Genomic DNA, 144,179 nt, shown 5'->3' on the forward strand with positions numbered 1-144,179 from the left:
GGCTACTGACCCCAGTGAGAAATCCCAGGACTAGGGCAGAGGAATGCTACAACAAGGCACATGGGCGAACTAGGAGAGTGATAGAAAGGACCTTTGGCCTCCAGAAGGCAGGTTCTGGTGCCTCCATATGAAAGGTGGTTCTCTGTACTACTCACCAAAAGAAGGTGTGCCAGATCATCGTGGTCTGCTGTATGCTGCACAACTTGGCTTTACGACGACAGGTGCCTTTTCTGCAGGAGGATGGTCCAGAAGGAGGTCTTGTGGCAACTGTGGAGCCTGTGGACAGTGAAGAAGAGGAGGCAGAAGAAGAGGATATCAACAACAGAAACAAAGTGATCCAGCAATACTTCCAGTGAGACACAGGTAAGAAGACATCACTGCCTCCTACATCTGATAAAATTGTTAGACCTATCATATGTCTGTCACTTTCACCCAGTGTATAAACCCTGACCTGTCACTTTGCCGTTCCATTTCACAGATGTGGGTCCCACTGTGTGACCTCTGCTATGTTACCACATGGACTAGAGCTGTGTGGCATAGGTATGTTGACAATACAATGGACATTGCTATTTTACTCAGTTATTGCAAATACACATTTGTGAAAGCACAGACTGACTCCAGATTGTTTTGTGATTCAAGGGTGTTTATTTAAGTGCAAAAAAGTAGAGGGGGTTGTAAAATGGTCAGGGGTGATGGTGGAGGAATGTCCATGGCAGAGTCCAGTTATTTGTCTCACAGGTGCATTGTCCAAAGGGGCATAGGAAGTGGAGCTAGGGCAGATTAAGGATGGACAGGGTGACAAAGTGGGACAGAAGGATGACATTCAGGGTGGTCTCATTTCTTGGTGGGGGTCTTGGCATTGTTCTCTGTCTTTGTCCTGGATCTCAGGGACCGTTTGTGGGGTGGTTTTCCATCTGCAGGGGGGGGTGCTGGTGTCGTGGTCCTGTGGTGGTGCCTCCTGTCCACTAGCACCGACGGAGGTGGTGGGCAGTTCATCATCCAGGCTAGTGCCAGGGGCCACAGTGTCCCTCCTGGTGTTCACAAGGTCCTTCAGCACCCCTACAATGGTGACCAGGGTGGTGTTGATGGACTTGAGTTCCTCCCTGAGCCCCAAATACTGTTCCTCCTGCAGCCGCTGGGTCTCCTGAAACTTGGCCAGTACCGTTATCATCGTCTCCTGGGAATGATGGTACGCTCCCATGATGTTGTCGAGGGCCTCGTGGACAGTGGGTTCCCTGGGCCTGTCCTCCCCCTGTCGCACAGCAGACCTCCCAGTTCCCCGGTTTTCCTGTGCCTCTGTCCCCTGAACCGTGTGCACACTGCCCCCAGGTCCCTGCTGTTCTTGGGTTGGTGGGTTTGCCTGGGTTCCCTGTATTGGTGGACACACTGCTGCTTGATGTGTCCTGGGGACAGAGGTATGGGCCCGCTGGGTGGGTGCTGTGCTGGTGTTTCCTGAGGGGGAGGCTCTGTGGTGGCTTGTGACTGTGTCAGGGAAACCGACTGTCCTGAGGTCACAGATGGGCCGGGCTGGTCATCTAGATCCAGTTGGACAGAGCTGCTGTCATCACTGTGGGCCTCTTCTGTAGGGGGTGGACATGTCTGGAACCTCCTGTCTGGAGAAGTTGGGTAGGGGTCCTGCAGGGGTGTAAAGGCATGATTACTGCATCTGTGTGTGCCAGCGTGTGCAATGGGTGGGTGACCCTGTACCCCAGTGCTTACATTCTTGTCTAGGAACTTGTGTGATAATTGTTTTGGGGTCGGTGTGGGTATCTGTAGTGGACATGCTTTGGTGATGGGTGTCCATGCTTTGTTGTTGCATGCAGGGCTTGGTGTTAGGTTGGGTGGTTTGTGATAGTGGGACATATGTGAGGTGTTGGAGTGATGGGGGCAGGGTGAGGGTGGGGGTGGGGGTATGTGATAGCATGCAGGTAGGGTGGGGGACATGGTAGTTAGGATTTGGCTTACCAGAGTCCATTCCTCCAGCTACTCCAGCGAGGCCCTCAGGATGCAGCATAGCCAAGACCTGCTCCTCCCATGTTGTTAGTTGTGGGGGAGGAGGTGGGGGTCCGCCGCCAGTCCTCTGAACTGCAATCTGGTGTCTTGAGACCACGGAACGCACCTTCCCCCATAGGTCGTTCCACCTCTTCCTGATGTCATCCCGTGTTCTTGGATGCTGTCCCACTGCGTTTTCCCTGTCCACGATTCTGTGCCATAGCTCCATCTTCTTAGCTATGGAGGTGTGCTGCACCTGTGATCCAAATAGCTGTGGCTCTACCCGGATGATTTCCTCCACCATGACCCTGAGCTCCTCCTCAGAAAACCTGGGGTATCTTTGCGGTGCCATGGGGTGGTGTGGGTGATGTGTGAGGTGGTGTGTGTTGTGATGTGTGAGGGGATGTGTTTGTGTGTGTTGTGTGAGGTGCATGGATGTTGTGTGAGTGATGGTGTTGAGTGCCTGTGGATGCTAGTTTGTTGATGGTGGTGTCTCTCTCTGGCCTTCTGTCGCAATTCTGGTCGTAAGGGTTTGTGGATGATGTGGGTGTGTGTTTCATTTTGTATTGGGTGTGTGGGAGTCGTGTGTGTATGTGTATCAGGTGTGTGTATTTCGAATTGTCCAATGTGGTGGTGTTTTGTAAGTGTGTGTGTATTTTGAGCGCGGCGTGTGCACCGCCAATGGAATACCGCGGTTGAAAGACCGCCGCGTGGATTAGTGGGTCGTGTTAGTGTGGGCGGATTCCTGTTGGCGTGACGGTCGAGGATTTGTTATCGCCAGTTTATCACTGACCTTTGGTGTGGCAGACTTGTGTGGGTGTCTGGATTTTTTGCGGATTCCGAGCTGTGAGTCGTAATAGCTGTAGCGGAATTCCACTGCCACAGCAGTGTGTTGGCGGTCTTCTGCACGGAGGTAAGCGGCATTTACCGCCAATGTTGTAATGAGGACCTATGTCTTATTGCGTTCGGCTGTCTGCTGTGTTGTGTGAGTGTGGCACCTAACCCAACTGGACTAGCATCAACAGCAACTTCAGTATGTAGCTTTGGATCAAAATATGCCATATCAGTAGCTTTTTCAATAGCTTGTTCAGTTCTCCTAAAACTTTTCTTGTGTTCATGTGACTAGTGGAATGAAACATTCTTTTTTATTAACTCTCTCAATGGAGCATTCGCAGTGGCAAAGTCTTGCATATATCTGGAACAGTAACTGGCCATGCCAAGGAATTAACTTAAATAAAATATCTTGTGGGGGACTGACAGATGACAACTTTTGTACCTTACCTGGATCGGGTGCCATGCCCCCATCAGAAAAGATATGGCCAAAGAATTTTAGCTTTGTCTTATTTAAGGTAAACATTGATATTTTGTAATCGTCTTCACTTTCTCTTGACACTGACATGTCAAACTTTTCGACAATGATTTAGATGATGATCGACTTCATGTTGTGTTGATTTGTCTCAATTGATGTTGTCACTTGGCCTTTTGGGCGTATGTAAAACATCACTTCTGGAACGTTTGTTGCCCACTTGGTCTTCTCCCTTTGACCCACTTCTTTTTTCCTTTGCCTTGTAAACCGTTACAAAACGATTCTCTTTCCCACAGACTTTGCACATCTGTCCAATGGCGGACATTTACTTTCATGTGGCAACGACAATCCACATCTGAAACGCAACTTCTTTTTCTGTGGAGACATCATCTTGTGTCCTTCAGCTTTGTGTTTCTTCTTACTTTTCATATTCATGACTGACTAACTCTGGGCACCTCCGGCCTCCATGTCAGCAACTTGTCAGCATGTTATTCAGCTCTAGCACCCATGAGAAATCACTCCAGACTATGAGATTCTCTCAACATCTGTCAATAACTCTGAGATTTATTGCTTCTTCGTCATTGAATTAATTGAATCTGGAGTGTTCTATGAGCGTATCCAGTCTCATCAGCCTCTCAACAAATGTATCTATAGTTTCACCAACTCCTTGTTGTTTATGACTGAAAATGTACCTCAAGACTTCTTTAATTTGACAATACGTGACTTCATCAGCTCGCACCATTTTCTGTTTGGCTTCTTTTACACCATCACTAGCAAGATTCTTGAAGTATTTGAAAATCTTTTTGCTATGTGTCTCTTCCAGCACATCAATGAAATCATCAAATGTCTCTATCCAAGCAGTCCATCTTTCACCTATAGTTTGGTTTTTGGCAGAATCAAAGGGTGGTGGTAGTATCGGGAAAGTAGCAGCATAATAACTGTTCACAGGATCGGCTGACACTGTGACTGGAGCTCTCTGCGCCTCCACCTGGTGTTCTTGGTGACTTGGGGCCAGATGTAGCAAAGCTTTAGCGAGTCGCAAAGGCGAAAATCGCCGTTTGCGAGTCGCTAAAGCCTCATTGCTATGTAGAAATGCATTTTGCGAGTCGGAACCGACTCGCAAAATGCATTTCCGACTCGCTAATAGGAAGGGGTGTTCCCTTCCTATTAGCGACTCGCAATGCTATGTATATTCATTTGCGACCGCGATTGCGGTCGCAAATGAATGCGCAGTTACCATCCACTTGAAGTGGATGGTAACCCAGGCGCAAACGGGAAGGGGTCCCCATGGGAACCCTTCCCCTTTGTGTCTGGAACAAAAAATAATTTTTCAGAGCAGGCAGTTGTCCAAGGGACCACTACCTGCCCTGAAAAATACCGAAACTAAAGGTTTCGTTTTTTTTTCAAAGTGCAGCTCGTTTTCCTTTAAGGAAAACGGGCTACACTTTGAAAAAAAAAGACTGCTTTATTTAAAAGCAGTCACGGATATGGTGGTCTGCTGGCTCCAGCAGGCCACCATCCCCGTGAGTGCCCTGAATCGCTATGGGGTCGCAAATTGCGACCCACCTCATTAATATTAACTCGCAATTTGGAATCTTCTTACATCTGGCCCTTGGTGTACTGATTACGACCTTGGCCGATGGGATACTCCATCACAAACGAGTCAGATATCCCGCCCACCATTTTACAAGTTCCATTGGATATAATGGAGCTTGTAGTACAGCGGACGTGATATCTGTCATGTTTGTGATGGAGTATCCCATTTGTCAAGGTCGTAATCAGTCTCTATGTCCCCATTTTACCTCAAGCCAGTGACCTCATGTTGTCAGCTTAGTCCCATGGTTCAGAAACAAAGTATGTCCATTTAGAGACCATGACCTTTAGTGTAGAAGAGAACAAAAAGATGCATTTGTGGTCCAGGATGCAGAGTTTCTGCTTAACCTCACCTCAGCAGAGGCCAACAGCAGGAATCAGGCAGGTCGAGGTAGGTCCAGTTGGTGATAGGTGGCTGGGCAGTTGCAGTGAGGCCCCTGGAAGCTCATTGTGTTCCTGTAGCTCACACAAGTGGACAGCCAACTGACCCTTTGAGTCATTCTGGGTAGCTGGGGATCAAGGCAGGCAGGTCCAATTTTCCTTCTTCAGACAGTAGCAGAGAAGTCATTCTGGCAGCAGGGCAGTCTTTCTTCTGAATGTCCACAAGTCCAGGAGTGTTCTGATGAGAGGTTCTGAAGATGCCATATTTATACCTTCTGTCTGCCTTTGAGTCAGGGAATTCCCTGATCTACACCCAAATGTGGCTCTCGTCATTTCTTTCCCTTTCCCTGAGCTTGACGAAGGCAAGGGTGAGCCTGGTGTCAGGTACATTTGTATATGCTTCAGGCAAGGCTCTTTCAAATGTAGCCAGGGCAACGGGATAACTCCTACCCAGCCATTCTGCAAGGAAGACCCACTCCCCTCATACAGTGTTATGGTATTAGTACAATTGTGGGTTATATATTATAACTGCATTTATTGTTGTAGTGCTTTATGATGAGCAGTATTCTCTTTCGGAACCCAGAGTTAGTGGAGTTTTTTGTGCTTATTCTTGGTTAGTGTGATTAGGCCTGCACTCTTAAGGAAACCATACTATGTATTCACTCCAGTTTCTGTGTGATAGATTAAACTATCTAGGGGTTAGGTGTGATCTGTGGTGGGAGAAGGGGTATGTGAATTTATGTAGTGGTTGACCGTATAAACAGATGAGCTACAGGAGTAGTGTTCAGTTGCAGATGCATGAACTTTAAAGGAAAGGCTGGGATTTACTCTTTTCAAAATATTTTCATTGTTTTTGAACAGTAGTGTAAAAGAAACTTCCGACAGTGATACCATACAGCATCCATATTCAAGTATATCATGCGTCTCGAACCCAGTCGTAATGTTTTAACTTGCCCTGGATCAGCCACCAAGGCTCCTGTATTCTTCCCAGGGACCCCATAATTTATTAACTTTCCTGGGACAGCTCCAGCCCTGATAGACCATGCACTCCACCAAAGGCTGCAGGTTTTGAAATGAGATGTGGGAAATTTGCAAAGATACAATAAGAGAAATTAGGGCAAACATGCATGTGACATACAATAGGCTATGCTCAGAGAGAGGAAGCATGCAGTGTACAGACAGGAATGAGAAAATCATTTGCAAGAAAAGGAGAATGGACAAACAGACGTTCTGAGTCAAAGTCAGTTTTCACGTAGGGCGTTCAGGAATGTTATGTAGATTTTTTATAAGGCTGCGTGCAAAAACACTATGTAGAAAGAAACAACGTTATTTGCATGTGTTGCATAATCATGGTAAGCCATTGGAAAACCAGTGTGCAGACACACCACCATCACCCATTGGTAAATAGAATTAAAATAAATATTTTTCATTTTCCTATAAAATCCAGTGAAAGGAAATGGCAACATTTGAATTTTAAATGTTTGTGCTAAAGATGCCCCTCCCTTTCCCCTCTGATGATCAGGGTGAGATGAAGGATAACAGAGTCTGTTTTAGTGAGTTTGTGTAAAGTAATGTTTCTCATTGCAGATAGCACTGAGTCTGTCTCCAATCTAGAGCACCTACAACATGAGCACAATGAAGTATAAGACCTTGCATCGGGCTATCATTCAGCCATCCTGTAGCAGTAATGCAACACACAAGATGAAAGGTCCTGCTTAGAAACTTCCTCAGATGACTAATGGAAACTGCGTCCCCACCCACTCAGACCTACTGTTAGAAATGGGGTTTCTAGGTGGCCCAGCTATGCATCTAAGCCAGGGAGAACTGACCACTGTAGTCAGGGCAAGTAAGTAAGACACCAAAGATAGCCTCTGATCACCCCTTGGTAGCTGGCGCAGAGCAGCCAGGCTTACCCCCAGTGATCATGTGTAAAGTGTTTGTGCAACACACGTACATCAGTGACACAAAAATACACCAAAAAAGACACTCCACACAGGGTTATATAAAAATAAAATGTTTATGTTATAAACGTATCACAAGACCAAAACGGCATGATTTATCATTACCATGCATGTTATGTAATGATCTGTGTACTATTCATTGCCCTGTATCAGGCAAGAATCACAAAGACAAAGACATATCCCAGGAGTACTTTTCAGGTAATGCAGTGGGCTTAGAGACACTAACCAATATGGGTGAAATAGCACAATGGGCAAGCTTTTGTCACAGGTACACCTTTGCTCCTATTAGTCAGGTTACTGTAATATCTATTGTCTTCCCCCAAGTGACGTGTGTATGAACACATTATACAGTAGTTGCTCAATGCTTTGAGGAAATGTGAACTCCCCATTGAATGTGGAATGAGTACACCCCCTTGTACAAGGGGCTCTATGCAAGGCTGTGCAGGTTCCTACTGCAGCCATGCGTCCACTCCCTCTCCCTTCAAGCATGCGGGCCGCTGTCAACTTCACAGCACCTTTAATTGCGACCCGCTTTTTGAAGTTAGCTGCTTTGGGACAGGAACAGAGGCATCTGTTAAGAACACGACAAGTTACCCTCCATCCACCGAGATGAGCTCAGCACTCCAGATCTGTCTGTCAGCCCCTTTGCAGGAGAACACAGCAGGCAGTCAGGCTGTGCTGGGCTGTCCTCACATGGTTCGGACACCTCTGCAGGCCATATTCCACACACAATACTCAGGTGGAGGGTTGGCCTCCATCTCCCCCCTGGCCCTTCAACTTGGCAGTCAATTCACAGGCCCAGGCAATGCATTTTCTCTCTAATGTAACTCACAATCCTTGGCTGACATGATGGACCTTGTGCACATTGCTGACTTCTCTTGAGTACTGCCAGACCAGAGGGAAAAATAATGGAGAACTTGCCACATGGTGGGCTGAAGAGTAAAAGCACTCACCAGGCACAGGCTGTCAAAGTGGGTCATGTAGCGCTCCCCGGGCGCTAATGATTGTAGATGATTGTAGATGCAAGCAGCGCTCATGAGCTGAGGTGGGAACATTTCTGAGCTGTAGATTTTGGGCAGAAATTAAATGCTCCAATTGCGCTGGGTTTGAAGAAGCGAAGGAGTAGGACACAGCCAAACACACAAAGCAGGTAGGCTTTTTAGTGGTTCCTCCCGGTAGTTCCACTGTGTCTAGTGAAGCCAAAGTCAGGGAGCAGCTGCCAGCTCACGCAACAAGCAGGAAAGCAATCCATTGAGTCCTTTACACTATTCAGCAAGTAGGAGGTAGCAGGGCAACAGCAGAAGAGCAGTCCAGATGAGTCCTTTGTGCAGTGCAGAAGTCCTTCTGACAGAGGTTCAGTCCCAGTTCCAAAAGTGCTCTAAAAATATGGGGTCAGGGCCCCAGTTAATTATACTCAAAAAAGTCTATGTTGAAGGAGTGACTTCAAAGGAACCCTTTCAAGTGTAACACAAACCCCTTTCAACCCAATCCTGGCTCCAGACATGAGTAGGGGTAAGCTAGCACTTTGTGTGAGGGCAGGACACAGCCCAGGAAGGCTATGAGTATGCAAATGGATGCAGATGCCTTTCCTATCACACCCAACCCCTTCTGTGTTGTGGCTATTTGGAAGGTATTAACAAAGTGTTGCTGCCACTGTGCCCTAGAAATGGATTAGAGTCAGCCTGCATAAAACTAGAAGTGTAAGTACAGAGAAATGCCCACTTTCTAAAATGTGGCATTCCCAAATACTAATGTAAAATCCAACTATACCACTAAACAGGATTTCCCACTACCATTCCAAGCATACCAAACATGCCAACGCTACTCCTTTCAGGTCAGAAATTACCACTTAAAAACATATAAGGGAATTTCCAATACTAACATATGAGAGGGGCAGCCCTCATAGTAGTGAAAAGCAAAATAGGCTGTTTCTCACTACTTTGATTGGTAAAACATAAAAATACATGTCCTATCTTTTACATACATAACGCCCTACCCATGGGGTTACCTAGGGCCTTCGTTAGTAGTAACTTAGTTGTAGTGGAAGGGAAATGTAGGCCCTGGTAAGTACTTTGAAATGCCAAGTCAATGTGACAGTAAACTGTGCACACAGGCACTGTGATGCTGCGGGCACCCACGGCGTCTCGATCGTGGGCCGCGTGGTATCAGCGGTCACTTTTCGGGCTGCCAGGGCTCACCGTGCAGCATTTTGCGGGTTGCAGCCTGTTTGGTTACCCACGGGGTGGTCCGAGTACCCAGGGATGCGTCTCAGGTCATGCCACGTTCAAGGTGCAGCCTGGCAGTTGCGGCTGGGTTTGGGCACCTGCTCTGTTGTCACTTACCTGAGGTGTTGGCATGGGGCATTAGTTTCTTCTTTTCTTCTTTTTCTTCTTGGAGGACATGTCATCTTCTTTCCAGGAGCCGGTGGCTTTCCCTGCATGCATTGCTTTTTCCCTTTCTATGATGGGTGTCTTTTCCTGTTTATTCCTATGAAATATTCCCAATCCAAGATGTTGTTTTCGAATGGCACCATGCATTCTGCTAGAGTGGCGGCTCATTCAAGTTGATTTTGCTGCGGCTCAAGTGTAAAACCTACTCAAGCAGCAGGAAATCTACTCAAGAAGCAGCCCTCTGCCAACGATCGCCTGTGAAAGAAAATCACACTAGGTGACACTAATTTATTTAACTCCATTTCTGAGGATTAATAAACTCAGTAGAATGTATACAGTAATTGCTCTGACTGGGAGTTGAAAATTCATTCAGGTAATGGTCAGACCAAATTCAAGACTGTATATTAAGATGCATGTATGTTTGTTTGCATGTGTGTTCTGAATTAATGTGATTTTGTTCTTCACTGCCATAACAGGTGAGTTGTCCTCCTCTTTCACTGCTTTGTTTGGCACTTGTGCATCCTCAGGGTTTGTGGCCCTGCAGGAAGAGAGAAGGCAAGTCAAGGTATTACGCATGACAATGATTTGTACCAAAGTTTAATATGATCACATTGTTAGCATGATGTAGGAAAGTACCATCTTGCCTGGCATGGTACCTCATTTTTACTGTATTTATGTTTGATTTTGCCTGTGTCACTGGGATCCTGCTAGCCAAAGCCAAAGATGAATTTGGTTGGCATGAGTACCTTCGATTGACCTTTGAATGCTGACAAAAAATATGGCAAGGGGAAGCAATCTAAAATATTTAAAAGATAAAAACTATGGGGGTTATTACAACATTGGCGGTAAAAGCCGCTTACCGCCGTGCAGAAGACCGCCAACACACCGCCGCGGCCGCGGAATTCCGCCACAGCTATTATGACCCACATCTCGGAATCCGCCGAAATTCAGACACCCACACAACTCCGCCACACCAAAGGTCAGTGATAAACTGGCGAAAACAAAACCTCCACCGTCACGCCAACAGAAACACGCCCATGCTATTACGACCCACGAAACCACTGCGGTATTCCATTGGTGGTATACACCGCACTCAAAATACAAACACATCTCCAAAACACCGCCACATTGGACAATTCCAAATACACACACCTGATACACATACAAACACCACTCCCACACACCCAAACACTATATAAAACACACACCCACATCACCCACAAACCCCTACGACCAATTAATCTGAAAGAAGGCCAGAGAGTGACAACAGCAATAGACAACCCCACCACACAGAGGCACACAACACCATCACCCATACAACATCCACACTCAAAACACCCCACACCACCACACATCACCACACTCATCAACACATACACCACCCCACACATCACCTACACCACCCCATGTCACGCCAAAGACACCCCAGGTTTTCCGAGGAGGAGCTCAGGGTTATGGTGGAGGAAATCCTACGGGTAGAGCCACAGCTATTTGGAGCACAGGTGCAGCACACCTCCATAGCCAGGAAGATGGAGCTATGGCGAAGAATCGTCGACAGGGTCAACGCTGTGGGACAGCATCCAAGAAATCGGGAGGACATCCGGAAGAGGTGGAACGACCTACGGGGGAAGGAGCGTTCCGTGATATCCAGGCACAACATCGCGATTCAGCGGACTGGCGGCGGACCCCCACAACTAACAACATGGGAGGAGCAGGTCTTGACCATCATGCATCCTGAGGGCCTCGGAGGAGTCGGTGGAGGAATGGACACTGGTAAGTCAAATCTTAACTATCATATCCCCCACCCTACCTGCATGCTAACACACACCCCCACCCTCAACGCCTCCCCTATCACGCCAAATCCTCACTAATGTACTCATAACACAAACCACACATCCCAACACCAAGCCCTGCATGCAACACCAAAGCATGGTCACCCCTCACTAAAGCATGCCCACAGCACATACACTTAACACCCCTCAACCATCATCACACAAGCCCCCACACTGGAATGCTAGCACTGGGGTGCACACTCACCCACCCATTACACACACACATGCAATAATCATGCTTGTATACCCCTGCAGGACCACTACCCAACGTCACCAGACAGGAGGGTCCAGACATCTCTACCCCGCCCACAGAAGAGGCCCACAGTGATGACAGCAGCTCTGGCCAACTGGATCCAGATGACCAGCCTGGACCATCGTGGGCCACGGGACAGTCGGTTCCCCTTGCACAGGCACAGCCCAACACTGACCTTCCACCCTCTGGTAACACCAGCACAGCACCCACCCAGCTGGCCCATACCTCCGTACCCAGGACACGCCAATCAGCGGTGTATCCACCACTACAGGGAACACAGGATAACCCACCACCCCAACAACAACAGGGACCTGGGGGCAGTGGTAGTGGGCACACGGTCCAGGGGACGGAGGCACAGAAACACAGGGGAACTGGGAGGGCTGCTGTGCGACAGGGGGCGGACAGGCCAAGGGAACCCACTCTCCACGAGGCCCTTTCCTCCATCATGGGAGCATACCACCACTCCCAGGAGACGATGACGACGGTCCTGGCCAAGTTTCAGGAGACCCAGCGCCTGCAGGACAAACAATATTTGGAGTTCAGGGAGGAGCTTAGAACCATCAGCTCCGCCCTGGGCACCATCGTAGGGGTGCTGAAGGACATACAAAAGATCATGAGGGACACCGTGGCACTCCAAGGGGCCCCTGACACTAGCATGGACGATGAACTGCCCACCACCTCCGCCGGCGCTAGTGGACAGGACGCCCCGCCACAGGACCACCACACCAGCACCCCACCCCCTGCAGACGGAGAACCACCCCACAAGCGGTCCCTAAGGTCCAGGAACAGGACAGAGCAAGATGGCAAGACCCCCGCCAGGAAATGAGACCACCCTGATTGTCCTCCCACTGTCCCACTTTGTTACCCTGTCCAGATTGGAACTGCCCCAGCTCCACTTCCTATGCCCATATGGGCAATGCACCTGTGTGACTAATAGACTGGACTCTGCCATGGACATTCCTCCACCATCACCATTTTGCCACCCCCTCCAATAATTAGCACTTCAATAAACACCCTTGAACCACAAAACAATCTGGAGTCAGTCTGTGATTTTGAAAATGTGTATTAACTATGACAATTGGCAAAATTCGTTCGAAAATGTAATGTCAACATACCTATGTCACACATCACAAGTCCATGAAGGATGCAAGCAGATGACACACGTTGGTAACCACACCTGTGAAACCGTAATGGAAATGTACAACTCAGTTACCATATACTGCTACTAATTGACAGACAGGATAGAGGTAGAAGTGTGAAAGTGAATGTGATAGTAAAATAATTGTTCTCACCTGTGTGTCACTGGAAATATTGCTGTATGACTGACTCCCTGTTGTCTATGTCTTCTTCCTCAGCTTCATCCTCATCACTGTCCACAGGCTCCAAAGGCTCCACAGCTGCCACAACACCGTCATCTGGACCATCCTCCTGCAGAAAAGGCACCTGGTGTCGCAAACCAAGATTGTGAAACATGGAGCAGGCGATGATGATCTGGCACACCTTCCTTGGTGAGTAGAATAGGGAACCACCTGTCATATGGAGGCACCTGAACCTGGCCTTCAGGAGGCCGAAGGTGCGTTCGACCACCCTCCTAGTCTGCCCATGGGCCTCATTGTAGCATTCCTCTGCCCTGGTCCTGGGATACCTCACTGGGGTCAGTAGCCATGACAGGTTGGGGTAACCAGAGTCCCCTAATAGCCACACACGGTGCCTCTGGAGTTGACCCATCACATACGGGATGCTGCTATTCCGCAGGATGTAGGCGTCATGCACTGAGCCAGGGAACATAGCATTCACCTGGGAGATGTACTGGTCTGCCAAACATACCATCTGTACATTCATGGAATGATAACTCTTCCGGTTCCTGAACACCTGTTCACTCCTGTGTGGGGGGACCAGAGCTACATGGGTGCCATCAATAGCACCTATGATGTTGGGGATATGTCCCAGGGCATAGAAGTCACCCTTCACTATAGCCAAATCCTCCACCTGAGGGAAAACGATGTAGCTCCTTACGTGTTTCAGCAGGGCAGACAACACTCCGGACAGCACGTTGGAAAACATAGGCTGGGACATCCCTGATGCCATGGCCACTGTTGTTTGAAATGATCCACTTGCAAGGAAATGGAGCACTGATAGCACCTGCACGTCAGGGGGAATTCCTGTGGGATGGCGGATTAGTGAGATCAGGTCTGGCTCCAACTGGGTACACAGTTCCTGAATTGTGGCACGGTCAAACCTGTAGGTGATGATCAAATGTCGCTCCTACATTGTTAACAGGTCCACCAGCGGTCGGTACACCGGAGGATTTCGCCATCTTCTCAAATGTCCCAGCTGACGGTGCCTAAGAAGGACAACAGCGACCACAGAGTCAACAAAGTCCCAGGTATGTACCCACAGCTACACAGAACACGACACCAAATACCAAACTCATCCTGTATGTGTGTTGAGTGTAGGCCTAGGTATGTGTGACGCAGTAGTAAATGAAGCCGTGTGGGCCCCTGAAATGGCAGCTGCCTGACCTCTAAAGTGGGACAATGGGTTGTGAGGTATCTGCGCTGGCGTTGTATACCGTCGCGGTAGGCGGTCGTAGACCGCGGCGCAATGCTGCATTGGTTAACATTGGACCCTATGGGTCCCAGGAGCCAATGAGGAAGTGCGCCGGCGGTGATGATACGCACCGCCGCGGACGTCACCGCCGCGGACGTGACTGCCATTTTCTATCTGTTCAATCACTCGATACCTGATCTTCGACAGGAGAGGACCTATACTGCAAGTGCTGCTGTGACCTCGGTCTGGAAGAGACAATGGCTGCTGCGTCTGTGGAAAGGGCCCCTGCCTTCACTGCTCAGGAGTTGGAGAAGCTAGTCAATGGGGTCTTCCCACAGTACACGCTACTCTACGGTCCTCCAGACCAACAGGTAAGTACACAGGGAGCACGTTGTATGGGCTATGCTGGGTGGAGAGGGCTGGATGTCAGTAGCAAGGGGGCAGAGTTAAGCGACCATGAAGGACTGTGAATGTATGTGCCACATGTCAAGGGTAGGGATGGGGGCCACTCACTTCGACGGTGCACTTGTTAATGACTTCTCTTCTTCCCCTGTACATGTCATGTAGGTCAGCGCCCACCAGAAGAAGGACATTTGGCATGCCATCGCCAAGGACGTCCGGACCCTGGGGGTCCACCAGAGATGGGGCACCCACTGCCGTAAAAGATGGGAGGGCATTCACCGCTGGAGCAAGAAGACGGCGGAGGCTCAGCTGGGGATAGCCTCCCAACGTGGGAGGGGTGCCCGTCACACCATGACCCCCCTGATGTTCCGGATCCTGGCGGTGGCCTACCCTGAGTTGGATGGGCGCTTGAAAGCATCACAGCAGACACAAGGGGGTGAGTACAACATCATTCTGCGGACTTTGCGCACAGTGGAGGGGTCTGGGTGGGGTAGGAGGGCTGTGGGTTCCCCTAGGCCAGGGCGAGTTAGGTAGGCTAGGCCCCTCTGTAATGCATGCCATGTGGCACTCCACCCTACCTCTATATAGTGCCAAGTACAGGTATACATGCCCCTGTGTCATCTATGTGTGCAGATGTCCGCCATGTAGGCCAGATCCCAGGAATTGCATCTGTAGAGGCCAAGAGCACGGCGTAGTGCGGGGGCTGCTGTGTCTGTATTGTCTGCCAACGGTAGCGGTAAGCCATGCACTCAACCTGTCTTTCTTCTGTCATTCCCCCCCCTTTTTGTGCTTTCCCTGTTCTTTTGTGCATCAGCATCATCAGGTGGAGGTACAATGGCACCGGAGCACGAGGGAGCTGCATCCCACATGGCCATGGAGGGCCACACCACAGACTCTGAATACACCAGTAGGACGGAGGGGGAGGGGAGCTTCACGTCGGTCACCGGATCACCAAACAGCGACACGGACTCGTCCGCCGATGGGAGCTCCCTTGTGGTGGCGGCACCATCTGTGCCCCCCACTTCTACAGGTACAGCCGCCCCCCTGTACCAGCACCACCCTCCCAGCAGCCCCTCAGCCTTCGCTCCGTGCCCGCTCACCCAGGAGGGTGGGCATCACCTTCGCCCCAGGCACCTCAGGCCCTGCCCCAGTCACCCCTGCTGCCCTCAGTGAGGAGGCCATTGACCTCCTCAGGTCACTCACTGTTGGGCAGTCTACCATTGTGAATGCCATCCAGGGTGTATAAAGGGAGTTGCAACACGGTAATGCATTTCTGGAGGGCATTCATTCTGGTCAGGCTGCCCTTCATCGAACCCTGCAATCTCTGGCCTCAGCACTGATGGCAGCCATTGTCCCTGAGTCTAGCCTCCCCCCTCCAACTTCCTCCACCCAGACCCAATCCCCTGTACCCCAGCCTATCCCAAGCACACCATCAGACAAGCATGCACACACCCCAACACACAAAAGTAGCTCAGGCAAACATAAGTACTACACATCCCACAGGCACTCACGCAAGCATCACCCACATACAGACACAGCAACATCCACTGCCTCCACTGTGTCCCCCTCCTCGTCGTCTCCCTCCTCCCTCCCAGTGTCGTCTACACTCTCACCTGCATGCACTATATCTACAGGCACTAGGACTCGCACCAGAACACCCAGCACCACACCCCGCTCACCTGCACTCACCATCCCCACTACCATTTACACGTCCCCTGTGTCCACTCCCAGTGTGTCTGTGACGCCCCCTCCCAAAGTACACAAACGCGGGCACCCACACACCCAACATCCATCCACCTCACAACCAGTACCTGCACCCAAATCACCTAAAGTGACACCTCCTACAACCACCTCCTCTTCCTCCACTCCCAGACCCCCTCTAGCTACCCATCCCAGTGTTCATCAGAAACTCTTCCTCAGCTACGTTCACCTCTTTCCCACCACCCCCACCCCTCCAATTCATAGGTCTTGTAGTAGCACCTCAGCCCAAAAAAGTCCGGCACCAGTGGTGCGTGTTAAAGGTGTGTGGAGTGCACCGGCCACCAGGGCAGCCAGTGTGACACGGAGCCAAAGCACTGCCAGTCCACCCCCTGTAAAGCACCTTAAGTTGGAAAGTGGCCGACGAGAGAGGGTGAAGACTCCTGGGGCGGAAAAACAGCTCACAAGGGTCCCAGGGGGAATGCTGAGTCTGCTGTGACTCCTCCCAAGGTGTTGAAGGGGCAAAAGAAGTCTCCAAAGTCTGGGAAGAGCAGCACGGAGGAGAAGGCCGCCATCCTCCCCGCCGGCCGGGACGCCACCGCCAGCAGTATCGTCACAGGTCAGGAGACCAACGCCGGAGTCAGTGCCCTGGAGGGCACCAGTATCGTCACAGGTCTGGAGACCACCGCCAGAGTCAGTGCCCTGGAGGGCACCAGTATCATCACAGGTCAGGAGACCACCGCCAGAGTAGTGCCCTGGACGGCACCAGTATCGTCACAGGTCAGGAGACCACCGCCAGAGTCAGTGCCCTGGAGGGCACCAGTATCGTCACAGGTCAGGAGACCACCGCCAGCGTCAGTTACCTGGAGGGCCCCGGCAGCCACAGCCCCGCTGGGCACTGAGGGACCGTAATGCCACACAGCTCTGCACAGGTCAGCGACAGCAAAGGCAAGCACCGCTGAACAGGGCAAAGACCGACATGGTGAAGACCGCTGAACAGGGCAAAGCACTGCCATGGCAAAGCACCGCTGAACAGGCCAAAGACCGACATGGTGAAGACCGCTGAGCAGGGCAAAGACCGCCCTGGTGAAGACCGCTGAATAGGCCAAAGACTGACATGGTGAAGACCGCTGAACAGGGCAAAGCACCGCCATTGCAAAGCACCGCTGAACAGGCCAAAGACCGACATAGTGAAGACCGCTGTACAGGGCAAAGACCGTCATGGTGAAGACCGCTGAACAGGTCAAAGCACCGCCATGGCAAAGCACCGCTGAACAGGCCAAAGACCGACATGGTGAAGACCGCTGAACAGGGCAAAGACCGCCATGGTGAAGACCGCTAAACAGGGCAAAGCACCGCCATGGCAAAGCACCGCTGAACAGGCCAAAGACCGACATGGTGAAGACCGCTGAACAGGGTAAAGCACTGCCAAATCAAGCATCGTTAGCCCGTGTGCAGCTGGGACAGTGACGGAACAGGGACAGTCACGGGGAGCGTGATGCACTCCGGGCACCAGTCCCCCTCCAGAACCAGTGGAGACCTGCATCCACTCTGTCTGTCCTTCACAGGATGAAGCACTATTGGCACCAGTCCCCCTCCAGAACCAGTGGAGACCTGCATCCACTCTGTCTGTCCTTCACAGGATGAAGCACTCTGGGAACCAGTCCCCCTCCAGAACCAGTGGAGACTGTTATCCACTTGAGAGACTGTGGCTTTGCACTCCCCAGGATGGTACAGTGGGCAAGCCACCCACTGTAGAGACTTGAGAGACTGTGGCTTTGCACGCCCCAGGATGGTACAGTGGGCAAGCCACCCACTGTAGAGACTTGAGAGACTGTGGCTTTGCACTCCCCAGGATGGTACAGTGGGCAAGCCACCCACTGTAGAGACTTGAGAGACTGTGGCCAGGCCTTTGGTTTGCTGGCTGAGGTGTCCTCCCTTCCCTTCCCCCTGAGGTGCCTGTTGTATTTCTATCTGATGCCCCTGCAGTGTTCTCTCCGTTTGTGGACAGGTATCTAGTGTGGGCCTCGCCCATGCATTTTGGGCCCAGTGGTCCACAAGCATTGAAATGTGCATACCTGCACTACTAATCGTGATGTATATATTTGGAAAGTGTATGTCTATCTGTATATAGTGGGTTACTGTATTTTGATACATTACAATGTTTGAACTTATTTAGTTTTGTCTTTTAATTTTTCCGGGGGTTGTTACTGTGCTGTTTGGAACTGCATTGGTGTGTGTTGTAGTGTGGGAGGGTCGGGTTGGGGGTGGGGGTGTTGCATGTGTGTGTCCCTGATTTTTGCCTCTCCCTCCCCTATGTCGTAGGTGCAGTACTCACCGTTGTCTTTGGCGCCTACGTTGCTGGTGATCATAGATGAGCAGGAAGACAAGCGCAGGGAGTATTTGTAGTTCGGGCTCCATGGTAGCCTCCTTCCTCGTGGAGTGTGTTCAGGTGAGCGTTTTCCCAGTGCAAAAGCTGTTTCCGCCATGTTTTTATCCACGATGAATCCGCCCCGGAAAAGGTGGCGGATTGGCGGGTTGTGATACTGTGGGCCGTACTTTGTCTTCCGCCTGTCTGTTGGCGGTGACCGCCGAGCTGCTTGTCTGTACCGCCGTGGCAGTCAGAGTGTTAAAGTCTATGTTGGCGGTTTCCGCCACGGTCATAATTCCCTTTTTTTGTCCACTGGCCTGTGTGCGGTATTACCGCAGCTTTAACACCGTCCGCCAGGGTTGAAATGACCACCTGTGTATCTTCCTTGATAACCTTGTGGATGGAAGAGAAAACCTTCCCATATCTAGAAACCTACCTTGCCTATGCCTTTAAATTGGGCCTCCTAAGTTTTAGGCAAAGGGCTAAACCAGTTTTAACTTCACATGTTGAGTGGTTTTGTTTAGATAGGAGTAATATTTGTAAGTGTGGCATACAAATGGAAATGTGTTTTAATGCAGATTTAATTAAATTGTCTTTAGTTTTTAGCTGAGTCAAAAGCACTAGTGAGAATATGTTAGTGATAGGCAGCAAGTAGCCATTTGTTACGGTATGCAAGGTATTGATGCAATGTGAACTGAGGAGATTTATATTATATGTGAAAAACGTTTTAGTAAAGAACTGAGTATTATGAATTATGTAGAATATGTTATACATTCGATATCATTAACTGTTTTATCTTGAACCACAGTTTTATAATTTGTATAGAATATTTCCTATGATGTATTTTATGGTGTAATTGTTTAAAGACCAAGGTCTAAATAAACACATCTGATTGAATGATACAGGAGTAAGAAAGGTTTCACCACTCACAGGAGCAACACTGAATTATGAATCAACAAATCAGAGAGGCAACCAGAAGGTACATTGAGAAGCTGCTCATACCGGTTAAGTGCCCAGCCCAGCTTATTTTCAGGAATTACAACTTGCTGGAGGAACATCTGGACAGCGATTATGGAAATGATGGGAGACAATTGTACTCTTGAATATTGAGTACAAGAATATCATGGCACGTTAGACCTGTCAGCTCTTGGCGTCGTTTCCTCTTTCTTTTTGACTTTCTGACCTCTTGTTACGATCCTGTGCTGAACTTAGTTTTTGCTGGTTTAGGACTCAGGGCACTTTACCCCTGCTGACCAGTGCTAAAGTAAAAGTGCTTTCTGTCTAAATTAGGTTAGTGATTTTTTTCTTCATGATTGGTAAACGTGATTTACTAGTAAGTCCCTGGCAAAGTGCACTACAGGTATGGAGTTTGGGGTCTCTGAACTCACAAATTAAAAATACATCTTTTTGTGAAGTTGTTTTTTTAGATTGTAAGTTTAAAAATGGCACTTTTAGAAAGTGGCCCTTTTATTGCTTAACCATTCTATGCCTCTGTCTAGATGTGGAATACACGTCTGGGTCATACTGACAGTTGGACTGTTTATGAACTCACTCTATACAGTCACACAAAGGGAGATGAGGTGTGTCCTGCATATCCTGATAGTTCTTACTGGGCTAGAGTGCAGGGAGGAGCTGACACTTTCACCACAGTAGGGTTGTGCCTGTCCTTACACAAAGCAGTCTCCAACCCTGGAGAGTGTCTGGGGCCAGGACAGGGAGAGGCAGGGTCTTGTGCACTACAAAGACTTTCCTTTGAGGTTTGCCTACTTCAAAGGCAGAAATGAGTATAGGTATTGGACTGATGACCCCACAACTTCAGAAAACTTCTGGACTGAGGACCGTCTGCCAGGGAAAAGAGCTGGATGCTTGAGGAGTACCACTTACTCTTCCTGTTTCTTTGCTGTGCAGGCCTGCTGCTGCTACTTCTGCCCTGCGAGTGAAAAGACAGGACTTTGCTTTCTACATCCTGCTTTCAAAGTCTCTCATGAACTGAGTTTGCCTCCTGTTAGAAGTCTCAGGGACATCAAAGACTTCATCTGCCAGCTTTTGGGATTCCTTCTTGAGAGTCCTGACTTGCCAAGTGGTGCCAAATCCAGTTCCTGGGCCCTTGAAAGTGAGTTCTGGTGAAAAACAAGAAGAACCAGGCACATTAACTCCGGATGACTCCAGAACTGGCACCTTTGCCAGACTCCACGCTGCTGCCTGCACCGAAGCCATGATCCCAGCAGGAGTGTAATGACTGCAACTGACCCCGCAGGCTTAACGCCACTGCAGTGCTTCCAAGGCCCCACAACATTGTGAGTCCTGAGTAATGTGCTACCAACATCTGTGACACCTGACTCTGCCACAGCACCTGTGGCCCTGTGATGTGACCACGACCCTGAGAGGTCACCCCATCGCATCTTGATGAGCCGGATTCATCGACCCCACTGGATCATAAGGAAACTACGCCTTCCCACTGACGCTGCATCACCTCCCCTGCAACTGTAAAGAACTGACACCACACCACCAATGCCTTGCTGTAAGGAACTGACGCCTTACCTCCCGTACCTCACAGTAAGGAACTGATGCCTCACCTCCCCGGTAGCAGTAAGGAGCTGATGCCGCACCGGCTCCAGCGATGCTTCACATCGCCGACTCCGAGCAATGTCTTTGTTTCATCGTTTTCAAAGGTACTGTACCTGTGGGTCCATGAGACTCCATGAACAACACCTCACTCTGTACGGAGTGGTGTTAGACAGTTGGGAATGACTCCATCAACAACATCGTGATAACCCCAGTTAGAGCTATTTTGTTTCTAAATGCTTTATTGGGATTTAATGCTTAAAAATTAATATCTTTGCTTGTGTATTTTGGATGTTTGTAATTTTGGTCTTGTTTTACTCAGATAAATATTGGCTATTTTTCTAAAATGGTGTGGAGTCCTTTTGTAGTGTCTTCACTGTGTTGCTGTGTGTGTGTGTTACTGTGTGTGTGTGTGTGTGTCTGTGTGTACAAATACTTAACAGCTTGCGTCTGAGATAAGCCTAACTGCTCGTGCCAAGCTACCAAGGGGGTGAGCAAGGATTGTCTTGGGTGTGTGACTCCCTTACCCTATCTAGATTGAGGCTCCCTACTTGTACAGGGTACAAACCACTGCCAACTACAGTCCCCATTTCTAACAGCACAGCAATATTGACATATTATAGAGGAACAAAATATCAAAAGGTAAGTGCACAGAGGAAAATACAGATTAATTAACTCTACATCTATGTACCATGAAGATATAGACATTGCTAGGAGTAGGGTATAGAAAATGTATGCATGCTTTCTTTTCATTATTTTATCCTTTGAGAATTTGTCCACAATAGTAGCTTCCTGGACTCCTCCACTATATCCTGGATTCAATATTCAGGAGCTACACCATGAGGTAGAAATCCTGGAGACTCCAAGCAGTATTCTGTTGGCCTGGATGCTGGAAGTAATTAGTGTCCACTGAAGGAAACTTCACTTCCTGATCATTCTGTTAACTCTATGCACAAAACAAATACTCTATTCCATAAGGGGGATATCCCATAAGTCCATCCCAAACATAGACAAATATCATGCTAGAATCTGGCACATACTGGCAAGGAAAAAACACCATACATGGGATTCAGCGTTATATGGAAACCTGTGTGGGCCAATTTTGCCAGGGACTGCAGGTCCCTCACATGCCGTCTAACTCTCAGGGCTACATTCTAGAGCAGGATAACGGCAGTAGACTACAGCCAAGGGGAGGGAAGCACCGAGGGATGGTGCATGATGGTAATCACAGATGGGTGGCGGTACTAAACTGAATACCCTCTGAAAAATGTATTTTCCATTTTGAAAAACGTTAATAAAAATGACTGAACCATAAATATTACTGAACATTCCCAACGCCTGTATAATAAAGCATATGCTAAACAGAACTGCCAATCTATGAGGCATTTAAAATACCTGCAGGCACTGCAATAGAACAGTATTCCACTTGTCAGAACCACTTTTTAATGGGTTTTGAAAATGAATCACGGTGTCATGCAATATTTTACTTGGCTTTACTCCTATGTATGTCTTCGTATACATGTCCAAAGATTATAAGCAAAACCTGTCAATAAGCTTCCTTCACTGTCACTGCTTTCATAAAAATGTTTTGCTTGCATGATTCTTTGGGATGGGTGCCATACATCCTAAGCGTATTTTCAGATGTGAAAAATCAGCAAAACAATTATACATTTGTATTTATTAATTTGATTTGGATATCCTTCCACCTTGACTATGTGATTTTCCATTTGCGCCCAAACCATAAACTCTGAAAATTGTTTAGTGTTGATTATGGCTAATTAATTGTTGCAGCCAGTTGTACTTAAAACATTACTATTGGTGGCACTGGGAGAGGAAGGATGGCAGAAAACCAAAGGCAAATCATTATCATCTTACACTTTATATATATGCTCCGAGACCTCAGGCGCTTAATGTGCCTGCCACATTAACACTGAAGTGAGACACTGTCTGCTAGGAGACCATTCTGGAAATTGCCAGAATGCGAGGGAGACTCTTGCATGGATTCTAGTATGGAGTAAATAGGCAAGAACACGTCGGGTTCCGTTGATATGCATTTTCCTCTCATTTCGCAGTCGTTGGTTATCTTTTCATTTCTGCTTGAACCTAAGTCTTCTCTCCAGAGTGTTAGGTAGCACGGAACCGCAGGCACCTTTTTCTAACACATACTGTGAAACCGTGTTGCAAGAGCAACTCTCATGCGTTTGTATGCAAGAGTATTCCTAGGGTAGTTTTTTCTCTCAAACGACTCAACACTCACGATGTGGTTCTACCATGGCTGCCAGGTTTTCAGTTTGCTTACGTGTGACATTTGAATTTTTCCAGTGTGCTTATGTGTGACATTTCAGTGCATTGTGTGTGACACTTTCATTCACATTGAATAAATAATGAGGGCCTTGTAATGGTATAGATTTCACAAAGGACTCGCTTTTTGTGCAATGTAGTGGCCTGAGTAAGCCTAGAAGCAGCTGTGGGTAGGATGTTTCTGTGTAAAAGAGAGGGAGAGACCTGAGGTCACTGATCTGTGTACCCTCTGGATTTCATGACGAGAATAGCCTTCTACATAGCTCTCAAAATACCTGATTTGGAAGATGTAAACCTGACGTTCCAGATACTCCAGAAATTGGCATGTGCATTGATTTAAAGGGGGTCACGTTTCAAACCAATTCACCTTTAACCTCCCTCACGGTAATAAAGGCTGAGAAGCATGTCCTTTTGCCCATGTTTCAGATATATCATGGTTATCTTAAAGTGAAGGCCCGACTTAGGTCTTTTATGGTGCAGTTTAGGAACTAGGTAACATTGTTCACAAAATAAAGAGAAGAAATAGGCCCCTGTGTCAGTCAAACCTCCACGAGACGAGATTGTGTTTGTAAAAGTAAACAAGGCTGAGGGAAATGAGCCAAGGAACGTAGTGAGGAGGAGAGTATGGTGTTGAGAAAGGGAGCATTTTTAAAGAAGAGGTGAGATTCCAACTATCTTACAATAAATCTGTTTCCTCGGGCGAGACAGAAGAGACAGATTCGAAAGAGGAGGAAGTGGGCTGCAGATGGACTCTTGGAAGAAAATCTAAATGGGAGAAACTGTGAGCGCCGACCGTGGCTGTCAGCTGCACTCATCAAGGTAGGGTGCAAGAGTCAGTGCTGGAGGCATGGAAGAAGGGTTACAGTTAGGCAGGACAAGGCCAGGAATGGAATAGAGTGCAGAAGAGGCTGCCTGGCCAGGATACAGAACAGGCACTGTAGGGCTTGAGTCAGAAGCACTCACAGTCTTGCTTACTTTGTGAAAGGAGTTTAAATGTTAGAATCGCGTCAGCGGGGCTGTCTTACTGCTGGTCCGGTAGTGCTTCCTCTCCTGACCTAAGCACTGCTTAAGTCCTCATGCAGACACAAGCGCTCTCTGTGTGGGTGGGCCATGGATTACTACATTATTTGCGGTGCATCCAGTAAGAGCCAGCAAACCAAAGGCCTGGCCAATAACAGCACCTTCCAATCAGTGAAAACACTGATCTTCTCACTCCAGATTGGCTGCTAACAACCAGCGCCAGTAATGTGTTGGTGCCTGCAACTGTCCAGTCAAATCAATCAGCAAATACTGCTTAGGAAACCACAAATTATTGCAAAACAAAAACACACTTTCTGCAGATTGCGTGACATTCTTTGCTCTGTGCAGCGATGCAGAGACATAAAGCAAAAATATTAGTCTGACCCGAGATGCATGGTACTTGGGATGGCTGCACTACAGCCAGAGCTGTCTGCAGTGCTTTGCATGATTTAGAACTCAACCTTTCTGGCTCCCACCAGACTCCTCATCAGTGTGATGTGATCCTTATAATAGAATGTGATAAAGGCTTGGTTTCGAACGCGGGAGTTCACAGGTACATGCAAAGGAACAAAGACGTGATTTACAGCTCCATGTGTGTCATAGTCATTGGCGGATACCCAAGCTGGGGAAGATGCTACAACTGGTGATAAAATAGAGGATGAGTAAGCTGAAGAAGAAAGTGGTGACCTGGAGCGTTTGGTGTGGTCCAAGCAAACTGCCTTCGTCAAAGTGCCAAGTCGACGTTTGGCGTATATGGAGTTAAGGCACAGCTTCAGCCAATGTGAAGTGTGTGCATAGAAAGAATGCTTCTCTAGGATGTTTACACATCATTGGTGAAAAAGTCACGACCAAGATCATACAAAAAGGTACAGCGATGCCACACAAAATAAAGTTATGCTTTGTATGGACCGTTAACGTTGAAGGCAGATACAACCAGGTTTACAAAGTGTAGTCAGGGACAATCCTAACTTACCATATGCAATTGTTAAAAAGAGGGCTGGCTGACAGAACAAACAGGAAGGGAGTATACGGTCACCATACAACCAGAATCTTTACAAGTGGAGCGTTACTACCTCAGTACTGGGAGGGTAGACCCAAGAAGAAGCACTGGATTTGTGCTTAATGAGCTGTACAGTACCAGAAGTGTCACACTTTCAAAGCTGCCAGGTGGTGGCTGAGAACTGCTCCAGAAGTCTCCACAAGTGACAAGGCTCCAATGGCGACCAAGAAAAAGGTAAAAACTTCAAATAATGTCCTTGATGACCCAGAGAATGAACTATCATCAGACCTCAGTGATGATGCAGATTCCCAGGGACAGCCGACAGCATCTGATCGAGTCCCACTCTCAACACCAGCCATTCCCATGGACAGTTACAATGCTGCTGCCTTTCTGAACCCGCCACCTTTTGATACTGCCAAAAAGCATAACATTGGTGATAGATGGATTGCCTGGGTAGAAACATTTGAAGATTTCATTGATACACTTGAAGATACTGATAACAGAATGATAATCAAATATCTCAAAAACCTTGCTGGTGATGGTGTGAAAGAAGTCATAAAGAAAATGCAGAGAACTGATGAAGTCACATACCATCAGATTAAGAATGTGTTGAATATCATGTTCAATCCAGTACCAAAAGTTAATTATGAATTATGTGTTTTCAGTCAAGAACGTCAAGTTGGTGAGACAATCAATTAATTTGTTGAAAGACTTGATATACTCATTAAACACTGTAAATTCAATTAACTTAGCAACAAAGAAGCCATGCAGCTTAGACGTATTGATGGATGCTTGTCCAATACTTTCAGATGACAAATGCTGAGAGAAACTCTTAGTCATAGATATTCTGGAGCAAGAGTTGATGGTTGCCAGAGCTGAGAAGCGGGCTGAGAGACGTGCTGCTAACATGGAGGCTGGAGGTGCCCAGAGTGAGTCAGTCATGAGTGTGAAAAGTAATTTGAAAAAAAAAGACTGAAGGACTAATAGTAATGTTTACATTAAAAAGAAGTTGTGTTTTAGATGTGGATTTCAGTTTCTACATAAAGGAAAGTGTCCCAACATTGGACAGATTTACAAAGGATGTGGGAAAGAGAACCATTTTGTGACAATGTATAAACGGAAGGAAAAAGTAAGTGTGTCACAGTGCAAAGACAAAATGGCTCCATAATGTTCCAGAAGCAACTTTTGATGCATGCCCACAGGTCCAAGCAGTGACATCAGTTGAAGCAAATAGATACTAAACGAAGTTGATTGTCATCTAAATCATCGATAAACAGTTCTTTCACCTCAATAAAAAAAAAGTCAAAGTGAAGAAAGTGATTGTGTTAAGTCGATGTTTACCTCATGTGTGAGTGGTTTCATGTGAAGAAAAATGTCTCTCAATGAAAAGATGAGTAATGCCCAAAGATTACTTTGAAAATAAATGGATGGTCAATTCCTTTCATTATCCATAAGTGTAATGCCTGCAGAGAAAGACAATGAATTGCGTCTATTAACGCAGCTTCTGTCATTGAAAACCAAACTGTACACTTGGGCTGCATCGACGCCCATGAAGACGGCCACTGGTTCTGGAGGGGGCTCCTTGCCCCATTGTCTCTGGAGGGGCCTGAAAGGCCACAGTCTCTGGAGTGGGTAACATGCCCACTGGATCTGGAGGGAGCTCCTTGCCAAATTGTAGGAAGGTAGCCTCTTTCTAGCCTTGATACCCCCACTTTTGGCCTGTTTGTGAGTATATGTCAGGGTGTTTTTACTGTCTCACTGGGATCCTGCTAGCCAGGGCCCGGTGCTCATAGTGAAAACCCTATGTTGTCAGTATGTTTGATATGTGTCACTGGGATCCTGCTAGCCAGGACCCCAGTACTCATAAGTTTGTGGCCTATATCTGTTCCCTGTGTGGTGCCTAACTGTATCACTGAGGCTCTGCTAACCAGAACCTCAGTGTTTATGCTCTCTCTGCTTTTAAAATTGTCACTGCAGGCTAGTGACTAATTTTAATCAATTCTGATTGGCACACTGGAACACTCTTATAATTCCCTAGTATATGGTACCTAGGTATTGGGTTTCCAGTAGATCCGTATGGGCTGCAGCATTTCTTTTGCCACCCATAGGGACCTCAGACAATTCTTACACACGACTGCCACTGCAGCCTGAGTGAAATAACATCCACGTTATATCACAGCCATTTTTCACTGCACATAAGTAACTTATGAGTCACCTATATGTCTAACCCTCACTTGGTGAAGGTTAGGTGCCAAGTTACTTAGTGTGTGGGCACCCTGGCACTAGCCAAGGTGCCCCCATATTGTTCAGGGCAAATTCCCAGACTTTGTGAGTGCGGGGACACCATTACACGCGTGCACTACATATGGGTCACTACCTATATGTAGCGTCACAATGGTAACTCCAAACATGGCCATGTAACATGTCTAGGATCATGGAATTGTCACCCCAATACCATCCTGGTATTGGGGTGAAAATTCCATGCATCCCCGAGTCTCTAGCACAGAACCCGGGTACTGCCAAACTGCCTTTCGGGGGTCTCCACTGCAGCTGCTGCTGCTGCCAACCCCTCAGACAGGTTTCTGCCCCCTGGGGCCTGGGCAGCCCAGTCCCAGGAAGGCAAAACAAAGAATTTCCTCTGAGAGAGGGTGATACACCCTCTCCCTTTGGAAATAGGTGTGAAGGGCTGGGGAGGAGTAGCCTCCCCCAGTCTCTGGAAATCCTTTGATGGGCACAGATGGTGCCCATCTCTGCATAAGCCAGTCTACACAGGTTCAGGGATCCCCCAGCCCTGCTCTGGTGCAAAACTGGACAAAGGAAAGGGGAGTGACCACTCCTCTGACCTGCACCTCCCACGGGAGGTGCCCAGAGCTCCTCCAGTGTGTCCCAGACCTCTGCCATCTTGGATTCAGAAGTGTTGGGGCACAATAGACAGCTCTGAGTGGCCAGTGCCAGCAGGTGACATCAGAGACTCCTCCTGATAGGTGCTTACCTCTTTCAGTAACCAAGCCTCCTTTCTTAGTAGCCAAACCTCCTTTTTTGACTATTTAGGGTCTCTCCTCTGGACTATTCCTCAGATAACGAATGTAAGAGCTCACCAGATTTCCTCTGCGCTTCCCTCTTAGACTTCTGCCAAGGATCGACCGCTGACTGCTCAAGGACGCCTACAAAACCGCAACAAAGTAGCAAGAAGACCACCAGAAACATTGTAGCGCCTCATCCTGCCGGCTTTCTCGACTGTTTCCTGGTGGTGCATGCTCTGATGGCTGTCTGCCTTCACCCTGCACTGGAAGCCAAGAAGAAATCTCTGGTGGGTCAACTGAATCATCCCCCTGCCAACGCAGGCACCAAACTTCTGCATCACCAGTCCTCTGGGTCCCCTCTCATCCCGACGAGCGTGGTCACTGGAACACAGGAGCTGGATCCTAGTGTCTCCCACAGTCCAGTGTCCCTTCTGTCCAAAGTTGGTGGAGGTAAGTCCTTGCCTCCCAACGCCAGACAGCAAACCTGTGTACTACGTGATTTGCAGCTGCTCTGGCTTCTGTGCACTTCTCCAAGGATTCCTTTGTGCACAGCCTAGCCTGGGTCCCCAGCATTGCTGAGTTGGACTCCGACGTCTTGGGACCCTCCTTTGTGACTCTGAGTCGACCGCTGTCCTCAGATCTTCTAAGTGCCTGCTCTGGTACTTCTGTGGGTGCTGCCTGCTTCTGCGGGGGTCTCTGAGTTGCTGAGCGCCCCCTCTGTCTCCTCCTCCAAGGAGCAATATCCTGGTCCTTCCTGCCCCCAGCAGCACCCAAAAACCTCTCTTGCAGCTAGCAAGGCTTGGTTGCAGTATTTCTGCCTGGAAACACTTCTGCAACCTCCAACACGCCGTGGGACATCTTCCATCCAAAGGAGAAGTTCCTAGCCCTTTTCGTTGTTGCAGAATCTTTGGCTTCTTCCACCCAGAGGCAGCCCTTTTGCACCTTCATCTGGGGTTTAGTGTGCTCCTGCCCCCCCCGGACACTTTTGTGACTCTTGGACTTGGTCCCCTTCCTTTACAGGTCCTCAGGTCCAGGAATCTGTCTTCAGTGTTTTGCTGGTGCTTGTGGTTCTTGCAGAATCCCCTATCACGACTATTCTGTCTTTCTGGGATAGTAGGGTAACTTTACTCCTACTTTTCAGGGTCTTGGGGAGGGGTATTTTGGACACCCTTACTGTTTTCTTACACTCCCAGAGACCCTCTACAACTTCCCATAGGTCTGGGGTCCATTCGTGATTCGCATTCCACTTCTGAAGTATATACTTTGTGTTGCCCCTAGACCTATGTCTACCTATTGCATCCTATTGTGATTCTACATTGTTTGCACTACTTTTCTTACTGTTACTTACCTGTTTTGGGTTTGTGTACATATAATTTGTGTATATTACTTACCTCCTAAGTGAGGGTATCCTCTGAGATACATTTGGCATATTGTCACTAAAATAAAGTACCTCTATTTTTAGTAACTCTGAGTATTGTGTTTTCTTATGATATTGTGCTATATGATATAAGTGGTATAGTAGGAGCTTTGCATGTCTCCTAGTTCAGCCTAAGCTGCTTTGCCATAGCTACCTCTAACAGCCTAAGCTGCTAGAAACACCTCTTTTCTACTAATAAGGGATAACTGGACCTGGCACAAGGTGTAAGTATCACAAGGTACCCACTATAAGCCAAGCCAGCCTCCTACACCAATTGTCTCTGGAGGAAATGAAAGGCCACAGTCTCTGGAGTGAGTAACATGCCCACTGGTTCTGGAGGGGGCTCCTTGCCCCATTGTCTCTGAAGGGGAGTGAAAGGCCACAGTCTCTGAAGTGGGTAACATGCCCACTAGTTCTTGAGGGGGCTCCTTGCCCCATTGTCTCTGGAGGGGATTGAAAGGCCACAGTCTCTAAAGTGGGAAACATGCCCACTGGTTCTGGAGGGGGCTCCCTGCCCAACAGTTCCTTGAGGGTGGCCTACATGCCCTCTGCTGGTGGATGGGGCTCCTGGCTGCCTCTGCTGGAGGAGAGGGCACCTTGGCTACCTCTTCTGGAGGAGAGGGCTCCTTGCCCTCTGTTGGTGGAGGGGCCCCTTGCCTTTGTTTGGTGGTGGAAGGAGAATCTTGGCTTTCTTTGGTGGTGGAGAGGGATCCATGTGGAGGGGGATCTATGTGTCCCCTCTTGTGATGTTCCCCCTTGGCCTTTGACCTTTGACTTGTGTCCTTGCCTCCAGGACTAGGAGGTGCCTCCACTGTCCCCATCCTCTGTCCCTGGGTTTCGCCACCCTAGTTCTCCCTTTCTGAGGCAGAGGTGTGCTCTTACTAGGAGTGGCTGCCGTCACACTCAGGGCCCCTTTGCAACAGCAGCTGATTTTTTGTGCCATTTTATGATGGTGGTCAACATTCTGAATTTGAAAACTGCATCATTGCTGTCAATTGAACATACATTGCCATTTACCTTTTCCAATTACATACGAGCTCAGTTACACTGAGGTGATGGCTCCATTGTTCAGTCTGTCACTCCCTTCTCACTCTTGTGTCCCTTAGTTATCTACCACTGAGGATGAATAGGAGGAGGAGGCAAGACCCCGTGTACAGACCCCTTGAGGACTTGGCTACACTGGAGGACAGGAACATAATACTCACCTATAGACTGGACAGGGCTGCAATCACAGAACTGTGCGCTCAATTGGAGCCTGATCTGATATCAGCTATCCATTATGCCACTAGGATCCCCCCTCTTGTGCAAGTTCTATCTGTGCTCCATTTCCTGGCAATTGGCTCTTTCCAAGTGACAGTGGGCTTGGCAGCAGGAATGTCACAGCCAATGTTCTCAATAGTGCTGGCAAGAGTTTTGTCTGCCTTGCTCAAACATGAATAGTCAGCTACATTGCTTTCCCCCAAGTGGAAGATTTGGCCACTGTGAAGCCTGAGTTCTATGTAATGGACATATTCCAAATATTATTGGGGCCATTGACGGAACACATATTGCATTTGTACCTCCCCATGCACAATGAACAGGTGTGTAGAAATTGGAAGAGTTTCCATTCACTCAATGTGCAAATGGTGTGCCTGGCTGACCAGTACATCTCCCACCTCATTGCCATGTATCCAGGTTCGGTGCATGATGCCTTCGTTTTGAGGGATAGCTGCATCCCAAATGTGATGGCACAACTACAGAGGCACAGGGTGTGGCTAATAGGTGAGCCTGAGTCCCCACGCAATGCATGTCAGTGTATGCCTTCAGGCGTCATCCCCCATACTATTGTGCAAGGCTAATGTTTGTACCTCAATTCTTGCAGGTGACCCTGGCTACTCAAACCTGTTGTGGCTCTTGACCCCTGTGAGGAATGCCAGGACAGAGGCTGAAAATAGGTATAATGATGCTCATAGGTGAACCAGGAGGATAATTGAGCGAACCTTCAGCCTCCTGAAGGCCAGGTTCAGCTGTCTCCATCCTCTGCTACTACCCTGAGAAGGCCTGCCAGATAGTTGTTGTATGCTGCATGCTGCGCAACCTAGCTATCAGATGACATGTGCCCTATCTGTAGGAGGAGGAGAGCGAAAACGCTTCTGTGGCAGCAGTGGACCCTCAGGACAGTGAGGATGAGGAGGCAGAGGATGAGGATGTGGACACCAGGACATCAGTCATACGGCAGTACTTCCAATGACACACAGGTAAGACAGTGGAACTGGCCATTCCTCTGATTATTTATCTTTTCAGTGTGGCTGTAGCATGATGGCAGTCACTTCCTTTGCGTCTCAACTGACTGTCACCTATGCCTTCTCATTTTGCAGATGTTAGTGTGGTTACAACTGTGTACTGGGGTGATGACTAAAGACAGCTACAGGCCATTATTTGCATGCAATCACAAAGTTCAGGACATTTGCACAAGATGAAATTGTTAATAATATTGCACATTTTTGTCACATTAAGCACTATCACCCAAGTTGTGTTCAACAGTGTTTATAGTAGTGAAATATTTAGAAGGAATGGTGCAATGAAATGGGGTGATGATAGAGGTAAGTCCAGGGTATTGGTCCAGTTTGTTTGTAGCACGGGTCCAGTGTCCAAGGGGCCATAGGAAGGGGAGCAATGGCAGTTTAAAGTGGACAAGGTGAGAGAGTGGAACACAAGGGGGACATTCAGAAGGGTTTCGTTTTCAGGCGGTGGTCTTGGTCTTGGCAAATGTCTCTGGTGTGTGCCTGGGTCACATGGACCGTTTGCGGGGTGGTTCACCTTCTGCAGGGGGGTGCCGGTGGCCTGTGGGTTTTTTGACAGGGCCTCCTGTCCACTAGCTGCAGCAGATGTGGGGCTAGTGGAAGGGGCCTGCTGGTGTGCTGTGTAGTCCCTCATGATGTTGGTCGATCAGCCAGCACCCCTGCTATGGAGACCATGGTGGTGTTGAGGACCTGCAAATCTTTCCTAATCTCCTGGTGGTGTACCTCCTGCATGATGTTTAACATCTCAACCATCTTGTCCTGGGATTGTTGGTAAGCCCACAGGACAGTGGTGAGTGCCTCCTGGACAGTCGATTCCCTGGGCCTCCCCCCCCCCCCGGTGCACAGCTGTCCTCTGTGTGTCCTGGCCGCCTGTGTCCCCTTAACAGTGTGCCCACTGCCACCGACCCCAGGAACCTGATTGTCTTGGCTGTGAGTTGTGGACTGGGGTCCCTGTACAGGTTGGCACACTGGTGATTGACGTGTCCTGGGGACAGAGGTGTGGGGACGTTGGGTGGCTGCTGTAGTGTTGGATACTGAGGGGGTAGGATCTGTGGTGGACTTGGTGTGGGTTGGGGTAGCTGACTGACCAGTGGTCCCTGATGGTCCAGGAAGTTCATCCAGATCCAGAAGTCCAGAGTTACTGTCATCACTGGGGGCATCTTCTATTGGGGGACTGGGTAGCCGTGGCACCTCCTTGCTGCTGAGACTGGCTGGTGCACCTGTGGGGATGTAAGTGGTGAATTATGCTATATGTCTGTGACATTTTCTACATCCTTAGCTTCCCCTACATCGTTGTTGTTGCCCTGCCACCTTTGTTTGTCTATGGTGATGTATTGAGGGATTGTTAATCCTCCATGCTGTTCATGCATTGGTGGTGGGTGTACATGCAGGGCTGAGAGGGATGTTCATGCAGTGAGTATGTCATGCAGGGCTTGGCATTTAGGTTAGTCAATTGTGGTGGTGCACTGTGTGGGATGGAGTGGAGTGATGGGTGTCAGGGTGCGGGGTGGTGATGGCATGCAGGTATGTGGGGGGGATAGGTGGTAAATATTGACTCACAGTGTCTGGACCCCCGGCTACTCCAGTGACCCCCTTAGGATGCAGTAATGCAAAGGCTTGCTTCTCCCATGCTGTCCCCCATAGGTCGTTCCACCTCTTTCTGATGTCTTCCCTCCCACAGCTCCATCTTCCTTGCAATGGAGATTTGCTGTACCTGTGCTCTAAACAGCTGTGGCTCTACCCTGGCTATTTCCTCACCATGACCCGCAACTCCTCATCTGTGAAACGGGGGTGCCTTTTTGGGGACATGGGTGTTGTGTGGTGTGTGTTGTGCAGTGGGTGTTGAAGAATGTGATGGGGTGTAGAGTGCGTGTCAGACAGATAGGTGTTTGTGGTGTATGTAGTTGTTGCTGTGATTTGCGTGCCTATCTCTTGCCTATTTTTCGTGTTTGTAAAGGGTTGTGGGTAATGTGGGTGTGTGTTTTATAGTGCTGTGGATAGGTGGGTATGGTATGTGTATCAGTGTCAGGTGTGTGATTTTAGTTTTGGCCAATGTTGTATTGTTTTGTATTTGGGTGGCAATTCTGACCGCACCGGTGTGTACTGCCAATGGTTTACCGCCATTGAATGTCTGCCGTGGTCATTCGTGGGTCATAATGTGATGGGCATTGTTTTGTTGGCGTAACAGTTTACCACTAACCTTTGGTCTTGCGGATATGTGTTTGTGGCAGTATTCTGTCGGTTTAGTGTGTGTGTTTCATAATATGGCAAACAGATGTTCACCTCCGCGAGGGTATGTTGGCGTCCGTCACCGCCGCGGTAAGGGAGATTTACTGCCAGTGTCATAATGAGGGCCTAAGTGACATTGCATATCAATGAGGATGTCCAACCCGTTGCTCAGAGACATAGATGAATTGCTTCTCATTTATAAGAAGCTGTTGAAAAAGCACTTGAATGGTTACTTAAGCATTATGTTATTGAGCGTTCCACTGGTCCATCACCTCGGGTTTCTCCCATGGTAGTAGTGCATGAAAAGGACTGCGAAACAATAGTACACATATGGATTGGCAATGCGTAGACAAACAAATTATTTGAACACCAACAACATCCAGATCTGCATATATTGGAGACATGATAATGCCATTGAATGGTGCCAAGGGTTTTTCTCAACTTGATTTAACTAAAGGTTATCATAATTTGGATTTTGAAGAAAGTTTCAGTTACATTACAACCTTTTCTACATATGTTGGTTTGTTTAGATATAAAATACTTAGGGCCTGACTGAGGGGAATACTCTGTCACAAATGTGACGAATATTCTGTCCGCCGTTTTACAGTCCCATGATATTCTATGGGAATCGTAATAAGGCGGACAAGAAATCCATTACAGTTGTAAGCATTTCCCCCACCCAGATGTAAATCAGGCACTTAGTTTTTTGTTTCATCGGCTGCAGAACTTTTCCAAGACATCATTCTACGCGTCATACAGTCTGTTGTGAATGCATTAATTTATAGTGAATACCTATTCATTTTTGGAGCTACGCAGGTAGAGCTTTCACACAAGTATGGCAATTACTCAGTAATTCAGGTCTGACTTTGAATGGAGACAAATGTGAGTTCAACAAGAGAAAACTGAAATTCCTTGGCCATATCTTTTCTGATGGAAGTATGACACCTGACCCTGCAAAAGTACAAGCTTTTGCAAAAGCAAACCCCGACAAGATGTTTAATTTTTTTCATTTTTTTCCCCCAAAATTTGTAAGCATAGCAGATAACCCCTGGAACCTCCCATACCCTCCCCATATGCAAGCGCAAGCATGCTTAATATACAAGTTAATAACAGACCCTTGAGTTCAATTCATCACATAAAGTGTAATAAATGGGTAAAGTGCAATAAATAGAAAGTGCAGAGAATAAAGTGTCCGATGCTGTGTGCAATAGACAAGCTTTTGCACCACTACTTTAAAACCAATTAAAATGTGCTGAAAGTTATGTTGTTGAGCAGAGCCCCTGAACATTTTGCAGTGGCACACTAAGCCACTATTCAGTAAGCACCTGTGCCCAATCTGCTAAGAGGGCCCAGATACTAAGCCCCCTCTTCTTTGCCCTCTTCCCCTTAAGTTGATACAAGCTTCTTTGTGGCCATCATTCTGGCAAACCACTGAGCAAAAGAAGAGGCATCAGAGTCTAACCAAGAGGAAGCGACACATAGCCGGAATAGCGCTGTTACCATAAATAAGAATGTGCAGGTCCCTACAGGGACATCCTCCTCCTGCACTCTGAGAAATAACAACTGTGGAGGTAGCAAAACCCATATATTAACGTTGCCATTCAAGAATTCGGAGATCACAGTGATGGTATCTACTAGCCCTGGGCAACTGGCAAACATATGAATTAAATCTGCACCATAGTGATGGCATCTGGGGTATCAAGTTCCCCTGTCTCCCACCCCCCTATTGCACAATCTTCTTAGATGTAATATATAAACCAAACAGGGCTTGGCTTTGTAGGGTTGAGCTAACAGGTTGGCAGCCAGGAAAAATGAAGAGAGAGGGATTCTAGAAGAACAGAGCTGGATTTAGAAAACTTCTCCTTTTATTTTCTAAAATGTTTATCCAAATCATCCTGCATAAATTGATTGAGCGTATAATAGATTTCCCCAATCCGCCAACCGTCGGGGCTCAGAAGAAAGTCCATGACCTCCACCCTAAGAAATACGATAGGACTACCTCCCTTATGGCTGAGAAAGTCTCTAATTTGCAAAAAGTTTAAGAATTCCTTATGGCCAATTGAAAATTCCCTAACCAGCTCTTCAAAGGATACCATCCCTACCTCAGAGAAACCTATTAGTTTCCCCCAATCTCTTCCAGTGGGAAACACAAGCCCCAGGAAGAGTGCCCCAGTCTCTTCCAGCGTGAAACATAAGGGTCTTGAAATATGTCTGGGAGAGAGGGGTTATTGGCCATAGGGGTGTAATGATTGAACCGCTCGATGCCTAAATGCTTGCACACTTTGACCCAGACCTTGAAGGCACACAGCATGGACTTAAATCAAACCTTTTTGTAATACCCAAATTCAGTTTGTCTCCACAGGCAACCCCAGGCCTCTTTCCCCAGGAGCAAAAGAGGCATGGGAGGGATGAAGCCAGCTGCCAAGAAGCCGGGATCTCCTCCACAAACAAAGTTTGACATTGCTAGAGAGTGACAACCCAGTAATATAATTTTAAGTTTGGGACAGACCAGCCACCTCTTTCCCATGGGAGTGTTAAAAACCTTAAGGATCTATAAGTCCATCCATATGACCATAGGAACATTAACATCATAATGTCCAGCCTTCTAAAACAGCAGTTCTTGATTTCTAGTGGTATAGCTCACACGAAACAAAGTACTTTTGGGAGAAAGCGCATTGAAGAATGTTGTAACGACCCACCAAAGAGAAATGTAAATTATTTATCTGTTTTAGGGCTTTACTAGATTTCTCAATAAGGGGCTCTAAGTTTAAGCCAACTATACAATCAACATTCAAGGTGATATTACTGTCAAGGTATGTTGCATTTGCAACCACACAAGGTTTATTCATGGGGACTAGACTATTAACCACCACTTGTGTCTTGTCATGATTTAACTGGTACCCTGAAAATTGCCCAAACTGACTAGCCAGGTTCCTGATCTCTTCCGACGCAGTCATAGGGTCTGGGGATACCACAACAATATCATCAGCATTTGCCAGGGTTTTAGTGTCCCATCCAGTCAAATGGATGGGAGCAATCTTAGAGATAGCCTCTAGTCTACAGACAACAGATCAATATAAATAGCAAAGAGTTATGGGGAGCAAGGGCACGCCTGTCTTGTCCCCCTACGAATCTTAAAGGGTTCAGAGTACACTCCCTTCACAAACACTCCAGCAGCTAGATCCTGGTATAGTGCTTCAAATGCTTTAACGTTTCCTGACCCAATGCCAACGTCAGCATAGCACCCCAAAGGTACTGCCAGGTGACCCTATCAAATACTTTCTCAGCATCTAATAAAATCAGCACCATAGGGTCCCCTACTGCACCTGTGGTGGTAAAGAGCAATATTTTTGCAGTGAGAATGGTCGGACATCCCCTTCCCTGGAATGCGGCCACGTTGTCTTGGTGGGACAATTTTCTCAATGACTTTAGAGAGGCGCATGGCCAGGACATTAGAGTAAATCTTGGAGTCCCCATTGATCAGCGTAATTGGGCGATAAGTAATTGGTTGCTTGAAGGGTTTTATGTTTTTTAGGAAAGACTACAATATTGGCTTTAGAACACAATGATGGAGGAGCCTTGCCCTCTCAAACGTACAACAAAAGATCTAACAAATACTCCTTTATAGATGCAGAGAACACCTGATAAAACTCAAGAGGAATATCATCTGCCCCAACTGCTTTCCTTGATGGTAAATTAGAAATTGCCAATAACATTTCATCCCATGAGACTGGAGCGTCCAGTAGCTCTTGGTCAGAGCTATCTAAAGCACTCGTGGGGATTCCTTCCCAAAAGGACTGGACCTCTGTTTCCCCCCCCCCGGTCCGCTCCCCCTGCATATAAATTCAAATAGTACTTTTGGAAAGCAGCCCGAATATGAAGAGGTTTCAGAGACAAAGCCTGAGTCTTTTATTTCTTTTATATCCCCTTGGGACTCACCCTCAACCATCAGGCTGGCCCCTCCCCCAACCAGACCAACCCTAAGCCAAACCCCCAACTCCTCGGCCAACCCCCTACTGCTCTAAAACCCATGATCCCCCTCCCTACCCCCCACAAAACCAAAAGAGCAGTCAGATCCATGATTGGATCAGTGGGTCCCAGCAGCACTCCCATTAGCCCCACCACCCCTGAAGTTCTACCAACGTAGTAACAAAAAGTTGAAGAAAAAAAAGAAGAGCAGAGAAGAAAATTAAGAAAACTAAGAAACAATATCCTGGTATCCCAATAAACCCACATGCATCAGAGAGTCACATTTTATAGGCCTAGAGCGCGACACAAAAAAGAAACTAATAAGTGCCCCCAAAGGCCCTGGCTTCCCAAGTCAGTCCAATATATACAGTTCAGTCCCCCCGGAAGTCCTAGGACCAAGTTATTTCAAGTATTCCTCTACCCTTATCTCAGAAAGAAAGGTACAAGATTTTCCCTTGAAAGTTACTTTAAGGGGAGCTGGATTAAGGAGAAAGACCTCTCCGTCCAGTTTCTGGAAGGTGGTGATGAGTTGCCTAAGGAGCCAACTTTGCTCAACCGTGGAATGGCAGAAGCCAGCTCTTACAAAAAAATTATGGCCTTTAAACTCTCTCCTTGTGTCAGGGTGGGCCTTCAAATATATAGCTTCCCACAAGAGAAAGTTCTCAAAATATACCAATATGGCTCAAGGTTTTTCATCCAACACTGTCTGCTTCTTCTTAGTCATAGGGAAGTGATGTACCTGCTACAGCTCAAGACCAAGTCCCACTGAAGTAGCTCAGGGAATGTTCCCTTCAGAAGTGTTAACAAGAAGGAGTGAACATCATTGATTCAGCCCCCTCTGCAATTCCTAGACAGCGGAGATTGTTCCTTCGCTGGTGATTTTTTAAATCCTCAAGCTTCCACATAGCATCTATTGATTGTGATTCTTGTGAGCCTTGTTGAGCCTTTATCACACTGACCTCAGGTTCAAGTAGCCAAGTCTGTTCCTCTGCCACAGCGATTCACTCTCCGATATCAGAACACATGTTATTGACCTTCTTAATAGCCGTCTGGAGTTTTTTAGAAGCCAGGCAGGTACGCCGATTTTCTGAATGCACGTCCTCCAGCACCTGTTTAATTGGCTCTAGAATAAGTGATAGTGGGGGTCACTGTCGTCCACAATATCCTTCGAGGCTGCTTCACAGTGCAATTGATCTGGGCTGGCTTGAACCTCCAGATAAACTTGACATATGGCCGAATAGTTCCATGTAAGTTTACGGACCACTTTCTCTTCCGACTGCCATCTGGTTACAGCTGATAGTCCCTCTTTCCACAATATCCTTCGAGGCTGCTTCACAGTGCAATTGATCTGGGCTGGCTTGAACCTCCAGATAAACTTGACATATGGCCGAACAGTTCCATGTAAGTTTACGGACCACTTTCTCTTCCGACTCCCATCTGGTTACAGCTGATAGTCCCTCTTTCTTCCTTCACGGCCCCCCACTTCGGCCACACTTAATCATTGCTGCTGTGCCATCCATGGAGCTACTGAGATCAGTGTCAGAATCAGGAACTTCTGCAGACAGCGTTCCACTAAACTCTGAATGATCAGACTCGTCAGTGAGCAGAAAAAAACTTATCACTAGTATCAGGGGCTCCTATAATGCTCAGCATTCCTTCAGATCTTGTTCCTTGGCCTGACAGAGATATTGCAGGAGTCCTTTGCACTAGCGGGTGAGGGAGACCCAGCACAACACCCTCTCCCATGTGACAACTCTCTGCTAGCCAAGCAACAGGTGAACAAATGTACTCTCCCATGCCTCCCTGCATAGAAACATTCTTACCATTGTTATCCCCCATACCTGAGCAAGAAGCATCAGTCAAGGTCCGAGCATCTGGAGCTCCAGCGACTCCAGCACCGGAGGGGTTGCTTATGCCAACCTTAAGAACTTGAGAACTCTCCGTAAGAGGGATATCAGTCCTATAGTGTCCGGCTCCTCTTGTGTTTGATTTCCTCTGCTTTGATTCTGAAAGCAGGGCAGGAGTCTCCAAAGGGGTAGTTGACAAAGAAGAGAGCAACATATCCTTTACAGAGGGCTGTAGGGGTTTAGTTTTAAAGGTTTTGTTATCAGGGAGGGAAGTGTGTCGTCTGCCGTTCTCATGCACCATCCTCAATGCTGGGGGCAGCGGCCTCCATCCCCTGACAGATGCCTCAGCTTCCTTGGGCAGTTGCTTTTTGGTGCTGCATTGGGGGGAATCCCAGTTGGATTATTTGCTTTTTTGAACCCCTGCAACCCCTTGCCTCATTTGTTGTCCATAATCTCACCCTTGAAGCTCCTCCAGGTCAGTAGTCTGAGCCGCTGGAGGACAAGTGGGAAAAACAGGTAATTCAACAGTGGGGCACCATGCCGTAGAGCCGAAGCATGTGCAGCCCAAATCAGCTTCAGGATGTGCCTGATGAGGCACCAGGTAGGCAATAAATGACGGTGTTGAAGCAGATATTGCCCAGCATGCAATAGGGGTTTCAGGGTGTGTGTGGACCAGGTAGTACTCCTTATAGCATTTTATGCATTTCAGAAAGCGTATCAGTCTTCTTCTCCCTCTTGTATTGGCTCCGGGGACAGGGAGAGCAGCAAGCCGGCGTACTACACAGACGCCATGTTGCTCCTACACATCTTCACATGATGTTTCAATGGTATGTTCTTTTCTTGGCATGGCCAGTTACTGTTCCAGATACATACAAGACTTTCCCAATATTAGTACTCCATTAAAAGAGTGGGTGAAGAAAAAGGTTTTTTTTAATAGTCACAAGAAAGTGAGCGCAGTTTCTAAAGAATCAAACACATGATTGAAAATGCTAAGGAAATTGTGTGCTTTAATTCAAAGCTTCATACAGAGGTTTTGGTAGATGCTAGCTCAGTCAGGTTAGGTGCAATCCTTGCAAATCATAGTGGACCTCCAAGTGCTTGACAGCATATTGTGGCATATGCCAGTAGAACATCTGTCTTCAACAGAATGTGCATACTCACAGCAGGAGGAAGAAAGTTTGCATGTGGTATGGGGTTGTGCACATTTCCCTGTGTTCCTATATGAAAAGCTGTTAATGCTGGAGGGACTGTTCATGAAGCTTAGCTGACCATCTTTGGCAATCAAAAAGCCAAGATGCCTCCTCACAATGAACAACAGGGACTGCAATTACAAGAGTATGATAATACCATTGTGCATCGTTCAGGAAAGCATCAGAATCCTGCTGACTATATTTCGAGAGTGCCTATGCAAGGTCGCGGTACTCCATCACAATTACACATTAGTCGTGGAACAAGCACACCCGACTTCTCACTAATGATGATGAATATCAAAAATATAAAAATGTCAAAGATGAATTGTCCATAATTCAGGAAGGAATTATACTGCAAGGGTCGAGAATCCTGATTCCAGGAAGTCTGCGACAGAAAGTGATTGAAGTAGCTCACGAAGGACATTATGGTATTGTTGCCACCAAGCGAGCTCTCCGAGTTTGGTTTCCATACTTAGATAAAAGAGTTGAGAAGGAACTCAAGGCCTGTCACATATGCAATTGCCTGTCCATCAATGTTACTCAACATACTCTGAAAATGTCATAACTGCCTAAACATGCCTGGGAGAGATTAGACATCAAGTTTTTTGGTCCCCTTAATACTGATCATAATTTACTGGTGATTGCACATGAATATTCATGTTTTCCTTTGGTTGAAGGTCTCTCACCCACAACTCATAAACGAGTAATTGAAAAACCTGATGGCATCTTTGCAACACGGGACATACAAGCCATTGTAAAGTCTGACAATGATCCACCATTCAGTAGTACATCATTTAAAGAATTTCTGGAGCATCTGAACATAAAGCATCAAAAGATCACGCCTTTATGGCCCCAGTCCAATGGCTTGCTGACTGTTTTATGGGTAAACTAAAGAAAGCAGTGCAGTGTGCAACTCTCGAGAAGCTCAATTTGAAAGCAGTATTGAATTTTACTCTACGAGCTTTTTGTTTAACATCCCACTTGACCACAGCTGAAAGTCCTGTGACTTTGAAGTTTGGGAGAGCAATGACAACCAAGCTACTTCAATGGACCGCCAAGAGAGATAGAAGTGAAAACATGATTCATACAAAGGACTTGGTTAACAAGCAGAAAATGAAAGTTTATGCAGACAAAAGGTGACATGCAAAAGAAATCCAATTTAGAAAAGGACATTTGGTGATCGCTCAATAAATATGCAAAAGAAAATCTAATGCTTTTTATAATGCTGAACAATTCTAGGTGGTGTCTACTGAGGGACACATAGTGACTGCCCAGCATAATGGGAAGTCTATTGCCAGAGACTCTTCTCACTTTAGGCCTGTGTTTAATCTGTCTTCAACTTGAAATGGTGAAAGAAAGGCTGACTCAAAAGACTCAGGCCCTCATTACAACCCTGGCGGTCCAAGACAGCCAGGGCTGTTCTGGACGAAGCACCGCCAACAGGCTGGCAGTGCTTCCCAAGGCATTACGACCGCAGCGTAAGCGCCGCGGTCGCACCGCCGGGGCCGGCGATTTCCCGCCACAATGGCCCCGGCGGTTGTAATCCGCCAGGGCAGCGCTGCTTGCAGCGCTGCCCAGGGGATTACGAGTCCCCCAACCGCCAGCCTTTTCCTGGTGGTTTGAACTGCCAGGAAAAGGCTGGCGGTATGCGGAGTCGCGGGGCCCCTGCACTGCCCATGCCACTGGCATGGGCAGTGCAGGGGCCCCGTGACAGGGCCCCGTTCAGCTTTTCACTGTCTGCTATGCAGACAGTGAAAAGCGCAACGGTGCAACTGCACCCGTCGCATGGCCGCAACACCGCCGGCTCCATTTGGAGCCGGCTCTTGTGTTGCATCCGAGATCCCCGCTGGGCCGGCGGGCGTAACTAGGTTTCCACCCGCCGTCCCAGCGGGGATCTCCAAATGGCCGCCGCGGGAGAGTCACCGCCCGTCAAGGTCGTAATGAGGTCCTCAGTGATTGTTGCTGATGCTTTACCATCATTAGCAATCTCTGACACTGAAGATGAAAATTTACACCTTCCAGTAACCAGATTGGGTTGTATGATCAAAACGCCACAGAGATTGACTCTAAGAGATATAGTTGTACTTGTTTCCTTATATACATGTGTATGTTTGCTGATTTTCTAAAAAAGTTTGTAATTTTTTAATTTAATATAGGGGGAGTCGTAGTGAATGGCATGATTTAGAATGAAACCTTTCTGGCTCCCAGCGGACTCCATATCAGTGTGACATAATTGCTAGAATAGAATGTAATGAAAGCTTGGTTTAGAATGTTGGCGTTCACGGGTAAACGCAGAGAAATAAAGACGTGTAATTTCAGGGACAGCTCCTTCGCTATGGCAAAGGAGCATCACCCCTCTGGCTGAGCCACCAGCAGAAAAATAAAATGATAGTTCACTGCAGGGAGGGGCAGGGCTGGGCCACAGGAAGTCACAGGAGGTGGGAGGGGGAGGACAAATGGAGTGCACCTCAGTGTGCATGTGTGTTTGGGCAGCTGATTCAGGCCAGTCAAACACACATGCACACTTAGTTTTCTCCAGCCTATCTGTGTTTAACAGCCAGTCCGGAGAAACTGCACAGAGACCCCGGGGCTGTGTTTGAGCATCAGTCCAAGCCACTCAGGCCAATCCTTATGCTGCTTTCAAGTTAGAATCAGCATGAAAGCAGCACCAGGATGCTGGGGAGCCTTGCTGGTGTCCCAGTGAATGCTTGGACACCACATGGAGGGAACAGGAGCGAGGTATCAGGGACGGCACGGGATGGCAGTCTGAGGTAAGTTTATTTGTTATTATTGTTTTTTTTATTTTCCCCTCCCTTCCTGCCCCCCTGCCCTTGAGATTTGCATTGGCCGCCATTGTGTGATTTACTGCTCCGTGTGTGGTGTAGTCATTGGCAGGTACCCAGGCTGGGGAAGAAGGCCAACTCCTGATTTCAGAACTGAAGAACCAGGTTTGAGTTTTGGCATTGGTTCAACATCCTGTGTTTCTGGGCAAATCACTTAATATCCTTGTGCCTAAAACAATGAATGTGACCTTGTGTATTGCAACTGGTGTTTATATAAATGCTTATAATATCTACTAGTTTGTGATCAATATAAAACAAATGATAAAGGTACACGAAATGTGGAAAAAGTGAAGTATGCCACATGTAAGCATCAAGAAAGTCCGGATTTTCACAGGAAAGCTAAAATCACAAAAAACTTTGCAACCTTCACATAGTTTCTGCAAATTCACACTGTCTAGTCCAGTACCTACATATCTAGATTACCTATCAGGCATGTGGTGATTTTTTTCCTTTCAACTATGAACTCCTCAAAAACGTTTTGAGGCATGGACGAACTGGACATTTGTCCCACCTTCCAAGGGCACTCCTGACAAAATAAACTATCTTTACATTTGACCCCTGTCAGTTCTATTTCCCTATCTAAACCTTTCTCCCTTCTGCCTACCTCTGCCTCTGTCGATCTACCCATTGTCATGTTGATGATTTTTGCATCATGGGCAATATATATTTCATCTGTTTTGGCTGACCCTGTTAAAGTTTGTCATTTAGAATCGTTTATATCATGCATTTTTTAATTCGCTTGACAGGGTGAAAACATTCAAACTTGTTTCGTTCCGGGCCCCCATTATATGTTGTGCCTGGGAACCCTAAAATCATTAAGATGACATTGGAAATCCTGATAACATTTTCGACCATCCTACGCCTCTCGGTTATGATCAGCTTCAAAGTCGAGTCGGTTTCAGCTTGAAATGTTTTAAACAGCCCGAACTCTTTGCATCATTCTTGGCACCTTTACATTTGCAACTATCAAAGCCGGATCCTCTTGCATCAGATAAGACATCTGCCTGTGGGCCCTCCAAGCTCGAGCTTGTGTGAAATAGGTGAGTGCACAATAGTGGCAAAATAGTTCACTGGTAACCTTTAGTTCATCCAGTGAATGAATGTTGTCTGGAAAGGGAGGTTGTATCTAGTAAACAACAACCTAGATTTATCAGCAGCACATAAAACTCAACATTTAACATGCGCATGTATTGTGCGTTACCTAGCATCCCCTTCACATACATAGACACAAGTCAAATTAAGCTGTGCAAGCCGTACAGTTTGTATCCGAGTATGTATCAAAGTCTCTAACAATGCGCGGTATTTTTCCTATAATCATGATAACCCGTTAATAAAGCAAAGGTGCAGGAACTGCATGCAGCATTTTTTAAAAATGAAATCTTGTAAAATCTTTAAACGTAGTTCTTTATGAGCAGAATTGCGTTTTGAACGTTGGTAAGTCAAATGAACCAAGTATCCCTGAGTCAAAGCGAGAGCAAATGAACTTGACTGATGTGGTGAGAGCTTAATTCTCCCCAATCTGTTTATAATGAATGGACTGTCTCTGTCCCTCCCGTAGATCGCCATTCACGGATAAGGAGACAGGCGGTGGTGAAAAATGCAACTGAGAGATCCATTAAAATTAGCTGGCTACTACTGTCAATTTCCGTAGAGCATCCGCTACCAACACCAGCACAGTTAAAATCTCCTTGCCTGGGACAAAGTCACCCAGTAGGGGGTTGAGGAAATAGTGTCCACCACAGATTACTAAATCTGTAGTTTTAAAACACTTCAGCAACTCTGATGGAAATGCCAAATAAGAAGTTGTAGAGTTAATACTGGCTTTTGAGGTATAGAAAGAATCCATTAACAGAGATTGCACCTCAGACAGCATTACGCCGTGAGGTAAAGAAACATCAATTTCACAGTTACACGACTTATATTGCCACCTGTGATGTCATAACAAATGTAGCTTACCTTATTAGAAATATGTGATCTAGGTTTTTCATGAAGCACAGTAAAAATGTAATTCCAGTGAGGATATTTTATGTTGCATTGTATTCATTCAGCACAGTAAATACCCAAGATTTCATGGTGCTGAATACAACAATTCAAAGATGGCAGTCAAGTCAATGATAGAGAATACTACTGATAAATAAAATCGAAATTGCAGTCTTAATCACCTTCAGAATTTCAGAGCATTCTTAATTCTCAGAGATTGTTAGAGAGTTCCAAAGTCTAGAGATTATAGCACGCTCACATTTGCTAGAGGGTAACAAAGGTCCACATCATAGTAGATACAATGTGGCAGGCAAATGCGCTGAACGTGCTGTACTGTAGGCAGCCAATGCAGAAATCATCTTGTATGGGAAACTAAGTAGTCTTTTTAAGCCCACAGAGGAGTGCACCATAACATCTGAATCCAATGTTAGTTCATTATAAAATGCATTAGTGTTGGGACGGAAATGTCCTCTGCATGGTTACAAATGCATACCCCTACCCTGAGTGCCCAACTGTACTGTTGTTTGCATCCATAATGCAGATTTTTTGTCACAGCAAACACTGATCATGCATGTGTGACGTGACATAGGCCTGTCTTATGGATTGTGCTCTTGTTGGTTTGAGAGTGGTCTCCAAAGCGCTGCCTTCACAGTGGTGAAAGGCTACGGCTTTCACAAAGGGTTAAGCAGCACAAGCTGAGTGGTGGCAGCATACAGTTTGGTGTTAATTAGTGGTGAACAGGTAATTTTTATCCTTTGTCACTGGAGTGAGCTCCACAAGCTCACTCATGTTTTTAAAAGTTCTGCAGCTGTGCGCTTAACTCACGCTTGACCAATGTCAGGTAGATGTGGAGTCCCCCACAGTGCAGGAGTAGTGACTCTTCTCTCAGATGTATGTGTGCCTGGGATGGACAGAGTACAAGGATAGAGCAGTACTGTGTAGCACTTGTGGGATTAGTGCATGTTTTGAGTGTATGTATGCCTGCAAAGAATACATAACACGAAAGATGTAGTGATGTGTAGTGCATTCGAAATGAAAGAACATCCTGGTGATGTGTAGTGCATTCGAAATGAAAGAACATCCTGGGTGTATGTGTGCTTGCATGAAGTACAATACATGAAGGGTGATGTTTTGTGCAGCTTTGTGTGTTGCAAATAGAACATCCTGGTACATTATAGACAAGTTTCAGCGCTGAACAATGCACGCAGACTGAATGGATGTACTGAATGTATGTGTACTTGTTCCAGTACAATGCATACAATGCATGGAGGAAACAGTGCTGGACTGTAAATCTGCCCTGAAAGTACACTGAATAAGTGTGTCTGCACTGGGACATTATGTGGAGGAGCCTGGGATCCATTTTTGAAAGCCCAGGCCTGTCTAGTGAAGACATGAAGAGTAGAGGGATAAAGGAATCACCGCAGACAGATTTGTGAATTGCTGCATTCCTGTGAGCTAGGTGGGACACCGGAGGAAGGGACCATCTCTTCAGAGCAGAGACTCAGAATAAACAATTTGTTAAAACTGTCTTATTTAAAATCTATGCTTACTACTGGACCCTAGGCAATGTAGATTTATGGTAAGTAAGAAAGGAAGAGCTGAAAATTAAAACCATTAAATATTCTCAGTTTATCAATGACATTTCTTAAAAGAGTCAATGATGAGGGCTGGAAGAAGGTTTAGAATATTTATTATCAATGATTAGTATCTCATCTTTATTGACAGAAATAAATTAGAAGTCAATGATCAATAGTATCAATAATAAACAGAATGTCGCATAAAGCTCATTCATGAAATTCTATTCCCTAATCTAAGTTTAAGGATGGGAATAGTTTTGTAAAAATAATCAAATGGCTAGAACCCATAAAGAGTTTGCAAATCAAAGATGTAATAGCGTTAAGATACTCAGTAAAGGCTTCAAAGCAAAATATGTTTCAGACAAAGAGTCTCAGAATGAATCTAAGTGTCAAGTTTGAAGGTACTCAAAGTGAGTCTGAGAAAGTGTCTCAGAGCGTATCTGCAAGAAGTCTAGTCAAATCCAAAGTCTAAAAATCCTCAAAAAGTCCCGGTCCTACTCTAGGAACACACATTTTGTAATAAACAAACAACATAACTAGTAACTTCTTTCTTCGTCTCCACCGTCGGTTCAGCCATTCAGGTTTCAATGTCTTCATGGGACATAACAGCTTTCATTGACTAATCTATCAGAACAAAGCAGCTATGAAACATTTTTATTCATCATGTTCTAATGTTGCAACTAAACTATCTACTGCATGCTGGTTCACATAGTTGTAGAGAATGGAAGAGTGCAATGGTTAGTGTAATGCTTATTTGCACATCTAATTTCCTTCTCCATACACATTTTCTATCTAACTTACTTATAAACAAATTTTGCGATTCCAAACTAAACAGTTTATTCATTTAATAAACAAATGAACCCGTGAAGGTTAAAAGAATTGGTAGACTTTTCATCCTTATCGTGGTCTCCCCTAACTTTTTGCCTCTGTTTCTCAGGTTGTTGATATGTGCTGGAATCTGTTTTTGCTGTTTTTGTCACTCTGGGCACTTTACCACTGCTATCCTGTGCTAAAGTGCAAGTGCTCCTGTAGAAAATGTGTATGTAATTGGCTTTCCATGATTGGCATATTTGATTTACTGGTAAGTCCCTAGTACAGTGCACTAGAGGTGCCCAGGGCCTGTAAATCAAATGCTACTAGTGGGCCTGCAGCACTGGTTGTGCCACCCACAATAGTACCCCTGTAAACATGGCTCAGACCTGCCACCGCAGTGTCTGTGGTTTTTAACTGCCAATTCGACTTGGCAGGTGTACCTACTTGCGAGGCCTAAACCTTCCCTTTTCTTACATGTAAGACACCCCTAAGGTAGGCCCTTGGTAGCCTCATGGGAAGGGTGCAGTGTATGTTTAAGGTAGGACATATACTAATGTTTTTTATTTGTCCTGACAGTGAAATACTACCAAATTCGGTTTTCACTGTTACAAGCCCTATTTCTCTCAAAGGATATCATGGGGGCTACCTTTAAAAATGATTAAAGCATAGATTCCCTTTGGGAGCAGATTGACATATGGAGTTTGAGGTCTCTGAGCTCACAATTTAAAAATACAACTTTTAGTAAAGTTGGTTTTAAGATTGTGTGTTTGAAAATGCCACTTTTAGAAAGTGGGCATTTTCTTTCTTAAATCATTCTGTGACTCTGTCTGTTTGTGGATTCCCTGTATGGGTCAGCTTGACAGTTGGGCTGTTTGCACCTCTCTCTAGACAGTGACACAAAGGGAGCTGGGGTGTAGCCTGCATATCCCGATGAGCCATCTGTGCTAGAAGGGAGGGGAGGAGTGGTCACACACCTGAAAGGGCTGTTCCTGCCCTCACACAATGCAGTCTCCAACCCCCTGGTGTGTGTCTGGGGCCTGGCCTGGGCAAGGCAGGATTTCACAAACAAGAGAGACTTTCCTTTGAAGTAAGCCTACTGCAAAGGGCAAAATGGGTATAAGAAGGGCACCCAAAACCACAGACTTTAGATCACTTCTGGACACCAAGAGGAACCTCTGCCTGGAGAAGAGCTGAAGAGATGAAGAGCTGAGGAGAATGTGCTGCCCTGCCTGTGACTGTGCTTTGTGGAGCTATCCTGCAGTTGCTGATTCTGCCTGGTGAAAGGGGACAAAGACTGGACTTTGTGTACCTTGCTGCTTGTGCAGCTCTGCAAGACTTCTGCCTGTGACTATGACTGAGAGCCATGGCCTTCTAGTCTCTCTGCAGGGTGAGTGGACATCACCCAGGGAAAACAAAGATCTGCTGCCTTGGAGCATGGAGCACCATTTCCTGCCTGCTTGCCAAGAATAGTGTGCCCTATTAGGAACAGTAGAGCATTGGACAGAGCAAGGTGCATTGGGGAGCCCTACTGATAGGATTTCCTGGGTGAGGTGTGAGGAGAATGGCTGCACACTGATTGGGTTGTTGCCACTGTGCTGGAATGGTCATGCGACCCTGTATGCCAGCAGAAGGCCAGCATCACCGTGCCATTGTAATGGAGTATGCTAGAGGGGCACTGTTGAACGTATTTTGGGCCAAGAGTGTGAGACTTTTGTCTGCCGAAATCAGCAACCGCATATGCCAAGAGGGGCTGCCATAGTGAGGGTAATCACATGAGAACAATCTGTACCTGATTGTGAGTAGTGCGGCAACCTCATATGCCAGGAGCGGCTGCGGGTACCACATTATTCGGGTGGTAGCCTGGACAAGAGGATTACTGATGTGACTGATTTCCTAAGGATCACAAGGATTCCATTGAAGATGTTACACCCTCGCTGGAGCTCCAACTGGGACACAGACCCCCATTAGGGGAAAAGTGACATACATCGTGCTGGCTGAGTGGGTGCAGCTCTGATTGCTGGATGAGCGATGCTCAGAAGAGTGAGCAAGTGCCTCCCTGATGCTATGCACAACCTGTCTTTGTCCAACAGAATCTAGACTCAGGAGCACCCAAGGAGACAGCACTCACTGTACTGCTGAACACTTCCATACTGCTAGAGTGGGTAAAACCAGAACTGGGTCTGTGAGGCCCCTCGGGGCTCACTGCTAGCAGTGCTGTGGAACCATATCCGCTAACAAGTCAAAGGAGAATTTTTGAGTATGGCCTACTAGTAGGAATTCCCTGGAGGTGGTCACCAGTGAAAGGGGAATAACCCTAAAAATGTTACAAGGTAGAGGGTAGGTAATGAATTTGCTAGACAGCTGCTAGAACCCCAACTTCAAGGGGAGTGTGTTATTGCTTATGACAATTGTTATTCCTTTGCATGTGTAGAGTTAGAAATAAAATACTTATTTTTCTTATAAATGTCAATATTGGACTGACAATTGGTTTATCGTTCGTACTATGTGCGCTTATGAGATATGAGTAATGTTCACTTACCTGCACCTACACTGCCAGTGCACAGCTACCACTAAGAGTCAAGTGCAGAAGGGTTACTTGGCCCAGTTGCTCAGGATCCATAGAGTCTTGGGCCCTGGGACATCAGGAGTAAAAGGTCCTCAACCACCACAGTTAGGACGAGTAACCCCAGTTTTCCCTGTGGCCTTCTGAGAAGGGTTTGTCAGTAAGTATACCCACATAAATCACATTTCCATAACCCAAGCTTTCACAGAAGACAGAGGTTGCACAACACCAATCCAATGGGAAAAGGGAAGAAAGAATGTAAGGGTGAAAGTGTCACTACATTAAACAGGGCTGGTTTGTGCAACAACTGGTAGCCCAGCACCAAATGGAGGGAAAATAACTCACATATCCTTGTTTCTACCTGAATAAGGGCCAATGTTAGGTGAACATCCTTATCTTCCCATTCAGGGTGATTAGGGGCCAGATGTAGGTAGCATTTTGCATGGCGCAAACTGCAAAAATCACAGTTTGTGCCATGCAAAAGGCGCATCGCGATGCTCATTCACATTTTGCGAGTCGGTACTCATTCGCAAAATATGAATGCGACTCGCAAATAGGAAGGGGTGTCCCCTTCCTATTTGCGACTCGCACCGCAATGCTAAATTGCTTTGTGACCGCGAAAGCGGTCGCAAAGCAATTCACAGTTACCACCAGTGTCACACTGGTGACAGCCCATTCGCAAAAGGGAAGGGGTCCCAATGGGACCCCTTCCCCTTTGTGAATGTTGCCATAAATGTTTTTTCAGAGCAGATGGTTTCGTTATTTTTTTTGTATTGCAACTCATTTTCCTTTAAGGAAAACGGGCTGCAAAACAACAAAAAAAATGCTTTATTTAAAAAGCAGTCACAGACATGGAGGTCTGCTGTCTCTAGCAGGCCACCATCCCTGTGAGTGCAGGGAATCGCTATGGGGTCGCAAAATGCGACCCACCTCATTAATATTATGAGGTGGGTCTTTGCTACCCCATAGCGATTCACAGACGGTGTCTGAGACACCGTTCTGCATCCGAATTTGCGATTCGGAAATTGCTAGTCGCACCGACTCGCAATTTCCGAATCGCAAATTCGGAGATTGCTACATCTGGCCCTAGGTGTGTAAGGTTTTTAAGGAACATCTCATGTTTTGAAGGATTTCATTTAATAAACAACATGAAGCCTCCCCAATAAATGAGGTCTAGCTCTTCAAAATTATCTTTATTATCTCTAAAGCTAGAGGGACTGTGTTTATCATCTACATTCATGTGGAACCCAGCTTTTATGTCTGCAGAGAAGTAATTGGAGGCAGTAGGTAATGGATGACTAGAAATATTGAAATTGCAAGGCCCTTCAGAACTTTACAATGGTTTACCTTCACTCTGGATTCACATGGTGAAAGAGCAAACATGTGTTGAGAATATGAAAGTCCAGCTTTTTTTTCCAAAAACGTGCGGTCGCTGATATAACCAAAGACTTTTTAAAGTAACAGCGCTGATTTTTTTATTCACGAGAACACCATGTACGTATTCTGCAATGGAATGTTTGCCTCTCTAGTCTCCTTTACTTTACTTGTAGACATGGATGAGCAGTCAAAGCCTAGCTCTAAGGACGTGGTGAAAGGTTAGATGAAGGTACAGCAAAGTAATGTTACCATACTTTTGAAGGCCTTGCTACATTTGGTATTTTTTGTGAATGTAAAACACTTTACTAATATCTCTAAATATTTAACTATTTTAAAAGTATAAATAGAAGCCAAATTGTAAAATGCACTTAAATCACAACATACAATAAAATATGTAATTCAATAGAAAATCAAGTGACAACCACTTGCCATTAGATATAGACACTACCTGCAATTCACATTCACTAGATGATCATGAGCACTCTTGAAAGCAATACCACACAATACATGTGCAGTTACTGTTAAGATGGGCTGTCATGCAGTGTTTGCAAACAAGTAATCTACGTGATCACTTTCTGATCATGAACATAGCACTGTAAAATGGACTTCATTCTTCTGACCTACCTCCAGTTACAACATTAAGGGGTCGCAAACCTTACGGTTTAGTATCTTAAGGATCAGATACAGTAGAAAAACAGTAGAAGTTAAGATAAATGTTAAGATAAATTACAACAGTAACTTGGCAGATAAATGAGAAGAGTTCTGGAGTTAGAGAAATGAAGCAAAAGGGTGTAGAAAAATATGCTTTTCTCCCAGTTTAGAGGTAGGTGGGTTCGGTCTTGAAAAATAGACATGTAGCCTGGGAACTCTAGAGACTTCAGGTCACCAGCTCCTCATTCTAAGTCGACCAAACTGATGATGAATAGGAGCAGAAAAACAAAACTGTCTAGCCCAGTGACATGGTATATGATCCCAATGGATCAAAGCACAATCACATGGGCAACTTATCCTCTTCTCTCTTGCATACCAACCAGGTACTGGACATCTGCATCTAAGAAGAGTCAAATGATTAACCAAAAAGATTTCTGCCAAGAGAGTTTGCGCTCACTACCCAGCTTCTTCGTACTTATAGCGGTAGATCCTTGAGGAAGCAGTCCTATCTCTGGTGAAGGGTAAAGAAAGCTCCGGTTTACTACCTTTACATATCTAGGCAAGGTCTGCAGCAGGTCAGGCCTCTCAGACTTAGGCAATGATTCGTTCCTGTTAAGAAAAAAATTGCCAGCACAGAGCTGCACATCTGGAAGCACCAAAGCAGCAGCGTCCAATGAGGTCTGGTTCATAAAGGCCTTATAAGGTGTGTTCTTCAGATGCTCTGTAAACAAAAGGTGAACTGCATCTTATATTTCCAAGTCCCTTCAGTTGGAAAGCGCCCCACTACAAATCAATGTCAGAGCACTCAGACTAAGGGGGTCATTACAACCCTGGCGGTCTTTGACTGCCAGGGCTGTTTTGACGGAAGCACAGCCAACAGGCTGGCGGTGCTTCCTGGGGGATTACGACCGCGGCGGAAGTGCCGGGGTCACACCGCCGGGACCGGTGATTTCCTGTCACTTTAGTCCCGGCGGTTTAAATCCCCCAGCGCTGCCCAGGGGATTACGAGTCCCCCTCCCGCCAGCCTTTTCTTGGCGGTTTGAACCGCCATGAAAAGGCTGTCGGAAAGGGGAGTCACGGGGCCCCTGGGGGCCACTGTCATGGGCAGTCCAGGGGCCCCCTGCCACAGCCCCATGAAGCTTTTCACTGTCTGCATAGCAGACAGTGTGAAGCGAGACGGGTGCAACTGCACCCGTCGCACAGCCGCAACACCACCATTTGGAGCCGGCTCCCGTGTTGCGGCCGAGATTCCCGCTGGGCCGGCGGGTGGAAGCCAATTTTCTGCCCGCCGGCCCAGGGGCGATCTCCAAATAGGCCCCGCAGGAGTACGGCCACATTGGCGGCTGCCCAGCTGTTTCAACTTGGCAGGCGGCAACCGAGGGCCTAAGAGCCTGATTTATGAAAAGTTAGCCCAGCCTAAGAGTAGTTTTTTTATGCAAAAGCGGTGCAAACATACAAAAATAATCATATTTTGTAACTTTGCGCCACTTTTTCATAAAAAAATAACGCAAAGGCGGTGCAAACTTTTTCAGAAATCAGGCTCTTAGCCTGAAAATCCCATCAACCAGTTTGGAGCAGATTTTTCATCCAGAAAGGGGTTTCTCTGGCATACATTTTTTCCCTCCTGTAAGAATGCTATCCTGTTGCTATAGCCTGCTTGCAGGCAGACATATGAAAAACCCAGAGCCCTTCACTGGTGAGAGTCCTGGTGTATTTTCCTCAGATATGTCAGCGAGACAAATGAGCAGGGTAGAACAAAACACGTTTTTCACTGTGGGCAGCATCCATTATCCACCTTTCAAATGCCATTCTCACACATGAAAAAAAAAATGGTTTTGTAACCCTGATGACGTGGTGCTCATAAACTATTCCCTATGTGCACACATTCTTATGTTTGCGAATATTATTGCAAAATAATGCCTATAGTTTGCAACTGTTTCCAAATGTGCAAAAAATAAACAAGATGGTAGTTCCATATATTGTAGTCTTCTGAATCAAATTTACATTGAGAGGTCAGTACGTAGTCCCCAGAGTGCAATTTTGTTAGATTGGGCATCCTTGGTGTGGTTTCCTCTGACTTTTTGCACTCTGACCCCCTGTTTTTTCTGACCTCCTTTTTACTGGCTTTAGGATTCTGTGCACTTTACCAATGCTAATCAGTGCTAACGTGCAGGTTCTCTGTGCTCTAAACATGGTGATATTGGCTTATCCACAATTGGCATATAGAATTTACTTCTATTCCCCAGTAAAGTGCACTATATGTGCCCAGGGACTATAGATTAAATGATACTAGGGGGCTTCCAGCACTGAGTTTGCCACCCTCTACATTAACCTTTAAACATTTCACAGGCCTATCAATGCAGAGCCTGTGTGTGCAGTTTTAAACTGGTATTTCGACTGGGCAAGTGCACCCACTCTCCAGGCCCAAAACTTCCTTTTTAGTAATGTAAGTCATCCCTAAAGTAGGTCCTAGTTAGCCCCAGGGTTAGGGTGTAGTGTATTTAAAATGTTGGACATGTACTTTTAGGTTTAACATGACCTAGTGGTGAAAAACTATTACATTCATTTTCCACTACTGCAAGGTTTATCTCTCCCATTGGTTAACCTTGAGATTATCTTGATACTACTTTTAAGTGTAATTTCCAGTTGGGAAAATATAGAAATTTGGAGCTTGGTGTCTCTGGACTCACAATTTGAAACCACAACTTATGGTGACCTTGTTTATTTAATTTGTAAGTCTGAAGATGCCACTTTTAGAAAGCTGCCATTTTCTTAATTTAACCATTTTGTGTCTCTGAATACAGGTCTGGGGTGGGTGACAGCTGGGCTTTGGGCACTCCCTCTAGAATGTCAGCCACATGGAGCTGAGGTGTTCCACTGACATCCTGATAACCCCACCACCAGGCTGATGAGTCTTCCTGGGCTAGATAGGAGGGAGGAGCTGACTCTTGTACCTGAATAGGGCTATGCCTGGCCCCGCACAATGAGCTGCATAACCCCCTGTAAAATGTCTGGAGCAAGGGAAGGAAGGACAAGGACCCTGCACACTTCAAAGGCCGCTCTTTGACGTCTCCTCCCCTTCAAAGGCTCAACTGGGTATAGCACTGGACCCCAAACCCCACCAAATCAGTACACTTGTGGATCTGAGTACATTCAGCCAGGAAGAAGGACTGCTATGCTGCCAGGAGGGTCTGCCACTCTGCTTAACTGCTTTGGTCTGTTAGTCTGCTGCCTGCTGCCTCTTGCCTGGGAGTGAGAAGGACTGGACTTGCCTCTCCACATCCTCAAAGAACCTAAGTGACTCCAAGATCTTGTTGGCTTGCCTTCTGTTTTGCAGTCTCAGGGCTAACAAAAACTTCCTTCAACCCTGCTTCAGCTGCTAGCCTCTGCCAACTGTGAGTCCTGCCCGGCATCACTTTCATTGCAAAGGGTTTGACGTTGCACCCTGAGGACTTCAAGTCGATGACTGTGTGGCTCGATGAAGGCTGCATTCCCTGAATGTACGGATCGAAACCAGCACATCACCTTCTCATCACGTCCATGCTTTAGATGCAACCCTCCATCGAAAATACATGGTTACAAATACGCATCCTAGAAAAATCCCCTATGTGTCACATCTCACAAGATAGTAGAGGTTGGAAAGGTAAAGCTGGGATCCATGTCGCTCCTTCAAGATATTAGGTGCAACACAAAAGGTTAGTGAGCACCCCATTCGGTGTTATGACATAGCTATACTCCCTCAAAGCTGATATGTTACTTGTCTCAGAACCACTCATGTCACTATTCCTTCATCAATGCATGGATTATGCATGTGAGGCTTTTTATTAGCTAATAGACATATTAACCTCATTGTATAGCAATGCCACCCTTTCTCAATGGCTGAAAGAAAGAATAGGTCAGTGACCATTAACTCTGGCGCTCTGGTATGGTGACTCTGTTATGGATACTTTGATCTCTGTGTAAGCTTGACATATTATGAGGTGTTGGCTTCAATTTTTTGTTAGATACAAATAGAAGTGCTCTTTTAATGTTTGTAATGGACGAGGCAACATATATTTTGTGCTGTCACTTTTAATCAGAGTTGTCCCCAAGAGACTAGCTACTAACACGCAGAGTCTATTCATGCAGCTTCAAAGGGCAGTTATCTTTCTCCTTGTTGCCCCCTGGAAGGTCCATGCAATCAGGGTCGGCTCCTCCATTAGAGCAGAGGAGCGTGACCCCCACCCGCCAGCAGCAGCAGCTGCAAAACCTTTTCAAGAAAACAATAATAAACTGTTCTTATTATCATTTTCCTGATAAACGGTGGGGCATTGGGAGTGACAAGCACTTGAGGAGAGTGCACAGGGCACTACTCTCAGAGCGCATGTATGTTTGGTCGGCCATCTCGGGTCGGCCAAACACACATGCACAGTAGGCTCTTGTTGGGCTGGAGAGAGCCTGCACAGGCTCCCAGTCTGCCTGGGAGCACCCAGGATGGTTGCTCCCATCCAACCCTGATGCTGCTCTGAGCAGTGTCAGGACTGGCCACAAGGCAGGCTGGGAGCCTGTGCCTGCAACTGGAGCGACGAGGGACAGAGCAGCGGCCGCAACAGAGGAGGTACATTTTTTTCTTTATTTTTTTTTTTTAATAAATGTCCCGCACCGCACCCGCCCCTTTAACGAGCTGCAAGCAGCAACTGCATGCAATGAAATGATTAGTCGTCAGTGAGGGACTACTGAGGCTCTTTATTTGTTACTCTCATTTCATTGTTTGAGCCACAAATCAAAAAGAACACTGTTGGTGATCCAACTTTCTGTGCTGCATGCAAGTTTAAACAAGTTTAAACATGTTTTTAGCCAGAGTGCGAAGTCCATCATTCTCATGAGGTGGCTACATACTATGTAATATAAATTAGTGTGACCTAATGTGTTTTCTATATCTGAGTGCATTTACGTTTTATAGCTGAATGAATAGTCTGTGATCCAAATATATCTTTTATTCAACTATAGCGTCATATCTAAGAGTGACACAAAAACCCCAAGGGCCTGATTTACAAAAAAAAAGTAAAACTGCGGGTGGAGGTTTATATCTTACCTAACTTTGCATTTTCATTGTCTGTTCCTCTATATGGATAGGGAGGGTAAAAAAAAAAGATGCAAAGCGACTATGCTATCAGTTTAATTTCAAATAGAAAAAAAATTAGCATTTCTTAGAGGAACTCAGGTTTACAATGTGAAATAGTTGCTGTGATAAGATGGAGGCACCTTTTAATATATAAAATGTCAGTTAAAAACAAATTGATACAGATTGGGACATAAACAGTGCATCCACTTAACATACTCTAACCATTATTACCGCCTCATCCTCCTTTCTGTCCTGTTCCTCATACCATAAGCAGTTCTACTGCTCCACAGAAACTAATCACCTAGCTAAAGTCAAAATTACCACCAATATGGCTCCTCACTCCCCATCATGAATAAAGGGGGAAACACATCCTCAGCATGTCCTGTTTTTTTCTTTCTGTGTTGCAGAATCGATTACCAGGCAAAGCATTCATTAATTTTCCTTTTACATTTTTAAATGGTTTACCTGTCGTTTTCTACTTGCTGTTACACCTTTAAGGTGGTCTTTCTCCCAACTTTTTACCTACCTCTTCCACTTTACTGATGTCTATTTTGCTGGTATTAGGGCTCTGTGCACTTTACTACTGCCAAACAGGGCTAAAGGGCTAATGCTCTAATCCCAAAACAGGGCAATGCTGGCTTATGCCCAGGTGCGTATTTAATTTACTTTTAATACCCTAGTATAGTGGTACTATGTGTAGCCAGTATCTGTAAATTAACTGCTACGAGTGGACCTACAGCACTGATTGTGGCACCCACTTAAGTAGCAGCTTAACCATGTCTCAGGTCTGCATTGCAGAGTCTGTATGTGATTTTATATAATGTCATGTCAACCCGGCAAAATAACCCTTTTGCCGGGCCCAAAGCTCTACTTTTTATAGAGATAAGAAACCCCAAAGGTATGCCCCTGACAACCTAGAGGGCAAAGAGCAATGTATTCAAAAGGCAGGACATATACTTCTGTGATTCACTACATTGCTCCCATTGGATAACACTGGGATTACCTTATTACATCGTATAGGTGTAATGGGACGTAGAAATGACTTGATGGGCCACCCTGGGAGGATGGGAGGGAGGAGCTTGGCACAGTCTCACTTACACCTGAATGGGCTGTGTCCTGTACCCACACAAAGGGTTGAATAACCCCCTGTAGTGAGTCTGGAGCCAAGGCAGGATCTCTGTGAACTTCAAAGGCCTGTCTTTGAAGTCTACCCCACTTCAAATGTCCAACTGGGTATAAATACGGGACCTCTGACACCATCACTTCAGTACATTTCTGGACCTCTAAATACTCTGCTGGGAAGAAAGATTTCTCTGCTGCTGAAGGAATGCCACTCTGCCAGACTGCTGCTTTGCTGGACTATTGCCTTGCTCTGCTGTGCTGCCCTGCCACCTGCTGTTCCTCTGCCTGGGTGAGAAGGACTAGACCTGCAGCACTTGAACCCAGAGTGACTCCAAGGGCTAGATGGCTGGCCTCTTGATCTCAATTCTCAGACAGATAAAATACTTTCTACTACTCTGCTTCTACACTTGGACTCTGCCATCTGTGAGTCTACCCTGCCAAGGGGTGCCCCCACAGACCTGGACCCTTGGAATTGGACTTAAGGTGCTTTTCCAGCAGAACCAATGCATCTTCTGCTGGGTGAAGCATCCCCGAGTGGAACCGGTTTATCTCCTAATCTGAACAGAGCATCTTTGAGCAGAACAAATGCATCGGCGCTGTTGCATGGATTATACCTGTCGCAACAGACTGGCATCAACTCCACATCCCACCTTTGGAACTGCCACAGTGCAACACTTCTCCCAGTGCCAGCTACTCGTAACTCACATCAATGGCACTCTGTGCAATGCATCCTGGACACTAGCCTTTGCATTGAAAGTCCTGTTGACAGGAACTTCGACATCGATGCAACAGTACATCACACTGCAGCCTCACCCCATCTCAGAACAGACACATTGACTCGGCTGCATGATGCATCTTTGATGCAGATCCATACAACGTTCCACAACAAAGGTAGTTGGTTCAGTGGGCCTAATTGGGTCCTTGCAGCCAGCCCACACTTTTGACTTTGTTCCGTTCCGGCGCGCCCAGATGTCCCAGATATCGATTTTTGATTCTTAGCACTATTTTTACCTAAAACTTTGAAATTTCATATCTGCAGTTCTACTTCTTGGATTTTTGGCATTTTGGTCTTGTCTTATTTACTAAGGCGGTCATTATGAACACGGTGGGAAACACCGCCGACCGCCGTGGCGGCGGTGAACAGAATCCCACCGTTGGCGGTGAATGGAAACTCGCCATATAATGAACGAAAATTCCATCCCCGCCAAAAATCACCAGACCACCACTCCCCGCCGTGACCCTGTTGGCAGGAATCCCGGACCTCCCCACCCCGCCACTGCCAAGCACACCCACATCCTGCCCTCCAAATATTGATGCACAAATCACCTTGGCGGACAGTGGAGGCCAGATAACCATTGCCAGCTGCAACCGCCACGGGCGTCAAGTGGACTCAACATCAAGAAGTGCACACATTGGATAAGCGTATGACCCACACACCTGACACACATCCAGAACCCCATAAAACACCCCCCGACATACCTCACAATCCTTTGCAACGAAACCAGGCCAAGAAGACGGAGAACACCATAGGCAGACAGTGAAAACCAGCATACAGGAGACGCACACTGACCCACAGCAGAGCACCCTCATCTCGTTCCCAGCCCCGACACCATTCACCACACTCACAATGTCACCCCCCAAACATCCACGCTTCACTGAAAGGGAGTTAAGGACCATGGTGGATGAGATCTTGAAGGTGGAGCCACAAATATTCGGGCCGAGGTGTAGCAAACACCCATCGCAAGGAAGATGGAGCTGTGGCAGACCATTGTGAACAGGGTCAATTAAGTGGGACACCACCCATGCACCAGAGACAACATCCGGAAGAGATGGAACGACCTGGGGAAGGTCAGGGGCATGGCATCAAGGCACCACATCGTAGTGCAGAAGACTGGGGGAGGACCGCCACCAACACCACCAGAATACACAGACTCACTGGAGGAATGGACTTGGGTAAGTCATAAACAGATACCCCATATACACCATACCTGTAATGCATGCACCACCCCACCCCACCCACACCCACCAGGACCAACACCCCACCCAAGCATCAGCCACTAAATCCACCCCCCCTGCATGACCACAAACCCACTAACAGGCCCAAATCCGTCCCCCTGTGCACAGTCACCTACCCCTGAAAGTACCCACAATGGAATGACACCCCCACCACAATGCAACCCCACACTGCCGCTAAATGCAATGTCAAACTCACAAAGGCATCCTGGAAGACCACTGAAAGTTACCGCAGCACAAAATAGCCCAGTCCTGTTCACCCCAAACGTTCATGCAGCTGTAACAGACATGTCTATGTCCCCCAACAGGCACCACCACCCATGCAACCCTAACGGACAAGGAGTGGCAGTGCCCCCCAGGGAGACAGAGGCATCTCACAGGACACTGGTGAAGGATCCCTGGACACTGATGAGCAGGCAGGCCCCTCACACAGTCCTGGACTCTCACCATGCAGCAGCCCCACCCAGGAAACCACTGTCACTCCTACCACCCAGTCAAGACCAGCAACCCAGGGCAACTGTCCCCACACCAGTGTATCCAGGCCACAGACTAGTGGAACACAGGTACAGAGGCCACAGTCTCCCACTCCCAACATGCAGGAAGGCAAGGATCCCAGTACAAGTGGTACTGCCAGACCTGTGCAGGAGACACAGGCACAGGAGACTAGGGCAAGTGTGTCAGTGGGCCAGGGGGGAGGCCACAGGATTGATGCAGCAGCCCAGGACGTGATTTCAGAGGTATTGGGGGCCTACCAGCATACCCATAACAGGTTGGCACAGATTGTGTCCACCCTGGAGCACAGTCAGAGGACGCATCAGGAACACCACCAACAGGCCACGGAGCAGTGGAAAGAGCACAACGCCACTATGGCCACCATAGCGGGAGCACTGCTGCAGCTGGTCCAAAACCAGTCTCAGACCCACACAGGACAAGAGGCCCCCACAACAGCACCGGACAACCGGCATCAGATTACCCCATCAGCAGAAACATCCCAGGAACTACCTTCACAGGAAACCCAAGGGCCTACCATGTCATCCCCTGAAGATCAACAGCAGGCGCCCAAACAGACCCTCAGGCCAAAATATGGCACTGGAACCCCAGCAAAGAACAAGGCCCCTTCAAAAAGTAACTGAGCAACAATCTGCACAGCAACCATCCCACCCAATCTCCAACCACACATTGCTAAGAGCCAGTATGAAGCACTGTAAGACAAGATGGACCCATCATTAGTACTAACAAGGCTGCCCCCATGTTGGTCTTGAGGACACCCCTACTTACAACTTACCATCACTGTAAATAGCACTATTCACTCTCTTCAAGCAATAAAACACATATCACACCTGTGACACTGTCCCCTGTGTTAAATTGTGAACAAAGTGGAGTATGGATGCAACTGGCTGAGTACTACTTTATTGTCAAATTTGTGCTTGAAGGGAGTCCTGTGTTCCTAAATGGTGGCAATGAGTAAATGTATAACATTTCAATCTGTACCATGCAGAAGTAGGCCATGTTTCCCCTATCATTACCAACCCCCCCATATGACTGAGCACACTGACAGTATTTGTCACAAACCCCAATGTCAAGCCTAAGTCCCAGACAGTTACAGGAAGTACAGTTGTATCAGTTGGTTCCTGGAATTGACATCTTCCCCTTCCTCATCACAGTTGTATCAGTTGGTTCCTGGAATTGACATCTTCCCCTTCCTCATCATCACCATCACTCTCTTCACCTCTCTGAGGTAGCTGATCAGGAAATACAGCACCTTCCACCTCCAAGAGGGGGACAGAATGTCTCACTGCCACGTTGTGTAGCATGCAGCAGGCCACCACTATTCTACACACCTTATCAGGCCCATAGTCCAGGGAACCCCCAGAGATATGTAGACAAAGAAATCTAGCCTTCAGGAGACCTATAGTTCATGCTATCACCCTCCTAGTAGGTCCATGGGCCTCATTGTAATTCCTCCCTGCATCCGTCCTGGGATTCCTCACTGGGGTCAGGAGCCAACGCAAGTTTGGATAGCCAGAATCACCTAGAAAAAGGTGCAATACAGAGTCATCATTGCAATGCCCATTAGTCAGACAGCCTGACTGTCTGCTATGCATCAGTTAGTGACAGGCACACTTACCTATAATCCACCCTCTGTCCTCTTGGAGTTGTTCCATCTTCTGTGGCACACTACTGTTCCTCAACACAAAGGAATCATGGACTAAACATGGGAACATGGCATTCACATGTGAGATGTACTGGTCTGCAGTACATACCAATTGGATGTTCCTGGAGTAAAAGTTCTTTCTATTTCTGTGCACCTATTCACTCACTCTTGGGGGTTTGATCGGTATGTGGGTGCAATCAATGGTATCTATAACATGGGGTATGTTGGCAAAGGCATAGAATTCAGACTTGATGGCAGGGAGGTCAGTACTTTGGAGAAACCTCACATAGGACTGCAGGTGTCGTACAAATGCATTCAGAAATATTGTCAGTACCATGCTGAACATTGGCTGTGAAAATCCAGCACCCATGCCCACTGTCACTTAAAATGACCAGGAAATGGAGTGCGGAGAGCACCTGCACTTCAGTTGGGATTGTCATGCTGATTACTATTTCCCAGAGTTAGTGCAGGATCCAGTAAAGCACAAAGTTCCTGAATTGTTGCACATGTGAGTCTGTAAGTGATTATGATCTGATGATCCACCATGGTCCTTATATCCACAAGTGGTGTGTAGACCTATGGGGCCCTTCCTCGCCACAAGGGTCACTACATACGAGGGGTTTCAAAAAGGTGTGATGAAGATACATACATAGGCACACTTGTCATAATTTGTTCACTGCATAGTTCATTTTAGTGTCTCTAAATTAACCCCTTCGCTGCCAGGCCTTTTCCCCCTCCTGTGCCAGGCCTTTTTTTGCCTGTTTGGGGCAGTTTGCGCTTAGGCCCTCGTAACTTTTTGTCCACATAAGCTAGCCAAGCCAAATTTGCATCCTTTTTTTCCAACATCCTAGGAATTCTAGAGGTACCCAGATTTTGTGGGTTCCCCTGAAGGAGGCCAAGAAATTAGCCAAAATACAGTGAAAATTTTGTTTTTTTCCAAAAAATGGGAAAAAGTGGCTGCAGAAGAAGGCTTCTGGTTTTTCCCCTGAAAATGGCATCAACAAAGGGTTTGCAGTGCTAAACTCAGCAGCTTCCCAGCTTTCACTAACAGGCAGACTTGAATCAGAAAACCCAATTTTTCAACACAATTTTGGCATTTTACTGGGACATTCCCCATTTTTGCAATTTTTTGTGCTTTCAGCCTCCTTCCAGTCAGTGACAGAAATGGGCATGAAACCAATGCTGGATCCCAGAAACCTAAACATTTCTGAAAAGTAGACAAAATTCTGAATACAGAAAGGGGTAATTTGTGTAGATCCTACAAGGGTTTCCTACAGAAAATAACAACTGAAAAAGAAAAATATTGAAATTGAGGTGAAAAAAACATCAATTCTTCTCTACGTTTTACTCTGTAACTTTTCCCTGCAATGTCAGATTATCGAAAGCAATATACTGTTACGTCTGCTGGACTCCTCTGGTTGCGGGGATATATAGGGCTTGTAGGTTCATCAAGAACCCGAGGAACCCAGAGCCAATAAATGAGCTGCACCCTGCAGTGCATTTTCATTCTATACCCGGTATACAGCAAGTCATTTGCTGAAATATAAGGAGTAAAAAATAGCTATCAAGAAAACCTTTGTATTTCCAAAAAGGGCACAAGATAAGGTGTTGAGGAGCAGTGGTTATTTGCACATCTCTGAATTCCGGGATGACCATACTAGCATGTGAATTACAGGGCATTTCTCAAATAGATGTCTTTTTTACACACTCTCATATATTTGGAAGGAAAAAATGTAGAGAAAGACAAGGGGCAATAACACTTGTTTTGGTAATCTATGTTCCCCCAAGTCTGCCGATAAAAATGATACCTCACTTGTGTGGGTAGGCCTAGCGCACGCGACAGGAAACGCCCCAAAGCGCAACGTGGACACATCCCATTTTTTTTAAAGAAAACAGAGGTGTTTTTAGCAAAGTGCCTACCTGTAGATTTTGGCCTCTAGCTCAGCCGGCACCTAGGGAAACCTACCAAACCTGTGCATTTCTGAAAACTAGAGACCTAGGGGAATCCAAGATCGGGTGACTTGTGGGGCTCGGACCAGGTTCTGTTACCCAGAATCCTTTGCAAACCTCAAAATTTGGCTAAAAAAACACATGTTCCTCACATTTCTGTGGCAGAAACTTCTGGAATCTGAGAGGAGCCACAAATTTCCTTCCACCCAGCGTTCCCCCAAGTCTCCCGATAAAAATGATACCTCACTTGTGTGGGTAGGCCTAGCGCCCGCGACACGAAACTCCTCAAAGCGCAACGTGGACACATCCAATTTTTTGAAAGAAAACAGAGGTGTTTTTTGCAAAGTGCCTACCTGTTGATTTTGGCCTCTAGCTCAGCCGGCACCTAGGGAAACCTACCAAACCTGTGCATTTCTGAAAACTAGAGACCTAGGGGAATCCAAGATGGGGTGACTTGTGGGGCTCGGACCAGGTTCTGTTACCCAGAATCCTTTGCAAACCTCAAAATTTGGCTGAAAAAACACATGTTCCTCACATTTCTGTGGCAGAAAGTTCTGGAATCTAAGAGGAGCCACAAATGTCCTTCCACCCAGCGTTCCCCCAAGTCTCCCGATAAAAATGATACCTCACTTGTGTGGGTAGGCCTAGCGCCCGCGACAGGAAACGCCCCAAAGCGCAACATGGACACATCCAATTTTTTGAAAGAAAACAGAGGTGTTTTTTGCAAAGTGCCTACCTGTAGATTTTGGCCTCTAGCTCAGCTGGCACCTAGGGAAACCTACCAAACCTGTGCATTTCTGAAAACTAGAGACCTAGGGGAATCCAAGATGGGGTGACTTGTGGGGCCTCACATTTCTGTGGCAAAAAGTTCTGGAATATGAGAGGAGCCACAAATTTCCTTCCACCCAGCGTTCCCCCAAGTCTCCCGATAAAAATGATACCTCACTTGTGTGGGTAGGCCTAGCGCCCGCAACAGGAAACGCCCCAAAGCGCAACGTGGACACATCCAATTTTTTTAAAGAAAACAGAGGTGTTTTTTGCAAAGTGCCTACCTGTAGATTTTGGCCTCTAGCTCAGCCGGCACCTAGGGAAACCTACCAAACCTGTGCATTTCTGAAAACTGGAGACCTAGGGGAATCCAAGATGGGGTGACTTGTGGGGCTCGGGCCAGGTTTTGTTACCCAGAATCCTTTGCAAACCTCAAAATTTGGCTAAAAAAAATACATTTTCCTCACATTTCTGTGGTAGAAAGTTCTGGAATCTGAGAGGAGCCACAAATTTCCTTCCACCCAGCGTGCCCCTAAGTCACCCGATAAAAATGATACCTCACTTGTGTGGGTGGGCCAGGTGCCTGCAACAGAATAAGGCCCAAAACTTGTAGAGATAGAGGGGATAGCATAGCGAGTTTATAAGGACATATACTTTTATACATCGTGAGGTGTCATTTTACTTGGGAGACTGAGGGGAAAACTGGGGAGTAGGAATTTTGTGCTGGAGCGGTGATCCTACTAAGAAAAGTCAGGAAAATACGCTTTTTTATGCAAATTTTGAGGTTTACAGAGGAATCTGGGTAAGAAAATGTTGGGGGAGCAACGCAAGCCAGACCTCCCTGGACTCCTTGGGGTGTCTAGTTTTAAAAAATGTCTGGGTTTTGTAGGTTTCCCTAGATGAAGGCCGCACGCACCCAGGACCAAAAACATAGGTGGGCCCTCCCCCCCAAACACAGGTATTTTTGTAATATATCATTTTGATGTGTGCACATACGTCCGTGATGTTCCAAACACTAAAATTGTGAAAAGAAACACACTTAGGTTATGTGAAAAAGACCCCTCACCCACCAACCAAGTTGGTGGCATGCTTCATCATCGGGGTCCCACCCGAGGCACCTAGCGTGTCACAGGTGTGCTGCGACGCCTGATTACAGCGGAGCAGGTTTTGTCATTTTTACCACACATACTGGTTGGATTTGGCACAAGGGTGAGTGATGGTTCAGTGGATCAAATTTTATTAACAAGAGATTTCACAAAAATAAAATGCACTGTTAATAACTGAAAGGCAAAAAACTGAACCAATGACTCACAGCTCGTGATCGGTAAAGCCGCGACAAGGCACCAACCGCTTTACAGCCCATTCACACACCTTTCATACATGACACGCACAAGACCATTCACACCGCCAGACACGGGCCCAGCACATTACAACACTCACATCGACAGACCGCGCCACTCAAGGGCCCATCACTTACATACGCCCACATGCCTGATACAAGAATCACACCAGCTGATGGGAGTGTGGACTGGCGTTTGGCTGGCACCGCCAGCCAAGCGCCACCACAAGCACACCGCCAGCCAAGCACCACCCCCAGCACACCGCCTTCCAAGCGCCACCCCACACACACCGCCAGCCAAGCGCCACCCCAGGCACACCGCCAGCCAAGTGCCACCCCAAGCACACCACCTTCCAAGCGTCACCCCACGCACACCGCCAGCCAAGCGCCACCCCACGCATACCGCCAGCCAAGTGCCACCCCACACACACCGGCAGCCAAGCGCCACCCACGCACACCGTCAGCCAAGCGCCTCCCCACGCACACCGCCAGCCAAGCGCCACCCCACGCACACCGCCAGCCAAGCGCCACCCCACGCACACCGCCATGACTTTTTTGTTTATAAACAACAAAGAAACCACTAATTATAAAACAAGCACAAAACTACAAACACAAAAGCTCTAACTAAATACGACAGAGATGCCAACCGTGAAACATATGAAAATATAAAACAGACAGCTTACGCTCACGGTATTTCCCAGAAATTGTTTTTGGTATGGTAACTTCTATAACAGCTGGGCACACACAGCCCAGGCTTTGAAGGGCATTCGGGGCAGTACATCCGTCTCTCCCTCCGGATTAATCTCCGGGGACATACTCTACATTTCTTTGTGGGCAAGTCTTTTTTGGGAGTGGGAGGAATGTGATCTGGAAAGTGCCGATCTTTCAATCTAGCCACATCCTCCACCACTTCTACTCTAGGAACTCTTGCCGGTTCCACCACAATAAGGCTTTCTATCACCGACTCCTGAAATTTAACAAATGTCATCCTTGACTCAGGTGAACAATCCTTGTATACAATAAAGGCATTAAAAGTTGCTAAATGAAATAAATGTAGGGCCAACTTTCTATACCACACATAAGACTAACGAAGAGCAGTGTAAGGTTCCAACCTCTGATCTACTCTATCAACACCACCCATGTGCCTATTGTAGTCCAAAATGCACGCAGGTTTGCGCACTTCCGCAACCTGACCCCAAACAGCCAGTGTAGAAATTATCTACGTACAAATGGTGACCTTTGTTAAACAGCCATCTAGCAAGTTCCCACACAATTTTTTCGCTAACTCCAAAAGTGGCCGGACAACCAGGAGGGTCAATACTGGAATCCCTACCAGTGTAGACCCGGAAATTATACACATATCCTGTACTGCTTTCTGACAGCAGATACAATTTAATCCCATACTGTGCCCTCTTACTAGGAATGTACTGCTTAAAAACTAAACGCCCTTTGAAAAGGACCAAAGACTCGTCCACACTTATCTCTTTGCCTAGAACATAGACCTCTGAAAACCGATCCACAAAATGATCAAGGACAGGCCTAATCTTAAAAAGACGGTCACAATCAGGGTGATCTCGTGGCAAGGCTAAAGCATTGTCTACAAAATGCAGCATACGAAGAAGAAGCAAATACCGATTACGTGTCATAGTTGCAGGAAATATAGCAGTTGCCATGAAGGGACTAGTAGACCAATAAGAAGCCAGTGACAGCTTCCTGATCAACCCCATCAAAAAAGACAAACCTAAAAACCTTTTCATCTCTTCCAGATATGTGGGAACCCACTGAGTAGCTCTAGACTGAGGCTTAAGTCTGGCAGCGTTGTCCCGCAAATATTGCTCTGCATACACATTTGTCTGCTCCACAATCTCTTCCAAAAATACATCGTCCATAAACAAGTGAAAGAAATGGACAGGGAAAAAGTTGTCCGTATTAACTCTACACCCTGGGAGACCAGTAAATGCAGGTAACTGTGGCTGCTCCATGTTTGGGGCAATCCAGGTGTCAGGTCTTCTAATGGGAAACCCTTCAGCCCTAGGCTGCTGCACTCTTGGCACATCAATGTCCTCCTCTAACACAGGCCCTTCATCTGCACTGAGAGTATCTTCCTCATCAGAAGAATACTCTCGGACAGAAAACTCACTTCCAGAATCTCCTGCTTCCTCCTCTGCCTCAGATGCAGAGTCAGTGTCGTAATCATGGTCTGAAGACCACTCAAAGAGCATGCGAACAACCTGCTGAGCGGTCACTTTGCGGCTAGCCATGATCCTCACTAACAACAAATGGATTGCCAACAACAACTAGCACTAAAATAAGTAATAAACAAAGTGTAGCTTTATCACAAAGAGTTATGTACTACAAAAAACTATACCACTCACTTGCCTGAAAAAACTACTCACCAAGCAACTACTCTGCACAGACACAGCAATCACCAATGATATCCCACTATAAAGAAAAAAGAAAAAAGAAAATTAGACATATGACAACACAAACATCACTGCGCTCAAATATAAGGACAATGTCAAACACACAATACTGCATTTAGTACACCACCTACAAACATGTCATTCATGCATGTTAACAATACTCCTTTGGAGTAAATTGCTTTCACTTACCTAAAACATGCAACTATGCAAACCACAGGACAACTACTGCCAAAACCGCAAAGATCCACAGCAAAGGAAGCAAAAGCGTTGAACTAGAAGAAAAAGAAGAATAAATTGTTATAATCACAAATACAAATACTTTGCCAGTTGACAAACACCCCACCACCAAGAACTTAGAAGTTGTCCCTGGTACCTAAGTGGATCCTGCCCCCCTTGGGGGTAGATGGACGTAAAAAAATTGGCCAATGGGCAACACCTCTGTGCCCCCTTTAGGGGGCGACACTTCCCAAGGGGGGCAACCCCAGGACAACACAAAAAAATAAAAATCCCTGGCGTATTGGTGGTTTCTGCCCTCCTTGGGGGCAGATGGGCCTACAAAAATAGGCCCATCTGCCCCAGGGGGCAGAGATGGCCAATACGAACTTTCCCCACTTTAGGGGGGTGACCGTTGCCCAAGGGGTGCCCCCAAACACACACCACACACACACACACCACACAATCCCTGGCGCGTAGTGTGCTTCCACCCCCCGGGGGCCACAGATCGTCCAAAAAATGGCTGGTCTGCCATCGGGGGGGCCAAAAAAAAAATAGCCCCCCAGGGGAGCGACCCTTGCCCAAGGGGTTGCCCCCAAAATAAACAATAAAAACAAAACCCCTGGTGTCTAGTGGATTTCGCCCCCCCCCCCCCCCTTGGGAGCAGATCAGGCCAAAAATTGTCGATCTGCCCCCGGGGGGGGGGCGAAATACTAAAACAAATAGCCCCCCCAGGGGGCGATCCTTGCCTAAGGGGTCGCCCCCAAAAGAAACTTTTCTTTACAAATAAATCCCTGGTGTCTAGTGGATTTCCCCCCCCCCCGGGGGCAGATCGGCTGAAAAAAGGCGATCTGCTCCCGGGGGGTACGAAACACTAAAAAAAATGACCCCGGGGGGGGCGACCCTTGCCCAAGGGGTCACCCCCAAAAAACACAATAAAAACAAATTCCCTGGTGTCTAGTGGATTTCGCCCCCCCCGGGGGCAGATCCGCCAAAAAAACGGCGATCTGCCCCCAGGGGGGGGCGAAATACTAAAAAACAATAGCCCCCCAGTGGGGCGACCCTTGCCCAAGGGGTCGCCCCCAAAAGAAACTTTACAGTAAAAATAAATCCCTGGTGTCTAGTGGATTTCGCCCCCCCCCCCGGGGGCAGATCCTTGCCCAAGGGGTCGCCCCCAAAAGAAACCTAATCAAAAAAATCCCTGGTGTCTAGTGGAGATTCCTGCTCCACGATCGCGGGCCATGCCCGCGATCGTGGAGCAGGAATCTTGTGAAAACAGACACAGGGGGAAAGGAAAAACCCTTTTCCTTCCCCCCGTGTCTGTTTCCCCCCCCCACCCCTCAAAAACGGAAAAGGACTCACCTGTTGGGTCCTTTCCCCACGACGCGCTGGAAGCAAATGGCTTCCAGCGCGCCCGGCAACACTAGATGACGTCGGCGCGCTGTGCGCGCGCTGACATCATCGGATTGCCAGGGGGTGGGGGGTTGGGGTGGAAGGGGAAGGTCTTGCGGGGGAGTGAGGTTCACGGGGGGTCGCGCTACCGCTCCCCCAAGTTCCCCTGTGCCTTGACCTCATCCAAGGCACAGGGGAACTGTAGCCTTGGACGAGGTCACCTCGTCCAAGGCACAGAACCGGTTAACTGCTACCTGACAGATATACATGTACATCACAAGGAGGGAACAGAGTATTTCATGTGTGCTACAATACTGAATGGAAAGAGGCCTAGGTGCTTCATGTGGCTAGTAGGGCCTGCATTGTGAGAGGTATTTTATTTTAGATGAGTAGGTCATGGCAAAATGTATGCCCACTGTAATTCTGCCCTTTTGTTGTGGAAGTAACCTCATACCGCTAGCGAGTGACGTCACATCGTAAGGCGGTGTTTACCGATGTTCGCACCCTCATTGGTTAACATGGATACCAATGGGGAATCCTGGCGTATGATGATCACCGCCGGCGGTGATAGTGCACACCGCTCCGGAACGTACGCAAGTTTGTAATTGATTATTCACTTGACTCCCTGATCTCGTGCGGACAGGTACTCCACTGTGTGTACTGGTGTGGCCTGCCTCTGGCAATGGATGTGCCTTGTGTTTCAGGGGAAAGGGCCCCGGCCTTCACCCAGGAGGAACTGGAGAAGCTAGTGGATGGGGTCCTGCCCCTGTATGCACAACTGTACGGACGGCCAGAGGTGCAGGTGAGTCTGGGTTTGGGGGGCACTGTGTGTGTGTAATGGATGTTGTTGATTGGACATATGTGTGCACCGCTGAGCCTGCATGGGCCATGGTCCATGGCATGCTGCTTGCGTATGTCCTGTATGTCTGACAGTACTGTCCATCCCATAGTGGACGATTAGCCAGCTGTTCCTATTGTGCAAGTGCCTGACCTCTGTGTTCCATTTCTGTGTCACCCTTTTAGGTCAGCGCCAACCAGAAGAGGGCACTTTGGCATGCCATCGCCAAGGAGGTGAAGACATTGGGGGTCTACAATCGGCAGAGCACCCACTGCAGAAAGAGGTGGGAGGACCAGCGGTGCTGGGCGTGTAAGATCAGTGAAGCCCAGCTGGGGAAGTCCTCCCAACCTGTAAGGGGTGCCCATCTGTGGTGTACCCTGACCTGGATGGGCGCTTGAAGGCTGCACAGCAGTCACAAGGGGGTGAGTACTAATTTCACATACTTCAGTCTGGAAGGATGTCTGGGTGTGTATTAGGGTTCATGCTGCTTAGAGGCAGGGACTTCGACTGGTGTCCATCTACTTTATGGTCCCCAAAGGGTATAGGGGTGTCTTTGTCAGGTCTCCCATACATCGCCGCCTTAGGTAGTCCAGGGGATGGGTGTAGAGCAGTACCCTGGTCAGTAGTCAGGGGCATGGCAATGGGCATAGTGAACTGTGCTGCCTGTTGGGTGTGTCTTCTGGGTGGGTGTATGCCTGGCCATTATGTACCTCCATTCAGCTACTTACAAGTGTCTCTCTTGTTTTATCTCCCCACCTCTGTTCTCTTGTGTTGGTTTGGTACAGCATCAACATCTGGCGAGGGAGCTGAGGCACCAGCAGGTGGGGAAGCAGCAGCCAACTGATCCTCGGAGGCAGAGACAACCGAAGCCCAGGGGACCAGTGGGTGGGAGGGCGAGGGGAGTTCCATGGGGGAGGCAATTACCAAAGGAGGTAGTCACTCCAAGACCTCCTCCGAAGGGGGCTCCCCGGCGGTGGTGGACCCTAGTGGCCACACAACTACCGTGACATCTTCCGCTATCTCCCATTCCATCACCGCCCTCCCTTCTGCTCCCCACCAAGTTGCCCGTGCCCACCTACCCAGAAAGGTGGGCATCTCCTTCACCCCAGGCACCTATTCCCCTGCCCCAGTCAGCCCTGCTGCCCTCACAGAGGAGGCTATTGACCTCCTGAGAACCATCTCTGTAGGGCAGACAATCATCATCAATGCCATCCAGGGGCTAGCATCAGAGGTGCAGCAGACAAATGCCTATCTGGATGGCATTCACGGTGCCGTGTCTGCCCTACAGAGATCTTTTCAGGTTCTGGCCTCCTCTCAGACGGCAGCCAGTTTCCCTGGCCATTCCGTCCCCCCTCCAAACTCCACTACCCATTCCAGCACCCCACTCCCTTCACCCATCCAAGTCATACATTCAGACATGCAGTCAAGCACATCAACACACAAGAAACACACTTCAAAACACAAGCACCATACCTCGCACCACAAGCATTCACACAGCCAACAGACACATGCACACACAACAACATCCACTTCCCCCAGTGTGATCACCTCTTCCGCCTCCCTGTCTGTCCCCTCTACATCCGCACCCTAATGCACTGCACCTTCAGTCACTGTTGCTGCTCCTCTTTCTGCACTCACCACAAAAGCAGACATCCATACATGCACCCCATGCACCACACCTGCACTCACCACAACTACTGTAGTTGACACATGCAGCACACTTACCAGACTTGCAGACACCCACACAACAGACATCCACACTAGCTGTCCGTCTTCTCCCACTGTGTCCACCCCCTCCTCCAAAAACACACAAACGCACCAAGACACCCACCCATCAGACATCCACCACACCACAGCATACTGTTCAGTCACCTGCACCCACTACACGTACCCCTACACCACATACATCCACTGCCTCTGCCTCCACTCCCATGCCCTTATCCAGGACCACCCCAATTGCTTCGAAGAAACTTTTCCTCTCCCGTGCTGACCTCTTCCAACCCACTGGCCCACCCCGTCATGTCCCCAAGCGTGCCCACCTCCTTGTCTATTCCACTCCTTCTACATCACAGCCCACCCCTGTCCGCCCTTCACATTCCTGTGCCCCTACCCCAAATAAATAAAAGGCCCGGACTGAGCCCAATCCATCTTGTGCCACCCGATCTAAACAGCCCGACCCCCTACAAAGGACAAACTACCCCCCCTCCACCTTCCAAATGAAAGTCCAAGGCCCACCTCCATTGCAAATCCCCACCCCTACCACCCACTGCCCCAGTTCCGTGAGGTGCCTGGATACCCATATGATGCCCCAGTAGGTGGAGTACCATGCACTTGTTGGAGTCAGGTTGGGTCAGTTGTGGCCCATGGCAATTGTAGCCATACGGACTGGCCATTGGCCCTGTTTGGACTGGTTAGCTCTGTGAGCTTCACATTAAAGATTTCTGCGTCGCCTGTGTTTTTGCGGAACGCTGTTGAACCCTGGTTTTTTGATAATTGTTTATCGGAGTGGGGCATTTGTATGTACTATGGTCAAGTTGGATTAGCCTTGTGTCGGGTAAGTACCTCTTCTTTTGGGGTGTATGACTTGTGCTGCTGTGAAGGGTTGGGGGCGTAGTAGGGTGGGTGGAGTGGGTGGGTATGTGACTGTGCCCTTTCCTCCCTTGTTTCGTAGAATGCGGTACTTACCGTCGTCGTCTTCGTCGGCGGTCTCGGTCGTGGAGGTATATGGCGAAGGAGCAGGGCTGGAATGATCTGCAGCTCTCTATCCATTTCTGCCTTGGTGTGCTGTGTGGCCTCCCTGTGAGTGCTTCCTTATATTTGTTTCATTTCCACCTGGCTTTGCGTGGCGGTGGTTCCCGCCCCGGAACTGGTGGCGAACTAGTGGTTCATTATTTGATGGGTGGGTTGGGCCTTTCTTTCAGCCTTTGAGGGGACTCTGCCATCGTTGTAGGTACTCCTCTGCTGGCGATGGGTGGTTTTCAGTATGCCTGTCTTTCATTTGGTTCCTTATTTGGTGGTCCGGCCCTCTCCTCTGTTGGCGGTCTCTACCGCCACCGCCATAGGCGCAGAACGGACCGCCATGTTCATAATGAGGGCCTAAATCTTGCCCTATTCTTCTAACCTGGTGTGGAATCTTTTAATATGGTGTTTTCACTGGTTACTATTTGAAGTGTTGCACAAATACTTTACTTTACAAATTGCCTCTAAGTTGAGCCTGACTGCTCTGTGCCAAATTACCAGAGGGGAACACAGATTAATGGAGGGGTTTGCTTATGTCTTACCCTACTAGGACTGTGGTTGCTGCTTGACTGGGGCTCACACCCCAGTCAACCAACAACCTAATTTCTAACACTTGATTTAGCAGTCCCTAGTTTCATTGCGATCATTCCACCCTGCACAGCAGGAGTTGCTCAAGTCTTATGGGGCACAGAACGTCTTTTGCCTGAGCAGAATCCGCCGCAAGCACACAGTTTCCTTGTTGGATAGGATGTTTCTTGAGCCAAGATGGTCACTCCCCTGAGATTTTGGGAGCTGGTTGGGTTAATTTCCATGGAAGCAAATTAGAGTCATGAAGTGCCTGTGGTGGAATTCATCATTTAGCAGTATGGAGACTGGGGTGCCTCTTTAAGTGCAGCAGATGTCACAACAATGGATATGCTGTGCCTCTTCATTAATGAGGCTGTGGAGGTAGCAATGCTTAATATTCAGGATGTTCTGGATGACCCAGAGGAGGAGGAAGATAAGCAGAGTCATTTGGTGAAGGGAGCAGAGCTCTGTAATTTGTTCACCCCTATCAGAGATAGCTTGGGTTTCTGGATTCTTGTAGGGGGTGAGACGAGGGAGGATTTCTTTGCACAATAACAACGCCCTGATCAAGACTCTGCCCTTACTCAGTGCAGTGCGCAACGTCCTATGACATGTTTGGAAAAACATTGATAGTCAGCCTTTCCTTGGTTTCTATAGAGGCATTTTTCCTAGGAAAGGTTTCCAGAGGAATTTCCCCATTCCGTTAAGGTGGATAACCTTATGGCTGGATTATCTGTCCAAGCCATGATAATCTCTGAGCAGGCTAATCCTTCTGACCTAGTGAATAAAAAGATGCAATTAAGCAGTCTTATTCCGCTTTATCTGTTAAGCCATCGACTTACACCACTTGCATTGTTCAATTCCTGTTAAAAGACTTTCAAACCCTGGCACAACAGATGAGTGAAGTAGTGGCTATGACTTCCTGTTGCAGGTCTGCTGTTTATCCAATATCTCTTTCATCAGGTGCTTCTATTGCTGTGCGTCACCGTATTTGAATCCAAAAATCAGTCCGATGAAGTTACCTTACAAAGACTCTAAAATATTTGGTCACCAAATCAAAGACGAGGTAAAATAGTCTGTAGAAAAGAGGAAGTTGACCGCACCCACCCGTCCATTCTCCAAACTTAGAGGGTTTGGCCATCAAAGAGCCTTTTCTCTATCCCAAGCTAAAGGTAATAGCTAGCCCTTTCGAGGCAGGAGACATGGCCTGGGGGGAGGGGGATAGAGGTGGTGGGAGGGTTGGGGCAGACAAGTCTCAATTATCTATGCTCTCAACCACTCCTCCTCCAAAGCAGTGACTATTTGTTCCTACCATTGGGAGCTCTAATTTGCTTCTTCCCTCATCAATGGTTTTCAAATGTGTGGCCGATTCAGAGGGTCACATCAGGATACCGAATAGAGGGCCTGATTCATAAAGGTCAAGTTAGACCAAATGTATAAGATGAGACCTGAAGTCTAAGTTTACACTTAAAGTCTAAGTTTACACCTGAGGTCTAACTTTACACTGAAGTCTGAGTTTAGACCTGAGGTCTAATGGCCTGATTCAGAAAGGTAAACTGAACTTAGACCAAAAGTTTCAGTTTACGACTTTGGAAATTCACAAAGGGAATTTACGAGTACTATCTTTATGTCTGCACTCAGGGTGAAGGAAGAAGCTTCCCATGTTTGGCCAGTGTTGTCATCTGAGCCCAATGGAGAGATTACTCTGCCAACCCAGTCCTACTTCAGCTTTATTGATTTAGGACCGGAAAGGTGAGTTTCTTTTATAAGAGCTATATCTGTGTTTCAGATTTCAGATCAGCTAAAGTCTATTTCCTGTTTCCTGAGCGACCATATTGACAGTTCCCTGTGTCTATGTTGGGCCATGAGGGGAGGAGTCCCTGTGAAATGCAACCCACATTAACAAGCAGGAAATCAAAATAATGCTCTAAAGATCTCAGTTGCCTTGTCATAGCCTGGTTCGAATTATCATTTATTCAATCTGGAATAAGTTTCCGCTGTCATAGAGCAAGGAAGGTGACGTTGCAGCTTGTAAAGGAATTCAAATTGGGGTAAAAGTAGCTTTATATTAGATAGTAAGGCCATCCTAAATGTAATCCTATACCCAAGGAAGTAATTGTTTGAATGAACTACAAGTGATTATAGGAAGCTTGGATTGTGGATGAATTGAATGAGGTTCCAAAGCTTAAAAAATGCTGCAATCCAAGGGAAAGAATGTTGCGAGAGTAGTGCCTTTATCACAAACTCTCTGGGTATCTCTGCGCCTTTGTGTTGATTCCCCAGCTGTGGCGATATTCATTGTTTCCATTGTTTAAGAACTTATGTCCATGGCTGTGGATGATGAGTGAATGTGTTCCAACCATTGTTTCAGCTCGTCTGGGCCCACAAACTCTCTTACCTTGCCATTAGTTGTGGCAATCATTGTAGCTGGTTCCATAAGGCCTAATCGGAGGCCTAGCTTTTTCGAGGGTAGTCAAAGGGTCAACAATTTCCATCATGTGATGTGTGTTTCATTTGAGAAGTCAGCTGATAAAGTGATTTTCTGTCTTCTTTAGGCATATGGACAATTTATTTTGCTGTCTAGAGAAACTGTTCTTGCCAGCTGGAATCAAAGTAGTTCTGTGAGTTATTTGCATGATTGAACTTGGCGGGCGCATTAGAATTCCAATAGTGTGATGAATTCCATTTGCAGTAACTGCAGAATAAATGTCTGAAGCGAAGGGATCATATCTTGTGTGCCTGCTGTTTCCGGACCCCAAAAAAAGCAGTGTTAGACCTGACAGCCTTAGGTCGATCATCCCCTAACTTTTTTGCCTGCCTCCCTCCACTTTTCTGACACTGTTTTTGCTGGTTTTAGGACTATGCACACTTTGCCATGGTAACCAGTGCTAAAGTGTAAATGCTCTCCCTCTTAAACATGGTACATGGTAACATTGGTTCATTCCTAATTGCCATATTTGATTTACTTGTTAGTGCACTACATGTGCTCAGGGTCTGTTAACTAAATGCCACTAGTGGGCCTGTAGCACTGAGTGTGCCACCCACATAAGTAGCCCCGTAATCATATCTCAGGCCTGCCATTGCAAGGCCTGTGTGTGCAGTTACACTGCTATTTCAACTTAGCATTTAAAAGTACTTGCCAAGCCTTAAACTTCCCTTTTTCTACACATAAGTCACCCCCAAGGTAGGCCCTAGGTAAGCCATGAGGCAGGGAGCTATGTAGGTGAAAGGCAGGACATGTACATGTGTGTTTTATATGTCCTGGTTGTGGAAAACTCCTAAATTCGTTTTGTTTTCCACTACTGTGAGGGCTGCTCCATTCACAGGATAGCATTAGGGTCACCCTCATATACTGTTTGAGTGGTAGAATCTGATTGGAAAGGGATAGCCAGGTCATAATTAGTATGGCCAGAATGGTAATAGAAAATCCTGCTTAGTGGTGAGGTTGGAATGTAGATTATTATTTTTGAACTGCCACTTTTAGAAAGTCAGCATTTCTCTGCACTTAAAATCCTTCTGTGCCTTACAGCCTGTCTTCAATTAACGTCTGAGCTGGGCTGGTTGACCGCTCCCTTGTGCATTTCACCCAGAAAATCACAAACATAGGATACTCGGTCACACCTGCACTCATCTGCATACTGAATGGGTCTTCCTGGTCTGGGAGGGTGGAGGGCCTGATACTTACATTTCAAAGGCTAGTGGCCTACCCTCACACATTGGACTGCCAAACCTCCTACTGAGACCCTGGCAGACAGACCTGTACTGAAAGGGGACTTGTGCCCCTCAAAACTACTCTTTGCAGTCTCCCCCACTTCAAAGGCATTTTTGGGTATATAAACTGGGTCCCTGACCCCACCAACTCAGACACTTCTGGACCTGAACCTGCAACCTGTCAAGGGGAACAACCTGGCTGCCCAAAGGACTCATCTGGACTGCTTTCCTGTGACGGACTGCTGCCCTGTTGTTGCCCTGCTGCCCTCTGAATTTGCTGAGAAGTGCTCTCCAAGGGCTTGGATTGAGCTTGCCTCCTGTTTTCTGAAGTCCCAGGGCCAACAATACTTCATCTCTTCAAGGAAACTCCTCATGCACCAAAAATCTATGCACAGCCTGCCGGAAATGATGCACAGCCTGCCTGCAATGAGAAAATCGCCACACAGCCGAGCCGGAATGACGCAGCCTGACTTCCTGAGCGAAGATCGACGCAGCGCCTGCGTTGTATCCGGAAATTTGACACACAGCTCTACCGGATCAACGCACAGCCGAGCTGGAACGATGCAGCCCTACTTCCTGGTGAGAATCGACTCAGCGCCTGCTGTGCGACAGAAAATTAGATGCATCGCCTACTGAATCAACGTAACATCCTGTGACTTCTTCACACATGCAGCAGGAGTTTCCCCACATCATCCCTGGGTGTCAAAAGATCCTCGCATTGCAGTGAGGAACCATGACGGCAAGCTGGAAATCGATGCAACGCCCTTGCAGCGTGGAAAGAAACAACACATCGTCTGTGCCACGCCGGAAATTCTGATGCACAACCTATTTTCCCACACATCTCCTCCTCTGTTGTCTCCGTGTGTGATATTTTTGATGCAAACTAGCTACTTTGTGAAACCACGCGACAACTCTTTTTAACATTGCAAAAGTGATATCTCAACTTGTGCTTATTGAATCGTTGTCATTTTTAACTTAATTTAACCAGATGACAGGTACTGTATGGTTTATTGCACAAATACTTTACACATTGCCTTCTAAGTTAAGCCTGCCGCATGCCAAGCTACCAGAGGGTTGGCACAGGATAATTTGGATTGTATGTGACTTCCCCTGACTAGGATTGTGGTCCCTATTTGGACAAAGGTAAATACCTCTGCCAACTAGAGACCCCATTTTGAACAAGCAGATGTTCCTACAGCTCCTACCCTTCAGGCCTGTCAGTTTTTTTGCGGGTTCATCATTCTGCTCTACAGTTTGTAATGTAAACTGCTTGGTGTTCTAATGCTTCTAAGTACTTATCCAAGATATTTGTGTGTAATTTGATGACTGACATTTCATTAGTATGTCTTCATCTCTTTGCTGGTGTCAGCTGTGGATTTTTCTAACACAGATATGAAGGGTTGTATGGTTTTGAGCTCTGCCATGATTGTATACAAGGTGACCCCAAAGGGGACATTTTGGCTCTGTGAGTTGACTGCTTCAGTAGTGACAAGACCATGTCCACTCACCTGAATTCCAGGTTCCGCGGGAGCGAAGAGAATAAAACCCTCACCCCTAAACACTCTTCTTTTGTATCTGAAATGAACAGGGAATGAGCGAATAGCCTCTGGGGGAAAGGCATAAGGAACAGAAGTTTGGGAAGGGAAGAGAAACAAAACACTGATTCACGAAGGAGCGTCACTGTTGTTCTAAGAAAGTTGCCTGAGGTCTTGGTGCAGGAATTCTAAGACCTACAAATATCACAGAGTCTTTTAGCAAAATAACAATAATTATTATCATTATTAGCGCTCGACTGCTCAACTAGTAAGCACACTTTTGTAACTCACAACAAAATCGGTATAAAATCAAACTTATAAATTTGTCTTTTGTTATTCGTTTTCACACAATAGACTTGCTCCAAAACAATCACAATAAACATTTAAGTTCGCATAGATCAAGTGATGCTTTCAGGAGTTCACAACACGTAACTTCAATGCTGTTTTAAAAAATACTTCTCAAGCTGTCCTTGGAAAATAGTCCTGTATCACAGGTTTCTCAGCATCGACAAGTGTCTTTCATAATGCACCAAAAGGTCACTAACCTCAAGAAGGCTGAAAACAGGGATACAAGAGGGGAATTACTCAAGAACCGACTTCTCCTGAAATGTTTCAATTATTTGAGGAAGATGGAATACTGCTTGTAAATTCTCCAGGTTCCGGGAAAGTAATCTGCTCCAGAAATGGAAGCTCCGAAGAAGCCTTGCACTGAAAAGACAACTCCTGAAAGAATCATGGAACTCTAGCTGAACCAGAAAAACCTGCGAGTGAAGGAAAACTCAAGCCAAGCACAAGAAACACCTTGGCAGTTCTATTTATAGACTGGCGATGAGTCACCAGACACATGCTGGTGATGAGTCATCAATCACTTCTGATGGTTCATATGAAGGAATTCTGGTGATGAGCCATCAGACACATGCTGGTGATGAGTCATCAAACACTTCTGATGATTCATATGAAGGTATTCGGATGTCTCCATAAACCACTTGGCACACAGTTCACAAATGGAACAACATTTGCTTTTATCAATATTAACAAACTTGCAATGTGGTGCTCCTCACAAATTACAGGGAAGTGCTGTGCTGTAAACACATTCATGACGTTTCATTGTGCTTCATACATGATGATTTATTTTGTGAGGGTGCAGCAAGATGCGTGCGTGTGTGACTCCTAACAAGTAGATTCACAACGCCAGGGGTGGCAGAGTTTCCCAGGGTTGCTTTTATTCTTTATAGTCTAATGAAGCACTTTATGCAGTCCCCAATCAAAAATGGCAGCTCTGCACCAGTGAATTGATCAGTATATCTGGGATCTACTGGGGCTGTCTAGCAAACAGTGGCAATCCAGCCCTCAGGCTCCAGTTTAGCTAGCACAAGCATCACCAACTTCCTGCTCACTTCCTGCGCAGTGCAGTTGCTGTGTTGAGTGTCCCAAGAGGTGACTTACCATGTCTCATGAGCACAACAGCACCAGCGTCTCCCGGGTTGCCAACAACTCGGATCTCATGATTGCATGTGCCCATGATTTGGAGACAGCACCCGCCAGCAGAGATGCACCAAAGTCAGGGCAGTACAGCTCACTGGAGGCCGCATTGTCAGATCCGAGATCAACACCATGGCATACTGTGTCCAAGGGTTGCACACCGGTGTCTTGAATGTTGGAAGGTCTCTGATGTTTCCATTCAAAAGCAGCCGGCAGTCAGATCACTTCCTGAGGCAGTCATAGTGTGCAAAGCTCACAGAGCCAAACTAGCGAGCAGTCACTGGTTACATGGCCTAGCTATGCTCCTGATGAGTATATTGTAAAAGACAAGATCCTAACCAGTATCAGTGCTCAGTGCCCCCAGTGCTTACAACTTTCACACAATACAAGCTGTTTAGACAAAACCAACCAACTAACAAAATGCAAAAATAAGAGGGCTATTTCTTAGATGCAATGCAAATTCCAAAGCCTCAAATAGTTTTTAGCAGAAAACAGTCCATTTGAGGTGCTCTCTTCAAATGATTATAGCATATAGATGTGGACAAACACTTGGGTAATTATTTAAGTCGTAACTATTGATAAAGAACAACAGTTGACAATAAGAGGAAAAAAGACAAGAACACATCCATATTTGAAGTGTAGTAATTGCACATATGTTTTTAAAGCCCTAAGAAGAAATTATTTTTGGGATTTGATCAGAAACAGAATAAATGCTATAGACAAGAACTACAAATGATGCACTAAATGTTGACTGAGTAAAGTGGCTACCATTTTGAGAAGATGATGGTTTCAGCATGCTGTATAGATTTTGATTGCAAGAACTTTTGACGAATAAAAAGTAGAGTTTTGAGTAGCTGTAGATGGAGTGTAGTATAAATGTTCAAAAGATTCTATGCATTGAGTTGAGTTGTTAAGGCATACATTATTTGTATTTCTGACATATATGACATCTTTGCAAAGAATAGATTATCCCCAAAATGCAGAGGGATTGAAAAAATATGTATTAAAATTAAAATTCCAACTAACAATATGCAGACAAAATACAAAGAGCATGGTTAAATGAGCATTGATCACATTGAATTAAATAATTGAAGTAACATAGTATGAAAATCTAAGAAGCTTAAATATGTTGTTCAATGCTGAGTGGGAAACAGGATCATTTTCAGGTAAGGAAATGTTTGGACTCAATTTTTATCCCAGCAAAAATACTATCAAAAAAAGAAATCGGGATCAAATTAGATGGGATATTGCATTTTGCTAAAGTTTTGAAAGAACTGCATATCCTTTTTTATTGTGCTAAATAATCTCAATGTGAACTATTTGAATTCAACCAGATTGGGTCCTATCCCAACTACGTAACCCTTAGGTTCCCTTTCTCAATATAAGGGTTCCAAAATAATTGTCATTTAATATTGTTGAGGATTACAGTGCAACAAGGCCTCAGGTTGGAGTTTTTTTCACCCATCTGATGCTGACACTTCTTCAATTTCTTAGCTGCATACCATATCATAAGTGGAATCTATTAGTCCTATTAACCATTACTGGAGAAAATAGCAACGTTAGGTTAGTGGAACGCACTCCCTTAGGTTCTAGCTGACAGCATCTAAGGTGACCAGGTTGAATATGCAAACAATGATGAGAAACATGTGGAAAAAAAAACCTATGAATAGTTTTGAAGCTGTAAACAGACAAAACCTTCGATCGCTGTTTTCTTAAAAAAGAGCATAAAAATAATCCTTAAATGTTTCATATATTCACTTTCTGGGCTTTATTACCTACAAACTTGTAAATCTGTGCCGCAGGTTCACTCACTTTGATAGTGGCAGATTTCTGAGGCCAAATAACGAATTTGGCGATCCGTGGACCAACATGGGATTGGTGTTGGTCCAACCGTCATAGGGTTGGTGGTCAGACCACTGTATTACGATGCATGCAGTTACATAGATGAAAGATTGCCACGATCCTGCCGGCACCGCAAGGAGGCGCAGACTACCGTGACTGTTAGATAGGCCAATGTTGCCTTTCACTGATGTGACTGAGGCGGTCCAATCACCATGTCCCACCTGCAGAAACAGAGGCATATAAGGCAGAAACTCATCTGTATTCAGTGTCACACATCATGTGCTGCCCTGGAGCCGATCCTACATGTTCTGCCACTGCTGCTGCTGATAGATGGAGTCCAAAAATAATGCTGTCATGGATGCATCCAATGGTAAGACAAAACACCTACCCATGTCCCCAAACACCACGAAAAATCAACACACTGACATCGATCAGCTATGGTCTATGGACCAAGTATAATTTTATGTGTCCAGAGTCAGAGATGTACACAATATATGACCCAATCACAGCCTCATGACACCCGCGTTGGGCAGGTCACTGGCACTGCACCGCAACACTCCACAAAACCACACGTCTGCACATTCTGGTTTTAGGGACAGTGAAGTGCATATAACATTGTGTCACACAACAGCAACACCACATCAACATTACACCTACTAACTAAACTGACACCCTCACGTTGCCCACATGCCATGGCCTATTGTGATATTGAAGACACATATGTATGGATGTGTCATTTAACCCAAACATCCCTTTTGAAGCAACATTGCTGTAATTCGCCCTCACATCTAGCCCACATTGCAAGGAAATGGAAGGTAAATGGGATGCATCCTATTCTGAAAGACAAATATCCAAAGCTCACAATGTAAACAATGCCTGCTGAATTTCGATGGTGGTATAAGGGAAACCCCAAGAAGGATGCTGCTTTGGGACACATTTCACTTTGTACATGCCCCTAAAACAATGTTTGTAGAGGACCTTGTGATCAGGGACAGTTGTCTGTGTAAGATGTGTTATCTATCAGAGCAACACTCGTACAATTTCCATGAGTCTATTCAGTCAATGGACACCTTGTGAAGCTACCATTAGGGATTTTTTTACAGTGTGACATGGGTGTTTCCATATCACCTTCTTCCAACTACTGTACTTCTTGCTGCAACATTGCTGGATTATTTGGCCATCATTTCATTATGATGTGGTTTTTGGTAATTTCTTTGACTGTACATTGAATTGTAGTTATGATAATGTGTGGCGTATATTTTTTGAAATAGTTAGAGAGTTGATGCTTGGGCAAAATCTGCCAAAGGGTATTTGATGAGGAGGCTTTTGACACATCTACATTTTTATGATATTGCTTTGTTTGTGTCAGATTTTTTTTTAACAGACTTTGGCCCTCATTATGACCCTGGCGGTCAATGGTAATATGGTGGAAATTACTGCCAACGGCTGGTGGTACTTTTCACTATATGATGACATTGGTGGTTTGGCATCAAACCGCCAATGTACCACACCGACTGCCATAGCGGTAATGGCCACCGGGCTGGAAATATCATTCTCCAGCCCGGTGGCCGTCACTGTACGGCCTGTGGGATAATGACCCCGCCTACCGCCATGGTTTTTGTGGCTTCCTTACCGGCACGAAAACCATTGTGGTAAGCACTAGTCTTCCCCACCCCCATGCCCAGATTCCCCCCACCCCTCTTCCTCTCCAAACCGCCCCTTCATTCACGCCCCTCCCTTCACACATGCTCACACGCATACACACACCAATTCCCTCTTTCATCCAAGTATGCATACATCCATTCACACATACATCCGCACACACTTTCATATATACACGCAGACACGCATTCACAGAACACAACATACACGCACTCACACATCCATACATGCACAGACATTCGACACGGAACACATACCCTAATACACGCACGCACGTACAAACATTCACACACACCCCCACACACACACAACACCCCCCACCCACCTCCCCAGTCGGAGCACCTACTTACCTGTGTTTAGGGGGTCCTCTGGCAGGAGACGGGATGGGGCGCTGCTGCCAGCAGCAGCGCCTGCCAGCAGAACACCACCAGGTTGTATTATTTCTCATAATACGTCTGGCAGCGGTCTATTGGTGTGGCGCTGCTGCTGGCAGCAGCTCCACCTTACCGCCATCCACTGGCATGGCCGCAGCTGGATTTCTGCCATCCTTCTAGTGGAAATCCATCTGTGTTCATGATACGGCGGATGACTGGTAGCCATGGCGACGGTCTTTTGGAGGCCGTCGCCGTGGCAGTAGGTGGTTTTTACCACCAATATCATAATGAGGACCTTTGTTTTCTAGATGTTTGCTATGTTACTTGTGACATTTGTACGGTGTCATAACTATACTCCTTGTTTTGTTCTTTGTTCAGGTACCTTTCCCATGAGATTTTCATTTGGGCATTTCAGGGTTGTGACATTGCAAGGCGTATCATGCTGTTGAGACATACAAAGTGGAAATGAATTGTTCCTGGGAATGTATTTCACAGACTTTGAGTCTAGAAGACCTGTGTCAAGACTGCTTGCACAGTGATAGAATGGAAGTGCAGAAGGCTCAGTTGGACTTGTTCATTGCTGTGTGATGGTCATGATGCTTCATGTGTGTCATCATGTGATGATTACAAATGTTGTCCTAGGCCAAAATCATATCAGTTCCCCTTCACATTGGCCAAAACACTCTTTTTGTCTGAACCATTTGTAGCTGTTAATGTGTTTCCTCATTGTCGGCCAAAGTGCCTGTTGCACATTACTGACATGTGTCTGTGTCATGCCCCCAGATGCAGTAGCACTCGATTCTAATGACCTTGTGATCAGGGATAGTTGTCTGGATGTTGGATTATCTGAGGTGAGCTACCTTTCCAGAGCTAGGGGATATGGCTCCAGCTGATGACATCAACTATATCCATTTTACCTATTAACAGGGTGATATCTGATATGTCCATTCCTACAAAGTTCTGTGGATCTATACCAGTATATTTGGTGGGCTACACCATCTGATATGTTTATGTGTGAATTTCTATGTCTCTGACATCTTGACAGCCTATACAGTGAAGATTATAATAAAATTTCTTCTGAGACAAGACACATGTATGTATGTGTTGGTGTGTAATGCTTTTAATCCTGAGCAACATATCCCTGCTTGCACATGTAGCTTGTATCTTCATCATATGGTTCACATGGTCTTAATCATCTACTTAGCTAAATGTGAATTTTAAGACAGCAGACAATCAGTTTGTAATGGTTGAATTTATTACAAGGCTAATACAGAAAAATAATTTGGGACACAAAGAAACAAAAGTGTACAGTGAAGTGGTCAGTCATGGTAAATTAAATAATTGGTGTAGATGCCACACCATTGAAAGTCCAAAGTCAAGAGTACTCCTCCCATTGGTACTGGAATTTGGTTCAGGATCTCTCCACTGAGTGTATGTGTGATACACAAAGGGGGACATTAAGGAAAAGATTTCTTGCTTGCAGTGGTGTGTGTCTTGTCATTCGTACCTCCTGGATTCTTGCATGGACGTCCCAGCTTGCAAAAGGGGGGATCAACTGCTGCAGAAGCAGGGGTGACCGAGGGTGGCTGTGCCTCTGGCAGGCCCTCCCTTCCTGTGGCTGCTGCATATGTACTTGCCCTTGAATGTTTTGGCCCACAGGAAGAGGTGAATGGTGGTTGAAAAGCACTGCTCTGAGTTGTGTGGATGTTCCTCATCTCCCCTGTTAGGGTGCCTATGTTTGAATCGTGGTCATACATTTTTGGGTCATGTCCCTCTGCAGCTGCTTTATTTACTGGAGTCCAGTTAACACTTGGCCTATCACGCCTTGGGACTCTTGATAGAACCCTGAGACATGGCTGATGGTATCCTGATCGACAGCAGCCTTAGTGGTTTCATTCTACTGGCCCATGAAATCCCTCCCATATACTCTACCCCCAAAAGCCTTTGGCCTTGGCAGAGGGTGCCCTCTCCAACTGGATCCTGGACTCTCAGTGTCAGGGGTCTTGGGTTGTACCTCAGGATCCCGGACTTGGGGCTACAAGATGGTTAAATGGTTGCTAGGTACACATCTTGGGGGGCGTTGTTGCCTATGATGTTGACGCAACAGGGCTGGGAGGTGTCATTGTGGGCACAGTAAAGCTCACTGTTGCCATCTGACCAGGTTGTCCAGATGTGCTAGGACCGTCCTCCATGTCCACAAGTCCAGAATTGTCATCATCACTGAGGGCTTCATCCAGGGGTGGAGTGTGAGTCAGGTCTGTGGATGTGGCCTGCACTGGAGTTGTTCAAGCTCGACCTGTTGAGGAAGAGGGAACATTGTTATTGTTTGAAGTGTGACATGTACGTCCAAAGGATTTGTGTTACAGTAGAGACATGGGACATTCTTAAGTGATAGGTTAGCCTATTGTGACATGTTACCAAGGTTTAGGAGTATTTGACATGACGTGTGAAGCTTGCCTATACTATTAGACTCAAGTAGCTCATTAATGGCCAGATTTAATCGAACATTACGGTGCATGACACTGTGTCAAATTTGGCATTGTTGTGCACCGTCATTTTGAAAACACAGAGATGTGCCATATGTACTAGAATATGGCGCACCCCTGTGTTACCCCCTTCACCGGCGCTAAATTTGCTGCTGTGCGCCAACACAGTCACCTTTGCACCATAGTGCAAGGATGGCTGCATTGAGGGGGAGATTGTTTTGTGCAGGAAGGAACACCTTCCTGCACAAAAACAATCTTAAATGGCGATATGCAGCACACATTGGCAGTGCAAAAAACGAGGAGAAATGAAAGTATTTCTCCTTGTTGTACTAATCTAACGCCCCCTGGGGTGGCATTCGATTTTGGCGTTGCCTCAGGTTTACAAAAACTCATAAATCTGAGACCGCGTTAGAATGCATGGCACGATCCTTCCACGCAAAGTGCTGTGTGTGAAGGGGCCATATTTACAAGGTGGTGTTAAGCCACAAAAGAGGCTTAATGCCACCTTGTATATATGTTGCAGGGCATAGCAGCACTGGAGCGTCATGATAAGTGACGCTCCAGTTGCGCTAGGTGCTCTTAAAAATGCCCCTAAATGTGCTGATCAGTTGCACTTTGGATGAGGGAATGAAAATGACATCTTACCAGTAAAGCCAACACAGTGGAGAGGCAACATGTGCATTTGACCATTCAGAGGCCTATTTGAGTGTGATGCAGGCAAACACACAACTTTGCTGTATCTGTATCTGCAGTCATCATTTGTGCAGTGCTGTCAATGTGTTTGCTCCTTCTACCAATCTGCTGATGCAGCTTATGGCCTTCAAAATACTTGGGTTACAACTTGGTAAGGTGTCATTCCTGTCCTCAATGGTTTAATCTTGAGATACCAGGTCTAATGGAGCTAGGTAGACAGATACGTCTCTGAGTTGAGCATGATCTGTATATTGCTCACTCACAGATGAGTACATTTCATTTGAGAGTTCACTGACGGATGTATTTAGCCAAGTGAACACTGGGCTGGTGGCTGGAGTTACAGACACAGGGCCTGTTGGGCTTTGTTGTCAGGTCACACTCTCTACCTCCCAACACTTGACAAATGGTATATTCCCAGGTGAGTAAACATAATTTGAGAATTCACTAACAGGTATATATGGGCAAGTGAACACTGGGCTGGCAGTTGGACTTACAGAAACAAGGCCTCCTGGGAGTTGCAGTCAGGTCACTCCCTCTACTTCCCACCACTTGACAAATGGAATGCTCCTAGGTGAGTAAACATCATTGGAGAGTTCACTTACAGATGTGTTGGGGCAAGAGGACACTGGGCTAATGGTTGGATTTACAGAAACAGAGCCTCCTGGAAGTTGCAGTCAGGTTACTCCCTCTACTTCTGAACACTTGACAAATGGTATACTATCGGAAGAGTAAACTTCATTTGAGATTTCACTCACAGATGTATTGGGGCAAGTGGACACTGGGCTGGTGGTTGAAGTTACAGAAATAGGCCCTCCTGGGAGTTGCAGTCAGGTCACTCCCTCTAATTCACACTCTAGACAAATGTTGGGTATTACATAACTGTTGCTAAACTGCATTTAGGTTGGAGTATACTTTTACATGTTGAGACATACCATTCCTGGGATGGGTTTTCGTTCTTGAAACGCTTACAGGCACCATTCCAACTTATGGTATGTGATGGACCTTGGTAGCTGTGATGTTAGGTTCAATAATACACATTGCATCTCAGATATTCTGTGTATTGAATGTTGTTAGAGTCAGAACAACACAGTGACAAAAGCTGAGCTGTGAGCATGCATGGCATTGCAGTTTAGTGACAGTTTTTATGTTGTAGCTTACCAGAATCTGCTCCCCCAGGTATTCCTGTCAAAGCCCTCAGGATGCAGGATGGTCAAGACCTTCTGATCCCAGGGAAAGAGTTGTAATGGGGCACTGGAGGGCCACCACCAGTCTTGTTGGCCTCTATCTCTTGCCTGGCAGCCAGGAACACAACGTGCCCCTCAGGTCATTCCACCTCTTCCTAATGCCCTCTTTCGTGTGGAGGGTGGCACCTAGCGCATTCACTCTGTCAAAGATCCTTTTCCACATTTCCATTTTCCTACTGAGAGGAGTGTGCTGGATGTGACTTCCAAACACTTGTGGCTCTACTCTTATGATTTCATCCACCTTGACTCTGAACTCATCCTCTTAAAAACGGGGATTTTTGAGACCTGACATAGTGGGGAATTAAAGTGGCTGACAGCAAATAACTTACAAAAAGAAATGTAAATGGAGAACAGTGTGTAAAAGGGGTTTTAGGGATAGTGAAAAAGGGGTGCCTTATCTCTCTAATCAGCAATAAACTCTCAGTTGCAATGGAGATGCAAAGGATCATGGTCTGTAAAGGGGTGTGTTTTATAATGTGCTTTACTGGTGTGACCACTAGGCCCATGATTGTCAGCTGTGTTATACTTGAATTCATCCAAATGGCATTTGTCTGTTGCTTTGCTGAACGCGTACCATGGTGGTCGACCGCCATTGGCCAACCATTGCGTGGGGACCACCACATTGACTGTGTGTTTGTCATAGGCTTGGTGCTTGGCCACAATGTTGATAGCACCAGAGTACGGACTGTCAAGATAGCATACCACCACGCAGCTGGTGGTCAACACTTTGGCTTGGTGGGCAGCAGTTCTGCCTGTCTACATCATAATACATTGAGCTGGGGGATGCCTGCGCAGTGGTCTTTTTGGAACCGCCAACATGGCTTTCTGGGGGTCTGACCACCAAACTGGTAATCTGGCGCTTACATATTTTAGGAATTCACAATGGTTTCCAGGAGCTGGACAAGTTTTGCTATCTCTTACTCATGTGCAAAGGTCTCTCTGAATGTGACTGGAAAGTGGTGGCTGAGTAAGATAAGGGCACACAAACCCAGTGTAATGACAATCAAATAATATAATCAATTAAATTATTAGAACAATAATTGGGTGCTACAAGGGAAAGGAAAGCCACCACATTTTCTTCAAATAGGACAAAATCCACACAAAAAATTGATTTCCGAGCACCCCACTACAAAGAACATCCCAATCTTGTATAATAGATCTTTTTTTGTGTTATATTTATGAATCACACTCATCAAGTCCTTGGAAAATAACCTTGTCATAAGCTACCCACCATGTTTTATCGCTGGATAGTTATATACCAACTAACTTCCTCAGGACCAAAAAAGTAAAAAAGTAAAGGAAATTATAATATACTTAGTATTCTAAATTTATTATAAAACTTCCAATACTTACAAAAAGCACAACATAAATGATCCAAAAGAAGAAATGAATTCAGACTCATCAATTGCAATCAATATAGCGGTTCCAGACTATACTGAAAATAAATAAAACCAAGTATTGGAAAATAGAATCCTACATGTGTTAGAATACAAAAAATAATCCTATAGTATGAACCACCAGAGCTGTTGGCACCCATAAACCAAAATTATAGTAACACAGTAATTGCAGTGAGATAGTAGGAGCCATGTGAGTAAGTACAGTAGCAAGAAAACAAAACATAGCCTGAGTCAGAGCTCATCTGTCATAAATATTCTCATTCAAGTGAGTAATATCTAACTAGAGTGACATCACATTTCCAATGCACTCAAAAAGTATGTGGTCATACATGTGTTCACCATTGGATCCTGTATGACCAAGTGAACCTATTTTAAAAATGTTCGAGGCTTACCTTAAATTTTATAATTAACTGAGAATACCACAATTATCAGTATGGCATACATGTAAAAATAAGGGTAGAAATAATTCATAAAGGGTTATTTCAGAAACTCAAAAGTAATTTCACCATACATTCATGTGATATTGTCTTAAAAAAGTATTAGGTCACACTGAACGAGAGGGAATACTTGGCCTACAACATTAAATCTCATAAATATTAAATAAAATAGTTTAAAATATTAGTAAATTAAAAGTGCAGCGTACAGAAGAAATGAATCAGCAGTCCATAAATGTATCAGACAAAGGAAGTTGTTCTAACCCTGGTCAGTGAGCCAAACCTAAAAACAAAGAATAGGTGTGAAATTCCAGATGGCAAGAGAACTCTTCGTCATGTATGCTCTTCTCATTTAATTTAATTTGGAGCACTCTAACTGGGAGTTAAGAATATACAATACACCCAAGTCAACATCCAAATATCCAAAATCCAAAGTTTAGAATCTTGGTATGCAAATTCACCAAGCAAGAGAGTGCTGCACAGCTGTCCAGTTCAAATAGCTTCCTCTGCTCTGTGGATAGACGCCATATTGTAGTTGCTTAAATGCAGTAGATAAGAAAGCTTGCATGACGGCCATCTTAGAACTCACGAAACGTGGTCAAATAAGCTGATTAAAAGTGAAACCATCTATTGTCACATTATTAACAAAGACATAACTGAACAACAGATCACCGTTTATGAATATATTATCAAGCTGCCAGGCCCTACTATGAGTATATTTAACTGTGGTCATCCTATATCGAACAATTCTCCAGTCATGAAAATAGATGAAATACTGCAAACCTTTCAAGAGTATGGTCAGTAATAATTGACAGGTTTAGCCATCTTAAACAAGTTGCAATATGGGAAGTTAAAATAAACTTGATAAATATGTTAATGGCCAAATGTGAACTGAAATATATCCTCTAATTTTCTTTGTAGCTATCTTGAGTTTAGGGTCCTAGATAAAGTAAACCTCTTATGGGCATGTCTAATGTCCATTATAAATAATAGGATTCATACATATAAGGGAAGTCTAAAGATTATAAATTTCCCTCCAGTGACAAGTCACAGAATTCTAGTGGGCTGTCAAATAGGGTAGGCTAATTAAATATGTAAGCTAGGATCTTGTGTCAAGGCACAGTTATAGCACTTACATAAATACTACGAATCCCCTAAAAAGTAGTGTGGTTCATAATCTGTATCTAAACCTTTTTCTACTGCACTTGGTTTCATGATCCAAAGTGCTTCTTATCTTCTTGGTTTCAATCCCTCATTGCCTCCTCTGGAATCTGCCAACACTGTTTCTAAACTATGAAATAACATTTTTGATGAACATCCCATATGCTACATTCACGAATATGCATAGCTGTAGGATATTTGAGCTCTCCCTGTGTAACTGCTGAAGTGTTCATAAATTCTGCATTGCCAAGGTCGGACAGTATTTCTAACATATATTTTCGGACATTTGTAAATTAAGATGTAGATCACCAAAAGAGTACAACAATTGATATAACTTTTTATCACGCAGGCTCAATTACTAATGTAACAAAATTATTTCACCTTATTCTTCACTAATCCACAGACAGCAAGTGACCACATTTATAAAATTATTTTGTGATTGATGACCACCAAGGAACAACATTTGTTGGTTCTGGACAACTAGGACTAATAATGTTCCTTATTGACCCACTTTACGGTAAGTGATGCGAGGGCAAGGGTGAGGGGTAATGTTTTCCCTAATAACTGAATCATCTGTCAAAAGATGCCAGCGCTTGTTAAGAATCTTACTTAGTCTACTGGCTTCCTGGACGTAAGATGTACTTGTTCTAATTCTATCTCTAGTGCCCAATTGTTTCCTTGTCATATTGTTTAATGTAACACCCCTGTCCAATTTTTTGGCTTCTAAGCTATCAGTCTTAACTATTTGGCTGTCATAACCTGTTATTAAAAACCTTTGTTCAATATCATGAGTGTTCTGTAAGAATTTACTGTCCATGCTACCATTCCTCCTGGCACGCATCATTTCTCCAAATGAGATGGCCATTAACTGATATTTGGGATGAGCAATAGATGCATGCAACAGATAATGGCATAAGGTAGTCTTATAATACATTTGGGGGCCACATGTACAAAGCATGTTTCTAGTCGCAAACAGGCTATGGGGGTCATTCTGACCCTGGCGGCCGGTGACCGCCAGGGTCACTGACCACGGGAGCACCGCCAACAGGCTGGCGGTGCTCCCTCGAGCATTCTGACTGCGGCGGTTCAGCCGCGGTCAGAAACGGAAAGTCGGCGGTCTCCCGCCGACTTTCCGCTGCTCGGGGGAATCCTCCATGGCGGCGGAGCGCACTCCGCCGCCATGGGGATTCTGACACCCCCTACCGCCATCCTGTTCCTGGCGGGTCTCCCGCCAGGAACAGGATGGCGGTAGGGGGTGCCGCGGGGCCCCTGGGGGCCTCTGCAGTGCCCATGCCAATGGCATGGGCACTGCAGGGGCCCCCGTAAGAGGGCCCCACTTAGTATTTCAGTGTCTGCTTTGCAGACACTGAAATACGCGACGGGTGCAACTGCACCCGTCGCACCTTCCCACTCCACCGGCTCAACTCTGAGCCGGCGTCCTAGTGGGAAGGTTGATTTGCCCTGGGCTGGCGGGAGGCCTTTTGGCGGCCGCCCGCCAGCCCAGGGCAAATCCCAAAATACCCTCAGCGGTCTTGCGACCGCGGAGCGGTATTTTGGAAGGGGAACATTGGCGGGCGGCCTCTGCCGCCCGCCAATGTTAGAATGACCCCCTAAGTCTGCTTTTTGGGATGTACAAGGGCCAAACTGTGATTTGGTTCCTTGTTAAAGAATTGCAATTTTGGTTTTGCGATTCGGTATAAGGAAGGGGCGTGTCCAAGGCGTCCTTTCCGAATACTGAATCTAAATGGTATGTATGATTGTTTTGTGACTGTGAATTCGGTCGCAAAACAATTGCAGTTAACACCAATTTGAAATTGGTGCTAACCCATTCACAAAGGGGAAAGGGTCCTAAAGGGAAATGTTTTTGAAGAGCTGGCAGTGCTTCCACTGACCACTGCCTACTCTTCAAAAATGACACTGACACGTTTCATTTTCTTTCTTGTTAAACACAGCCTGTTTTCCTTTATGGAAAATGGGCTGTGTTTAAAAAAAAAAGATTGCTTAATTTAAAAGCAATCACAGACATGATGGTCTGCTGACACCAGAAGGCCACCATCCCTCTGATTTTTGCGATTCCAGGTGGATCGTAAAGTGCAACCTACCTCTTTATTATTAATGAGGAAGGTCTATTTGCAATCCACCAGGAATCCCAAAAGAAACTCATTGAGTTTCTTACATTTGGAATTGCGATTCCCCAGTTGCGATTCGCATGGAATCACAATTAGGAAATCGCAAATCCAAATATTTGTATGTGTCCCTTGATTCTGCAATGTCATGTTACTAACATACAATTCTACATCCATAAAGTTGATGCTTTTATAGCTGTAGTTCAAATATGATACAACCTCCATATATGGGTGATTTTCCTAATGGGTACAGTCTCTGTATCAATCCCCGGCTGCTGTGTTAACTTATACTGGCATCACTACAGCATCTTTTAAAATACATCAGGGTACCTGGCAGGGCAGCCCGATTTCTCCTGTTGTGTTTTCACTATATATTGAGCCATTTTGTGGCCACTATAGAAGAATGTGGATATGGATCAGTTGACCACAGGTGGGTGTGATCTGAAAGTCTGCTCCTATGCGTGGTGGTTTTCACTACCAGATCATTGTTAACTATGGAACTGATTGTGGACAAGGCTGAAAATGTTGGCTTGGTGTCTGCCTATAAATTGAATGTAGCTAAATGTTAAATATTATTGTATTATAATCTGGGTACCCCACTACCAGGTGTGGTAAATATGGTTTTGTATCTGGGGGTCAAACTTAGTGCCCAAATAGATAAGATTTTTAAATTATACTATGAGCCGCTGCTACAAGATGTTATCACGAAGCTGTGGTCCTGGAATAAACTACCAATAAGCATCATGGATCAATGTAACATTATTAAAATGAATGCTCTCCCCAAATTTCTCTATCTTTTTCGGGCAATTACAATTAGAGTGCCGAGCTTGTTTTATAAGAAGCTAAACAGGGCAGTTAGTAGTTTCATCTGGGGCTATAAACGAGCAAGGCTTGCTCTAGGACAACTGAAACTACATTCTAGGCAGGGCGGGCTCCAACTCGTAGATTTTTGGCTATACTTTTGGGCAGTATTTGTGGGTTGTCTACGCAGTCTATTTATTTTAGCAGAGCCAGACCCATCAGCCTTTTGCTATTGTTTAGCCTTAGGCCTGGACCATTGGCTTTTTTTATATCGGAATATGGTTCAATTTCGTTAGGGACACAGTAACCGTCTGGTGGGAAATTTCCTCCAAATACACCTTAATTCATCAGGAAATTCTGCTCTGGAACAATCTGGTGTTTCCCGGCATTTTTCATTATCTCATCTTTAAGATATGGCCAACACAAGGACTTGTTACTGCGGGGCAACTGTTTCATATTAAAAAATGTTGTTCATTCTCCGATCTGGAAGTCAACTACAGTCGCCTCATAACCATTTCAAATACTTGCAGCTTAGGGACTATTTTCTCTCTAGAGGGCTTGGCCCTGCAGAACTGGAAGGCTCCTCTGTGAAGTTAAAGCTTGTTAAATCTAGTCTGGAGTCTTTGATAAGTACTATGTATCAGGGTTTCTGTGAACATCAGAGAGACGATCTTTCCTGGCTTGCGGCCAAATGGAGTAGAGTTCTTTCTTGTGATTTGCTGCCCTCAGAGATAGGTAGTGCATTGGAGACAGTTGAGGGTGTAAAGCTGCATCAATTTAGGACAATATCAATGCTTTACCATACTTCTGAAACATTGGTGAAGTGCGGCTTGGATTGCAAATTGGATAAAGATAAATGCCATAATTGTGGAATAATGGCAGCAGATATTTTACATAAGTTCTACGCATGTCCTGCCTTAAGAGAGTTCTGGGAGAAGGTACCTAATATGATTAGGGTAGCTCTTGGATATGAGATCCTGCTTACACCGGGGAAGGCTTTGTTAGGGTAGAGGCCAGAGTATAATATAGGCCCAAGGCTGCTGTTCTCAATTTTAATTACATCAGCTAGGCTCTGCATAGCTAAATGGTGGGTGTCTGCTGATTCCCTGTGCTCTGGCTGGGTGATCGTACAGCAAATATTTAATCTTAAAAAGGCCTTGGCCATGACAAGGGGGGGGGGGGCAGTTCTATTTAAAACATTTTGAGAAATTGGTCAAGATTTAATTGGAACTTTTGGAGGTGTTAGGTAACCCAGAATTACTGGCATGAGATACATGATTTCAACTCTTTACTTACTGTAGTTATTGTGTCTGTTTTTCTGGGCCTTTGGGCCAGTTTAATTCCTCTCTCTTCCCTTTAATCCTGCTCCTTTATTGAAATGTATTAGGAATATGGTCTATCTCTTGACCTCTTCTTTGTTTGTAATATGTATTGGCTTTGATTCATTCTGGCTTAAAAACAGAAATAAAAAAAATATATAATTAGCATATAATCTATAAACCTTCCTCATTAGTACATATGTTCAATTCATTTTGCCCCTCACGGACCCCAGACATGCCTCTCCTTTAGATAAGAGAGGGCAAACTGGAGCACACGACAGTGTCACATAGTTGACAATACCAATTGGACTCCTGTCACAGACGCATATGATTTTACCAATGATTTTTTCAGAACTATTGAAAAGTGATGTCTTCATGTACGTAGACAATGGAATCATCAGCTATGTGGACCGCCATAGGCTCCAGGTTCCCCTCTCTGCACAAACCTTGATGGCCTTGTTCGAGGAGGAGCATCCCTTAATGGAAGGACATTCAGTTAGAAACATTAGTAGTCCAAGTTGTCCAGCACCGAGAAATAATGCTCCTTGGTGGTCCTTGATCAAGGAAACGTTTTGATAAATATGGTCACTGTGCTATCTGTAGATTTGGGATGGATAAGGTGAAATATTTTAGTTTCAATAGTAGTTTAGTCTATGGGATCAAAAGTAATCTAAATTTTGGTACTAATTTTATGATTTACGTCTTAATTAGCAAATGTCAAAAAAGATGTCTACAAAGGAAATTAGATTATATATTTTATTTCATATTTCCTTTGTTTCATTATCATGGCAATTGGACTTTTTACCTTAACTTACCATATTGTGACTGGTTTAGGATGGCTTCTCTCATTAAATATTGCTGATCCTACTGTGGATCGATTTGTAGTCTTTCATGACAGGAATATTGCTTGATATCAGATGACTACAGTTAAATATACTCATGGCATGGCCTGATCACTTGATGATAATATATGAATAAGTGGCAATCTGTTTTTATTGATGTCTTTGTCAATAACATGGAATGTAGATGTTTTTACTTTTAATTGACTTATTAGGTGAAGGGCCTGATTTAGATTTCAGCAGAGGGGTTACTTTGTCACAACAGTGACGGATATCCTGTCTGCCGAAATCTAAATCCCATTGTTTCCTATGGGATTTAGATTTCGGTGGATGGGATCTCCATCACCATTGTGACAGAGTAACCAATCTGCCAAAATGTAAATCAGGCGCAAAGTTACATGAGCTCTAAGATGGCTGCAGTGTGAACTAGGGATGAAGATATATCCTCTTTCTCACCTACTGCATTTAGGCTACTGGAATGTGGCACCCATCCACAATGTCGAAGACGCTATTTGAATAGGACAGCCACAAATCATATGAAGATTCTAATGTTTGGATATTTGAATATTTAGATGTTCACTTGGGTATAACATAGAGTCTTAACTCATGGTTACAGAGGTTCAAATTCAATTGACAAAGAGTTCTCTTCCCATACATCGTTTCATTTCTATTACCTGTTTCCAGGGTCTGCACACTCACTGGGATTAGAATAATTTCCTATGTCCGATGCATTACAGATTGCTGCTTAATTTATTGTTTATGCTGAACTTTTAAAATATATTTTTTTAAGTATTTCATGGGTAATATTTATGAGATTTATTTGTGTAGGCCAAGTATTCTCTCTCATTTTGGTGTGACCTTATGCTCTTTGAAGATGATATGCAAAGAATGCAGAGTGAAATTATTGTTGTAACTATTACCAATTTTGGAATTATTCAAATAACCCTTTGAAGAATATTCCCACCCTCCTTTTTACGGATATACTATACTGATAATTATGGTAATATCAGTTAGTTTGAAATGTGCTACGTGTTGTTTTATTGCTACTTTATTTGCCACAGTTACTATGTTACCATCATCTTGATTTGTGGGTGCCAACAGCACTGGTGGATCACATTAAGGGATTCGAATTTATATTCTAACACAATTGAGATTCTAGTTTCTTATTCTTGGAATTCTTTAAAGTATTGTTTGGATTCACTATATTTATTGCAATTGACTTGCAGGAATTAATTTCCTTGTTTTGGATCACATATTTTGAACTTTTGGTAAATGGTGGAGGTTTTTTTTGATAGATTCCTTGTGTTTGTTTCCTTAACTAGCTCTGAGGAAGATAGTTGGAATATCTATTTAATGGTGAAACACATGTTGGTTAGCTTATGTAGCAGTTCGCTTCTAAGAACTTGATGAATGTCTTTCTGAATGTGTATTTGTAAATAGTGCTTGAACTAATGTTTTTGCAGAGCTGCAATTGCCCATTTTTAACTTTTTATTCCTCTCCCACAATCATTTTCCATAGAGAAATATTTTTCCAAGTTCCCCCATCAATTTATTTTGGGGGTCTCTCTCAATTTACCCTGGGATTTAGATTTTCCAAGGCTTCTGACCATTTCTGAGATGGGACTAGAAGTTTGTAAAAATTCACAAATATAAGAGTTTGCCAGATTTCTCACACTACGCAGGGTGACCTCGCCGTGGAACACAAATGTCTCACCTTTCAGTATGAAGTTTAGTCAAGAATAATATTGCAGCATTCTTTGTTAACATAACACGATTAAATTAATTTGTGATCACAAATTCACCATTAGTGAGTTATTTTAAGTTGAATTGAACTTACATGTACCATAAGACAACCAGTGTCAACACCGAAAGGGAAGCCTATAGAACTGCTCCATGAAAGGAAGAATAATTACTTCCAGGTTTCAGTGGCACATTTCACTGTAATCCTGCCAACAAATATGTCTTTTGAGTGACAGAAACAGCTTCAGGGATGAGAGGCCAAACACCTCTTGGGGGTTACAACTTATGGGAGGCTAGATATTTTCTTTCCTCCTTGTTAGCAATGTGGCCAACCAAAGATGCGGATTGGGTAAGAAGAGAGATCATCACAGGGAAAGGAATTCTTGTTCAGCCCTGGAGAATATTTCTACAGTTATTTGAGAAAAAGTAGGTCTTGGAACAGATAAAGCACTGGCATGCTTAGATTGAGGAAATTACAATTGTACATTTTCCATCTCATGTTTCCTATTGTCAAAGTTCTCCCTTTTTCCTGAGTAGTGCAGAAGATCCTGCAGACAAAGAATGGTGATACTGGTGCAGAGAAATTTAAGGAACTATTTGGAACTCTAAATTTCACTGTCGACTAGAACACAAATTATGAGGAGCTGTCCTGCTACTTGACTCAATGGGACTGGTGCCAGTCATCAAAGGTTGGACACTTTTGAAGTTAAAAAGTTTTGTATTCCTTAGTTCATTTGCTGTAATACTTGTATTTCTCATAGAAAAAGCCTTAATGCTAGAGTCACACTGTCATGGGTGAGCAAATATGTGTGCTTTTAGGTGTTTTATTAAACTTTCAAGCAGTTTTCCATGCTTTCCTACAGGAAGTGGGGCACTGCAGGAAACATGTGATGGGAGTAACAAGTCACAGGTTATGATTAAAGTATTTTAAATATCAATTTAAATAGGGGTGGCAAAGTCTAGAAGCACTTGTCATGTTACTCCTAAGTTTGGTTGTCCCACAGGATTTTCCTGAATTTCTCAGGAGTGTAAGGGCCTGATTGACAAACCACACTTCGTAGTAGGTCCTACTGGCATTATTTTTTAAGGGAGGGTGTTGCAGTACCAGTGGCTGGCCATGTGTATTACTAGACTACAAATGTTTAAGGTTTTACAAAAGTATAATTTATTGCAAAAGTGCAGTTTGTGAATACCGAAAAGAAGTAACCTTACTCAAAAGTCTACACATACTCAAATGTGTAAGTTAAATTTGTAAATTAGAGCCAGTGTCTTGGTTCCTACAAGTTCATAGTCATGGCTATGAAGGTTATTGGGCTTGGCAGCTCTATGACCTCAGGATAAGATACATTGTAACAAACGTTTTGAACCACAGCCCTCGATGCACAGTTCAAGATCTAGGTGATAATAGTATATCCACGTAGTGTGCATTTATATTTGTAAATAAATGTATTCACATGAAATATTACACAAGTATGTTGGAATACTATGTGGGAGTAAATCTAGACCTTTGAGCAGGGTGCACATGTTCCAGGACGTGGTTGCTCTGGAAACTGTGTGCACAGTTTACACATACAACTTGTTAGTTTCTGAGTATTCTTAAACATTTTGTCTGCCCCATTCCACCCAGATAACAGTTGTGTATTTGTGCCTGTCCCTGGAGAAGTAAATTTACTTCCAGGGTGTGCTTGGGCAGTGAAGACTCCCGAAACTGGTTTAGATATAGATGTTTCCTCCATGTATACCATAAATAGAAATGCAAAGTTACAATTTCCACAAAGCAAATCTATGTATTATTTTACACTTACACATGTGAATATTCCTTTGTATTGTTTGATGTTTGTATTTTTAACAAGTATAAATGCCCAACAACTTGAACTTCAAAAAGCACATAATGAGTGTCAGCCAATGCAGATGTTGAAAAGTAGAGTCTTAAGCTTAAGGGCCTTGGACTTTTCAAACACGACAGCATAACATACAGGATATTTGTCTAACTTGACCAAGTTGATCACATTGGAGACATTGGACATGGCCAGTTAAAGGCCAGTTAAAAAAGAATGGACACAGTCTACATCTTTGTCACTCAGCTCCACCTTAACTTTAGTCTGCAGCAAAACAGCCTGTAAAATTAAACACAGGAGAGACTTTTTATAGGATTGGCCACGTATTGGCATTGACTCCTGATGCCAGCATCTGTTGTCATGCATTAAAATCACAGTTTCACTCAGCCCTTTGGCGATAGAAATCAGATTGAGAATCTGCAAACATCAAATTTTGTTTTACATACCTCTAGTTGGCCTGCCAGTACAGTTCTGTTGTTTTTTTCTAGAGAAAGTAGGTTAAAAAATGGACTATAATTTATTTGAGACTTATTGTCAGACACACAGTTTCACTGCCTGGATATCTGGACTTCAATATTGCTCTGCCTCATCCATCCTGTACTCTGAGGAGTCAAAGAAGACAATCCTGAGTACATGCAATAAATAGCAATTGAAGATGACACATCACTGTGCAGCACCCTCTCTACCCTTTATGGATTCATCTCATGAGTTTGAGTCCTAAAGAAAGTAAGCAAACAACATTTACTATATTGTCTCTAGATCTCTACTATGTAGAAAACTGTGTATGGTATATATTGTAGAGTTAGTTAACTGTCCACTGCTAAATGCACATGTGAATGCAAACGGTTCACCTACAATATACAATATGAAATGTTTCTCTAAAGTCTAACGCTTCTGCAGTGTAATGCTATATGCATGAAGAATATAACCCTTCAGCTATCTTGAAAAATGTCAAATGTAGATGGAACTTTTTAAAGTTGGACACACTAAATCAAGTATGTGTTTCAAAGACCTTTGAAGGAATGGAACATTTCCACTCCGCAACCAGAAACATAGTTTCAGTTCAATACACTTAGTAGTGAAACAATACCGCCTTTGAAGAACTACCCAGGTTTCTACAAAAACAGATGGCACTTCTGGAAATATCAGCACCACTGAAGAGATTTGGCTGTTAAAACAAAGACAATTTTCCAAAGACGATCATAGCACAATACAGTCTGTGCCAGACAGAAACAAATGAAAAACAGCCACTGCAAAGCCGTGTTCTTCAGGGTAATTGCCTATACATAGATACACAAGATTTTCACCACTTTGGTTTCCATTTCAGAAGCATAAAATGTTCTTAAATCTGCATTCAATATAAAAAAAACTAGCCCCCTCTGCAGGCTCACCCCTAAGCCTTTTGCCTTTACTCATCATGTTTGAGAAATTCATCTTTGTTGGTTGTAGGACTCTGTAAACTTTAGGACTGCTAACCAGTGTTTAAGTGCTTGTGCTCTCTCCCCTAAGCACAGTAAAATTAGCCTACACCCAATTGCCACATTCAATTTACTTGAACTTCCATAGTAAATTGGTACCGCATGTACCTAGGGCCTGTAAATTAAACGCTACTAGTGGGCCTGCCACACTTGTCTGAAATGTAAACAAAAATGGCCGGACACAAGTGTGGGGCAATGACTGTGGTGAACAAAATCCAATGTACCCACTAACTCTAAAAAGTAATTAGCTAATGAATAGTGTTTTTCAAGTCTCATATTAGTATCTTCCCTAATGGCTACAGTGTAGGAGAAAAATCAGGGAATTCAACTAAAATTGTGTATTTTATTGCAGTGGAAGCTATACCACTGTTAATATCAAAGAACGGTTCTCTCTAGTGCATTTAGTGGTCAATTGTTCAAAAGAAGTATAGATTCTATCACCTAAGCGCCTACAGTGGAGGCAATCTGAGTAAAACTAGCTACACATGAAAAGGATCTCCACAGAAGCTGTGGCAAACATAACTTGCTTGGAGCAGTCCTAACTGTGTGACAAACATAAATTGTTTAAGCACTCCTAACAACTAAAAATAATTCCAAATATTCAAAATGTAATGCATAGATGTAGGACTAAACCTACAAGTGTGGGCTATAAAGATTTTTGGTCACTGGGGCCTGTGCACAGTATTTCAGCAAATCCTGTATCCCCCATGACCTAAAACTGATTTTGCTGAACTTTCTCAAAAGGAAACAGAGACTGTCAACAAGATGGCTAATGAGTTAAATATTTATGGATAATGTAGCCATCACTTTGAAGTCCAGAAGCTGTTATTAAAGTTGCAAAGATCTATTGGGGTCCAACAGCATTTGATACAGGACGCTGGGTCCAGCTTAAACATTTAGATTGGCATTTTCTAATAGAGTAAGGTGGGGGGGTTTAAAAACAATGTAATTTCAGTGTAAGCAACCCTGGATAAAGTGTATTTTTGGGGGGTCAGATTCACTACTATATCTCTAGTGCATTTAACATTGTTGAAAGTGCATATTCAGACTGCACTCCCACTAACATTAGGAAACATGCACATATACTGGGTGTCAGATTAACTATTCAAACGCCAGTCCTACAAAGCATGCAAAAAGTCCATTTTTATTGGGGGGTGGAGGGAGTCCAGAATTAATATTCTGACTACAATACAACTGCCAATGGGGACAGTGGATATAACTGGGAGGAAGGATCTATTCTACCTGCAGCCCAACTACTATTTGTGAAAATCCATGTATTTGAGAGGGTTAGATGTATTATTCTATCTTAAGTCATGCAAACATTTGGGAAAGTGCATATGTTTAGGGAAGGGCAGATTTACTTTTCTTACTCCAGTCCCAAAAAACACGGGGGAGCTGCATAATATTGGGGTAAGGAGGCGTGGGGCAGGTTCAGCTTACTGATCGATCCCCATAATCAGTGGCGGCTCCTCCCCTAAGGCAGAGGAGCGTCGCCCCACTGGTTTTCCCAAAAAGGAAAAATAAAATGATAATAACGTACATGTTATTATCATTATATTTTTCCTTGCAAGGGGGTGGGCTGGGGGGAGGGAGGGGACCTGAGGAGGGCTATGTGCACACAAAGTGCGCATGTCTTTTTGGCCTGCCATGTTGGACTAGCCAAAAAGACATGCACACTTTGCATGTTCTCTACAGCCGGGTAGCGAACATTCACAGGCCCCAACTGCCAGTCTGAGCAGTGAAGCAGGCCGCTCAGACCAATCACGATGCTGCTTTCAGCAGCATAGTGATTGGCTGGGAGCCTGTGCAGCCGGAACAGAAAGAAGAAGGAGAGGAGACAAACATGTCTCCCCTCGAAGGTATGTATCTTTTTATTTGTTAACTCTGAAATACCCCCGGCCGTTCGCGCCCAGTCCTGCCCCGCTGCCACTGTTCAGTGGCAGCCTCCACTGCCCATAATTACTAGCATGGGGGAAAGTGGATGTGTTTGGTTAAAGGAGGGCATCACAATAACTATTCCAATTCCAGTCCCACCACAATTAAGGAGTCTCTATATATATTTGGAAGTGATGTGGTCAGATTTACACTTCTGTCTCCAACCCTACAAGTACTGAGGAAAGTTCATATATTTGGTTGCGTCAGATTTACTATGTTAACTCCAGTCCCATGAATATTGGTGAAGGTGCATAATATCATTATTAGAGGGGGTTAGATTTACTATTCTAAATACAGTATTATTAACACTGGGGAAAGTGCATAAATTAGAGTGGGCAGAATTACTATTTTAACTCTGACCCTGTGATGCTGCCTGCAACTGAAGCCGTGGTCCCCACTGGAGTGTGATGACCCCAGACCTAACACCACCACAGTCCCACTGACGTCCCATGACTTTGCGAGTCCCAAGTGCGGTGTCACTGATGTCTGTGACACCCGACTCAGCTGTAGCGCCTGCAGCACCGTGGCGTGACCATGACAGCCTGAGGTCATCCCACTGTGTCTTTACCCACCAAAAATCGAACCTGCTGGAGAGTAAGGACCCGACGCTTCATGCTGACAGTGCCTCATCTCCCCTGCTCCGCAACAATGAAGCAATGCTTCGCACTGATGACTCTGTTCACTGCTCTGTAGCACCAGAACCAATGCTGCACCGGATCCTGCGATACCTTGCTTCACCAACTTCACAGGCTTGTTTCCTCACGTTCAAAATGTACTGTACCAGGGGGTTTGTGCAACTCTGTAACCGGCACCATTGGCATTGGAATGCAGGGTTTTAACTCTGACCCTGTGATGCTGCCTGCAACTGAGGCCGTGGTCCCCACTGGAGTGTGACGACCCCAGGCCTAATACCACCGCAGTCCCACTGACATCCCATGACTTTGCGAGTCCTGAGTGCGGTGTCACTAATGTCTGTGACACCGACTCTGCCGCAGCGTCTGCAGCCCCGTGGCGTGACCACGACCCCCTGAAGTCACCCCACTGTGTCTTGACCCACCAAACATCGAACCTGCTGGAGAGTAAGAACCCGACGCCTTATGCTGACAGCGCCTCATCTCCTCTGCTCCGTAACAACAAACCAATGCTTCACATCGATGCCTCTGTTCACTGCTCTGTAGCACCAGAACCAATGCTGCACCGGATCCTGCAATGCCTTGCTTCCCCAATTCCACAGGCTTGTTTTCTCACTTTCAAAAGGTACTGTACCTGGGGGTCCGTGCAACTCCGTGACCAGCACCATTGACATTGGATTGTTTGAAATATTCCGTTATGACGCTGTGATAACACCAAAGTGAAGCATTTGAGTTTCTAAGCTCTATATTCAAGTTTAATCAATTCATAACTTTGCTTGTGTATGTTGGATTTTTGCTTTTTTGATCTTGTTTTAATCAAATAAATATTGGATGTGTTTCTAAACTAGTGTTGAGTCCTTTTGTGGTATTTTCACTGTGTTACTGTGTGCAATGGTACAAATACTTTACACATTGCCTCTGAGATAAGCCTGACTGTTTGTGCCAAGCTACAAAGGGGGTGAGCAGGGGTTATTTGAGTGAGGGTCTCTGCTTGGACAGAGTGCAAACTGAAAGCCAACCCGAGACCCCATTTCTAACACAGTGTATATTAGCTCTGGACTCGTGCATGTTTAAAAAATACTTACAAAATATAGACAATATTGTACAATGCATATATGTGTAATGTGGTAGTTTATGAAACTTAAAGGAGCACACTTCTTTATTTTATTTATATTTATCAATTTGGTCATAACTGCCTTCATGATAATGGATACCTACACAAAAAGTTACATTAATCCCTACTTTAAAATGTGTTCATAAAGGTGTTTATAATCATTCCCCTATATTACTACTGGTAGGTATTTTAGGTGTGGGTGTAGTAGTTGTGGCTGTAGGTGTGGTGGGGTGCTTGTGGGTGTGGTGGCTGTGGTATTTGTGAGTGTGGTGGTTGTGCTTTTTGTTGGTATATTAGTTGTGAGTATGGTTGTTGTGGTGCCTGTGGTTGTAGTGTCAGTAGTGTGTATCTGTTGAATGGCTGTATGTTTGTGTTTCTTGGTGTGTTTTTGTTTATGTATGGGTGTGCTACTTTTGTCTGTTGGAGTGGGTGCATGCAAGAAATTGAGTGTGCTTTGGATTGGGGTGGGATTTTGGATGAGAAAGGATTGGTTGCACATGGTTGGGCCGGCTGGGGGGCTGCAGTCAATGCAGAGGCTTACTTTGAAAGCAATCTCTACATTACAGGCAATGAACTATGAATACATCCAGAAATGCAATGATCCTTTGCATTTGGCAACTAAGCCCCTGCATGCCATTCACAATCTGTGTCTGACTGCTTAAGAGGTCAATAGCCTCTTCACTGAGCACTACTGTGGGGGAAATGGGTGGGAGGAGGCTCCTGTGCCAAAGGACACTCTAGCACTTTTATGGGGGTGGGTTTTCCCAACTGGTGGGGTACAAGAAGGAGGTAGAGAGGGGAATGTGGGTGGTGGGCAAGGATGCAGGTGGAACCGGTCCTGTAGGGTATATCACAACTAGGGACTGGTCTTCTGAGGAGGCCTCCGAAGAAGATGTAATAACGGTGACCTCTATGCCAGTTCACTCACTTCCATGCCACTGTGTCCATCAGTGTTGGATGTTTCTCCACCCGACACACAGTGGCCAGATGCTTCCCTGCCTTTATTGTTAATGTCTCCTTCACCTCCTGCTGCAGATGCTGAAAAGACACAGACAACATTTTAATCATATCTGTGCAAATCAAAATGGTTACAAGATTATCCAACAAAACATTTTCTAATTTAAATGTTTTACCTGCTGAAAGGCTAGAAAGCATAGGTTTACTTTTACCCCATGCACTTAAGAAACCTATTATGGACCCATTTGCACATAGTTTGAGGAAATTACTATTATTAGTCCCATTTCGTTTTAGATCATTTCACTTAAAGACTTCATATTCCTCATGGAATTGATTAATACCTCTGAATGGTACAGATTAGTTGTTTTCAATAGTAAACACATGTCGCAAAAATGAATATCTAGCAAAAAACGTTGTACCATGTACATTGTCTATCTGCAAAAGTCCCTTTCAATACCTCCTGTGCTTCATGATTGATTCATCATCTGGACATTGCTAAGGACACAAAGATGGTGTTTGGGGCACGTCTAAGTCTGTCACCAATATGTACAAGTTCCTGTCTGTTTCAATAAATAAAGCTTGCCTGCTAAATTTATGTTTGTTGAAAGAAACTGGCTTACATGCACATCTGTGAAGAAGTAAGACTTTATGCCAGTCTGCTAATGTCAACATGAACTGACTTGAATCTTGCAGTGAAAACATATTTTTCAAATGTTGCCATTGTACTCATGTTTCTAGTCATTTCCGACCAGATGCTCCAAATTATTTGGTCATCACAATAACACACCAATGTGAAGTTGGAAACGTCCACTGTATCATAAGTGCATTGTATGCCTTTTCACCTGTAATAGGACCAACACATTACCTCCTCACATTTGTGATGGAGCTTAACACCTGACAGAATCCTCCATTAGGGCCTGTTTGGTACAACTGCCCCGCATAACATAGACAAAAAAACAGGTATCCATATTTTCTTAGGCAGGTATGTGTCTGCTCAAAACAGTCTTTGGGTTGTGATAAGGAATCTAGTGACAACCTTTAACACAAATCAATACACGAAACACATCATCATACACCTTGTGCAAAATGTACACATTCCAGAAATCTTTTTGTGTGTTGGATGTGTGCCAACATTTATGTTCATGCCATAAATCATTGCTGTAACAAAAAATAGTTGATTAACATTAAGAACCCCAAAAACTAACTTACCCCCTTGATGTTGCCGTTGAGCCCTCAACTGTGCCTCAAGTTCCATATAGGCCACCTCAAGTATGCAGGCAATTAGGGGGGTCAGTGCACAATGCATGTGCTTTCCACATTGGAAGGACCGGCTGAGCTGGACTTCTGTTGACTTGCAGGTCCATCATCTTAGGTCTTCCCACCTTTTTCGGCAATGTATGTTGCGCCGCTTGTAATCCCCCAAGGTACACACCCTCTTGGCAATGGCTTTCCATATTGCCTTCTGTTGATGGGCATTGACCTGCATGGATAAGAAACAAGAAAGAAAATGGGGGTCATTACAACCTTGGCGGATGGCGGAGAACCGGCGGTAAGACCGCCAACAGGCTGGCGGTCTTACCTTGGTGTATTACGACCATGGCAGTTACCGCCATGGTTAACCGCCAGTTCTCCCTCCCGCCCGCCGGGCTGGAGACCTGGGTCTCCAGCCCGGCGGGCGTCAGTATACCGCTGGCGGTATTTGGACCGGCTTACCGCCGTGTATTTCCAGCGGTTTGAACCGCCATGAAATCCATGGCGGTAAGCAGTATCAGTGCCAGGGAATTCCTTCCCTGGAACTGATAGGGGTTTCCCCCACCCCTCACCCCCACCCCGACTCCCTCCCCTACACCCCCCACAACCCCTGCCACCCCCAAAGGTAGCAGGGCCCCCCTCCCCACCCCGACCCCCAACATAACATTACTCACACACACCCGACACGCATGCAGGCAACACCAACACACACACGCACACACCCCGACATACATGCCTACATCCACACACACAGTCAGACACGCACAATCACATTCGACAATACACGCACACATCCATACAGACATACCCACAGACATACACGCACTCATTCCCATACACACAACACCCCGCAAGCATACACGCACCCATACACCCCCTCTACATACACTAACGCACACACCCATGCACGCACACAACACACAACACCCCCCTCCCCTAACGGACGATCGACTTACTTGGTCCGTTGATCCTCCAGGAGGGGACGGGAGCCATGGGGGCAGCTCCGCCGACACCACACCGCCAACAGAACACCGCCACAGCGAATCACAGGACGTGATTCGCTGGGCGTTGTTCTGTTGGCGTGGCGGTGGAGGTGGAGCAACCTCCACTTCCCTGCCGCCCGCAAGTATGGCTGTTGGCGGCTCTCCGTCAGAATAACGACGGAGAGCAGCCAACAGTCATAATATGCTGAGCGGCAAACCGCCAGCACAGGCGGTCTTCCGCACGGCGGTCCCTCTGCGGTCTTGCAAAAAGACCGCCGAGGTCGTAATGACCCCCAATATATTTTGTGAGGTTTTGTTTGTCTGGATTGCTGTGACACATATTTTGTAAAATCTCTCACAAGCATTTCTAAAAGGTTAGTACATTTACCATTTTGTTTCCTTAGGAAATTCTAATTTGTAGTGACCTGTTGAGTACACTCATCACTTTTAATGTCCTCAATTTACAAATCCAGACCACAAACATCATCCAGGCCAGGGGTCTGAAACATTTCTTGTATTGAGAGTTACTTCTGATCAGTACAGATTATTGTGAGCCACTGAAGACTAAACAATTTATACATTGTAAGCACACACCCCACGCACAGCTTAATTGGCTAAATGTTTAATGTTACTAGAGCCAGATACTATGGTTTGAACCACATACAATTACTAAGAGCAGTATGGAAGGACTGCCATGTGTGTCAGTGAGAGCACGGTTTTTGATGATGTACGAACAAGTGTATGTAGGAATGGGACATATTTGAAAGTGTGATTGAAAGCCTGTGTCATATGTACTTGCAGCACAGGATTTTCCTTTCCCCATATGTGGCACCATTATATGGATCGCCGGAGCTCTCAGGCCAGAGTACTACGCTGACGTGGCCCCCTTGAGCTCAAAGCCCCCAGCACTGTGGGGCCCGTGGGAGCCTTTGACATACCACAGAGTGTTAGTCCTAATACACGGTCAACTTCTGCCGATGGCCATTGGATTGCAAATGTCCTGACTGCAAGGTCAGACGGCCACCATTTTAGGGTGTGAATCAGTGCATTTTTTAATGTTAAGTGTGTCACCACCCCTCAAAATGATGGCTGTTTTTTTTTACTAATGCAAATGCGTACATTACTGTTTTTTGATTAATTTGACACAGTATAATGCAATGCGTTACTCTGCCTAAATTCGATAGTGACACAGTTTATTTTAAACTTCCATTGACTGAATTAAAAAACAAACAAAAAACAAAAAAGGAGAATTAGTACATTTAGGTGTATTATTTATAGATTCTTTTATTATTTTTAGAGAATATCTGACATGTAAAAAATTGTTTATCTAAGTTACAACATCCCAAAAAATAATGTGTATAAATATGCCAGAAAAACATATGGGATTGTACAAAAACATGAGATGTGTAATGATTATCAAAGTATTATTATGAATTAAAGTGACATTCCTCTTTTGTCTTAAATGCAGACATGTGAACCCGGGAGAGGTGGAAGATGACAGCCTCAAGTGTTTAGACCATTGCCAGACCTTGTCACCATTGAAAAAAGTGATATTATCAAACAATTCAGGTTGAGCAGGCAAACTATTCTGGAGTTATGTTATCAGCTGGAGACACATCTTCTGCCTCATAATAGGAATATTACATCAATAACATCAATAGTAAAAATGTCAGTACTCCATTTTCTGGCCACAAGATCCTCCCACTACATTGTAATAGTATCTGGAGGCATGTCATAACCAACTTTCAGTTGTGTGCTACAAGAAGTGTATTCTTCAATGAACCAAGTGGCCACACCTTGCTGGCCCACAGCTTTCCTCCCATGCACCCTACCCCAAATTACCCTGTGCCCTTGAGCCAGTGTGCCCCATCCCACAGGGTCCTGGCTGAACTGGAGGTAGCAGTGATATTGGCTCAACAGAAGCCAGGACTGGGGGTGACAAAATTGGGCTGATGTTCCTTGGACACAGGAAGTCGAGGTGCCCATTGGCTGAGGTGTTGTAACAGGTGGGATGGGAGGTAGAGGTATGGGTTGAGTGAGACTCACTGGAGCTGTCTGCCCAGACATACCAGATGGGCCAGGCTGCTCCACATCATCTTGACTGGCACAAGTGGAGTCCTCACTGAAGGTTTGATTCTGGTCTGGAGTGGAGGTTCCTCAGTGGCAGATGGCTGTCCACGTATTCTGGGAGTAGGACCTAACATGGATTACAGGAAAACAGATTGTAAAGGTCTGGATTAAGCATAAAATGTGTTTTGAGCTACAAATGAAGCAAACTATATTTAATACATTGTTTTTCATATTATGTTTAGAACGGTCAGTGTTTATTTTATTTTTTTACCCATACTTTTTAAATTACACACATGCAAACTTAAAATAATAGGCATGTGAAGAGATGTCCTGAAATGAAAAAGAGAAAAAGATTCCTTAGGCAGTGTACATACATGATACCACATATTCAACACAACTTAGTATAGAGGTGAAATGAGAAGTAAACCATTCCAAGGACTAGCACGCTACAATTCAGACTTTTATACAACTTAGTAGGATTAATGGCATTAGTCATCATGTGAATTTTGCTAGGTAAAGTTCGCATCATTACTACTTATATTCTGCATATAACATGACATGATATAAATTATTTAAGTCAACGTACTTTGAGTTGGGAAACCAATTACATCACTTCAAAGAAATGACAAGAAAGTGACAACATTCAAAATAACATGTAATAACCCATTTTGTATTCATTGCAGAAAATGTTGTTCAAGAAATGTCTGACATTTTGACATCTGGACATATATGTAAGAAAAGTGAGAACAACTAACATCACATTGGAATAATATTTCCATGAACAAAAACAAGGCATTACTGTGGTTTTAGTCCTTTTGATTTGACATTGCCAACACTTGGAAAATTGTAAGTTGAACATTCCTAGTCAGATATATGCAGTGAAGATGTGCACACATTAAAAAAATTATGACCTATAGGCAATATGTTAAAAGGTGAAAAAAGACTTACAAGCACTATACCTTTAGGGTACAATGGATGGGGTTTTGAACTTGTTATCTTAAGTACAACAAAAACATTCAAACATATAAATTATCAAATACAAGACAGGATAAATGAAGAACAACACATATAATGACCACACATATTGTCCAGAAGTGAAAGGAGTGTTGGCACCATAATGTTACTGTGGTGGGGGATCGGCGGTACAGAGGACTCTGGGCCGTATGTAGTGAGAAAAGGTTTATTTGTTCTTAAGATGTTGAAACAATAGGTAACGGAAATAAATGAAGTAACAAAATAAAGAATTAAAGTTTCATGGCGAAAAATCCAGCTGACTTCTTCTTTATAACATCTCTGATCTTTGTCTTTCTAGATTTCTTGGATGGCGTTGGCTCACGTGACCTCCCAGGTGGAACCGAGAAAAAAAACACAGAAGCGAAAACAAAGGTAAGTGGTTTGTGGGATTCTGGAGTAGTTTAGCGTTTAGACATGCAGGGAGAGGGAAAAATCCTGGAGATAGAGGTAGAGAGGGGTTTATAGATAGACCCAGTAGTGAGGGTGTGAGAGGATTGATGCACTTGTGGTAAGTATCTCTCTCAGTGCTCTGTCCAAGTTTCGACTCACTCAGATACACTCTCCCCGGTGACCCCCCCTTCGCACATGCCCTCCTCAGTCCCTCTCCTCCTTTCTCCGTCTCCTCTCCCCTGTGCCCGATAGGAAAACGGGGTTTCGGTGTCCTTGTAACAAGGACCGTACCTTGTTAAGCCACAACCCTCCAGGGTCGTGAGGGAAAATGCTCTTCTCCTGGTCTCGGATCTCTTCTGAATGTTCCCCGTGAGTTACTGGAACTTCGTCTGCTTCGGTATTTTCCTCCTCTGTATGCGGCGTCTTCTTCTCCTCCGTCTCCGGTGTCGTTCTCGGAGAGAACTCCTCCTTCCACCCCTCTCCTGAGTCCGTCTTCCCTTTTACTGGCGAAACCCTGAAATCCTGGTGCCGCGCGTCCGTAGGCGTTCCCACGTTTCCATGGGAATGCGCGAGTCCTCCGGCTGAGGCGCGCGAAAGGCGCCAGTCCGAGGAGCTGATAGGCATGGTCGAGGAGACCCGTCTACACTCCCCATCCCATGATCGGGACTGGTAGAGGACAGAAGAGTCGGGAAACCTGGACAGAAAATCGGCAGGGCCCTACTGGGAACCAGGAATGTGGCGGACCTGAAAAGTAAAAGGTTGGAGCTCCAGAAACCAACGTAATACCCTGGAATTCGTGTCCTTATGGGATGCTAACCAGGTCAACGGGGCATGGTCGATATATAGGATGAAAGGTCTGCCCAACAGATAATATCGTAAATTCTCTACGGCCCACTTAATAGCCAGCCACTCCTTCTCAATAGCGGGGTAGTGACACTCCCTGGGAAGTAGTTTTCTACTGATGAACACTATGGGATGTTCGTGATGGTCACTGTCGGGTTGAGTGAGAACAGCACCTAGACCGACGTTGGAAGGGTCCGTATATAAGTGGAAGGACTTGGAAAAGTCAGGACATTTAAGGACGGGCTCGGTCGTGAGGGACCGTTTAAGCTGGTCAAAGATGAGGAGTTGAGAGTCGGTGAACGAGGGTAGTTTGCTGGGGTACTGTTTTTTTAAGAGGTCAGTGAGAGGGGAGGCAATCGTGGAGTACTGGGGAATGAATCTGCGATAGTACCCCACCAAACCTAGAAAGGATCGAAGTTCTTTTTTGGTTTTGGGCACAGGCACTTGTAATATGGCCTCAATTTTATCTTTCTGTGGTCGTAGGATCCCGTTACCTATAAGGTAACCAAGATAGGCGATTTGTGTTTTTCCTAAGACACATTTTTTTGGGTTGGCCGTAAGGCCAGCCTCGTATAAGGTGCGGAACACCTCCTCGAGATGTTGTAGATGATCAGTCCAGGTGTTGCTAAAAATTACAATGTCGTCTAAGTAAGCCGCAGCAAACGCTTGGAACGGTTTTAAGAGTCGATCCATTAAGCGTTGAAATGTAGCTGGAGCACCGTGAAGGCCAAAGGGAAGGACAGTAAACTGATAAAGACCTGACTGAGTTGCAAAAGCTGTCTTCTCTTTGTCAGCAGCGGCGAGTGGGATTTGCCATTACCCTTTCATTAAGTCCAGGGTCGACATATATCGGGCACTTCCTAGTTTCTCCAGCACATCATCCACTCATGGAATGGGATATGTGTCAAAGAGAGATATGTCATTTAACTTACGGAAGTCGATACAAAATCGAACGGACCCATCTGGTTTAGGAACTAGAACCACCGGGGAGCACCAGGGGCTTGTGGATGGTTCGATAACCTTTAAGGTTAACATTTTCTTTACTTCTTCTTCAATAAGATGCTTTCGTGCTTCGGGAATCCGGTAGAATCGTAGGCGAACTGTTTGGCCCTCCGGTGTTCTAATACAGTGCTGGATTAACGTAGTTCTACCTGGTATACCAGAAAAAAATTGTGAATGTTTATGTAACAGGGTTGATAGTTGGGTTTTTTCTGGTTCCGTGAGGGACTCGTTTATACATGGACCTTCCCACTGTTCTTCGCTATTGGTGGGATAGAGGTCCATACCTAGAGCATTGGTTGGGGTAATGAAGAAACCGGAAGCAGAAGGGTTGGGAGTGTCTTCTGGTGTCTCCCATTTCTTTAGTAAATTGACATGGTATATTTGTGTCCTCTTTGGGTGCTGATTTAATTCGATGAGATATGTGACAGGGGAAACTGCTTTTATCACTCTGTAGGGTCCTTGCCATCTAGCTAACAGCTTATTTTCGGATGTTGCCCGCATTATCAGAACCTGGTCATTAGGTTCGAAAGACCGTAACCTGGTCCCCTGATCGTAATAAGCCTTTTGGTTTGCCTGTGCCTTCTCTAGATGTTTCCGTACATCTTCCTATACTGTCTGTAAGTGACATTTCAACTTATTGACATAGTCTAACAGGGGTTTTTCTTCCTCTCCTTCTTCTTCCCACATTTCTGCGGCCATATCAAGTAAATTACGGGGTTGTCTCCCAAACACTAATTCGAAGGGACTATGGGGGTCATTCCGACCTCAGCGGTAAAAGTCGCTTACCACCGGCCAGAAGGCCGCCATAACACCGCCGCGCCCGCGGGAAACCGCTACGGTCATTCTGACCCGCAACTGGCAAACCGCCAAAAACCCGACATCCACAAAAGTCTGCCACACCAAAGGTCAGCGGGAAACTGGAGATGACCAAACCTCTACCGTCACGCCAACAGAAATACACCCATGCCATTCCGACCCGCAAATCCTCGCAGCGGTCTTTCAACCGCGGTATTCCATTGGCGGTACACACCGCCGCGGTCAAAATACACACACCTTTACAAAACACTACCACATTGGATAATTCAAAATACACACACCTGAGACACATACACACACCACTCCCACACACCCAATTAACTATAAAACACACACCCACATCACCCACAAACCCCTACGACCACAATTGCGAGTGAAGGACAGAGAGAGAGAGCACAGCATAGAGTACACCATCACACAGAGGCAAATCACAACATCACCCACACAATTTCCACGCACAAAACACCATACACCACCACACTCACCACACTCTACAACACATATACCACCCCTCACCTCATCCACACCACCCCATGGCACCCCAAAGACACCCCAGGTTCTCTGACGCAGAACTCAGGGTCATGGTGGAGGAAATAGTTTGTGTAGAGCCCCAGCTCTTCGGTGCACAGGTGCAGCACACCACCATTGCCAGGAAGATGGAGCTATGGAGCAGAATAGTGGACAGGGTCAACGCTGTGGGACAGCATCCACGCAATCGGGACGACATCAGGAAGCGGTGGAACGACCTACGGGGGAAGGTGCGTTCCATGGTATCAAGGCACAACATCGCGGTACAGCGGACTGGCGGCGGACCCCCACCTACTCCGCCAGAATTCACAGCGTGGGAGGAGGAAGTCTTGCATATCCTGCATCCTGAGGGCCTCGCAGGAGTAGGCGGAGGAATGGACTCTGGTAAGTCAAATCTCCACTACTTCATTCCCCCCACCCCACCTGCATGCCAAATCATACCCCCACCCTCACCCCCACCCCCATCACACCAACTCCTTGCAAATGGCTCACCATCACATCCCACCCATCCCAAAACCTAGCCCTGCGTGCGTCCCCAAAGCATGGACACCCATCCCCAAAGCATGCCCACTGCACACACCCATCACCCCCACAAGCCACCGTCACAAAAGCCCCCCCAAGGGAATGCCAGCACTGGGGGACACGGCCACCCACCCATTACACGAAATGCCACACACAGAAGCAATAACCATACTCTTATACCCCTGCAGGACCCGAACGCCACCACACCGCCACGGAGGGTCCAGAGATGTCCATCCCACCCCCAGAAGAGGCCCCCAGTGATGACAGCAGCTCTGTCTCCCTGGACCCTGATGACCAGCCCGGCCCATCGGGGACCTCGGGACAGTCGGTTCCCCACAGACAGCCACTGGCTACACCAGACCTAACCCCCTCTGGGAACACCAGCACAGCTCCCACCCAGCGGGCCCATGCCTCTGTCTCCAGGACACGTCAATCAGCGGTGTGTCCACCACTACAGGGCACCCAGGTTGACCCACCACCCCAACAACAACAGGGACCTGGGGGCAGTGGTAGTGGGCACACCGTCCAGGGGACAGAGGCCCAGGGAAACAGGGGAACTGGGAGGGCTGCTGTGCGACGGGGGGGACAGGCCCAGGGAACCGACTCTCCAAGAGGCCCTCTCCTCCATCATGGGAGCATACCACCACTCCCAGGAGACGATGGCTACGGTACTGGCCAGGTTCCAGGAGATCTAGGTCATGCAGGAGCAACAGTACATGGGGTTCAGAGAGGAACTGAGGAACATTAGTTCCGCAATGGGGACCATCGTCGTGGCCCTAACCCAGATAGTCACCACATTGCGGGACCATGTGGCACCACAAAGGGCCCCTGTCACTAGCCTGGACCAGGAACAGCCTACCACCTCCGCCGGCGCTAGTGGACAGGAGGCCCCCACACAACGACGGGCCACCCGAACCCCACCTCCTGCAGAAGAAGAACCACCCCGCAAGCGGAACCTGAGATCTCACAAGAAGACAGAGTAGGATTGCAAGACCCCTGCCAGCAAACGATACCCCCTGATGTCATCCCACTGTCCCACATTGTCACCCTGTCCAACCTTGAACTGCCCCTGCTCCATCCTTCCACAGGCATATGGACAATGCACCTGTGCGACTGAGAACTGGACTCTGCCATGGACATTACTCCACCATCACCCATCCCCGTTTTACAATCATGTTCCTTAAATTTAGCACTTGAAGTAAATCACTTCTTGCACCCAAAAAATCTGGAGTCTGCTTGTATTTTGATCAAATGTATTAGACATAACAGTGCCAAAATGTTCAGTTACATTGTGATGACAACATACCACTGTCACACAGCTGTAGTCCATGGGCAAACAAAGCAGAGGTCACGCAGTGGGGCCCACTGCTCTGAAAACGGAAGGGAAAGTTACAACTCAGTTAACTGGAACTGGGGGGGAACTCAAACAGTAGAGAGGCAGGAGACTTTAAGTAAATGTAAAATGGCATGGTTGATTCGTACCTGTGTGCTACTGAAAATACTGTTGTATCACTGTGTCCCTGTTATCTGTGTCGTCCCCATCGTCTTCCTCCTCTTCACTCTCCACAGGCTCCACAGCTGCTACAACACCACCATCTGGACCATCCTCCTGCAGGAAAGGCACCTGGCGTCGCAAAGCCAGGTTGTGAAGCATACAGCAGGCCACGATGATATGGCACACCTTCTTTGGTGAGTACATTAGGGATCCACCTGTCATATGCAGACACCTAAACCTGGCCTTCAGGAGGCCGAAGGTTCTTTCTATAACCCTCCTAGTTCGCCCATGGGCCTCATTGTAGCGTTCCTCTGCCCTTGTCCTGGGATTCCTCACTGGGGTAAGTAGCCACGACAGGTTGGGGTAACCAGAGTCACCTATTAGCCACACACAGTGTCTCTGTAGCTGTTCCATCACATAAGGGATGCTGCTATTTCGCATGATGTACGCGTCATGCACAGACCCAGGGAACTTGGCATTTACATGGGAGATGTACTGGTCAGCCAAACAGACCACCTGGACATTCATCGAATGATAACTTTTTCTGTTCCTGTACACCTGCTCACTTCCACTGGGGGGAACCAAAGCCACATGGGTCCCATCAATGGCACCAATGATGTTGGGGATATGTCCAAGGGCAGAGAAATCACCCATCACTGTAGCCAAATCGCCCACCTCAGGGAAAACAATGTAGCTCCGCATGTATTTCATCAGGGCAGACAACACTCTGGACAAAACCTTAGAAAACATAGGCTGAGACATCCCTGATGATATGGCCACTGTTGTTTGGAATGAGCCACTTGCCAAAAAATGGAGTACTGACAGAACCTGCACCAGAGGGGGAATCCCTGTGGGTTGGAGAATGGGGGGCATCAGGTCTGGCTCCAGCTGGGCACACAGTTCCTGTATAGTGGCTCGGTCAAGTATGTATGTCAGTATGACATGTCGTTCTTCCATTGTGGACAGGTCCACCAGCGGTCTGTACACGGGAGGATTCCTCCATCTCCTCGCAAGTCCCAGCAGACGGTGCCTAGGAAGGACAACATGGAGCCCAGAGTCAAGCAACCCACAGGTACGTAACCACAGCTTGCACAAAACACGATTCGCTATGCATTGAATGGCTTGTATGAGTGGCAATGCAAGGCCTAGGCTTGTGTGACGCAGTAGAAATTAAGCCATGTGGGCCCTTGAAATGGCGGCTGCCTGACCTGTGAAGTGTGACAATGGGATGTGAGGTCAATGCGCTGGCGTGGCACACCGTGGCGGTCGAAGACCGCGGCGCAAAGCAGCATTGGTTAACATTGAACCCTATGGGTCTCAGGAGCCAATGACGATGTGCGCCGGCGGTCGCGGTACACACCGCCGCAGGCGTGACCGCCATTTTCTAACTGCTTAATCACTCGAGACCTGATCATCCACAGGAGAGGACCTATACTGCAAGTGCTGCTGTGACCTCAGTCTGGGAGATACAATGGCTGCTGCGACTGGGGAAAAGGCCCCTGCCTTCACATCTGAGGAATTGGAGAAACTTGTGGATGGGGTCCTCCCCCAGTATGCGCTACTCTACGGTCCTCCAGACCAACAGGTAAGTACACAGGGAGCACGTAGTATGGGCTATGCCTGTGTTGAGTGGGGTGGGTGTAAGATGGTGGGGAGGGGTGCGAATGGGGAGTGCAACGCACGACAGATGAGAGCATGTGCCACATGGCAAGGTTGGGGAGGGGGGCCACTCACATCGACCATGCAGGAAAGTGATGATATTTCTTGTTCCATCCTGTCCATGTCACATAGGTCAGCGCCCATCAGAAGATCGACATTTGGCATGCCATCGCCAAGGACGTCTGGGCCCTGGGGGTCCACAACAGACGGGGCACCCACTGCCGCAAGAGGTGGGAGGACATCCGCTGCAGGAGCAGAAAGACCGCCGAGGCTCTGCTGGGGATGGCCTCCCAACCTAGGAGGGGTGCCACACGGCAATTGACCCCCCTGATGTCCCGGATCCTGGCGGTGGGCTACCCCGATTTGGATGGGCGCGTGAGGACATCACAGCAGACACAAGGGGGTGAGTATCAGCACATTCTGCTATATTAGCGCACAGTGGAGGTGTCTGGGTGGGGGAGGAGGGCTGTGGCTATCTCTAGGCCAGGGCGGTTTCTGTAGGCTAGGCCCCTCCGTTAGGCATGGCCCTGTGCCCCCGCCCCCACCTCTGTAGGGTGCTAAGTACAGATATCCATGGTTGGGCCTCACCTATGTGTGCATTTGTCGTCCATTGACTTGTAGGCCAAGTCACAATAATTGAGTAGTGTACCCCGAGTCCGCGGCGTAGTGCAGGGGGCTTCTGTGTCTGTCCTCTCCGCCAGCGGTGCCGCCAATGCATGCACTCAACATGTCTTTCTTTCTTCTCCCCCCCTTTTTTTGGTTTTCCTGTTCATGTGTGCATTAGCATCATCAGGCGGAGGAGAAGTGGCATCGGCGCACGAGGGAGCTACATCTCACATGGCCCCGAAGGGCCATGCAACCGACTCAGAGTACACCAGTGAGACAGAGGGCGAGGGGGGCTCCACAACGGGGACCCGTGGAGACGTCAGTGACACCGACACGTCCTCGGAAGGGAGCTCCCTTGTGGTGGCGGCACCACCCGTGCCCACCGCAACAACAGGTACAGCCGCCACCCAGCGCACCAGCCCCGCCCTCCCAGCAGCCCCTCAGGGTTCGCCCCGTGCCCGCTCGGCCAGGAAGCCGGGCATCTCCTTCGCCCCTGGCACCTCAGGTCCTGCCCCAGTTACCCCTGCTGCCCTCAGTGCGGAGATCATTGACCTCCTCCAGACGCTCATTGTTGGGCAGTCTACCCTTTTGAATGCCATCCAGGGGGTAGAAAGGGAGGTGCATCGGAGCAATGCATACCTGGAGGGCATTCATTCGGGTCAGGCTGCCCATCAGCGATCGTTCAACGCTCTGGCCTCAGCACTGACGGCAGCAATTGTCCCTGTGTCTAGCCTCCCCCCTCCAACTTCCTCAACCCAGTCCCACTCCCCTGTTCCTCTGCCTATCCCAGACACACCTACAGACCAGCCTGCACACACCTCAACACCCAAGGGCAGCTCATCCAGACATAAGCACCACAGATCACACAAGCATTCACCCAAGCAACATCCACATGCAGACATGCCAACAGCCACTGCCTCCTCTGTGTCCCCCTCCTCCTCGTCTCCCTCCTCCCTCCCTGTGACGTCTCCACTCACACCTGCCTGCACACCACCATCAGCCAGTACGTCCATCACCACCATACCCACAAGAACAGTTCGCACACGTGCAGTCACCACCCCCACTGCCATTTACACGTCCCCTGTGTCCTCTCCCACTGTGTCTGTCACCCCCTCTTCCAAACCACACAAACGCAGGCAGTCACCCACCCAACAGCCATCCACCTCACGACAGCCTCCAGCACAAGCACCTGCACCCAAAGACAGCACACTTGACTCTCCTACAACCACATCCTCTCCCTCCACTCCCATACCCACTGCACCTACCCTTCCCATTGCTCCTAAAAAGTTGTTCCTCTCCAAAATTAACCTCTTTGCATCACCTGACCCACCCCCTCCATCTCGTAAGAGTCCAAACAGCACCTCAGCCACCACAAGCCCTGCACCTACTAGGACCATCGTTCAGGGCTATTGGAGTCCACCAGCTCCTAGGGCAGGAACATCGGCCAGCAGCAAGGGGACAGCCAGCCCACCCCCTGGGAAAAGAACCAAGAAATGGAAGGGCCGGCGCGACAGGCCTGAGACGGCTGCCCCCAAGGACACCACCCTTGCACCGTCACCTGGCCCATCCACAAAGGGAGGCAAGGGCCCCAGAGATTCCGCCAAGGGGGGCAAGGGCAGCAGGGCGGACAAGTCCGGCAGCAGGCGAGCTGCCCAGGAGGGCCCCACCAGCCCCATTTGGGGTGTGACGGAGGACAACCAGGGGCCCAGGAATCCTGCACAGGAGGGCCCCGCAAGCGATAGGTCGGATGGCGACTGAGCGGGAATGATTGCCCAGATCTGGTTACCTAGGAACACAAGACAAGCACCGCTGAACAGGGCCCCGCCGTGAGAAGCACCGCTGAACAGGGCCCCACCGTGAGAAGCACCGCTGAACAGGGTCCCGCCGTGAGAAGCACCGCTGAACAGGGCCCCGCCGTGAGAAGCACCGCTGAACAGGGCCCCGCCATCTCTGCACCGCTCCGCTGGGCCCTTCATATCAAGCACCGCTCCGCTGGGCCCTGCCGTCTCTGCACCGCTCTGCTGGGCCCTTCAAGTCAAGCACCGCTCCGCTGGGCCCTTCATCTCAAGCACCACTCCGCTGGGCCCTTCATCTCAGGCACCGCTCCGCTGGGCCCTTCCTCTCAAGCACCGCTCCGCTGGGCCCTTCATCTCAAGCACCGCTCCGCTGGGCCCCGCCGTCTCTGCACCGCTCCGCTGGGCCCTTCCTCTCAAGCACCGCTCCGCTGGGCCCTTCATCTCAAGCACCGCTCCCCTGGGCCCGCCGTATCTGCACCGCTCCGCTGGGCCCTTCATCTCAAGCACCGCTCCTCTGGGCCCTTCCTCTCAAGCACCGCTCCGCTGGGCCCTTCATCTCAAGCACCGCTCCGCTGGGCCCTTCCTCTCAAGCACCGCTCCGCTGGGCCCTTCATCTCAAGCACCGCTCCGCTGGGCCCCGCCATCTCTGCACCGCTCCTCTGGGCCCTTCAAGTCAAGCACCGCTCCGCTGGGCCCTTCATCTCAAGCACCACTCCGCTGGGCCCTTCCTCTCAAACACCGCTCCGCTGGGCCCTTCCTCTCAAGCACCGCTCCGCTGGGCCCCACCGTCTCTGCACCGCTCCGCTGGGCCCTTTAAGTCAAGCACCGCTCCGCTGGGCCCTTCATCTCAAGCACCGCTCCGCTGGGCCCTTCCTCTCAAGCACCGCTCCGCTGGGCCCTTCCTCTCAAGCACCGCTCCGCTGGGCCCTTCCTCTCAAGCACCGCTCCGTTGGGCCCTTCATCTCAAGCACCGCTGGCCCATTGTAATCCACCAGATGGACTGTGGCTTTGCACTCCCCAGGATGGTACAGTGGGCAACCCACCCACTGTAGAGACTTGAGAGACTGTGGCTTTGCACTCCCCAGGATGGTACAGTGGGCATGGAGGCCCCTCGTGGATCTGGCGTCGTGGACTCATGTGGCTGAGGTGCCCCCCCTTCCCTTCCCCCTGAGGTGCCTGTGGTTTTATTATCTGATGCCCCAGCAGTGTTCTCTCCAATGGAATCGGGTCTCGTGTGTGGGCTTTGCCCATGTGTTAATGCACATTGGCCCACGAACAATGGCACGTACCCAATCTGTGCCGGACTTTTGGACTATGTATACATTGTTCATGTTTTGATTTATTTATTTTAAATATCTCATATTTCACTTCAGTTCAAATATGCTTTAATAGACTTCTATTTTAATGATCATTTTATTGTGTCTTTGAATTATTCCGGGGGTTTGGGGGGTGTAAATCTGAGTTGTTGCTCTGCTTTGGTGTGTGGGGATTTGGGGGGGGTGGGTGTGTCGTGTATGTGTGTGCCCGTTACCTTTTCTCCTCCCCCCTCCCCTGTGTCGTAGGTGCAGTACTCACCGTTGTCTCCTGCGGCGGCATTCGTGCTCCTGGTAGAGGAGCAGGTAGACAATCGCTGGTAGGATGTTTAATTCGGGTTCCATGCTGTCCAGATTGCTCGTGGAGTGTATAAAGGTGAGCGTTTTCCCGTTCGTGGTCTCTTTCCGCCGTGTTTTTATCGGCGGGGCTCCCGCCCCGGAAAAGGTGGCGGATTGGTGGGTCGTGATAGGGTGGGCGGTACATTGTCTGCCGCCTGTCTGTTGGCGATGACCGCCACGCTGTTTGTTTGCCCCGCCGTGGCGGTCGGAGTGTTAAAGTGGCGGGCTGTGATGGCGGTTCCCGCCAGGGTCTGAATTCCATTTTTTTTACCGACTGTCTGTTGGCGGGTTGGCCGCCGCTTTAACACCGACCGCCAGGGTCAGAATGACCCCCTATGTCCTCAGCAGATTTTTGATGGTGCGGTTATAGCGTTCCACCAAACCGTCAGTTTGGGGGTGGTATACTGAGGTTTGAAATTGTGTGATCCCTAGTATTTTACAGATCTGTTTCATAAGAGCTGACATAAATGGAGTACCTTGGTCTGTTAGGATCTCTTTGGGAAATCCTACCCTAGAGAAGAAGGTTATCATGGCTTGGGCTACTGATTTAGTGGTCATACTCAATAAGGGTATTGCCTCCGGGTATCTGGTAGCGTAGTCTACCAGGACTAGGATATAGGTGTGGCCCTTGGATGATGGCAAGAGTGGTCCCACTAGATCCATACCCACACGACTAAATGGAATCTCAATAATGGGTAGGGGTTGTAAAGGGGCTTTCCTCAGGGCTCCTGGTTCTAGTAACTGACACCTAGGACACTGTGTGCAGTATTTTCTGATTTGAGCATAAACCCCTGGCCAATAGAATCGTCTTAACAAATATTCCTCAGTCTTTTCTCGTCCGCAATGTCCACCCCCTGGCTGGTTATGGGCTAAGAATAGGAGCTGATTCCGATAAGGCTCATGTACCACTAGTTGTTTCTTCTCTCCGTTGGGGGACGTAGTGATTCTATATAGAAGGTTCTTATGAATTAGAAAATAAGGACCCACCTCCTTTGTGGATTCCGTTTTGGCGTGTTTCCATGCGTGACCTAGAGTGGGGTCCTCTCGCTGGCTAGCTCTGAAAGAGATGGTGGCACTGTCGTTGCTGGCTACTAGTTTCTCTGGTATTTGTTCAGACCGGGATATTTGATATTTTTGCTTCTCTTGTCTTTTCTCCCTTCTAGTTAATTTAATGCGAACTGGTGAGCTCTCTATGTGACTGTTAGAAAACAGTGCTTCCGACCACCAATCAGGCACGGGTGAGCTTGTTTTATCTAAGAGGTCAGTGAACTGGATATAGTCCGTACGGATGACGCATTCTTCTACCAATCTGTCCATAATCCCTACTGGAAGGAAATCGTGATGTTCTCCCCACTCTACTCTGACCAACCCTGGTGGATAGTTCTCTTTGTCCCCATGAATGCAACAGATGGTAACCCACTGGCTCGGGGTCGGGTCCGTTTGGTTTATCAGATCGCTGCGTATTACAGCCCGAGTCGATCAGCGCTTCTACTGGGGTTCCGTATACTTTAATGATCTGTTTGAACTTATGATTCACTCTACCAGTACACAATACCCTACCCCGGGTGACCCCTATTTCCATGGGTTCTACCCGGTCGCCTTTTCTTGGGCACACCCTCGCAATGTGTCCCCACTCCCCACAACTGAAACATTCGGCTTGTTGCATGGGGTTTGCCTCTCCAGATCTATGAGTCCCTGGTTCTTCGGGTGGTCGTCGGGGAGAATACTTGAGCGGTCCCACGGGAGGCTTGACATTGTTCCTGGGACCTAGTGTCTTAACATCAATAGACCGGTGATAGGCGCAGGCTAGATCTACAGCCAGTTCTGTATCAATTTTGGGGTGTTGTCTTATCCAGTTCCTAGTACTGCCTGGGAGGGAATCTAGGTATTGTTCCAGGATAACTGCTTTAACGATATCTTCTCGATCTGTTCCTAACGGTCCCAACAACTTCAGCCCCAAATCCTTAACTCTGAAATAGAAAGTACTGGGATCCTCACTCTGTCCCCATTTCACCTTTCTAAACTGTATCCTATAGTACTCTGAGTCATGACCCACTCTTTCTAGAATACTACTTTTAATATCTTTGTAAGGGGTAGTGCCCCCGGGATTAGCGGCCTGGTTTGCTGTTTGAAGTATGCCCGTTAGGAGGGGTGTGATATACTGTCCCCAGCGTTCTTCCGGCCATTGGGCTGAGGATGACACCCATTCGAAATTTGTGAAGAAGGAGTCAGGGTCCTTACCTTCTTGGAATTTTTGTAGGACCGAGCTCTGGACATTAGGATGTACTTTGCTGGTTGCGATGGTATCAATTAATTTCTGGTGCGCAGTCTCATGCACCAGCTGATTATTAGCCATAAGTGTGGCTTGGCTTTTTAAGGCCATTTGAAGGGCCTCTCGTCGTCTTTTGCTTCCCTTTGATGAGCCTCCCACACCAGTTGGAGGTGGCGTTGGCCTTCCGCTAACTGTTTAATCATATTCTCTAGTGTAGGTTTCTCCCCCATCCTGTTTGCCTCTTTGTACCGCCTATGGGCTCTGATCCCACTTCTGACACCACTGTGGTGGGGGATCGGCGGTACAGAGGACTCTGGGCCATATGTAGTGAGAAAAGGTTTATTTGTTCTTCAGATGTTGAAACAATAGGTAACGGAAATAAATGTAACAAAATAAAGAATTAAAGTTTGATGGTGAAAAATCCAGCTGACTTCTTCTTTATAATGTCTCTGATCTTTGTCTTTCTAGATTTCTTGGATGGCGTTGGCTCACGTGACCTCCCAGGTGGAACCGAGAAAAAAAACACAGAAGCGAAAACAAAGGTAAGTGGTTTGTGGGATTCTAGTGTAGTTTAGCGTTTAGACATGCAGGGAGAGGGAAAAATCCTGGAGATAGAGGTAGAGAGGGGTTTATAGATAGACCCGGTAGTGAGGGTGTGAGAGGATTGATGCACTTGTGGTAAGTATCTCTCTCAGTGCTCTGTCCAAGTTTCGACTCACTCAGATACACTCTCCCCGGTGACCCCCCCCTTTGCACATGCCCTCCTCAGTCCCTCTCCTCCTCTCTCCGTCTCCTCGCCCCTGTGCCCGATAGGAAAACGGGGTTTCGGTGTCCTTGTAACAAGGACCGTACCTTGTTAAGCCACGACCCTCCAGGGTCGTGGCGGAAAATGCTCTTCTCCGGGTCTCGGATCTCTTCTGAATGTTCCCCGCAGGTTACTGGAACTTCGTCTGCTTCAGTATTTTCCGTCTCCGGTGTCGTTCTCGGAGAGAACTCCTCCTTCCACCCTTCTCCTGAGTCCGTCTTCCCTTTTACTGGAGAAACCCGGAAATCCTGGTGCCGCGCATCCGTAGGTGTTCCCACGTTTCCATGGGAACGCGCGAGTCCTCCGGCTGAGGCGCGCGAAAGGCACCAGTCCGAGGAGCTGATAGGCGTGGTCGAGGAGACCCGTCTACAGTTACTAATTTAATAATGACAATGGATTTGTGATTTTTCAAATTGTGCGTATTTGTTGTACAAAGATGGAAAACACATTATGGGCAGCTGACTTAAGAGCAAAAATTAAATTTATGGTTAGTGAGACATTCAAAAGTGAGTGTAACTTACCAGTCTTCACTGCACTAGGGATTCCTGTCAAGTCTTCAGGACGTAAGATCTTCAAGACCTGCTCCTCCCAGGGAAAAAGTTGCAAGGGGTGCTGGGAGGACCACCACAAGTCTTCTGGGCCTCCAGGTGATGCTTGTAGGGCCAGGAATGCACTCTCCCCAGCAGGTCGTTCCACCTCTTCCTATTTTTCAGCTGATACACAGGTTTTTTGCTACAGCCTTCAATCTGTCAACTATTTTGGCCCACATTTGCCTTTTCTGAGATATGGTTGTATTTTGTTCTTGGGCTCCAAAACATTGTGGCTCTACTCTAATGATTTCATCCACCATGACTGACAATTCTATTGCTGCAAAATGTGGATTTCTCCTTCCTGCCATTATGAGTAACTGGAAATAAATGAAATAGTGGCCCACAAGTTAATGAAAAAAATGAAAAAAAATACTTATGAACAGAGGGAGTGAGAAAATAAAACAACCTGATTTCTGAGTGGCAACTTCAGCAGCAAAATGGTGTTCTGCAGTTGAATGGCAAAGGATCATGGTCTAAAATGGAGTGTGTTTTACAGTGTGGTATGCAGGCGTTCACAATTGGCCAATATACATCAGGTGTGTGCTGCTGCCATCCATCCAATAGCCATAGTACAATGTTGAGCTGCTCCCGCAATGGACTCCTGTCAGCAAGAATCCCCTTAAAGAACAACACCAGCACAGCTGTGAAATCTAAATGTACTTGGCACAATCTTGCTGCCCTCACAACAACGGAATACTTTCAGCCAGCATTGGAGTCCTGCTTACACAGCGGAGTCCAGTCTGTTGACGCAGATGGAGGTTCAGCCGCAATACATCTTAATACGGTGGTCGGAACTCTCTCAGCTTGATGGAGTACTTGAAACTGCCATCACAACGGGATGACTGAACTCTCATCATGATGTAAATAAAGCCCTTAGGGGCATATTTATACTCTGTTTGCGCCGGAATTGCGTCGTTTTTTTTAATGCAAATCCGACGCAAAACTAACTCCATATTTATACTTTGGCGTTAGACCCGTCTAGCGCCAAAGATCTTGCAGTTTGCGTCATTTTTTAGCGTGGACACCTACCTTGCGTTAATGATATGCAAGGTAGGCGTTCCCGTCTAAAAAATGACTCCGAGGCATATGCGCTGTATTTACACTCCCGGGAGTGGGCAGGTCAAAAAAAATGACGTCCAGCCGTTTTAGCGTCATTTTTTAACGCCTGGTCAGGGCAGGCGTTAAGGGACCTGTGGGCTCGGAAGGAGCCCAGAGGTGCCCTCCAATGCCCCCAGGGACACCCCCTGCCACCCTTGCCCACCCCAGGAGGACACCCAAGGATGAAGGGACCCATCCCAGGGAACTTAAGGTAAGTTCAGGTAAGTATTTTTATTTTTATTTTTTTGTGGCATAGGGGGGCCTGATTTGTGCCCCCCTACATGCCACTATGCCCAATGACCATGCCCAGGGGACATAAGTCCCCTGGGCATGGCCATTGGGAAAGGGGGCATGACTCCTGTCTTTGCTAAGACAGGAGTCATTTCAATGGGGGTTGGGAGTAAAAAAAAATTGCGCTAATCGGGTTGAGGCGAAAATTTTGCCTCAGCCTGACTTGCCCCATTTTTTGGCACCCAAGCTCCATTTTCCCCTACGCCGGCGCTGCCTTTTGTAAGTCATTTTTTTTGACGCACACCAGGCAGCTCCGCCGGCTAACGCCATTCCATAAATAAGGCGCCCACATGGTGCTTTGGAATGGCGTTAGCCGGCGTTAAATATTTTGACGCACAACTGCGTTGGCGCAGTTGTGCGCCAAAAAGTATAAATACGGCCCTTAGTGTTCCAACTTGAGACCCCTACCATTGGGCTACCATTTGATAAAGTGTATGTAATTGAGATGGGAGAGGGCAACAATGAAATTCTAACTCCAGACCTACTAACACTAGGGAAACTGCATAGATATTGGTTGGGTCCACATTGCTATTTTAACTGCAGTATAATAGGCACTAGGGAAAGCACGTATACAGTAATTGAGAAGATGAAAATTTATATTCTAACTCCGACCCAATTTATTAATGTTACATATTCATTTGTTACTAATATTAAAAATAGAGAAACAATCATTTACATTTAATTATTAGGTATTACATAGAGTGGAAATTACGATAACTATAATTAAAAATATTTATATAACATTAATATTTTAAGACTTGCTTTTAGGACAACCTTTAAAAAACTATTTTCTGCTACATATAAAATATTTATTTTGACACTTAAAATTAAATTAAATAATTGTGAAGCCCCTTAACTATTTTTCAAAATAATTTAAATATATAAATATATAACTATATAATTATTTATTTACTTTATGGTTTGGAAATTATGAATAAACGTAACTCAATAAACATTATTCTACTGTATTGAGTAAAATAATACACATTTAATTCAATACCATATTTAAAAATACTAATTTGTAAAAAATGAACATTTCTCAAAAACATTGATCTTGAAGTGGCCTAAAAAAATGCACAAACTGTAAAAATAATCACTGAAATTTATAGCAAAATGGTAAAGAATTAACTATGTAAGTTAAATATTAACACCTAAAACCATTATCTTATATTTAAAACATAGGATGTTAACCCCTTCGGTGCCAGGGGTGAGGTGGTCTCATCCTCGGCTGCAGCACTGCTTCTCCAAGGGCAAGACCAGCTCGTCCTGCGCTTGGGCCTCCCACCCCGCTCCCCTGGACAGGAATGGAAGGGGAAGTGCTTCCCCTACCACCCAACCCCCTCTTCTGGGCATCTAATGACATCAGCGTGCACCGAAATTTGCTTCCAGCATAACTCGGAGTTGGCAAAATTCTACCAACTCCGCCAGCATAGTGGAATTTATCACCCACTCCTACTCCCTCTGAAGAGCCTGGTTAAATGGTACTGAGCCCTGTCTGAGCATCCAGTGTAGAGTACTCACTTAAGTAGTATGTACTATACAACATGCATGAGGAGATGAGACAGACTCAGTGGTGACTGACATGGTCACTGATATCATGCATACCCATCAAAGTGAGCTGCTTCTAAACTAAATAATAGCTGTAGTAGTCAGCCTGTTAAAACAACCCACTAAATATATACAATGGCACATGGTCACCTGCCACTGTTTGACCTTGAGCACCTTTGGCCTGAATGACAGAGATTTTGCTGAATGTAGGTCTGACATATTCTTAAAGTACTATTGACTTATAATAAATTCAGCAGTAAGCCAGGAGCACTACAGGATGAACTACCAGTAAAATCTTTTTGAATGGATGCCATATACGTACTACATATGTGATGCCTGTGTGTGACCAGAAGCACAGAGCTGAAGATAATAATTCTGGATCCATGTTATCATAGTTACACTCCAGCATTACACAAAGACCATTTATGTGTGTAAGCACCGAAGGCAATGAAATCTGTGATCGCTGCTGGGGTTGCCTCCACTGGGAAAAACGCTGAGCCATGAGAAGATGTGAGTGATTGACGACAAGAAATGAAATAGAAAGAGATTATAAAATGGGCAACAGTGGAGGGAATGAAAATATGAAAACAAATATGGCTGATTATCAAAGGCCTTTATGAGTACTCAAAGAATTACCATAGGAGTACTACTTCACATACTCATGAATGCATCTGTCAATGAGCCCTAAAATGACAAAAAGAGTAAAGTGGGCACAATCTATTCAGTTGGTACTAATTCATATATGAACATTCCTTGAATATGTCAGGCCCAAATCACAATGAATTTGCTGAGATTTACTCTGGGAGTGCTTAATTCCAAAAGTAAGCCAAGAGAGTAAGTTTGGAGTATCCCTGAAATTCTTCTGGAATTTAGAGGTAAGTCAGGACTACTGCAGAAGGAAGCCACCCTTGATCATAGCAAACTCTTTGAGAATAATGCCCTCCATTTTAGATGATTTGGGGTCAATTCACAAAGGTGCTGAAGAGTAGTTGAAATAATAATACAAAAATACTACTTCTCGTATTCAATAAATGCCTTGTGACTTGGTCAAAAGTGTAGATAGTTTACTATTCCCAGGAGAGCAGAAGGGGCAGTCTCAACTTTGAGAAGCTAAATCAACCCATAAATGTAAATTTAAATGTTCAAATTTGGCTACCTTTAATACTGTTCACTTCCAAAATAGAACCCATGTTTTCAGGAGTGCCAGGTAGGTGAGACTAGGGACACAGGCAACCAGAGCCAGAAGAAAAAGTTCTAAATTGACCAGAAAACAAAGGACTGGGAGGCAGGGAGATCTGGGTAAAGAGTACAGGGACCTTGAGTACCAGATCCAGGAGCACCAGGGAAAGGAGGATCAGGACCAGGGAGATTATGACCAGGATCAACCCTCTTCAAAGGTCCAGGCCACAAGGCTAAGAACAAAAAGATATGAAACATGATGGCCAGACGCAGGACAACCAGAGCAAGGTGGACGATGATCAGTTGATGTAGAATCACAAGACAAAAAGCAGAAGAATCAGGACCAGATCCTGGAAGACTAGGGAGATTCGGACCATGAGGATTATGGCCACTAGTACCAGGGGGACAGAAAAAGCTGGGAAGATGAGGGTAGTACCAATGATACCAGTACGAACAGGGCCAGGAGGACCAGGACTGAAGTAAGGAGTGTTAGAAGGATCAGCACTAAGAGGACCAAGAGCAATCTTAAAGGTGTGTGGGGTACAATGAACATAGGGCCATGTCCCAAATGTGGGACTAGGGGATAGCAAGACCAGGGTGATGGAGATATAGTATGGAAGACCAGAATAGCCAGAGACAGAAGGCTAAGGAGACTGGACCTGTATGTCCAGGAGGACTAAGACTAAAATGATGAAGCTCAAAAGGACCCAGACAACTGGAACATGGACCAAGAGGACCAGGACCATTGGGTGCAGTGCCAGATGGACTATGAGAAAAAAGCATAGGGCAAGGAGGACCAGGATGATCCAAACCAGATAGACAAGGGCTAAGACGACCAGGAAATGAGAGGCCAGGTGGTCCAAGAGGACCAGCATGACCAGAAAAAGGATGTAGTAGAAATCTGATGAGCAGGGTGAGAAGGATCAGAATGACTAAGTTGAGGGGAGGATGGTCAAGAGGATCAGGAAGGAAGAAGGAAGAGCTGGGAGAAGGGGGTCCTGGGAAGATCTTGATGGGCAGAAGGATTAGAACCAAGAGCATTAGACATACAAAGACCCAAACAAAAAGGACCAGAAACAAAAGGCTCAAGTTGAGTGGGTGCAAAACCTGGAATAGAATGTAACCCAGACTGAGAGTGAGGCGGACTAGGAGAACAGGACCTGGGGAATCATAAGGGGATGCCCATGCAATCAGAGCCACCAGAACAAGAGCTAAAACGACCAGAGCAAGCAGGACTAATGGTTTCACAACCAAGGAGAAAAGGAAGATCGAGTTGCAGATACCTATGAGTATCAGGACCTGGCATAACAGGACAAGGAGGGCAGGAAAAGGAAGAAATGGAAGACTAGGACAGTGAGGGCCAGGATGAAAGGAACCAAGATGACCAACCAAGAAGGCTAAGAACAGAATGAGCTGAACAAAGATATTCGACTAAGTGGACAGTTACTACAAATTTAGCATGATGACCAGGGTGAAGAGTATCATGGCAAGTTGCAGTAGTATCAGAGAACTAGTCAGGGCAGGAGCAGATGGACTAGTGTCATTAAGGCTAGGGACCAGGTTGGGGAGGCTTACACAGGAATCAGATGATCAGAGAAGTCACAACCAAGGAGTCCCAGACCTAAAGTACTAATTGAAGCATGTGGTCCATGAAATGGATAGTAGACTGGCAAGGATCTGACAAGGATCAAGTACAACCAAGCTAACCGGAGCCAGAAGGGCCAATGGGATCAGTCCAGAAAAAGATCAACAGGTCCATCTCAGAAAGACCTGATAGGGAGGGCCAGGACATGTAAAGACAATATCAGGTAGAGCACAAAGACAGGGACCATAGCAAGGAGAATCAGGATGACCCAAACCAGGAAGACAAGGAGTGCCAGATCTAGGAGAACAAAGAAAACAGGCTTAGAAGGGGAAGGAACCGGCAGACCAACATTAACAAGGTGAGGATCACTAGTACCATGATGAGGAGGCCCAGAGCTAATGCAAAGAAGGGTCAGGAGCATGACCAGGAAGATAAGCATCAGGAAGGACTAGACCCAGGAGCGCCATATTCAGGAAAATAGTTTCAGGGTGACCAGAGCTAATTTGGCCAGGGCCAAGATGAGGACCAAGAGGACTAAAACAACCCAGAAAAGGAGGACTTGGAAAAGGACAAGGAGGAGAACCAACACCAGGGCACAAGAGGACACCTATGTGAATGTATGCCAAATATAATGTTAGCAAACGTATAGAAATGGTATTTGCTGTAAAATCACAGCATTCTAAGGAATTTTGAAGCCAGGACTGCTACATTGTGACTTCTGAGTGATAGCAGATGCTATCTTATATTGGCACTGCAGTCTGAGAGTGGATTCCATGATAAAGGGAATCAAACTTGTCAGAGGGGTCTAAAGGTAGATGGGTGAAAAGAAGTATGGTCTGTGAAGAATGGTAGAAAGGGTTTCAGAAAATCAGATGGCTGACATCAGCAAAAATGGTTAATGGCTAAGAAAGGGGGTAAAGAGCTATGTTAGTCAGCAAAACATAGCTCAGAATCATAAGAAGGCTAAGCTGAGCAGAAGAGAGGGTGAGGGAGGCTCCAGGCAGGTCATCTCATATAACCTAAAGAGGGATTGTAAGTAAAAAAGGACTCTGATTTCGAGCTGTTAAAGTACTGGGGTCCAAGGCCAGTATTGATAGCTGCAGAACCAGACTTGTGATCTGTGAAACTCTAAGGCCTAGATGAAGGGTGGTGGAGATATATAAGTAGCAGAAGTGTTTGGAAGTCAATGAGTGTCAAGACTGGTAGAATACTCTGTGTGACTCCCAGACATTTGAGTTGACATTCCATGTGTGTTTATGGGCGGGGGATATATAGCAACTGTGTAGTAGTATTACTTCATGTGTGGTAAAAATCTAAGTGCATGGACTAGTGGGATGCAATTTGCATAGCATGATGGAGAGTAACTACTGGTTACCTAGACAGCGGACGTGTGTTGACTGCATCAGTGTAGCTGGCGGGTAGAGATCCAGACATTGAAGTTAGAGAGGATGGATACAAGTCCACTTAATGAAATCTTGTTAATTTCATGTTAGAAAAGGAGGGATGATTATTTCTTCCTAAGTAACAACATGCAATAGATGTTAGGAGTGATGAGTAGGTCAGAGGTTTCAAAGCAGGGCTACGCTTTTATCTGTGCCTGATGACTGGTCAGGAAGGCAGATGACAGTCAGGTGCTGAGATCTCACACTTCATTTTATCTTTGTCTTGCCTACTCCTGCTTGGAGCCAGTGCTATTGCTACTTCTGTGAGATCTATCCGCTAGTACAAAGACTGGGCCTGAGCTGCAGCCAGGAAATGACATTCAAGAGAGTCACTCTAAATCAGTTCTGAAACCTCAACAGTGAATCCATATCCCTTGTCTGAAAAATGAGTATAAAAGTGGTACATAGAAATGATCGACCAGTAGGTCACAAGAATGGCGGTAAAAAAATGTCTCTGTTTATTGAGTGCCTTCTTTTGTACAATAGTTGTAATAAAGTAAAGAAATAAAATATATCAGTGAGTTTCTTTTCTTCTGTGTCTTTGATACCAATGTGTCTTTCTCTAATTTATTGGGAATATTCATTCATATTCCAATGACTTTCAGTGTAATTAAGTATAGTCCAATTCCTTTGCATGTGGCTCCTCAAGGGAATACTTCATCTGGCCTCCGGACAGAGGAAGGGTTGTTGGACTTTACACCATCCACCTAATTTAGGATAAAATCTGGCTGTAAGGGACAGGAAATAAATAATGAACCCAATACCCGGGGAGAAAACAAACTCCTGATTTGAGCACTTGTGTTTGAGAAACAAAAATTGTTTCAGGCTATCACATCAGACTGTATTACCTGTCAATCTTATTCTGCATAGGCAGGAACTGCCATGACAGCAGTGCCTGTCAATGTGTAGTGTTGTCTGGCAAGCTAGCAGACAACTGTAAAATTGGCAGGCTTAGGTCCATCAGGATGGTTGTGGTATTATCCTATGTCATCCTGACGGAATTGAAGATGTCCTCCAAAATCTAAATCAGGTCCCTAGTTTTTCTTTCTTCCATCATGAAATTGTAAAAACTTCTCAAATATACTGAGTTGCTGATTTAACTAGGGCCCCTAAGCAGTTGTTTGCCATTTTGATAAGGTCATCCTGAATATCAGATGGCACTGTCACTGGGATACAACATTTCCAGTTCTAGCCTTCGCTTTTACAAATCATTGTTTTCGGGTGTTTTAGTCTGATTTGTTTAGTTGAACTGAAATAGAATTTATATTTTCTGTGTGTGGTAATTGGTGCAGAAAACAAAGTGCTCTGATAACATGGCACCTTTTGGTAATCCTATACCTGGCACTGGTACATTTCATGGTTTTGTGGGTAAGAGCGAGTACATAGCTGTAGAAGAGTAAACAACTTCAACTAGTCTTGCAAAGGTTCTATTCATCTTTACCATTAGACTCCTCTGCAGGTAAACTTAAAGGAGCAGGAGCATGTGTGGAGCATGAGTCAATTACATAAAGGGCCTGCCAAGTCACTGTATCTTGGCCCATGGTGCAACGGAGTGGCATTCTGTGCCATGTCTGCCTAAATAACTTGTGAACATTCCAACATTTTAGAACTTTAGACCTATCAGTAGGGGTTGGCATAACTTGCTTAATTTGCTGTAGTGTAATTACAAGCAATTACAGCAACATTATGTGGAATTTCACAAGGAGCGTAACCCAGCATGTAAAGTGGTTTTCTCACTGCAAAATGCACCCTCACATCCAAAATGGACAGGGTGATGCATTTTGTGCTAAGAAAATAGGGGAAAAGGAAAAAGTGCACAAAAAGAACTGGCTAAGTTTGTTGTTCCTGTGCTCTTGTAGTATGATTTTGTGTCCCCAAACTACTCTTAACTATGCAACTGGCGTAATCATGTAATGTGTGGTAAATTTGCATCACAAGAGTAATGCAGAATAACCAAAATTATTCTGATTCCTCCAGGGTAATTAAAACTTCACCTACCTATAATTTAGTGTGGCTTTAGCACTAAGGGCTTTATGGCATAAATTCACAGAGTTTGTGACCACAAAACTGCTCAGCATTATGAACGACACCCCTTTTTATGAGTTGGAATTTCTTTGGACTCATGACATGACTTTTGTTTCTGATTGGCAAATAGGAGGGCTTATGCAAGGTTTTTCCCCTCCCCTTTTCAATTCGAAAATACATTTATTGACAGTTTACAAATCCAATTGATGTCATAAACTATTGATGAGAAAATGGTCACAGAGTTGGGGAGGAAACTGCCATCCAAGATTTTTTTTTTGTGCAGGAAGGTTTACCTTCCTCCAAAAAAACAATCCTGCCAAAAACGCAGACACCCTTGCACCATGGTGCAAGGATGCCTGTGTTGATGCTAGGCAGCAATTTGTGCACCAGCATGGGGGAAAGGACAAAAATGCATTGTAACTTGTAAATACGGTGTATTTCTGGCTTTTCCATGTGGCGCAGGACAGCGAAGCAAGGTGACTGCTATTTAAACCAGCAGCCAGGAAAAACATTACGTTTATTTGCTATTTGCATGGCTACTGGCCTAATTGTAAATAATGTCTGCTGTTTTGTAAGGACTAAGGTAATGAATGTAGTTTCTTTGCTATTTGCTTGACTGCTAGTCAGATGGTACATAATCTCTGCTAATTATCCAGTGGCAAGTAAATAGTAATGTTTTCTTGTTATCCTGATGACTGCTGGCCGAACAGTGCTGAATCACTTCTATTTAGCCAGCATCCCCGTAAATAGTGAAGTTTTCCTGTTATTTACACAGCAGCTGGCCAAACAGTATATAATCTCTATCATTTATCCAGTGTCCAGGTAAATGACAAAGGGGGTCATTCTGACCCTGGCGGCCGGTGACCGCCAGGGTCACCGACCACGGGAGCACCGCCAACAGGCTGGCGGTGCTCCCGAGGGCATTCTGACCGCGGCGGTTCAGCCGCGGTCAGACAGGGTAAACCGGCGGTCTCCCGCCGGTTTACCGCTGCCCCAATGAATCCTCCATGGCGGCGGAGCGCGCTCCGCCGCCATGGGGATTCAGACACCCCCTACCGCCATCCTGTTCATGGCGGGAAACCCGCCATGAACAGGATGGCGGTAGGGGGTGCCGCGGGGCCCCTGGGGGCCCCTGCAGTGCCCATGCCAATGGCATGGGCACTGCAGGGGCCCCCGTAAGAGGGCCCCGCAAAGTATTTCAGTGTCTGCTTTGCAGACACTGAAATACGCGACGGGTGCAACTGCACCCGTCGCACCCCTGCAACTACGCCGGCTCAATTCTGAGCCGGCGTCCTCGTTGCAGGGGCATTTCTGCTGGGCCGGCGGGCGCTCTTTTGGAGAGCGCCCGCCGGCCCAGCGGAAATGTCTGAATGGCCGCCGCGGTCTTTTGACCGCGGTGCGGTCATTCGGCGGCGGAACCTTGGCGGATGGCCTCCGCCGTCCGCCAAGGTCTGAATCAGGCCCAAAGTTTCTCTGCTAGTTTCAAGATTGCTGGCCAAAAAGTTAATCATTTCTATTGTTTAGGCAGAGGCCAAGTAAATTATTGAGACAATTCACTATTTAAACAGCAGCCAACTGAATGGCGATAATGATATACTGTTTTGGCAATGTCCCTGCAAACAGGAAAGAAGCTTCACTATTTATCCAGCCACTGACTAGATATCAGTCATCATGTACTATTTGGCTGGCAGCCATGCAAATAGCAGATACAATTCACTATTTCCCCAGCCAACGACTAACTGGCCTAGATCATGTACTTTATGGCTGGCAATCATGCAAACAGCAAATAAGCTTCTCTGCCACTAACAGTACCATTTGACTGACAGCCATGCAAATAGCAAATAATATTCACTATTTTCCCAGTTGCTGACTAAATGGAAGCGGTTGTGTACTATTTGGCCAGCAGCCATGCAAATAGCAAATGGTTGTAGCTATAAATAGTTAATTTTCATTGCTGTTTGTACTGCTGCTGGTCAAATAGTACATGACCTCTGCCATCCACTCAGCAGCCGGATAAATAAAGAAGCTTCTTTTCTTTTTTCACATCCACTGGCCAAATAGTACATGATCTCTGCTGTCTAGTCAGCAGTCAGGTAAACAGTGAAACTTCCTTGCTGTTGCCAAATGGTAAGTGACCCCAGAGGTCTAGTTGTCAGAAGAGTAAACAGTAAAGAAATACTGAGCGGCTGATTAAATGATAAAGTTTCCTTGCTATTTGCACAACGTTGGGTAAATAGTACATAATGGGGGTTATTCTAACTTTGGAGGAGTGTTAATCCGTCCCAAAAGTGACGGTAAAGTGACGGATATACCACCAGCCGTATTACAAGTTCCATAGGATATAATGGACTCGTAATACGGCTGGTGGTAAATCCGTCACTTTTCCGTCACTTTTGGGACGGATTAACACCTCCTCCAAAGTTAGAATAACCCCCAATGTCTGCTATTTATTTGGATACCAGATAAATAGTGAAGTTTCTTAGCTGTTTGCTTGGTTGCTGGTGCAATAGTCCATAATCTCTACCATTTTTCTCACAGCAGATAAAAAGTGATGTACCTTTTTTGTTTGCACGGTTGCTAGCCAAATAGTACATGATCACTGCCACCTAACTAGCACCCAAACAGTGCATTATCTCTGCTATCTAGTCTGTGGTTGCGTAAATTGTGAGTTTCTTTTCTGTTTGATTGCCCACATGATTTCTGCTGTCTAATCAGCTGCCCGGTTAATAGTGAAGTTTCTTTACTATTTGCACATCCACTGGACAAATAGTACGAAATCCCACTGCTAGTCGGTGGCTCGATGAAAAGTGAAGTTTTTTTCTCCTTAATAATAAGGATATAGTTGTTCCCTTGTGTTATATAATTCCAAATTTCTAATTTAAAAAGGGTTTTGGAGTCCATAGGTTGCCATTTTTTGTGTAATATTTTATTAATCTCGTAGTCTCAAAAGTTTTTGCATGGTGTTACACATATTTCCAAGACAACATGTGTTTTGCCACATGCGGCATATATTCCTGGGGCTTCTTCAAGGCTTTTTATGTAAATCAGTACATTCCACAAAAATGAAAAAGCAGAATTATGATTTTCAGTGACATCAGAAGTATTCTGGACATTCATTGTATCTAACAGAGTATAACATGATGCAGTTCAAAAATATCCAATGGCCAAATAAATGGAAATCATAAGAGAAACATATAACATGAGGGCAAACAGTAAAAACACGCATGAAAATGGGTAAACAATAAAAAAAATGAATCAACAAAGTATATTCCAAACGATTGTTCTTTTAAACTAGTGCATATGTTGGTTCCAAATATGATTATTCATCTTTATAACTTCAAAACATAGAACACTGTGTAGATATCCGGTCACCATAGTGCATCTGTGCTGGTGCACATGCAGGGAACTATAGTACTTACAGGTAAGTTTCATATCATCTGATATTCAGAAAATGAAAGAAAATGTGTGGTAATTTCAAAAGTGAGAACACCAGTGCCACACAAGTAACAGGGAGTAGGGCAATAGGCAAAGTATATGAAAAACAGTTAGAAAATGTAATGCTTAAAGAGGAATAAAAACTATGGTGGTCATTACCACCCTGGCGGACGGTGTTAAAGCGGCGGTAATACCGCCAACAGGCCGGCGAAAAAAAAAAATTGAATTACGACCGTGGCGGAAACCGCCAACAAAGACAGGCACTTTAACACTCTGACCGCCACGGCGGTACAAACGAACAGCATGGCGGTCACCGCCAACAGACAGGCGGAGGACAATGTACCGCCCACAGTATCACAACCTACCAATCCGCCACCTTTTCCGGGGCGGATTCACCGCGAACAAAAACACGGCGAAAACAGGACTTCGAAAGGAAAACGCTCATTTCTACACACCCCACGAGGAACCAGGACGCCATGGAACCAGAGCTGCACATTTTCCCTGCCCTTATCTTCTTACTCCTCTACCAGGAGCACGAACGCCGGCGGCGAAGACCACGGTGAGTACTGCACCTACGACACAGGGGAGGGAAAAAACAGGGACACACACACGCAACACCCCCACCCCCACCCTCACCCACGACAACACACACACTAATACAGCATGTTACATTACAGTTACACCCCCCCAAGCCCCCTGGAAAAATGCAAAGACAAAAGGAAATTAGTGTAACCATTGTAATATATTAAAATCCAGTACGCAAAAATATATATACACTATTAACAAATATATACACCAAGAATAGTAGTCCAGGTATTGCTCCATTGAAGTCTGTGGAACACTGGGCCCACACGGCATGGGCGAGGCCCACACTAAATACTCGAACATGACGGAGAGAACACTGCAGGGGCATCAGATAGCAATAAAACAGGCACCTCAGGGGGAAGGGAGAGGGGGGCACCTCAGGCGGTTGAGTGCACGATGCCAAATCCACGAGGGGGCCACATGCCCACTGTTCAATCCTGGGGAGTGCAAAGCCACAGTCTCCCAAGTCTCTACAGTGGGTGGGTTGCCCACTGTTCAATCCTGGGGAGTGCAAAGCCACAGTCTCTCAAGTCTATACAGTGGGTGGTTTGCCCACTGTTCAATCCTGGGGAGTGCAAAGCCACAGTCTCTCAGTTCTCTACAGTGGGTGATTTGCCCACTGTTCAATCCTGGGGAGTGCAAAGCCACAGTCTCTCAAGTCTATACAGTGGGTGGTTTGCCCACTGTTCAATCCTGGGGAGTGCAAAGCCACAGTCTCTCAAGTGGATAACAGTCTCCACTGGTTCTGGAGGGGGCTTTGTGCCCAGAGTGCCTCATCCTGCCAAGGACAGAAGTAGTGGATGCCTTTCCCCACTGGTTCTGGAGGGGGCTTTGTGCCCAGAGTGCTTCATCCTGCCAAGGACTGAGATAGTGGATGTAAATCTCCACTGGTTCTGGAGGGGGCTTTGTGCCCAGAGTGCTTCATCCTGTCAAGGACTGAGGTAGTGGATGCCTTTCTCTACTGGTTCTGGAGGGGGCTTTGTGCCCAGAGTGCTTCATCCTGCCAAGGACAGAGGTAGTGGAGGCCTTTCTCCACTGGTTCTGGAGGGGGCTTTGTGCCCAGAGTGCTTCATCCTGCCAAGGACTGAGGTAGTGGATGCCTTTCTCCACTGGTTCTGGAGGGGCCTTTGTGCCCAGAGTGCTTCATCCTGCCAAGGACTGAGGTAGTGGATGTAAATCTCCACTGGTTCTGGAGGGGGCTTTGTGCTCAGAGTGCTTCATCCTGCCAAGGATTGAGAAGAGGCTTTGTGCCCAGAGTGCTTCATCCTGCTCGTGGCGGACACAGTAGTGTCAGTGCCCTTGGCACTCATGGGCCAGAAGTGCTTGTGGCGGCGGTGTCCTTGGCAGCGGTGTCCTGTTCAGCGGTGCTTGTGGCAGTGGTGTCCTGTTCAGCGGTGCTTGTGGCGGCGGTGTCCTGTTCAGCGGTGCTTGTTGCAGCGGTGTCCTTGGCAGCGACTCAGCTGCTGGCGGACCTGTCTGGCCCAGCGGGGCTGGTGCTGGCGGTCCTTTCTAGCCCAGCGGGGCTGATGCTGGCGGTCCTTTCTGGCCCAGCGAGACTGGTGCTGGCGGTCCTTTCTTGCCCAGCGGGGCTGGTGCTGGTGGTCCTGTCTGGCCCAGCGGGGCTGATGCTGGTGGTCCTTTCTGGCCTAGTGGGGCTGGTGCTGGCGGTCCTGTCTGGCCCAGCGGGGCTGGTGCTGGCGGTGCTGTCTTGCCCAGCGGGGCTGGTGCTGGCGGTCCTTTCTGACCCTGCAGGGCTGGTGCTGGCGGTCCTGTCTGGCCCAGAGGGCTGATGGCGGTGGCCTCCTAGGCAGTGGGGATGATGGCAGTGGCCTCCTGGGCAGTGGGGATGATGGCGGTGGCCTCCTGGGCAGCGGGGATGATGGTGGTTGCCTCCTGGG

Source organism: Pleurodeles waltl, chromosome 5 (assembly GCF_031143425.1).
Source record: "Pleurodeles waltl isolate 20211129_DDA chromosome 5, aPleWal1.hap1.20221129, whole genome shotgun sequence".
Taxonomy (NCBI): Eukaryota; Metazoa; Chordata; class Amphibia; order Caudata; family Salamandridae; genus Pleurodeles; species Pleurodeles waltl.